We start from the raw sequence: 144,179 nt of genomic DNA on the forward strand, positions 1-144,179 counted from the left end.
TGATGAAGCTAGAAAGCTTAACAACTTGCCAGAATCATACAGTTATTAGATGACAGAACTAGAGTTTAAATAGTTGTTTTTGCTTTTTTTGACAATGATAGTAGTGTATCACTTTTCAAAGAAGAGGTAACTATTACCCTATTACCTGTGTTTTATCAATTATTAAGTTCACAACATGATAGAATATTATTATTAATATGCTGTATTTGTTGAACAGGGATTCTGGCATCAAGGAAGTCTGAATAATCTTAAGCCCAAGTTACCTTTGTCTTTAGTTTCCTCATATTTAATGGGAGGATAATAATAATATCTATTAAATGTATTCAGGGTGAAGATTAAAAGAACTAATTTATATAAAATTCTTTACAAGACCTGTCATATGCTAAGAATTAGACATGTTAGATGGTGATAGTAGTAATTGTAGCAGTAATATTAGTTGTAGTTATGTCTTGTGACATTCTTAATTTACCAAAGAAATAACTATCAATACAAGGAAAATATACCTACTCTTTTGCCAAATTCGTATAATAAATTCAGTCAACCAGTAAATTCAGCCACAGATAGAATTTGACATGTAACTTTCTCTGCTAATTGAGTTAAATTACTTGCGAAAGTTGATTTTTTTTCTCACAAATATTCAGAATATCATACACCTAATTTCTTTGCTTTATTTCCCACACGAATCACATTTGTAAACTTATTGTCTATATATGAAATTGAATTAGAAAGAATATAGAAAATGTCACACTATTTTTTGGTCATTTTTAATGTACTGATTCTGTGTTTTTATGCTTTCCAGTGACAAAGCCATTTAGTTTTTCCTAAGTGTTTAATATTCATTTCATTTCTCATGTGTTTAATCCTCTTCAGCCAGTTCTATTAAAAAAGGATTAAACTTTACTAAATACAACAAATATTTTAAAAATTGTTTTTTTGTTTTCATTAAAAATATAAGCTTCCTAGAATAACTCAGAGTTAAGAAACAAAAACGTGAATGGAATAGTCGGAAAATTCTAAATAATGACATTGAAACCATATTTATAATGATTATAAACCATTGTCATATATACAAGTGACATGGGGAGAAAAGAAAACTCAGATGGTTTATTAGAGGGAGGGAGAGGGAGATATATTTACACATCTTTCCTATAATTGCTTTAGCTAGGGTTATTTTTCAATATTTGCTGCAAGTTGAAAGAGTGGGACACACAACAAAAAAATAAACATTGTATCATCTTCTTCCACTAGGGGCTAACCTGAGAACATGGGGTCTAACCTAGAACCAGTAGCACTGTGTTTCATTTGCATACTAAGCAAACTGAAATGCTTATGTGAATGAGAAATATTTACTTAAGTTTGCTGGCTTTGCTTATTCATCTTAAAAATTGGCATACAATCTTTTTCAAGTAGCTATGTTGATTCAATACAAAAAGATATTTGTTGGTATCTAGCACAGTGCCTGCTCCAAAAGATGAGGCCACCTCTCCACCCCAATTTAATCCTTTTTGAATTATTTGTTTAAAATATTTTGGAAAAAGGGTAATATTCAGCCATTTGAGATGTTGATGTTTACATAGAGATACTATTAATCACTTTTGGTATCTCTAACTGTCACAAATTAAACCAGATAAGTTATAATTAAGGTTTGGCTTTAGACTGCTTGAGGTAATGTTTGAGACCTCTCATTTGATCATTATTTTGCTCTACATTGCAAGATTGAAATGTACCTTAGATTTAGCACAAGTCAAATCTCCTTTTGATGTCCAGTTTTACAATTGATTGCTTTCCCCAGCCATAAAGTAAAGGTATGGATTTTCTACAAACACTAAATTTAGCTACATGAAGACCAATGATCCCACTCAGTATGTTTGATTTCTATGAGATAGGAAAACAAAATATGTTTAGTTTAATGATTTTATATTTCTTATTGGTCAGAGATACTTAAAACTGAAAAGACTAATCAATACTGTGTCCCTTTCCCTTCCGAGCCCACATGTCAGATATTCTTTTGTTGCAGGCTTGGTTATTACTCCTTATGGCCTTTTGCCTTTTCTAGGTCTATTTAGAGAAAGTTACAGATTTCATGGTGTTTCACAGAAAATTCCCCCCATGATTTTTTGAAACCTGCTTAAAATTGAAAAGTTATTTTATTTCATGATGCTTATTTATTTAGAAATAATATGTCTTAAGTGTATTTACTGTTGGATAAAATGAAATCTCCATGCATTGCTAATATAAACACTCTGCAATTGGTTAATTACAGAGAAACACCTGGAGGTCCTGCTGCTTCTAATTGTCACTGTCCCATGGTAGCTGATAGTCACATACAAAAATAGGAAGCAGCCATCACTTCACATGAGACTAACCATGGAGTCCTAAAGTAAAGGCATTCATTAGCCATCTGTCCAAGGTGAGCTATGCCCAAATCATTTCTGGTATGAATAAAGATCATATTGGTACTTTCATTTATTATTCTTCAACATTCATTATTATAAAGGATGTAGAAATATAAGCTGAGTTGAATTTTATTTTTAAAATGTCCAGTTTTATCAAATAGCATTTAAATCATTTTAGCAACTTGAAAATTCAATAAAAAGGACATTTTAAATAGTGAAATAAATAAAGGAGATTAGCTTTTTAGGAATGAGGATATATATTTTTAATTATTTCCACTGAAAAGATGGATATGACATTAAAGACTTTAAAATATACTTGTTAACATCCAATCTAGAAAATTAAGTTGTTGGTGAAATATAGTGTTTAAAGGGTTTCAAACTGATATTGAAGCATAATCTACCTGCCACAAAAGAGGTAAATTGGCCCAGGTGATAACTTTTATGAAAAAAGTAGAGTCTACATTTAAAATCCCACACCAAAAATCACATTGAAAAGATTTAAACACCTAGGAATAAGTTTAGTGAAAGAGGTGAAAGATGTTTACAAAACACATGACAATTCTTTATTAACATAAATAGAAAATAAGCAAACAAATAGAAAGGTGTTCCTTGTCCATGGATAGGAAGAATTGACAATGTTAAAATGGCTCTCTTACCCAAAATAATATAAAGATTCAGTGTAATCCTTATAAAATTTCAATGGCATTCTTCAAAGAAAATGTGTTAAACATGCTGAAAATTATATGGAAAGTAAAAAATCCTGAATAGACAAAACTATTCTGAAAAACTAAATGAATGGAGTTATTCTGTCCCCATGCTTCAAACTATACTAAAAAGCTATTGTAATCAAAACAATGTGGAACTGGAATAAAAGTAGGCACAAAAATCAATGGAATTGAATTAAGATCCCAGAAAAAAAAAAAAAAAACATGTTTATAAGACAATGCAACCAGGAGTATGCAATGGAAAATGACTTTTCAACAAATAGTGTTGGAAAATCTGCACAGTCACATACAAAAAAAATGGATTCAGACCACTATCTCACACCATACACAAAAATTAACTAAAACTTGATTAAAATGATTTGGATATTTTAGACAGCTACTGGGTTATAAGTGATTCATAAACCATAAGTTTTTCAAAATTTCCACCTTTCCTCTGTAGTAATTTGATCCTCTTCGAGCAAGACATTTTTATCTGCTTTCAGGCTAAAAAAAAATCACATATGTGTATATATACTTATATGTCTGATACATATATATGTGCCATACATATTAGACATATGTGAGTGTATGTGTACATGTGCCTGTATATAATTTCTGAACTAAGATCAGCTAGGATGCTTGGTAACAGGCATTGTGCTTTTGGGTGTTCTTGAGCCTTTTGTTATATAAGCTGTTATAATTAAACATTTCTTGATACTGAGATGTTGTGCTTGTTCTCTTTTTCCTCTTTGACTGAAATTATTCATGTGAAACAACCCACCCCTTCCTTAGTTCCAAATTTTAGTTCTTTGAATGTTATCATTCACTTGCTTAGAAGAAAAAAATGCATGTTTAATGTTTGAGACATTGCAAAAGCTGCACACATCATACCCTGATAAATTGTAGCACATAATCATGAAAGAAGGGTTCCCTGGCACAGAATACTTGAGGCACTGAAACAGAGGTATTGATTTCAAATACTTTAAGATTTTCAAAATTTTATCATCCAGTGGAAGCCTGTGGAGCAGAGGGACCAAATGGGGTGTCTGTGAATGGAAACTCCCATGTCAAGATGTGAGATAAGGTGAATGAAACAGGCTTGTGAAATAAAGATTCTAATGGAAAAGAGAAAACAGAAAATGAAATGGATAAAAATGAAAACAGTGAAGAGGGAAAGACCTCAACAAAAGATCAGAGAAGAAGAAAAAATACATAAACATGATCTGGGAAACCCTGAAAGGAAACAGACATTACCAGAAGATGAGCCGAGGTTTCCTTTCTTCTCACTTCTTTCATGTGAGGGATGACAGTTAATGTTATTTCTCAAGGACAGTGATAAAAAAGAAATTGCAGAGGGGAGCTGCATCCTGCAGAGAGCAGAAGAGTTTTACTAACCGTCCTCTATGTGTAAGCACTACATAAACAGAAAAAAATATCATCACCAGTCTTCATGGTTTTAGACAAAGTACAACACTTGAAGACTGCACACAGAAAACAAGTGAAAATATACACAAACCAAAACAAAACACCTAACAAGGCCTCTAGACCAACAATGGCATCTAGAATGTTTATGTATATGAAAAAGCACTGCATTTAACAATGATACGCTAAGCTTTTGTCAGACCTCAAGGGAGAGAATCAATATATAGGCAAATTCCTATATATATTTGCATAGGAACCACTTAACTTCCTTCTGTTTTCTAAAGAAAAGAAATGTTGTCAGCTATCTTCCTTGGTTCAGCTGGACTCAGGCAAGCACACATAGGTCAACCTTAGAACAGCATGGGCAACTAGCACAGAACAGGAAAGAAGTGGACATATGAAGGAGACAATAGTATTCAGTACATATTGGGTGGCATGATGAGATTTGCTTTTTTAGATCTCTCTCTCATTCTCTCTCTCTCTCTCACTCTCTCTCTCTATAAAAATGGTATAAAATGCAATTGCTTTTCTCTTTTTTCCCATATTTCTTTATCTCTCTTTAGTTTCATCTCTTCTTACAATTTGTCTCTACTCTGTAGCTTAGTTCCCCAGGAGACAAGCATTCATGATCAAAAATCAAAATTGTTTTCCTAATTCTGTAATGATGTCTTTAATAAAATGGCCTTTTTTTAAATTTTTTAAATAAATCTTTATTTTTTTTTAAGATTTATTTATTTATTTATTTATACAAGCACTAGGTACAGTCAGAAACGCGGGAGGGTGATCGAATTCACCAGAGCCAGAGCGGGGAGCAGAACAGGCAGAAGGACCAAAGTACACTGCTGAGGGGAGCAGCGGGCGGCAGGAGAGGTCTGCGCACCATGTGGGACCCTCACCCAGCAGCCGGGGATTGAATCAGTGCTGCAGAGGCTGCTCAACCGCTGCGCCACCAGGGAGGCCCTATTAAAATGGCTTTATTAAAATAAAATTTATGAAATGGGGCTCTACTGTTGGAATCTTTAGTCACTTCAGGGATTTAATTGCTTCATTGACACTGTGGGTGCATGTGTAGTTATTTACAAATGTTTCAAAGTACAAATGAGTTTCTATGAGAAATTATTGGAATCAAAATAGGGCCAGAACATGAATTTCATATCAACTATATGTGTTGTAAGCACTAGAGTAGTTGAGCATTTGAACTTATAAATTATGACCATAATTTACATTTTTGAATCTAATATTCCTCAATTTCAAGAGAAAATTTCATCAGAGATACTGGGTTGATCAGGCACTTTTGATGTATGTAAGGTTGGGTGTTGATTCCTAGAAAGCCCTTTTTGTGTGTAGATTTTTAGAGACATGCTTAGTTGGGGACAAAACTAATATTTGTTACTACTATTGTCAAAATATGCTAGCCTATCCTTGCCTCTTGAAAAAGCTCCACATTATTAGATGGTCACGGGCTGTTGACTAAATAAATGCTTCAGGCAGGAAGCCAGAGAAGGAAGGTTGATTACTTATTCCAAACCAAAACTTCATCATGAAGTCTTAATTCGTTTTTTTTTTTCCTCTCCCAAAAACCTTTATAGCCTATTCCTTGAAAGTTGATTGATTAATTGGGTGTTACTTTGACAGTGCCATATGAAACAAAGACCTCTCCAGAAAACACAGATTAGAGGAATTGTTTCAATCCAAATGGAGGGTCTCATAATGTTCAAAGTCCACATAAATATTTACATAGTCTCTCCTTACAGAAGCAGTGAAGGAAGTCACCAAATTTTTTTTTATTGCAATGCTGAAAAAAACACAATTAATGTTCATTAGTATAAGAAAAGCCACTAAAATATCATGTGACAGTCCTACACACAGAGAGAAATGTATGCACACATATAAACACACACACACACACACACACCCTGTTTTAATTTAATTACAATTGTAGCTTGTCATTAACCCTGCTTATTAAAGTGATCTTATATTTACAGGATTTGAGAGAAACAAAATTAGAAAAAGAGTATAGGTAGAAATTGTGATTCAAATGATTATACTTCTCTGGATATACCACTGTTGCAATTCTAGAAAGTTCGGAAAATATCAAGTGAAATTTTCAGGTTGATAAAATAAAATTTGGTTGTACAATAGACAAGCTAAGATAGACTTTTAAGGGTCTCTCTCATGTCCCTCCAGAAACTCCAAGAAAAGGTCAACACCATTATCTCAATTTCCATTTTCAGGCAAGGGTTTGAAACTGTGAAAATACTTTACTTTTGTAGTGGTTAGTTTGTATATTGCTCTTCTATGCTATCCAAGAAATTAATACAGACTGTCAATATACTTGAACCAAAACAGTAAAGGGCTGTCAAAAAGACTCTCATGTCATATTTGTTAGGAAACTCTAGGGTTAGGGATACAAAAGGACAGCATTTAATTTTTGACTTTTCAAAAACTTATTGTCAGTAATTTAGTGGGGACTGACAGTCTCAGGGCAGAGCCGTGCTTCCCTGTGCATTGCAAGTTTCCCCTATTCAGTTCATAGTGCTCTTATATCTGTGCAAAGCATGAGCTATGTTACTAAGGAAGTGGCCATTATCCTTTCTGTATTTCTATTTGGCTTTCACCTGCTACTCTTATCTGTGTATAGCATGTTTGCTTTCCCACATATCTGCATTCAGGAGATACCTTTTGGTTTTCTTTGAACTAGTGTGAACTGGAAAATGTACTTAGCATTAAGCATTTGAACTTCACTCTTCTTTCAGAACATTTCATTCTCTGAAATCAGTTTACATTCTGCTTGTATCAAGTACAAGTCACTACAGTACCTTGTGTGATTTTGTGAATATAATGGGAACCCAAGGAAAGGCTGGTTTGTTCTTTAGCTCTTGTAATAACACTCTCCATATACAATATCTTAACAGAGGAAACAAGGAAAAAGAAAGACAAATATTGCTATGATGTAAATAATATTTTCACTGATTAAACTTTTCACTGATTAAACAATGTTGTTTATATATATACACACTATATATATATATATATATATATATATATATATATATATATATATAATATCTAGTTTAATAGTTTCCTGGGTTGAATTAGATTCAATAGGGCTGCCAAAAAAAAGTAACACAAACTGGATGACTTAAAATAGAAATGTTTTCTGTAACAGTTCTGGAGGGTAAAGTCTGAAAGGCTTGAATGACTTCATCTTATCTGCTGATATGCCCCCTAATATTTGTGTAAGCATAACGTTTCCAAATTAGCAAGAAGCAAGATTAAATACTCATTCGTTATTCTGTCTAGGAATACACTTAGTTAGTCCATTCCTGGAATTATACAGAAGATAAAAAAATCACTGACTTGTTCCAGTAATTTTGTTGTTGTTGTTGTTCTTTCTTAAGACATGATATCATTCATGTATGTACTCAACTATCCAGAAAAATAATGGCTAATATTCATTTCAAAATATGAATTCTAACAAAATTGTTCAAAACTACTTACTTAAAATGATCCATTCATTCACCAAACACTTATTTACTGAAATTTACTGTGTTCCAGCCTTTACTTTGGTTATTTTTTATAGGTCCCTGAATAAAATAGACAGAAATTCTCACTCTAGGGATTTATAGTCTAGTCAAGAATGGACAAAAATTTATATTACTCTGTAGGTATAAATTTATATATATAATCATAAACAGAAAAATTAATTTAAAATTAAAAATGTTCCACGTTTACCACCTGCTAAATAATAAAGAATGTTTTAAAACTGATCTGGAAATTTTCTTCAATATTTGAAAACTAATTATAAGTTGCATTTTTATAATTCCTATTGAAATACTAATATTTCATAAATATTAGAATGCAAAATACTGTGATAAACATAATGCCATATTTGAATGTTTTTTATTTCTATTTCTCTCTTCCTATATATGTATATATTTTTCATAGTTGCAATTGCAGTGATTATGAAATTGTGATTTTTTTAATTATTTTGCTTAAATTATTTTATAAAATGTTGCCTTAATCTTTTTCTTTTTTTATCTCTTTCATTTTTAAAAAAAATTATTTATTTATGCTTACAAGAACTGGGGTACAGACCAGAGGTGTGGGGGATGAGAGGATTCACCAGCGACAGGGTGGGGAACAGAACATGTGGATTGTCTGAAATACACTTCTGAGAGCAGCAGTGAGTCAAGAGATCTGTTGCTCCACGTAGGTATCTCCCTGGCAGGCAGGGTGATCAAACTCATTCTACAGAGTTTCAGATAGCTTCATAGGTTGCATTTTAACCCCTCGCACCACTAGGGAGGCCCCTCTCTTTTTCATCTCTTTATAAAGTATGTTGATTGAGGTAGCATTAGTTTATAACAGTATGAAGTCAATTGGGCCCCCTCCCCCTATTTGTTTGCACCTCCCTTTTCTCCCCTTCTAGTAGTCTCAGTTCTACCATCAGATTTCAAGTGTTTGTTGCTATGCTGGCCTTTTTTCATATTGTCAACTTTACTAACTTTTGGTTACTCCATCTATTACATAATGATTACTAAATGTGTCCATTTAATTTTTTAACATTTCTTTTTTAAAGCCATTGCTGTTTTTTATTGACTTTTTTCACATTATTTTTATTGAAGTAAAGTAGGTTTACACCATTGTAACTGTGTTGGTTAATATAGCTTTAAGCCTCAACAAATATGTATTTTCACACCCTGAAATGAAGTATTAAAAAAGCCTGTTACATAAGTTATGCTCATTTTTTCTTTTGAATTTCTCTCTTATGATGAGATAAAATATTTCTTGGAATAAGCATTGGGATACTTTACGGTTCTTACAACATATTGAAAAATTATCATTAAAAATTTTACTTCAAAATCAAACCCAACAGGCAACCAGAGACCAGGGACATTCTGTAGGGGAGGAGGAGGAAGAAGGATCAGGACAGGGCTGGGAAGAGCACAGGAGACTATGGTGATGGTGCGGGGGGAACTGGTTGTGGGAATTTCACAGGAAAATCATACATTGTACAAAAATGAAGGATGGTGTAATAAATATCTTAAAAAAGACAAAAATTTTACTTCAAATAATCTCCAACATGATTTTCATCTATCACAGCACCTGTCAATCATTCAGCACACATTTCTATTTGTGTGACATGTCTGATAACCACTTTCCTCATTAGATGAATTGATGTAATAACATTGTAAACAGTTTAACTGATCTGGGCCAGATGTGTTTTATGTTTCATTATTCATGATAATACAGTTTTATCCTTATAAAATGTTTGTTAGGATGAGTATTTTCTAGTTGGAAAGAATTCCTTCATAGGTAGCCAGATATTGAGCAATATTTTTGCCTATTACTCTTGTGCAAATATAAACAGATCATAACCATTGAAGGAGGGATGCTGATGGTTATGGCTACTACGGGCAAACTTTAATCTATGGAATTACTAGGGAATGATGTTGTCTGTTTCTTCCCATTTCTTGTCCAATTTCATTTTATTATTGCTTAGGATCTTTCATTAACCAATTATCAAAAGTAAGTCCTAAATTTATTTGTCAAGTGAAACAGAGGATTGGAAAAGAGAGTCAGAGGAGAAGGCTTCCACTATTTTACACATTGAAAAAGTAAAAACATGCTTCATAAAATCATTAGATATCAAAAATTCTTGCAAAACAAACTTGCAATACTATATTTTATAGAGTTTTATATTACAAAAATGATTTGATGGGAGTATGACAATCTTTTGCCTTCAGAAAAAAAGTTGCTAAAAAGTTAAAATGAAGCACATGAAATTTAAATTTCCATCCAGTTAGAAAGGCAAGATTTTTATGTGGAATGATAGTGTGCCATATACATGATTCACAGTATAAGTAAAATTATACCTATTGAATTTGCAAATGAATGACACATAGAAACAAAATGAATTTCTTGTTTTATCTTGAAAGGATTTATGTTTGCATTTCTAAGAAAATGCATAAAATTTGCTGATAGACATGTTAGATGTTTAACCTAAAACAGGATTGAGTCACTTGCTTGACCCATGTATTAAAAAGGAATCCCAAAATATAGATACTCACTTGTGAAAACCAAAGGCAAAGACCTTCAAGTCATCATGGTGGCTGTTCTTTTTATCCTTCATCAATGCTATTATTTATAACTGCAAAACCTTGAAGTCTCTGCATTTCTATTTTTCTTCTCATGCTAATAATTTGCAGTATTAGTGCAGGGCACTGATTCTGTAATGCTGAGCTATTTCACTTACGGCAGACAAGGGGGTTGGGGGATTGTTTTTAAAGTGCCCTTTGCTTTCAAAATTCACATTGTAGAAATGACACCTCTAGTTTTATAACTGTGCAGCTTGTACTGTGTTGCGTAAAATGTTCTCCCAAGTGGACAAGGTCATTTGCTTTTGAGAGTAATTCTCATTTTTGTGTTCAACCTGGGTTGAAAATATTATTACCCATCTTTGCAACCTGGGTCTCCGAATTCTATCAGGTAATGCAACATTTTATATTTTGAAGTGAAAACTTATTTCCTGATGAAGTAAATATACCAGACATTTATCAGTAGATGCATCATCATTTAATCATTATGATGCTAATTATGTTAATATCAGAAGTACAAAAACTTGCTATAAGATAATTTATGCTGCTGTATATTCTGTAATATTTTCAATCAACAGTTATATAATTATAAACTTATCTTTCACATTCTATTTCTTCAAGATACAAAGTTTAAGCTTGTAAGAAACTTGTCAGGAATGGTGGGGAGGAAGAAAGAATCATCCAGGAGGAGAGAACTGCATTTGCAAAATCCTATGATTCCATGAATTTCTATTCAATAATATAGAGTTATCTTTGTCAGCTCTATAGATATAGGGTAGTGATCTCTATATTGGCTGAATTAATAGATATAGAGATCACGATCATATCCTGCCAAACTCCTACCTATTTTTTCAGGCTTCCTTTATTGAAAAAAAAAAAGAGTCAGTTTCCCCAGTGTAAATCCTCACATAGAATTCATCTTTACTGCGGTTACTTGTGAAATACAATTCTTTCCATGTTTAGTTCTGTGATGCTACAGATCATGTGTGTCCTGCTCGTCATGACATCTTCAGCACATACCACTGTGGTTTGAATCATTTGCAAACAAAATGTTTGGATTTAAACTGCCTGGGTTTATATCCTGATTGAGCTACTTAATAATCCTTTGACTCATCCAAGTGGCTTAGTCCATCTGTGCCTTAGTTTCCTCATCGTCATGTTAAAAATAGTATTTGCTTAATAGAGTGTTTGTGAAGATTAAATTATTTAGTGCTTGTACAGACTTAGAATAGTATCTGGCACATTATAAAACTAAAAAAATAGTAGCTATTAATATGACTATTGCTATCATTTTATGAATATTCATTAACTGAATGTTGAATTACATGCAATAAGAAATTTGCATGCAGAGGACATGGATATATTGATAAAAATAAAGTATTTTCACAAAAATACTGGATAAAACCAAAGTCATCCCTTTGATAAATACTTTATAGCTAAAATTATTATTGTTATAATACAAAAAAGTTTATTAGGGTCATGGTGTGACACTCTCCTATCTTCAAGGCTTCATCACTAAATTGTATCATTCGAAGTTAGATTTTATTGTATTTCGAAGGAGTCTTTGTAATTGTAATTTAATTTTTTTCCAAATTAAAAATAATCTGGCCATGCTTACTGTTATAAAATTTTACATTTTTTTTCCCTCACCAGTATCCTTTATATCTGCTTGTCCTTTTTGTTCTCTCTTAATCTGATTCCTAAGGAATTCGATATCCACTGATTTTTAAAGCATTTACATTTTTAAATTTTATGCTGTGTAAATGTCTACTAATTGTGTTTATCATTACTTTCAAATTCATTTCATTATGTTTCATCATTTCTTACAGCTATCTAACACTCCATGGTGTGGGTATACCACATCTTCTTGAGTCATCATTTGTTGATGGGCATTTAGGCTGCTTCCATGTTCTAGCTATTACAAGTAGTGCTGCTGGGAACTGTGGAACATACTGGATTTTGTGTTCATGATTTCATATTCTTTGGATATACACCCAAGAATGAGATTTTGGTGGGGGATTGTCTTTTTATTTTATTTATTTATTTTAAAGATTTATTTATTTATGCATACAAGAACTGGGGTACAGGCCAGAGGCGTGGGGGATGAGAGGATTCACCAGAGACAGAGTGGGGGACAGAGCACGTGGATTGACTGAAACACACTGCTGAGGGGAGCAGCAGGAGAGTCAGGAGAGGTCTGCTGCACCATGTGGGTTGCCCCCTGGCCAGGGATTTGACTCATGATGCAGTGGCTGCAAATAGCTTCATAGGTTGGGTTTTAACCCGTTGAGCCACCAGGGAGACCCTGTCTTTTTATTTTTATAAGGGAAATTCAGTTTGCTTTCCACAATGCTTTTACCACTTTATATTCCCACCAACAGTGTGATAAGTTTTCTTTTTCTCCACATCCTCTTCAACACTTGTTTTTGGAGGTCTTTTTAATATGTGTCATTCTCATTGGCATGAAATGTTAGCTTATTGTGGTTTTAATCTGTATCTCTCTATTGGGAGCAATAATAAACATTATTCATGTCTTTTGGCCTTTTGGATATCCTTAGGTGAACTGTCTGTTTATATCTGTTGCCCATTTATTGTTTTTTTTTTTAAGAGATTTACCTATTTTTATACAAGAGCTGGGGTACAGGCCAGAGGCCCGGGGGGTGGAGTGGTGAGAGAATTCACTAGAGAGAGTGGGGAGCAGAACAGGCAGAAGGACTGGACCGAAGACATTGCTGAGGGGAGCTGTGGGCAGGACAAGAGAGGTCTGCCAAGCCATGTGGGAATCTCCCTGGCCAGTTGGGATTGAACCCACCCTGCAGAGGCTGTGAACAGCCCCACAGCACTGTGCTCAACTGGCTGTGCCACCGGGGAGGCCCGGGTTATTTACTTTTTTAATGCTGAATTGTATGAGTATTTTAAATGTCTTGGAGTATTTTAAATTACTCTTTTATCAGTTATATATAGTGTATTTTCGCCTATTCAATAAATTGTCTTTTGTCTTGTATTTTTTTCACTGTGTAGAAGTTATTTAACTGAGGTCATCCCAGTTGATTGATTTTGTTTTTAAATATCCTTGCTACAGGGCTCAAGTCACCCAAATTATTTTTATTTTTTGTATTAAAGATGTACAGAATTTTAGAACTTAAATCACTAATTTCTCTGTGTTGGAGAAAACCCTACAAATGGGGTGGGAGTTGGGGGGAAGGATATTGACCATGTTTATGTAATTTATTGTACCAATATTATATGGGAGTCTGAAATCCTCTGTGGATACAATATAACTTTGCGTTTATCTCCCAGTTAGTTGGTTTTCATATTACTTGGAATTGTTTTGGAATTTGTCAGTGGTGCAATCTCTAATAGTTTATATATACATAAATATAAGAACTAACAATGTACTCAACAAAATATATTTCAAAATATATCAGAAAATTACACATTTAAAAATAAGTTTTTGTAGTCTCCATAGTTTATCTGTTGTAAATAGTGCTGCATTATTCAGAGGATGCATATTTCCTTTTGAATTAATGTTTTTGCATTATTCAGGTAGATTCCTAGGGGTGGAATTGCTGGGTCACATGGAAGATCCCAACCTCGAAACTGTTTTCTATATGGGCTGGACTGGGCCAGCCTATATGCTCTTAATAGTGTAAAATTTTTAAAAAAATACATTTTTGTGCATAGTCAAATGATACTCAAATTAAACTAAATCATCTGAAATTTTTATAATGACTTTGAATAACTCATGCTTGGTCTGAACCTTTGGTCTTATATTATCAGTAAACATTGAAAAATGTTTAACAACTTTATGAAACTCATTTCTGTGACTATTGTAGAAATGTTTCAGCAGCTGCATCATATCACATAGAGATATCAGAATGTAGGGAAGATGTCTCTGGTCTCATTATCAAGATTACCAATGATTCTTGAATAATTAATTTTTGCCTTATGGACACTATGAATCATGTAAATAATTCATGGATCCCTTTTGGGTTGGCTGCTATGAAGCGCAAAAGCAAATCTGTAACCCACATTTTGCTGTTTTGCAAGACTTTATGGTATATCTTTTGTGTATGCTCGTTATCTTAAACTTCATCATAATTTTTCTAGTTCTTTTGTTCCTTTCACAGATATTCTCATCATTTAATAAAAGAATAAAAATATTTTGAGTTCGGTTGCTTCCATTACTCAAGTAAATCTGGAATAAAACAAGGTAGGAATAAACAATGTAGAAATGCAGCTAAAAAATGTGCTCAAGGATGAATTAAGAGCACTGCAGATGAGGGGGCTTGGTGTAGGTGTTAAAGACTCAATGCTATTCAGCTATGACCAGACATGGCAGCATGAGTTTGATTCCACACTAGGGAGCTGACCCACATGACACAGCAGATCTCTCCTGTCTCACCTGCTGCTTCCCTTAGCAGTGTACTTCAGTAGATACACCTGTTCTGCTCCCCACTCTGTCTCTAGTGAATCCTATCACTCCCCATACCTCTGGCCTGTAACCCAGTTCTTGTATGCATAAATAAATAAAAATAAATCTTTTTTTAAAAAAGCACTGCTGATGATATTGGTCTAAAACATCAGACAAAAGCTTCTCATTCAGTGTTGTAAGGTTATTTGTTAAACACCTTGAATATGAACTCATGTAATTATTATCACATGCACAGTTTGGTCCTGGAAAATATTTGCTAATCAAATAGAAGTTTCTTTCAATCTCTATATGCTCAAATGAGCTACCATTAATGCTCAGTTTTTGTTACTGTATTTCATTAAATCAGAAAGTATTTGACACATCTGTCTGTCTTTGCTCTCTAAAACAGAGGTCAATCATTCTCCAGGATGTAGACCCACTCATTTAATATATAAGCTATTAGTCATGCACTTTCAGGCTTTATTAATTTATTCAAGTATTTCCTAAAATAAGTGTTGCTACTTGCCTAGACTGATTCTTACTTAAAATTATTAGAAACTATTGACATTTAAATTCTATTTTTACAATGACATTTCAAGGGATGTCTATAAAAGCAAAAATAAATAAGCAGCACACTGAGACACCTAAATGGACACAAATCCCTTCTATTGCATTCCATGAAGATTTCCTTGTTCAGTTTAACTTCTTTAACTCTTCTCTTAGAATCTTCAGTTTTAGCTAAATTATGCTCTGGGGCATGATAAACACAATGACTATATTTCATTTATATTCATTTCTCCCTGCATTCTTATACAGTGAAATAATGGTCTGTCTACCTTTCTAAATGTCATACTTATTGGTAGGCAATATTCTATCAGTTTAAAAGTATTTCAATTTGAGATTGCTATAATTCTGTATTTATACACAAGTTAAGATCACTTAGAATCTTAAAAACTCTTATTTCCTGCTTCTTAACACAAACATGAAATTTCTTGAGTAACTTATTTTGCCTCTACTCATGATTTTTTCTTTGTTAATTTTAATATTCAGCCATAATAAAAAATTAATAACAGAAAACAGTTGAAATAGCCTTAATTTAAAATATTTTCCATTTATAGTAATTGTAGTTACATTTATAAAACTTTTATTCATTAAAAATATACTAACAACTGATTGTGTTTTGTAGCGTGAAGATACAAAACTAAATATGTTATAATTTCCTGACCTCTAACCGTGAATAATTTACTAGAGAAAACAGTGGAATTACTGTAAATAAGAAGATGTGGTATATATATACGATGGAATACTATTAGCAATCAAAAAAGATAAACTAATGCCATTCACAGCAATATAGAAGGAATTAGAAGGAACTGTGCTCAGTGAAATAAGTCAGAAGGAAAAAGAAAAAATATCGGATGGTTTCACTTATAGGAGGAATATAGGGGAACCGAGTAAGACATCAGAGAAAAAAATAATAACAGTACAAACACAACACAACAAAACAAAAACAGACAATTATAAACCAGAAACATCCTGGAGGGGAGGAGGAGGGGGAGGGAACAGAAGGAGGGAGGGAGGAGCACAGGGGACAGAGGTGATGGTCACGGGTGCATTGGTGAAGGAAACTCTATGGGGACTACACCTGAGGGGGTGGGGGAAGCAAATATTGTTAAAAATAAACAATGATGTAAAATATATATAAATTGAAAATAAAATAAAATTTCTAAGTTAAAATAATGGGGAAGAATTATGTACATCTTTTTATATAAGCATAAATGAGTTAGAGATAAATTAGTCTTGTCTGCTCTGAGGAAAGAATAAAATAAATAATATCTGAAGAATCAGAAAAACATTGACCTTACTGAGAGAGAGAAGAATGTATTGCAAGCATAAGTAAAGAATATTTCACTCACCATTAAGAATGCCTTGGGCCTCCCCAGTGACTCAAGGGGTTAAGACGCAATCTATGAAGCTATCCACAGCCAAAGCAGCAAGAGTTCGATCCCCAGTCAGGGAGCTACCCACATGGCACAGCAGACCTCTCTAGTCTCTCCCGCTGCTCCCCTCAGAAGTGTATTTCAGTCAATCTGCCTGCTCTGTCCCCCACTCTGTCTCTGGTGAATCTTCTCACCCCACCACACACCTCTGGCCTACACCCCAGTTCTATGCATAAATAAATCTTTTTTTAAAAAGTGAAAGGAATCAATATGAAAAGTAGACAAACTCTGATTTCAATCACATGACACTCTGGAATAGATAAAACTATGGACACAGCATTTGACAAGGGTCTGGGGAGAGGGATGAATGGAGCAGATCACAGGGGATTTTTATAGCACTGAAACTACTCTGTAGGAATCTGTAATACATGTCATTATATACTTTTCCCAAACCATAGAAAGTACATAGAAACCTTAATGTAAGTTAAGACTATTAGTTATAATGACATATCAGTGCGGGCTGATTAGTTGTAACAAATGTGTCACTCTGTTGGGGGATATTGATAATGGGGGAGACTATGCATGTGTCAAAGCAGGTGAACACTGTATTTTTTGCTCAATTTTACTGTGAACCCAAAAATTCTCTTAAGGAATAAAGTCCAGGGGCCTCCCCTGGTGGCACAGCGGTTTTGCTCTGGGCTGCGAAGCTGCCCACAGCCTCTGCAGTGCCGGTTCGATCCCTGGCCGCAGGCAAGGGTCCCACATGGCGTGCAGACATTTCCTGCTGTGCACGCTGTTCCCCTCAGCAGTGTATTTCTTCATCAGTCTGCCTGTTCTGTTCCCCGCTCTGGCTCTGGTGAATTCTCTCGCCCTCCCGCGCTTCTGACTGTACCCAGTTCTTGTGTAAATAAATAAATAAATAAATCTTAAAAAAAAATAAAGGAATAGAGTCCATTAAGATAAATAATGGCTTTCATTTTCTAAAAAAAGTAGGTTTATTATTATTTTTAAACGTGGCACAGTATATGGGTAAAATTGCTTGATAGATGTAGAATATTAAAGAAGAAAAAACTCAAACTCATGGTCCAATATTTACTAAAATGAGGTGGAAATTTTCAGGCAATTTCTTTCCTCTAATCTTTAGAATTGAGACTAAACAGGTTGCAAAATAAACAGGATGTAAAATTTCTATCCTGTTTATGGACAAGAGTGCTTTATAACGTAGGCAAAATTCTTCAATCAAAAATGTCTTCAATCAGGTATCATGTCTGAAAATGAGTATGAGCCTCTGAGTAAATGCATGACAGTCTATTCTTTAATTTACTATATAAATATGCACTATAGAGTCTTGACACTTACAATCAATTCATAAATAAGGAGATATGACAAATTTTCCTTTGTTAAACTTTGCCTCTGTTGAACTTGTTGCATTTCTGAGATAAGATATCTGAATGAAAGAGTTGAGCTGTCAATAAGTAGTTCGTTTTAAAAAATGTAATCTGATATTATTTTTTTTTTTCTATAATGGTGTTAGCTGTTTATTGCAAATGAGTGCCTTTGGTTTTCAGTCACTTTCTATAGAAATCATCCAGTCATTGAAAACAACTGCAGATGAGATCCCTCAACTACAGATCCACCCGATAACCATGAACTATGTGAACTTGCTCTCATATTTCAGCCACACCTGATTTCCAACTATACAATATTGAGTAGAGAGTCTGTGCAGAAAAATCTATTTTAGAAGCAACTGCCATATGGGGGAAAAAAAGAAGCAAAAAATTCTTAGAAGGGTGATGTAGCATCCTGTGGCATGGCTCACAGTGGTGTGAAAGGAGCACCATATGCCATATGCCGACTATTAACTATTTTATTAATTAATGTGTACAAGAAAGGAAAGTCACCTCTGTCACTCAATAATATAGGTATGAAACTTGTACGGCATTATATTTGCTAAGTGAACAATTTATTTTTCATAAACCAAAGGTAGACTGATGATTATCCTAAATAGAAATCGTTGAAGGATCATAGTCTTCATGTTGTGTCTGACTTCATGGATTTACATTCAGACACAAAAACATGAGCGTTCAAGTTTCTTCCCAAACAGTACTCTTTGAATCAAAGGAACCAATGGCTAGAATTTGATACATTTTTTTCTTCTTGAGTTTTCGCAGGTTTTTTTTTTTCCCCCTCCTCATTGAACTGACTTTGGACTTAAACTTTGGCTGTAAATGGTCTGAAATTCTCACCAGCTGAGCCATCTGCTCCAGCAGGCACCTTCCATGTTTGCATCTGATAGCCCTCCTTGGGTATGTCTGTTTGTACTTCCATATATCAGATATGCACGCAAGTGTATTCTCATAGTTTGTTTATTGCTGATTTTCCTTGTGGGACACCATAAATGCCACAAAAATTATATACATACATATAGATATATACACACACACACATACATACATTACATATACTGTAATTAAATCTATCCAACTTCTTTGGAATCCAGCTAATGTATAGCATTAATTTCTTTAGTTTTAAACTCAGTTTTTCTTCAGTTTCTTTATTTTAATAGGTAAGTAAGTGTTCAGGTACAATCTAGTGCTATCTAAAATATGTGTTCCAATTATTCCAATCTTAGCAGTATAGATTTGGCCTAACATATTATTCCATTTATATAGCATATTCGGAGGCATTAAGTTTTGTTAAAATTGAGAATCACAACAGACACTCATTCTTTCCTTCACTATTTTCAAGCAAATAAATAATTTTCTGGTGTGCAGTAGAATTTTAGAGCAAGAGAATGCTTTCTTGCTCTGTAATGGAAAGACTTGAACTCATGCTGGTCAATCACTTTTATTTGATCTCCACTTGCTGTCTTTAGCACAGATGATCTTAAATCTTTTCTTGGACTTTTCAAGATTGTTCACGTGGCCTCCTTTTTGAAAGCATCCTTTCTGTTTACCAAGTTGAGATGTTACTTTTTTTCTGCAAAAGTTAAAATTATGGCTTTATTGACTATGAGTTGAGGAAGTTTATATTTCCCCCTTTTTTTTCTTGAGGACAACAATTGATCAGAGAAGCACAAAATGATGTTCTAGTTCTTTTTGTCCTGATTGTTCAAATGGGCAATTTCTGTAATCTTGGACTTTTGGCTGTCTGTACTATTGATTGCTTCAAAATGACTGTTGGATAGGAGTTGCAACATAGGTCAATGCAGAACTATTTCTTAACCTGAATTTAGCAATCTTGTTTTGAGTTTGGCAGTGGAATTGAAAGACATCCCTAGCCTGCCTGAGAAGGTATGACTTACAAATCGTTGGTTTGTTCTAACAAAGGGACATAACATTTTTATGAACTTGTAGTTAAGATAAATATGTTGAATTGAAAATGATTCTGGCATGACTCTGCTCTATAATGTTAAACTGTAATACAGAAAAGAAGCCAGCAGAACAAATTTGCTTATCATTGCTTATATTATAAATTCCTTTGTGCAACTGATTTACTGTGGCTTTTGCTATTTATGCTCATTCAGTTTCCAAGTGTCTGGAACTTGGAATGCTTCTGATGAGTCACATTAAGCATTCTCCTACTCTGGGACAGCAGAGATGTAACAGCACACTTAATTGCACTCATTTAACCATTAAGTCTCGTTTCCAAGGACTCTGCCAGTTGTCAGGTGCACTATATTACAGTCCCACATGGCATGTGACATCTTTGCTATTTGCTGCATCTGGTGAGAGCCCTCTAGTAAACTACAGTAAATGCTGATATCTAAGCTATGAAAAAGTCCAGGTGGAAGACAATGATGCACAAGTTAATGATGGTAAAGCCTTAGAAAAATAACACTGGAGGATACTTCATATCTGATGAGACAGGACACTTTTCATAATCAAATGAATATAGTAACAGTCCATAGTTGATTTAATTGATTGCTTTTAGAAATATGGGTCCTGACCATTTTTCAAATCATTGTTTTTAAAGTAGCTACTAAACATAAATGATTCTGCTAATGTTACTAATCTCAAAGTAAATATTTCTGGTCATATATCACAAGAGTTGGGTTAATGAATTAGGGGATTTAAATCACTGGCATTTTACTAGAAGAAGGAGATCACTTAACTCATATTTTTCCATCTTGCCAATGAGAAGTTGCTTAAGTTTGTACAAATAGTCAATAAAGTCTCATGGGGTTGCTTTTAATTTTTATTCCCAAATTAATAATGTAGTTATTATTTTCATTATAAGTAAAATAAAACAAAATAAAATTATGGTAGAACATATAGAAAATATGGTTATTTTTCTTTGTATATAATTTTATTCAGAGGAATCTGTTATCTAAACTACTTAAATTATTAAAATACTTTGTGGCAAGAAATTTGTGTATGCGTAGACTTGTTAAAAGACGATAATTTCTAGTCATTATTTTCTGCTACACTTTTAAGTGATTTTGGGGAAACACTCAAATTAGGTGGAGAATGGGAAAAATGAGCATTGTATATGGTTTTAAGGAAAGAGTAGGCTTAAGTGAAGGCTTTGTGGAAGCCAGCTGTTTTCCATCTTCATCAAGGAAAGAAGATGAAGAAAAGGCTTAAGTTGCAATGGGAGGAATTAAAGCTAAATAACACAGGCAAATGTTGCAAAATGTAAGAATCAACAACTGGAGTAATTCTTGGAATTTTTTTCCTGAAAAAATCTCACTTATCCTCTTTTGCTTTAATGTTAATATCAATATATTCTTTCCAACACCAACCACATTAATATAATATTTAATCAACTTTCTGGTGAAATTGAGGGAAACTAGATGATTTGTTAACAATATAAGGTAGCTACAAAGCCTTTTATAGAGACTACTCTAGTTTAATATTCCACCTTCTATCATACCAGCAGAAAACTGAGTTTTAGTCAAGTTATTTTCAAGTCTTCATTAAAAGGCAATTATGTTTTTAAGAAGTTTTAGAATCTATACCAAAAATTAATACCCATATTAATTATTATAAAAATCTATATTTAAATTTCACCTGTTACAAAAGTGCTAGAACACTTCAAATTGAATGTCTTACCAATCAGACTAGCATATACAAAAGTACAGGCAGAGCTAATTTCAGAAACTATGTTACATGTTTGAAATATGGAGATAGGTTTCTCATAAATACATTACTAGAAATTGTTAAAATGCCCATGTACTTGAAAATAGTATGATAGTTTTTTTTAAAGATTTATTTATTTATTTATGCATCCAAGAACTGGGGCACAGCCAGAAGTGCAGGAGGTGAGAGGATTCACCAGAGACAGAGTGAGGAACAGAACAGGCAGATCTACTGAAATACACTGCTGACAGTAGCAGTGGGCAAGTCAGGAGAGGTCTGCTGTGCCATGTGGGTAGCTCCCTAATAGACTGGGGATTGAACTCATACTGCAGAGGCTGCAGATAGCTTCATAGTGCTGTGCTTTAACCCCTTGTGCCACCAGGGAGCCTCCAAAAAATAGTATGATGTTTTTAAGCTGGGTTAAATCAAAGTTTAAAATAATCTATAACCACAACATATAACAGTGCTTCTTCTCTCTCCTTTGTTTCTTTATACCCCTTTCTTCCTCCTCTCTTTCAAATAGAACTAGTGTTGGTAATATGCTTAATGTGGGTTATTCACTGGTAGGTGGTGAGAATAAACATGTGGAAAAAACTCAGTTTCACCACCAAATTTCATAATTTGGTGCAGGAAATAAGCAAATAAAAAACTAGAAATCAGTAAGATATATGCAATGAAAATCCATCAGAAGTTTTAGATGGATTTGGATTATATAACAAGTATGAATGCATAGAGTAGTAACTGTGAAGTAGAGAACATTATTTTCTGACTTGAGTTTCCATTTCAAAGTTATACTGTGAGAACAGACTTAGAGGCAAGAACTTACGTGACCAGTTAGAGCTGCCCTAGGTGGTGGCCCCCAGTATCAAGTCCTTGGGGAACAGAAAGGAACCTAGTGGACAAGCAGCTGGAGAGCAGGTGAAGACTAAGCAGTGAGGTTTGTGGGTCTCTTAGGGAAAGTATTCATCAGAACTTCTACTTTTCATTCTGCAAAACTCCAGTCCAGTAATTTTTATCGTGGTATAAAAATGGAAATATTTTCCCTTCAACTACCCCTTTAGTTATATAAGCAGTGTGTACTCACTATAAAATAACATTTTAGCAATAAGATTAAGTCAAAAGGAAGAATAAAAGCCCTATTTGCTATCACCCTATAGCACATCTTAATTTAAACCTAAGAAGCCATTCCATATTTCTCTTACTGAGTCCCTACAGATTTGTCTCTATGGTTTTCACCAGAGTTTTGCTTGTCCTTGGGCCAGTGCTAGGGAGAGAGTTGTTTCATAACCTCTCTGTCCTCTTGTAGCTGAGGAGAGCACACAACTCTCACGAGGTTTTCTAAGAGATTTTGCTGCTAGTAAAAATGGACTAGAAGAACATTAAATGCAAGGCAAAATTTTAAAGTTGTCAGGAAACCTAATTCTGCAAAAGTGTTCTCTTCTGTCTTGCTTCATGACATCGATCATAGTATTCACTTATTCACTTACTCATGAATTGAAAAAGAAAGGATTTGAACAGATAACACAAAGCTATTTTCAAATTTATAATTCTATTCAGTGGAATGTAAAAAAATGAAGGATCACATTTTATTTATTAGAAGCAGGGAAATCGCCTTTTATTGAGCCCCTAACCTGGCTTCTCAGAGAAGTTTTTATTATCACGATTTAGTGTTCTCCAGGACGTGGCAAAACTTGGTGATATTTGTCATTCCATGTGTTGACAAGTTTATGTCATTTCTCAAGTGGTTTACATGGATACCTGTATTGACTTTTTGTGTGTCCACACTGGAGATGTATTCTAAGAAAATGTTCTTTGCAAAAAAGAAGAAACCAGTGTTTGGTTTATCATATATAAACATCTTGACTCCCTAAGGCCACCAAATATGCTCTCAATTCAAAAAGTTTGGCTCCTCCCTACCCTCTGACACCTTCTTTCTTTTACTTGGAAACTTTTAGAGGGGAAAAAAAAACAAAATGAGACAAAGTCCTGCAAAAATGCTAATGATGTGTCATTAAATGAAAAAGACCAAAGTTAGTAAAAGAAAAAGGGAGGAAATATTCCACTTCTAGCAGTGGAGAGAGAGGTAGTGTCTATGGTCACAGTGAATCATTTATAAAGCAGAGAATGTGAGCATTAAGAAATGCCTGTAAATTGTAATCACATGCTATTTGGAACTTTTATTTTCACATATTGTGCAATGAGTTGATAATATTTCACAAGTTTCATAGACTTCTTATTTTACATTGAAATCATACAAGAGTAAAACATATTTTGTAGAGAAGGGATCAACTCTGAGAGACTCCCCAAGTAGAAGAATGTACTAATCTTTCAGCTAATTGATGTAGGTTCTCTGTCTTCTATTTGGCAGAAGATTATATTCTATTAACAGAATCAATCATATCTGTGAATGGAAATCAAAAAATGATTGTTTTAACGGAAAGATTTTTACCTTCGATTTGCCTGAAATCTCAACCTGCACTTTTGGGTCATATCCCAGTATTATAAATTACTGTCTTTTAGATCAAAAAGTTATTGTACAGTCTGACAATAATCTACAAAAGTTATTGTACAGTCTGACCTTCAATTTCTTCACTGTAAAATACAAATAACAAAATACCTACCTTAAAAGATCACATTGAAAATTAATTTAATACAAATAAAATCATTAACCCAGCATCTGGAAATTAATATAGTATATTACCATTGATCTATTTTCCAATATGTTACATTATCACTTTATGTTTCCCTGTTAAAATGCAAAAATTAACTGTATGAGAAAAATTAAAACACTAATAAACATTACTTCCTTTCATGAATATGTCTGTGAAATTACTTATGTAATTTAAGGGCTCTATAATTATGATACCTACACTGTAATGCTTGATGTAGAGAATGATGCTAGAAATATTGAATGAAAGTGTCTGCCATGAATTTAAATCTGGTGACATCCACAAGTGGAGAAATACTAACGGATCAATTTAAGGCTGATGAGTTAAGAAGAGACAACACACTGAAGATGGGATGAAGTAGAAGTCAAGATGTCTTGATATATTATCTGACTTAAACTCCACAATGCTAAGTGATCTCAGAGTTTCCTTAAAAATTGGGAGCATAGTTTTTAAGGAACATTTCACCAGGTAATAATTTTCTTTCTTTCTTTTTTTTTTTTTTTGGAAGAGAAAGAAAGCAGAGAGGACAAAACTGATGGAAAAAGAAAAGTTAACTGGGACTAACCTTTAAAATACCATAAAAACACTGTTGCTTATTTAATTCACAAAAATGAATCTTCTTGTATCTCCAAGTTGTATCATATGTCTTGCCAGCAGCAAAATTCCTTAGAAAGCCTCATGAGTGCTGTGTGCTCTCCTCAGTGACAAGAAGACAGAGAGAGGCTATGACAGCTTTCTGTCTAACAGTGGCCCAAGGACAAGAGAATCTGGACAAAATGATCAAGACAAACCAAAAGGGACTCAAGAAAACAAAAACAGAATGTTGCACCCTCACATAGGTATGCTCACACACTGGGAGAGAGTGATTTCTGGTGCCTTAGTGTAAGAGAAACACTTCTATTGGACCAGGGCCTCACCCTTCTAACTTTATTTAACCTTAATTATTTCTTTTTTTTAAGATTTATTTATTTATGCATACAAGAACTGGGTACAGGCCAAAGGTGTGGGGGTGGGGGCGGTGAGAGGATTCACCAGAGACAGAGTGGGTTCCCCAAACTTAATTATTTCTTAAGAGGCCCTATTTCCAAATATAACCTCACTCAAGGGTTAGGGTTTCAAGTTGAATTTGAGCTAGACAATGGCATTCAGCCCATAACCTTAACTTATATGTGGCAATATTAATTTGGCTTCTTTTGAAAACAGAATCAGAGATAGGGACTTGGGAGATTTTCTTTTCTTTTCTTTTTTTTAAGGATTTTTTTTTATTTATGCATACAAGAATTGGGGCTCAAGCCAGAGGTGTGGGGGTGGGGGCGGTGAGAGGATTCACCAGAGACAGAGTGGGGAGCAGAAAAGGAAGACTGACTGAAATACATGCCTGAGGGGAGCAGCAGGCGAGATAGGAAAGGTCTACTGCGCCATGTGGATCACTCCCTGGCCAGGCATTGACCTCTTGCTGCGAGGCTGTGGATAGCTTAATGGGTTGAGTCTTAACCCCTTGCGCCACCAGGAGACCATTAGGAGATTTTCTTGAGACAAGAACTGAGGCAAATATTTTTGGCTTGATCTCAGGGAGCTGTTGTAAATGAGTGAGAGGAGGGAAGCAAGAAAAATCAATGAAAGAATACACTAGGATATTGTCTTAGGAAAGGGTCTTCTTTCAACCAAAATATTTAAGAACACTCTAGAATATTGCAGAATTTTAAATCTGGAAAATAGTAAAATAGAATAACCATCCACTCTCACCTGCTTAATTGGTTGAAGCATGAACCTGGGGTAGTTAAGAACGCCTTTGCACTCTGGCCAAACAATCTCTCTCCAAGTAGTGAAGGCCTGGCACAGAATGAGAAAAAACATGCACTATGAGCTTGGAATGGGATGCTGACAGCAAGCACAAGGTAAGCTGAAATTGCCACCTGTACTACAGCTGATGTCAGAGGTGAGCCAAGAAAATGTGACAGGAACACCAAAGGCATCTGTATCATATTAGTCTTTGTATAAATACAAACAAGTCAATGTGAATTAGATTGTAAGAAGCTGATAATATCTTCATTTAAGGAGTACAGTTAATAATATGGACTCTCAAAATGGCTTTAAATGTGAGGTAGTGGTAGTACAGAAAAGGGAAAATTTGAATGTGGATTCAGTAACTCTTTACTGCAGACTGCCTCTTGAACCATCAGCTATTTTATTCTCTCTCATGATTCTGCAGTACTGAACTCATTAATGGCCTTTTGTCCCTCTTGGTGTTTGCTAGGAATTTGGTCTTCTAAACACTTGAGCTGCAGAAGCTCAAGATGACCATCTCACTTGGCTGGCAGTAGATGTTGGCAGTTGGTTAGAAGTTCATTTGGCGCTGTTTGGCAGAGTCTGTGTGTCTGTCTGTCACTTTCTCTCTCCTCTCTGGCTTTGGCTTCTTATTCCATGACATCAGTGTTTCAAGAAGTATCTGAAAAGAGAAGAAGTTGAAGCTGTCAGGCTTTCCTAATCATTGCTTACACTCAGAAGTCTTTGGTGGTCACTTCTTTTGTATTGCATTGTTGAAAAGAGCCACAGGGCCAACTTGGTTTTAAAATAAAGAGCATAATTCTCCTCTTCTTGATGGAAGGAGAAGCATGCATGCACATGGAGGGATATAATTATTTGCAGCTATTTTTGTGTATAGACTACTAGGATAACAGGACTTTTGGTTATTTTGTGATAAGTAATCATTGACAATTTTTTTTCCTCAAGTTTCTATTAGTTGGTTAATAATGTATTGATCATTTATTCATAATAGAAGTGTTAGAGGAGTAACAAAACACCCTCTTACACTGAATTAGGATGATGGGAGAGCATCTCAAGAGGATTTATCAAAACGTAGTATTAAAACCTACATTAGAGTCCCCTGGGGTGCTTTCTAACTAGTATGGATTCTTGAGCATAACACATGCAATGTATCAAAGCCTTAAGGTTTTCCAAGAAACTAATATTTTATTTTATTCTTTATTTTTTTAAAGATTTATTATTTATGTATACAAGAACTGGGGTATAGGCCAGAGATGTGGGGGAGGGTGGTGAGAGGATTCACCAGAGACAGAGTGGAGAACAGAACAGGCAGACTGACCAAAGTACACTGCTGAGAGGAGCAGCGGGCATGACAGGAGAGGTCTGCCTCGCCATGTGGGTAGCTCCCTGGCCAGCTGGGGATAGAACTCATGCTGCAGAGGCTGCGGATTGCTTCATAGTGTGGTTCTTAAGCCCTTGTGCCACCAGGGAGGCCCCAGAAACTATTATTTTAAATAATACAGATTAAGTAGCTATGATTAAAAAACCTCTGCCTGAAAGAAACGGTTCTGTCTTCAACCTAGAACAAGAAAAGATCATTAGGGAATGCTGACTATTCTATACATTAAAATCTTGTATAGACATGTCATGTAACATGAATTGAAGAGCATGTATGAAGTTCTAGGACCTAGACAAAGAACAGTGTTTTCCTGGAAACAAGGAATTAGGAGAAAAGGGGTATGGCAAGACTAAATTAATCAGTCTAAAGTACAGAAGTCTAGGTGGTAGTAGATTGGAAAAGATTTGAATATCATGCTAAGTAGTAAGATTTATTTAGAGAGTAAATAGTCATCTTTGTGAGGTTTTAGCAAGAAGCACCATTACAATTTATAAGGATGTACAATTTATAAGGTAATTGTGTCCACAATGTGGGCAACAGTTCAGAGAGACAGAAACTGGTAAGAAAGAATAGTAATAAAGAAGATGAGAACAAATAATGACCTAAACTAAGATAGTGACCCATGTATGTTGTTATTTAACCCCTTAGAGTTGCTTAAATGGTAGTAAATCATTTCCTTTTAATATGATTTTTTAAGATTAATTTATTTATGCATACAAGAGCTGGGGTGTAGGCCAGAGGTGTGGGGAGGTGAGACAATTCATAAGAGACAGAGTGGGGAACAGAACAGGCAGACTGACTGAAATACACTGCTGAGGGGAACAGCGGACAAGACAGGAGAGGTCTGCTGTGCCATGTGGCTTAGCTCCCTGTCTGTGGATCAGACTTGTGCTGCAGTGTCTGCCTATAGCTTCATAGCCTGAGACTTAACCCCTTTTGCCACTAGGGAAGTCCCTCCTTATAAAATGATTTGAACTCCCATTTATGGTTTTATATGGGCATCCTTTCATTCTTGAAACATAAGTGAAGAGATATATGATATATGTCTCACATATGTATATATATAAAAAAGTTCCTCTATAAACTTTATAAACATATTTTCTATATTACTGAATTTTAAGGAAAACTAGTCAATTAGGTCCACAATCATCAGATACTTTTCTTTAAGAGGACATTTATTGTTCTTTCTCCTGAATATCCAGAGGAACACGCTCTCAGTGTTCATAGAAGGATACAAAGCCCATCTTTTCAGTTGATTTTATGGCTGGTTAAAGTCACATCTCATTTCTTTCTCTGTGTTTTTCCTATTTCCTTTATGATACTTTACAGGGTATAACCATAAAGTAATGACTTTCTTATGTGGTTCATATACTAATTCTGAAGGCAATTCCAAAAAAGATTCCACAGTTTTGGGTTATGACATTTCTGCTGAAATGGAGAATCTCCTCAGGTGATAACTTTGAAGAGATCAACATTCACTACAATGTATGTCCCTGGCTTGTTGGTTTTAAAAAGACCTTTTCTTATTTTTACCCTAATGTACCCACTGATTTTCTAAGCATTCCTTGAAGATATATTAACTAATTTATAGTTATGCCTTATTTTAACAGAAAAGTTCAAGTTATATTAAGAAATCCATTTCTTCCCTTTCAGCAAAAGTCAAATAGGTTTCTGTCTGGAAGGCTTTTGACAACCTCTGTATTCCTGATGGACACATAGCAGGCCTGTAGCTCATTTGCAAACCCAAGAGAAAAGAATGCAGGGAAACAACCACACTGGGCCTGGAAGTGCTAAGGGCAAAAATAAGATCGAAGCAAATCTTGGAACAGTTTCAGTAACATGAAATATATGCTGACTCCAAATGTGTATTTCCATTCTTTAAAAATGAGGCAGTCCTGATCCCTTGAAGAAGAAAGTTAAGGAAATCAGACTTTTATTGAATTGTGGAGGGGCTGTCCACACAGGTAGTAAATCTATGCTTTGCTCTAAGCCCTTGCTTCCCCTCCCCATACGCACACACAACAATGGGGATGCTCATTCCTCTTCCTACTCTAAGAAAACCCTAGTCACTCTCTAAACCTTTTTTCTCCCACATACCTAACAGACTGCAAGCATTACCACCATTACTACTGGGTCTCCTTCCAAATGTTTTATGATTTGACTTTCACCAAGGAAATCCTAAGTCCCTATGAAGCTAGTGACTCCCCAACTAAACTACAGGATGCACAAGCAACTTTGGAGTTACAAAATTATGAGCTCCAGATTTTTCTGTCTAAAAGTCCTGGCTATAAAACTAATCAAGTTCTAATCCCTGTTAATGCAAGCTCCGGTGTAATCTTCTTAACTTAACCATGGGATTCTAAAGAATTCCTTATCCAGTGGGGTGGGGTGGCATAAGTATTTGTGCATTGCAAAGGTATTCTATTTCTTCTGGAGTCTGTGGATATTCAATAGAACTAATGTATACAGCCTCTTATGACAGTTTTATGTGCCTAAAAGCATGCAACCAGTCATACCCCTTTCCAATGCTCCCAGGAGAACTGAACTTGACACTAGAAAGTTATTGATAGTAATTATAATGAATGATATATAGACTAACATGAGTGCTGTCAAGAATCAGGAGTTTTTAAAAGCAAAAGTGTGTATACTTCAATGCATAAACATTGGGTAGAGGTAAGAAGACACAGAACTACAAAGTAATGAAAGGTGGTTTAAGACTTGCCAGCATAGTAAAGGAGACTTTTGTTAAAACTATTCCTTTACGTTTTTGTGATAAAATGAAATATTTATATGACATTATGAAGTATTATACAATGGAGAAATGCAAGGAAGTGGAAGTAAGCTGCACTAATACACAGTAAAGGACTAATTTAAATATTACACCTCTCTAATACACATTCTAATTTTGATGTATTTTTTTATTTCTTAGTATAAAACCACTTGTCGAGTTTTTAGGTTTAAGCTCAGATTCACAAGAAGCATAAAGTATAAAGATAACACAAACACATATACCAATATATACATTATATTCTCTTCATTTTCCTGACTGGAAATCTCAAGTAGAGCGATAATATATTAAGTACTTTAAAATACAAGCATCACATAAGTGCAAGATGCAATTTTTTTTTCCTTCAAGGCCTGGATGTAGTCATATTAAAAATCATAAAATAATCCAAGCATATGGATCCAAGGCGTATTCATGTGACAAAGCACAAAAGTTTGGATATTTTCAAAATGGTGAAGCTACTGCTAAAAAAGAAAAGTGTGTTTCAATGGCAAACGTTGATATCAAAACTCCATTACTCCAGAAGTCAGCATAGAATGTTCCCTGATTGGATTTCTCCTTCCCTGCCTCACTTTGGGGGATAAGGTAAGCTACTTAGAGAGTCTAATTCCCTGCAATGTGGTTCTCCAGTCCAAGAGTCTTAGTATACTCAGCAAGGCCTCCTGGACAGCCTTTGGGACCTGGGACTCTGATGTCAGATGCTTGAATTTGAATTTGACTCTGATAGTTTCCCAAATTTTTGGCTCTGGTACTTAGAGGTCCCAAGAAAAAGAGAATTACTTAGCCTTTCTCTGCTCATTTTCCACACTAATGGTAATTATGGAATCTACATTCTGAGGTTATAAGGAATAATCAAGCAATTTCATATATGTAAGGTACTTAAAATCAAAAGTAACACTTAGGAAAGTTTTTACATGAACATAAGCATGTAGTCATACACATATGCATACACACAGACACACATAGCATACATGTATGTGAGCTAGTATAATGCTACTAGTGGAGAAGGTTCTGAGCGTACAAGAGACATTGTATACATGTGAAACTTGAAAATGTGTCCTAACAAAGAAATATGTGTTCCTGAGACTATCTGGAAAAGATAAGATACTGTTAAGTTAGTACCATTTCTCTTGTTTGCTCTTAGTTACTATTATTCTGGTCCTGTGCCAAGGAGAGCCAAACTTTATCATTATCCCAGGCTGAAATTGTTCAAAGCAGCTTTGTTCCCTAGGACTTTCTAACCTAGGTATCACTGTAACTAGATAATTGGAAAAGTATAGGCTACTTTTCAGATGATGGACAGTATTTTGCTTTCTTGTGTGTCACTTTCAGAACCTTAAGCAATTCAGAGGCAGAGATGATAGCATTTTATCAGACAAATATTGATCATTTTCTTATACTTACAGATTTTTATTAAACCTGATCTCATTATATTCTATCACTTTTGCTTAAATGTTCAAAAATATTTGGTGAGAATGAATTAAGATCCAATCACTCTGATAGATAATGCAAATACTTGGTCTCTACCTGCTCTGGGAAGTAAATTTAGTAATAACACAGTGGGGTCTCTATGTTTCTTGGAATATCTAAACCATGATGTATAAAAAATAAAAGTCTCCTCTCCATATTAGAACACAAACTAGACTGTATCCTATTTCAATATTGATCAACATCCTACTTTTCAAACTTGATAATATTCTATAATTAATACATTTTTATTATTTATAATTCTATAGAATATAATATTAAGCAAATTACTGATGAAATAAGCCATAAATTTCTGTTTAGAGGAATTTTATTATTTATTCATAGGAGTTAACAGCTATAAATTAACTTATATTTTCATTAATATCCAAAATTTGCTTTCATGTGATGAATAGCAACTTACCATTTATATTCAGATCTGTGGTTTTTCAAAAGACCATAATTACAAACATATCTTCACCCCCTTGCCACATATATTTCTAGATAGAAATATTTGATCTTGAGATTTTTCTGATTTACTTTAGCTTATATAGTAGATGATCTCTCATTTTATAATTTTTGAAAATTAGTTTCCTATAGGGACTCTTATTTACTTTTTAAAAACTATTATTTACACTGGTACAAAACTGAAAATACACAAAAGAATAATTATTATATTTTACTATGTTCCCTACCCTCCCAATTCAGTGACTCTTTGCAAAAAGAATCATTGCTACTACAAATTTCTTGTTCATCCTCTCAGAAGTTATCTATGAATTTAAATGCATACATACATGTTAGTTATTAAACATAATTGATAATATATACATGGTTCCACAGCTCACTTTTTCATTGAATATAATTTGGAAATCATTCTCTAAGTTATGAGTAGGTTAGAGGTATCTCACTTCAGTTTACATATCATGAAGGTGACCTCAGAATGACCCTTCATAAATCATGTCTTCATGTGCTCCACTTTGCTTTACTGTGAGCAGAACTTGCTTCTGATCAATAGGTTATGCCAAAGTAATTGGCTGTCACTACCTTGATTTTGTTAAATTATATCACAAATATCACTTACATGATTACCTTTCTTTGTATAAGACTTCTGTCTTGGCAGATTGGAATGAGAATTTCCCTTTTCTGGCTTTGAAGAAGCAAGCTATGATGTTGTGAGAAGGCTTATGAAGGAGGTCAGATATTAAAGACTTGAGGGTAGTCCTAAATGCTTAGCCTAAGAGTTGGCCAACAGAAATCAAGATGTAAAGGACCTCATTCACTAAGTTTCAGAAAATTACTTCTTATGACCTAATTGCGTGAAGTCTTCTCAAAATTGCTCCCAAATAAGAACACTTTTCAGCCTATACTCTGAGCAAAGAATCTAGAAAACTGCACCTAAATCTCTGAAAACTGGAGTAATCTCATGGAAACTGAAGTAATAGGAGTGCATTGTTTTTTTTTTTTTTTTAAGTCCAGCTGGTTTTTTTTTTTTTTTTTTTTTAAATATTAAATTTTATTTTTATATTCCCCCATACAATTGCAAATGCCCCATTCTGACCCCAATCCTTCCCCTCCCGCCCCCCACCCCCCAAAAAGTGTCTCTGGTTCATAGTTTTTTGTTGATTTTGATTTTCACTTTCTTATATTCATTTTCCTGGTCCCTTATTTAAGTTTTCTAGATTCCTGCTATGAGTGAGACCATCCGGTATTTTTCTTTTTCTTTTTGGCTTATTTCGCTGAGCATGATCCCTTCCAGTGCCATCCATGTTGCTGCAAATTGCATGTGTTTATCTTTTTTGAATGCTGAGTAATATTCCATGGTATATATGTACCACATCTTTTTGATCCAGTCATCTATTTTTGGGCATTTGGGTTGTTTCCAAAGCTTAGCTATTGTAAACAGTGCTGCTATAAACATAGGAGTGCAGGTGCTCTTTGGAATTGATGTTTCTGTGTCCTTTGGGTAAATACCTAGGAGTGGAATTGCTGGATCATATGGAAGCTCTATGTTTAGTAGGTCCAGAAATCTCCACACAGCTCTCCATAGTGGTTGGACCAGTTTGCAAGGAGTGCATTGTTTTATGCCACAAAATTGACTTACATTTTTTACATAACAATAGAAAAGGAATACACTTTGTATATCATTGTATGGCCATGTCATTGTTGACTGGTTCATAGAGTGATGTCTTTTCAAACCTAATTTATGTGTTTTGAAACAGGTAAGAATTTAATTAACAAAACACCCTCTTTAGTGGAGTGTTATAATCAATGGTCCAAGGTTCTTCTCCTTGGTATTTGGTCACTTTCTTTTAACCATAATCCTCAGTTACATTTTCCTCTCTTCAGTAGGAAACCAAGTGAGTTTGATGTGTATTTATTTTTGTTACATTATGTTTTTGACAATTATTTGCATGTACTTGCCTAAATGTTATTGAAGTACAAATCTAACACTTTTCTCTCAGGCTGTATATTTCTATGTTGATCCACATTGTTGTACCAGTATCTATTTAGTTTTGTCTAATATCTGATAAAATTCCTTTGTGTGCTTATCCCTCATTCTTTTGTGTTTCCCCAGTAATGGATATCTAGAGTAAATCCTGCTTCTCATCACAAACTATCTTGTAGATCAATGTTTATGTTCCTATGTTAGAATTCTCTAGGCATATCCCTAAGATTAGAACTGCAGATCCAATAGGTATTTTGACACTTGATTCATCTAATCTTCACAAATTGATCCTCAAAATGAGATATTTATTCCACTATACTATATATTCCTACCAGCAGTGCATAAAGGTGCCTGATTTCCTAAAACCCTGTCATTATCCAAATTACAGAGAATTTAAAACTTAGTGGGTATAAAAATGAAATCTAACTTTTATTTTAATTTACTTTTTCTTGATTTCCAATGATTTTCAGCACTACTCCACATTCTTATTAGCCATTTGCATTTATCCATTTTTGAATTGCTCATCCCTAACATTTGACTTTTTTTTGTTGTTCTCTTAATGTATATAAATTCTATATATGTATTGTCCATATTGGGGGAGTAAAACTGTGGTTAGTTTCTTACTGTCATCCAGACAGAAAATGTAGTTTAAGCATCATTGCTATAAGTTATGAAAGTGGCAAATGGTGGTAAGCAATTGATACTGTTCCAATGAACGATTTTCCTATCCATATGCCATATCACGTTGTCTTCTTTTTTGTAATTTTATAGTAAGAAGTGATATATTTCTCTTTAAGTTTGACTTAACTATTGAAAATACTCTAGTTTCTGCTAGATTCACATACTCCAACAAAAGCTTTATTAGCATTTGAGATTATGTTGAATTTATATATTAATTGGAGGAAATTAACATATAATACATATATTAAGAAGGTAGTATGTGTCTATTTATTTGGAGCCACTTTAATTCTATCTGTAGTACTTTATAGTTTTAATGAAAAGTCTTACATATTTCTGTTAGGTTTATTCAGTGTTTGATATAATTTTGAGTTGTTATGTTTATTTTTGAATTCTTTGTTCTGAATATATGGAAAAATATTCTGTATTGTTGTGATATCTAGTAATCTTAAAATTCACTTATTATTTCTAGTGTTTTATAGGTTATTCTGAATCTTATAAGCAAATAATCATGTGATCTTTAAATTTTACTTGCTTTTTTATTCTTTATATACTTTGTTGTTGTTGCCTTTTATACTACCTAGGAAAGTCAGTAAAACTGTGAATAAAAGCATTTAGACTTTAAAAAAGTAAAATTAAATAAAATACTAAAATAAAAATAAAAATTATTGTGGGAATTTTTGATTATTCAATTATTTTTTATTATCTTATGAAAAGAAAAAGTTTCCTTATATTAGTCAATAGCAGGTAGGTGGAAATTCAAAGATTTCTTCAACAAATATTTATTGAACAACTAACATAGACCAGGTGCTATTCTGCAATTTAAGAATGCAACATTCAGAAAATCAGACAAAAATCCTTGTACATATTTTAATTGGCTTACATTAAAGTTTATTTATTTTTTTAAAGATTTATTTATTTATGCACACAAGAGCTGGGGTACAGGCCAGAGACGCAGGGGATGAGAGGATCCACAAGAGACAAGTGAGGAACAGGACAGGCAGACTGACTGAAATAAACTGCTGAGGGGAGCAGCGGGCCAGCAAGAGAGGTCTGCTGCACCATGTGGGTTTCTCTCTGGTGGGCCGGGGATCCAAGTAATGTTGCAGAGGCTGTGGATTGCTTCATGTTGCGGTGCCCAACCCCTTGCGCCAGAAGGGAGTCCCAGCTTATGTTAAACTTTAAATGATCAATTTTCTTTATTTTCATAAATGTAATTTTTTTTTTTTGGTCATTTGATAATTTATTCTTCCTCTTCCATTATGAAAAACTAACAGATTCCAGGCTTTCTCTTCTCTGCTCCACTGCTAAATAAAGGCTGTTCACTAACTTTGGTCAAATTTTAAAGATCATTTAATTTTATAATTTCCTGTGTTCTAGTTCTACCAGTGCTCCTCACCTCTCTCTCTCTCTCTCTGTCTCTCTCTCTAACCCTAAGTCTTCTCCTTTGCATAATGTAAACGTCTAAGAATTTCCTTTAGTTGCCAGGACACTGGTACTGTGTGGAGTTTTTAAGCCTCCCCTCTCCTATCCACACTTAAGCACAATACACTCAATACACTGTGGAATACATCTTTGCATTCTAGCCACTGAGGAATTCCAAGTAAGACATATTCCTGGGCCCTAAGGGGGGAAAACAAAAATCAAAGATCATTCTTTCAGTCCCTCATCTTTATGGCGGGGTGCATATCAACTTAATCTCTCCTATAGAAGTAGATTACAAAGAATGGAAATGTTCCTAATTTTAATCTTTGAAAAGTGTTCTTTCTCAAAAGGCTTCCATCTTTATATAACTGGGTCTGCATGTGTGCTACAAGAGAGGCATCTCATTCGATCTCATTTATTAAAATGATTATGTATCACACTAGAATCTGGCTTAATAGAGTTTATTTTAGTGTAATTTAGTATCATTCCTCTCAAAAGTCAGGATAGGGAGTAGACTACAACAAAAAGAAAGTAGAACTTTTAGTTGAGGTCACAAGTCTTTGATAGAAATAAATACTTCATATAATATTTCATTCAAAAGAGTTAACAGCTAGTATGAGATGATCATGTTCAAAAAATAAATCAAAAACTGAATCAGGGTTCAGGTTAAGGAGACAGAAAGCAATGAGAGAGTGAGTTTGTGAGCTGGAGAGCACTACAGGAGGCACACACCTGCTGTTCAGTCTTCAGTGTGGCTTTAGAGTACAGGTCAACCCACCTCAGAGTGGGAACTGATCCTTTTAAAACATGAAAGCTATCATTTCCTCAGTGGTCGAAGAAATTCAGGAAAGGTCAGTATGAACCAAGGTTGGACACTGGTAAAATGAGAACTACAATATAGTTGCCACACATAAAGAGGGGAGACAAGTCAGGGCTAGAAATAAATCTGGTTGGTTCGAAGGAAATATCCTGTATATAAAGTTCTCCATTTTGCACCTGAAAAGTGAACCCAATGTCACATAAAAGAAAGAGGATGGGGTCTGGAATAGGAGACTTGAGATCAACTCCCCGGTGCCTCTTTAACACACACACACACACACACACACACACCACGCATAAGAGACCATCAAGCTTTGGAGATGTAATTTGATCTCTTTAAGCTTTATTTACCTTGAAAGTAAAATGCAGATAACCAAGATACATATTAAGCAAGCTCATGCAAGAAATGACATGTAATTACTAATTCAGTTACTAATTATGGTCTTCTCTATTTATTCTGATATTTATTTATTTTGTATCTTAAATAAAAAATAACGGGGATATAATTCTATTGATGTAAGAAAACACACGGTTACTATAACTCTCCTGCTCTGAATACTTGAAGGGATGACTTGCCCATGAGTGAATAGTAGCATAGTCAATGAACTAAAGTTCTTAAGTGTCTATCCCAAAGTCTTCATGATAACCATTTTCTAAAAAAGTGTTTAATCCTTTATTCCATTCAATTATTCATTCAATTGTATGGTTATGCTTTTTCTAACCAACATAAACCATATATATGGTCACTTTTGACATTATCTCCATTTTCTGAGTTGTGGAAACTTCATCTTCTCCTAGTTTCTCTTTCCTATGCAATTTTTGAAAATGCCAAATTAATGATTTTGCCACATATCCTTCTTAGTAATTGGTTTTCAATTCTGCATGATAGTCTATCTATAGTCTTAGAAATATAAAAGTTACTTCCAGTTTCATTATCAACTATTCCAGGTACCCCTGCTTATTGATGTGTTGCAAATGTAATCATACTGATTGGCCCAAGTGTAAATAAAACCACACTGTTTTTTTTTTCCCTTAATTTATTGACTGACTTAAAGATGAAAAATAAAACCAAACACCCAGAAATCAATCTGAAACTCACTCTCAGATATAACCAAGATTACTGTTCACAGGGCTCAATCCTGTCCTGCCCCCCAGTCAACCATGGTGTGGTAATTATTTTGCGTTTAAATTCAGGAGAAAACTCTTTTCAGATCCAGAAAAAAATTTACCATTGCTTTGTAGAACAGTGAAAATTTTCAACTGAAGTGTGTGCGTGTGTGTGTGTGTGTATATAATATATTTAATATACTATATATTATATATAATATATATATATATATACAAACATACACACACACACACTTGCTCCAGGATGAAGCAGAAAACTGCTGATATCTTTAGAGTATGCATTTCTAGCCATCAAATATTTAGAAATGTTAGGGTCCAATCTCAGAATGCCATGGCACAATAACCATTTGTGGGAATCTGCTGTCAGATTATGGAATAGTCATGTACTCAGTTTTTTAGCAATAGAGATTTTGAATCACATTTCCTGCTCTTTAGATGCTCATGCATGAATAGGTATGAGGGCAGACCAATATGTAACCTCCAAAACAAACATAAACTAAGGGTACTTGATGTTCAAAGGAAACACTAACCATTCTTGGAAGAATAATAGAAATTATTCCTCCCCCTAAAAAGGTATATCTTTTGAAAGAAATAAGCTTATTTTAGCAAGAAGAACAAGGCATTTCAAACCAAAACAATCTCTGGTGTGGAAGCACACAAACACAAAATACATATATAGTCATTTGTGATTTGAGGAAAATGAAAATTTGATGTAATACTAAACTCTAGCTCTGAAATGAGCTAGAGGTTACATTATAGAGTCATATAGGCCAAAAAAGTGAAGTAACTTGAATTTAGAATTTATTTCTTCCATTTTTGAAGAAGACTATATAGTCAATTTATATAACTCATATGTACAAAATTTATGTTATAGTGGAGTTTTTAAAACTATCAAGTGTACATTTTTATTAGAAATGGGAGATCAATATTTTGTCACAATTGTGTGGACAAAAGATTCTATGACTGAGAACAAAAAAAAATTTACAACTTGCACAATGACTTTTAAATTTGTCAGAATTTAAAATATAGAACTTCTATTTCACCTCCTCATGGAGTTAAACAAATCAAATATCTATTTTCCAAGTAGGCCTGGAAGTTTAGTTTTATATCAAGGTTATCAAGTTCCAAGACCATCATTTACACTATTCTTAATCAGTATTTTCTTCACTCTATAAATAGTTAAGTCTAAAGACACATATTTATTATTTCAGAGGTGATTGTTTAATTTATAACACAAAATTTCATCATCCACATGAAATAATGTTAGTTTAGTTCATAAATTTTGTTCTATAAAATATGAGAGGATTCAGTTATCGGTTTGCTTATTGTTAAAATATTTTTTGTAATATCTTTCTAGATAGCCTCTAAACTATTATGATGACCACTCAAAATATCTTCCCTGAAGAATGACAAGAATGCTTATATTTTATTCTAAGAACTTTTATGAGAACAGTGAAATATCACAGGGATGTTCTTCAAATATCTACCTTGGAGATAATTTGACACATGCCACATTTGGGGAAACATTAATCTTTTCTTTCATGTCCCAGAGGGAAAAAAGTTAATGAAAATATTGTGACTAATCTCATCCAAAATGCTCTAGCTTGATTTTCGCGCACCTATAGCTAAACCATAGAGAGAGAACATAAAATGTAGTATTAACAAATTCAAATTCAACAAATATTTATTGAGCAACTTCTTTGGACACACAGTTTTTTAGGAATCCAGGATACATGGAATAATGCAATGAAGTCTGGCCACATGGGGCTTACATTATAGAATATTGCTTCTCATAACATAATGTAGACTTGGATAATATTCTAGAGTTCTGCCTAATGTAGTAGCATCATATAGTTTTAGGAAATATTTTTTTTAAAGATTTATTTATTTATACATACAAGAACTGGGGTACAGGGCCTCCCCTGGAGGCACAGGTGATTGAGTGCAGCACTTCATAGCTGTTTGCAGCCTCTGCAGTGCCGTTTCATCCTGGCCAGCTGGCGAGGGTCCCACATGGCGCGGCAGACCTCTCCTGTCTCACCTGCTGCTCCCCTTCAGCAGTGTATTTTGTCAGTCTGCCTGTTCTGTTCCCCGCTCTGTGTCTGATGAATCCTCTCACCTTCCCGCACCTCTGCATAAATAAATCTTTAAAAAAAAAAAGAACCGGGGTACAGGCCAGAGGTGTGGGGGGTGATAGGATTCACCAGACACAGAGTGGGGGAACAGAACAGGCAGACTGACTGAAATATACTGCTGAGGGAAGCAGTGGCAAGTCAGGAGAGGTCTGCTGCACCATGTGGGTAGCTTCCTGGCCAGGGATGGAACTTGTGCTGCAGTGGCTGTGGATAGCTTCATAGTTTGTGTCTTAACCCCTTGCACCACCAGGGAGGCCCTGGAAGATATTTCTTAACATAAATAATGGCTTATGGGAGGACAAACATTTTTCAGAAATAGTTCTATAAAGTATATCTTTCTATGATTGTAAAGAAATATATGGTTGACAAAAAGGAAAATACTGCTAGCATGTAAGATAATAGGTGATCTAGAAGGCCTAAGTTTTCATTACACAAAGTTTTACCAGAATCAACATATGTTGGCCAGGATTTGAAGAAAAAATAATTATATTGTTAGTGGGATATAGACTGGTCCAGCACAATGGAGGCTACTTAAAATATTTTAAAAAAGTTTACCATATGATCCAGAAATTCTTCTTCTAGGGCTCTGCCCAAAGTATACAAAAATACTTATTCAAAGGGATATATGTACTCCTATAATACATGAATGGATTAGAAAAATGTGGCATATCTACACAGTGGAATATTATTCAGTCATGAAAAAGATGAACACTTGCCATTTGTGACATCACAGATCGAGCTGGAAGGGGATCATGCTAAGTGAAATACGTTCAAAGGAAAAAGACAAATACCAAATTGTTTCACTTATGTGTTGAATACAGGGAAACAAAACAAAGAGTCAGACCAAGGCAAACCAATAACAAATCCCGGAAATATGACATTAGAATTGCTGCTACAAGAAAGCAAATGGGAGAGTGAAGAGTAGTGTTTGAAGGGTACCCTCTGCACTATAGGAGAAGACAATGTGTGCCCCGTGGTGGGTATGATATAGTAACATATGTGAAGAAGTGAGATCCTTTACCTCTGAATCATATATAGTTTAATAAACCATTGTCTCCTCAATAACAAAAATTAAGTTCCAAATTCATAATATAAATCAGAGAGAAAAAAATATACTATAGAATGTTTATGTAAAACAGAATAACTGTTGTAGAAAATGGCATGTTTCTTCAGAAAAATAAACATAGAACTACAATGAGTTCCAGAAATTACACTTCTAAATTTATAGTAAAAAAAAGTCAAAAGCAGAGACTGAATAAGATACTTATATATCCATGTTTATAGCAGTATTATTCACAAGAGTCAATGTATGAAGAGATAAAGAAATGTACACACATACAAGTATTAAATAGGAATGAAATTCTAACTCATGCTCCAATGTGGACAAATTTTGAGAAATTGTGCTAGGTGAAATAAGCCAGACATAAAAAACATAAATTGTGCATAAATTTCAGTTCTCTGAGGTAACCCAGAATTATCAAACTCACACAGAAAGTGTAGAAGTTGGTTGTCAGTGGTTGATGGAGGCAGAGAGTGGGAAGTAATTGTTTAAAAAGTATAGTCCATGTATTTAATCCCAATGATCTGTACACTTTAAAGTGGTTAAGATAATATATTTTGTTTTATATATATTTTACCACAATAAAAGCAAAGTGAATGGAAGATGAGAAACTACAGACAGGAAGTTTTGATTAAAAAGGAGTGAAAAGGACTGGAATACAATGGGGAGTCAAAGGAGCTTTGTTTTGGTTTAAAATGGAAGAATCAGTGCATAATTGAAACAACCAGATACAGGGAGTGAGTTTGCTAATGAAGAGAAACAAAAGGAGCGGTAATTACTAAAGCAGAATTTTTGGCGGGATATGTGTGCAACTAAACGATCTTGTTTTCAGAAGCACAAATAACTCACAACACCATAAAAATAAGGAAAAATTAATATGAAAATAATTGATATGAAAATTGTCTCCATGGGGGAAAGAGCAGTGTTGTCAGAAAGGGACACGTAGGTACCTTTAGGGGTGATGGCTGTGTCTCTTCATCTCTGTGATAGTGTGCCTCCAGTAGTATAGACAAATATCCCAAATGTTTGTAAATTACTTCCAGACCACTAAGGAAAAGATGAGAAGCCCATTAAAAAAATAGTAGCTAATTCATAAAAGTATTACATCTAGTAACTAAACATAGAATATGGTGGCAAACTCACTAATCATTTCAAAAGCTAATTTAAACGAGAAGAATTACTTAAAATATAAAGTTAGCATAAATTTTAAAGGTGGGTGGTGAAAAATGGGATGGAGACTTTTTTTTTTTGAACAGTAGGTGGCAACTATATTCATATTTAAAAAGGGTAAGACTTGCGACCAAGCAGTTCCACTTACAAGAATCTATTCTGAAGTAATTATGCAATTACCTAATAAATGCACAAAACTTTTCACTGCAGAACTTGTAAGATAGCAATGTAAACAAACAGCAGAAAGGCAACACCTAAGTATCCCAAATTAGGAAACTGTTAAGTAAATTATGGTATGTTCATGTAATGGGTCATCAAAAAAAAAAAATGCACTGTGTTTTACACACTGAGAAGGGAAAATGCCCACACCACACTAAGTGACAAACCATTGTAAAGCCTGATTGTATTACAATTAAATGTGCTTGTGTATGCACTTGTGCATACAAGATAAAGATGGGGTAGGTAAAGTGTATCCTGAAGACACAGCAAACAACTAATATTTGTTACTTCTAAGGGATGTAATCACTGGGATGGAAGATTAATTGCCACTTCAAATCTCTTCCTCTCTTCCTCTCTCCCCCATCCTCATCTCTAAATGTATATTAAATGGAGGGCTAATTGATGAAGCTTCCTTTTTTGTCTATTATGTAATGTATTTCAAATATTTGGAAGCAGAAAAGCAGTTGAGAAATAACTATCAATATTTAACCATTGCATCATATACAAGATCATTTGTTTTCTTTCCTTCATTTTGATTGGAGAAAACTAGCACTACTATTTTTATAGATTCTTATTTCTAGATTTTAATTCAGATGTACTATTTTCCTAATGATTTTTGTATTGCTTTCATTTCCTTTTGAAATTAACCATGACAATTCAAAGTTCTTGCTCAATTTAAAAAAAAAAAAAAACCTGGGGTTAATTTTAAAGTCTGAGATAAAGAAGATGCCACTAAATTAGGTAGCTATGTTTCTCAAGTGACTGAGAGAATTGCAAAGCTAATTCTGTGGGAATAAATAATCTATTTCAAACACTTTTCTTGATTTTACTCTGGGAAATACCATTTATATTGGCTGTTTGGGTTCTGATGACAAATAAATTTTTTTTAAATGAAACAATAAATACTGTAATGACCAAATAAAACACTGCAATCAGAAATGACAGGCAATTTACCTCTGAGAATATTGTGAAGATAAAATTCTTGATGTGCTATGCCTAGAGTGCTTCCTTGAATTATAAAAATAATTATGCTTTAAAAACCTGATTTTTAAACCACCTGCTGTTTATTTATCTGAGCATAATGCTATTAAAATTAGAACTAAATTTTTTTAAATTTATTTCAAACTTTTCTATATTCATGATCAAATCACCCATTCTGATGATCAACTCAGTAAAACATGAAACTGATTTGATTACTAAATCAAATTAACCATTCTCATGGTTGCTTTCAGCTGCATGCTTACCTTCCAGGTTATCACAGAGTGCTACTTCATTGTCTAAGACATTTAATGTGGTCTGATTTTATGAATGCAGCTGAAAATATTTCTGAACATATATGGAAAATTGCAGTTCAACTAGCAAAATGTGGTTCAGTGAAGAATGCTGTGTGTGGTGACTTTATGATGTATAAATTTGGTTAGGCTGAACTGCAGTTCCCAGAGTTTTCTTTACTGTATATTTCCAATTAGGAAAAGCCATAAAAAATTTTTGTGAGAGATTTAGAGAGAAGGGAAGCAGCCGTCACTTTATAGCTTACACATTTTATTACTAATCTGTTGACTCATTTCCTTGGCAGTGGCTAGGCCTACAACTACTCAACCTTGCCCTACAGTTTCTGTGGCACCTTGGCCAGATGTGTGTGCTTAGCTTAGTGATCAAGGCACATAACTTTGAGGACACCCCTACCATCAAAGTGGGGGAGCAAATACTAAGATGACTTCAGGCAGTCCTAATGCACCTTAGAGCACTCTTTAAGCACCAAGTTTTCTTGCTTCCTCCCACCCCACTCCCACATTACATCTATCTCCCCTTTTCAACTACCTGCCCTGGGAACTTCACACTCTCTCTACCTTCAGACCCCAAAGCAATAGTTTTTCAGAGATGGCTTAACTAGTTCCACAACTTTATGAAGTCATATCCCTCTAATAAATAACAATTGATATTAAGCAATTAAATGAGTGAATAAATAAATAAAAGTAAGTGGATAGATAATAGGTAGGTAGGTAGGTAGACAGACAGACAGACAGAGCAAGCAAGCCTAGTGGCTTTGCTTCTTTGAATGAACCTTGACTAACATATTATGGTATAGACTTAAATACTTTAACTTTGATTTCAATTTCTCTACCAAAAAAAAAGATTTTAATCATTTAATGAATTATTCTGAAAATTTAATTTAGATGAGGCAAAAGTAATTAATATCTATCTTACTAGGCATTAAATGAATACTGAGCAGCATTGGAAGTGTGTTGAAGAAAAGGGATATTTAAGAACATTAAAAAATAAAACAAGATATCATTTCTGTCTGTTCCAAAAATATCTTCTCTTTTGACTGGGAAGAATGGCATGAATTTTTGCCTTCAATTCTCACTCCTAGAGTAACAGTATTAAAGACAAGGGCATTGTATCTTGAGGTTCAATATTAGTATTATTCAGTATTTGCTCTTGCAACCCCATCACATCAGTACAGATTAGTTTATCACATTAGATAGTTAAGAATTTGAAATATCAAAATGCTGACACTAACAGTTTGGAGGACAAGGTATACATTTCAGTGGGTCTGGAGAATGTTAGCATCAGTCCCCAGATGGTAGAGGTCAATCCATGGGCTCTGGGCCAGAAAGGACAGGCTCCCGGTGATGGCACCATTAGAGGGGAACGTGGGAACAGACATCCTGAGAGCTCGGGCCGCAGATCACAAACAGGGAACATTTCTCAAAATATCCAGTAATGTTTGGAAATACTTTGTTAGCAAGTGATTAACATTCAAGAATCCAAAACATTTTAAGATTTCAGGGTATGTCATTAATAATACTTTAAATAACATTGTATGTTTTACCTTTACTATACTTATAAAAATGTATAGTTTGCATGTATTTGTTAAACATATAATAGTGTAATACAATGAAAATTTAAAATAAATTTATTATAAAAGAAACACATCAATATGAATTTACTTAATTGGAAATGTCTATTTTTTTTTACTACAGTTTTAAGGTACACTGGTTTTAAGTTTTATATAAGGCCTTTCATTTTTCCTTGCTGATCTCTTTATTTTCCCCAAAACAATGCACAGTAGCTTATATGTGGAAATTTTCTTGTTATGGTCAACCAATAAATATATGAAAATGAGTAAATTTAATATTAACATTGTAAAAAAATTGTATTATTAAAATCACTGTCACAGAAACTTAGGAAAATACTATAAATGATACTTAAATGCTTTCAGGAAGACAACATTTTTTCCTGTTTTGTTAACAAATGGATTTTACATGAAAAAGTACAAGTAATTGTAATATACATTTATATCCTTTCTATATTGACATTTTAACTTAACTCATTGTTTCTTCAAACCCCACCTGTCAAATCTCAAATTATACTTCACTTGTCAAACCTCATTGACCTATACCAAGAAATCCATTCCAATGTTTCTTTTTTGTATTTTATAATTTTATTTAATTTTTAAAATTGTTTATTGAGGTGACATTGATTTACAGCATTTTCTATGTTTAGGAGTCTTGGGTCACACCTCTACAAATGTATATTACACCACATCAACCACCAAATGTAACTCAGAACTAAAGCCTTGAGATTTGCAATGATATGAAAAGAAGGTAGGAAGGTATTTTTTAATGATATAAACATGTTATTATTTTTTCTGACTATTCTCATAATATTAAACTTAAATCTATAGTATAACAATCCATTCAATGTAATACTTCCAATACTAACTTAAATATTTATGTCAAGTGTTTGTGGCCTTAAGTAAAATAATATGAGCCACCATTTTAAATGCTACAAGAAAAAAATGACTTTAGGTGTTTTAAGTATTGTGTTATAAAAATTTATATATTCCTAATCTGTTTCTAGTTGGGCATTTTTCCAAATACGATAATTTGGCCTTTCTCAATGTCAAGAAATGAAGGGAAGATTAGTCTAAATAAGAGACTGTAGCATTAGAGTCAGTGTTTCAAATGCAGATGCAAAGTTTATTTGAGTCTGGTAATAATGTCAGAAAAGAACTTAATGAGCTATTTAAATGGGATATGGATAATATGAAATATTCAGAATGTTAAAACTTGATCAAGGGATGATGCTGACATAAACAAAATCATTTATATTTAGAATAAAAAGGGGTAGGGATCTAGCTCCATTTTTGTTATCAATGTTTTTTGGTTAATCTTTTTAATTATTTGTAGCAATGAGGTCAAACATATTAGTCATAATTGGTACATTTTGAATCCTTACTATGGACTAAACACTGCTAAACATTTTCCACACACGAACTCATTTAGTCCTTTATATTGTCTTATTTTGTCTTAAGAAATAGAGTGTTCTGTCATTAGACATCCATGAAAATGCAAACATTACATGTTTAGGGAAGAGTGAATTTGGCAATTCCCATGTACTCCTTGTGGGTATGTGAACACTCCCATTTTCCCCAGCTTGAGTCAATAAATCTGCTCCAAGGTTTAGCTCCCCAAGGAATTCTCACAGCCTTCACAGCTGGGTCTGCATGAGAATGCTGATTGCGACATTATTTAAATTGCCAGGTTTGGACCTTGGTCAGAACACCAGAAAAAAATATGGGCAAAATGTGCTGGAATTACACTATGGAACACAGCACTTAGAAGGATAGGTGATATTTAAACACACACACACACACACACACACAATTGATCTTAAGAACATAATGTACAATATAAAGAAATAAAATGTATATTAGAAAAGCATGCACAAGATACAAATAAGCAAGCATGCAATAAATATATTAGAACAGGTGTCTAATTAAAAGGTGAGTGGGTAAAAGAATGGGAAAGGAGAGGATAAATTATTTAAATTTTAATTTAAAAGAAAATATTGAAGGCATTTGCAGTGACAAAGGAGAGTGGCATACACTGAAAATTATAATTAACTCAGTGTTTTATACCTGAGTTCTAGCATAAAATTATATATATATATTTATAAATTAAGAGATTCTTCTTTCTTCAAAGTTATTGAAGAACATTGCATTTTGGGTCAGATAAAGAAAAGGATAATAGCATTGGCATCTCAGAGAGAACTGATGTTCATTGTTAGTTTAAGTTAAATTTGTGCAATCATTTTTGGAGATTTTTATAAGCATATTTTTCTTTAGCAAATTATCTTCAAGGAGTTTGTAGTAAGCAAATGATTAGAAAAGTAACTAGGATACATATGCATGACTGTTTATTGATATAGCTATGGAAAGACCATCAATTGCATTCATGACATGTATCTAAAAGACTGTAAAACAAATCAGTTATATGAAACCACATTATTGATTTATACATTTATATATTGATTATGCATTTATACTATAAAAAGGAACCTATTCCTCAGCAAATTAAATATATTGCAAAAACTGATCATTATATCTCAAATTTTAAATAAATATTTCACATTTGTTCCTCAGAATGGACAAATATTATGAGAATTATTGCTAAATTGAGGTTAAATAGGTTGCATTTGTAGCATGCATAATTTCAATTTCCTATCCATCCCATTTTTCCCATTTCACTGCTACTACTCAATTAGGATGACAAAATTCAATACATCAATAAATTATCATTTTATAAATATATATACATACATAAAAGTACAGACATACTTCAAAAAGTGGGAAAAACAGTGATCTCCTCTAGTGGAATTATATTTCATTTTAATTTTACTTTTCTATAATTTTCCATGGAGAACATAAATAATCCGTGTAATATAATACATACTAATTTTGAAATTTTCTGCAGATGTGGGGTTATTTTTGCAGATAAGAAGTAATGGCAGCAAAAATGCAGAAAAGATGTTTCCTTATAAAAAAGCTACAAAGATCGTGTTTACCATACTCATGATTATGTTCTCATCTAGCTGCAAAGTTTTTAAGTTAGATCCTTATATTTGTGCCGTTTGATAGACACTGCTATTTATTAAACACATTATTTCTAATAGAGGTCAAATCTTAATCTTTCTCCCTGAAGGTGGAGACAAGGAGACAGTTTTTCTTTCAAGTAACAGACAAGTCCAATCAAACTGACTGCATTTGTTCATCAGTTAATCAGTAATTGAGTAAAGCTCTATTGATCTAGAAAATTCAGCCTTTTTTCTCCTTTTTATTTAATGTTTTTCTAAGTTTTAGAATAGATGGATTTGAAGAATTTTCAAATTTGTTAGGTATGGCGACAGAACATTAGTGGTTATCTCTGGAGCAAAGATAAGATGTGAGTATGAAGGCTTAAGGAAACTGAATAATGTTTAGCAGTATATATAATCAATAGTATCAGTTTTTACCTATGTTTCATTATTTCTTTTAGAATGCTGATTTGCTTTCTTAACATTTTACTATGAAATGTTACAATGTTTGTGGGTTAAATGTTTTTACCTAATTAAAAAAGATGAATATTCTTTCAAGAGTTAATTCCCTGTGTACATAAATAATAGGAGTCTGGAAATCTTGAGGTTTATCACTAAGAAAGCCCGTGTTGTTACCCATAGACTCATGTTCCAGTCTATTTGAAGGAATATAGGGGAAAAGTTTTGAAAGAAGAGGAAGAATCACTCCAAACCATCTTACCCAGAACAAAGCTTACATTGCTCATCAGCAGGCAAGCAATCTCAGGGATTATGACCAGGGTATGATAGGTAATCCAAACCATCATAGCTTTCTATGAAAATATTTCAGATTAAAAATTAAATTATTAATCAAGAAAAAAAATGTTCTCTTTATTTTCAAAAACTACACCTTGCAAATGTGCTAATAATCTTTCCCCTATAATCTTCTCAAGACATAAAATCTCTCATATATTCTTTCTTTTTCTTATATCTTCAATCTTTTCCATTCTACTGGAATTTTATGTTCTATATCCCATTCTGATTCCTATTACCCTTAAGTTACATGCTCATTTTTCTATTACCTATAAAAGCACAATCTCATAAAAGACCCTGTGTATTTTTTTCAGTATTTCATCACCATGCATTAATTTTCAATGCAATATTTTTCTTGCACCACATCAATAAAATTGTACATATTACACCTTCATGATTGTGTCAAGTACCAGAGATACATTTCTGTCTTCATATTACTCCCCATCTTAGCTCTCACTTCTTCTCAACTCTCTATATCCTCTTGATATCCTTGACATCTATGACTTTCATGTTGTATAATAAGAAGTTGCTATTGCAACTTTTCTTAATCCTTTAAGAATTGCTTTTACAATTTACTACTGGTTTTGAATACAGATTTACAAATGACTCTTTTGTTATATATTATTACTACAATTAATACTTTATCAATTCCATATCCTAAGTTTTTGTACACAAGTATAAAATGAAATCAGTGGTATTTAATTTTATTCCATACTGCTTTTATTCAAAATGAGATTTCACACAATATATCTCAAACACATTAAACCTTACCATCCGGTAGGGTCCTCATCATTTTAAAAATGATAAGGCAGACCACAATCAGCTCTCTACTACTTGGTGATCATAATTTCATTGAAAGATAGAGTGTTTATCTTTACTCTGCAGCAAAATGTCTTTTACCTATAATCTGCCAACCATTGAAAAAATTCATTGAGAAAGGCATAACTATGCACAAATATTACTCTTTCTCGGCACTTCTTGACAAAAATGGGAAGACGTGAGCTTCCATTATTGAATATTTTCAATTAATAATTTATCCTGATAGAAAAGCAATGTGTCTAAGGTTCTAAAAACTAGAATAATGTAGAAAAAAATCACTTAAAATTCTAGTTTCCTGTGATTATCACAGTTAACATTTGGGTGTAGATATATAAAAAAATCAGGCTTATTCTGTACCTACTGTGAAGTAATATGCTATTTTCTCTTAGAAGTATATCATAAACATGTCTCTATACCCTTAGCTATTATATTAGGGAATTACATTTAATGTTTCCATTGCATTTAATTTCCAGGATATATAATCATTTCTTTTTAACCATTTCCTTTGTGTGTCCTTTAGGTTGCTTCCAATATCTTTCTATTTTTTATCATACCCACAATCATATTTATGCATTAGTTTTCACCTGCATTTTCATTTACTTAAAGGATTGCTACGTCAAACAACTATCACTTTTTTTTTACTTTTATTATTCATATTTTAAGAAGTTTATAATTAAAGGTTAAACTAATGGATTTCAGAATGAGAACTCTTGACTTGCAATTGGATTTGACACTTAATAACTCATAATCTAAGAAAAGTTAGTCATCTAGTCTATATCTCTATATTTTCATCCTTAAGAGGAATGAGTGCATTATCTATCTCAGAATGCTTTTAACTCATTAAATCATTAATGCACGAGTAGCTGCTGTATCAAAGCTTACACACTCCAAAATGCTCATTATTGTATAATTGGCAAATGGATTGCCAAAATTAATGTACCAATTTATGCTCGAAAATATTGTTTACATACACCTGTGCCCTTATAACACTACATTATTATTTTTAAATTTAATAGTCATGTTTTATTGGCCTTTTAAGCATCTTTTATATGTGTGTTTTGAATTATAAGTTTTAAACAATATTTTAGCAACTTTGCAAATCAGATGTTGAAGAAATGTTGGAATTATTTTTAATCTTCCCACATTGGATATTGGAAACTAAATTTATGGCTTGATACAGTGACTTTTTCATAGTAGGCCATTTAAAAAAGTTTTTTTAAGTTTATCTAAATTATAGCTATTCTACTAAAACTTGCAACAGTGAAAGGCATATTGATTTATTTCAGTTTATTTTTCTGATAGTAACGGTCTAAGCGTTTAAGAGACTTACCTAAGTAAACATGGCTGATTACAGTAAGAATAAGATAGAACCAGTTTTTATGAACTCCTTCTACTAAACCTTAACAATTACACTAAATCTTTAAAATATCAGCAAACATTTGCTTATCCTCATAGGTGAGCAATTTTATACTATACCTGAAATGCCCTGTGTATAATTTAAGAAATGTCAAAATAAAGCTAGAAAAGTTCTACAAATGAAATTAAAATATCAAGAAGACATGCTATGCATGGACAATTTAAAGATTAAGAATATGGTTAATATTTTCTGATTTTTAAATGATACGTATATGATGAACACAAACTCATTTAGCATATAGTTAACTAATGTAAACATTGTATAGAAAATGTGCCTTAAGTTCTAACAATAGAATAAATGCAAAGACATAGCCCTTTGACATAGAAAATAATAAGCTCATGAAATTTACAATACCAAAGTATTCTAGACAAATTAAAAATATAAATTCAAGAAAATATTAAGTACACAAATGGATACTAAACATTTTACAGATAAAAAAGATGTGTGTAGGATGTTTTTGTTTTATATTTTTGGATGAAAAATAAATTTCCTAAGAATACAGCTAAATGTCTGTGTCCACTTGCAATTAATATGTTGAAACCCTAACACTCAATATGATTAAATTTAGAGAATGGAGTTTTAGAACATCATTGAGGTTAAATGATATCACAAGGGTGGGACTCTAAGGGAGGGATTAGTGTCCTCATAAGAAAAGGAAAAGATGGGCCTCCCTGGTGGAGGAAGGGGTTAAGAAGCAACCTATGAAGTTATCCATAGCCACTGCAGCACAAGTTCAATCCCCAGCCAGGGAGTTACCCATATAGCACAGCAGACCTCTCCTGACTCACCCCCTGCTCCCCTCAGCAGTGTATTTCAGTCAGTCTGCCTGTTCTGTTCCCCACTCTGTCTTTGGTGAATCCTGTCACTCCCCCAACACCTCTGGCCTGTATCCCAGTTCTTGCATGCAGAGCTTTACTCTCTGAATGCAGGCATGGAGGAAAAGTCATGTAAGGACAAAGCAAGAGTACAGCTATCTTCAACAGAGACAGAGTGCACAGCAAACTAAAATAAGCTGGAACCTCCAGAAATAAGATAGAATCTTGAACATAGATTTCCTGCTTCCAGAATTATAAGAAAAAAAGTTACTATTGTTTAAGTCACCCATTCGATCATGTGTTTTGTTATAGTAGTCTGGGCAGACTAATAATAAGGTCAAATGATGAGCTGCAGAAATCACTGGACTACCCAACCATGTTCCATTAATGTGCCTATACTTCCCATCTGCTATTGCTTGAATGTTTATGTCTCCCCAAAATTCATACATTGAAATTTGAACTCCCCAAGGTGATGATATTAGGAGATGAATATCTGAGGGTAATTAGATCATAAGGGCTATGTCCATATAAAAGAGATCCTACAGAGCTCTCTTGTCACTTGCAAACCAGCAACCCAGACTGAAGCCAAAACTTATAAATCTGAACTTTAACAGCAATGATTATCCTGTAGAAGCTCTCCAGTGATATTGGATGGATGGTTACAACAGACTTTCTGGTCCGTTACATTAATTACATTGTTGGCTTTCTGTAAATTACCTGGATAATTGTAGCCAGTTATCAGCCTTAACTGCAAATAGAGTTGGAAAGAAGGAATGTGTGGAAGAGAAGTTAGACACAGGATTAAAATAATAAGAAAAGAAAAAATGAAGAATCCTCTGCCCTAAGCAAATATATAGTGTGGTTTTCAAAAACGTATTTATAAATTTTGAAATTAGCAAGTTATCTACAAACTTGTCTATCTCTAACATTCAATGGGTCTGTGAACTATCATAGATTGTGCTCCCATGGAGTCTTTTGTTTTCTCATCTAATCTCTTTTAGAATCATACAGATAATGAACACGAATGAACTCATTAAAATAAATCAGTTCAGGGCCTCCCCTGGTGGTGCAGGCCATTGAGTGCCGAGCTGTGAAGCTGTCCACAGCCTCTGCAGCACTGGTTCAATCCCGGCCGGCCGGCGAGGGTCCCACATGGAGCAGCAGACCTCTCCTGTCTCACCCACTGCTCCCCTCAGCAGTGTATTTCGGTCAGTCTGCCTGTTCTGTTCCCTGCTCTGTCTCTGGTCAATCCTCTCACCTTCCCGCACATCTGGTCTATACCCCGGTTCTTGTATAAAATAAGTAAATAAATCTTTAAAAATAAATAAATAAATCAGTTCAAAATTCCTTAACAAAATTAGAAAAAAAAAAAAAGATAAAGGTGCCAACTATCAGAGCATATTTATAATTCAGGTCATTTGTATTTTTCAAATACTAATTTAATATAATTATTTAACAATTTGAGGTAGGTGTGTAAAAGATAAAATGACAATTTTTAAAATCTTTTAAGTACATGTTGGGTATTATGGTAGTTAAATCTAAATTACAGCAAGGAAATGGGAAGTGTTCTCTGTCAGTGTGCCTTGAGGGAGCAGAGGATTTTATGACTTGGCTTTTAATGACCCTCGTGATTCCTGAGGGGAGTCATAATTTTTTAATCAGGCACAGCTGCCATTTAATAAAAGCCAACTTTGCTAGGCTAGGTCACTGATAGTATATATAACAGCTTCCTTGATAGTTTTGTACACGTTTTCTTCTAAGTTTATCCACATTTCTGGACATTAAAATATAAAAAATTAACTAACTTAATTGAGTCAGGGAATAGAGTTCATGGGTCACAGCAAAGATTTTGGTTAGACTTTCAATCCCAAAGCAAATATAAAACCATCCTATTTGTCATGTTTTAAAAAATCTTAGCATTTGAGACAGCCATGAGAAAAAAAGATAGTTTAAGCCAATATTTTCAACAGGAACATTTTAGTTATGTAAATTTAGGAAAGTTTATTTAATAATTTTGTTAAGATGTCTGATTCTGACAGTGACACTGTGTCGTATCCCCTTTTAATTGCTGTACCTAAAACTATTCTCAAATTCAAATGTTCACAATTTTTCTCTGAAATTTTGTATTTCTTTTTCCCTTTCTGTAGATAATTATTCTTATTTTTTTCCCATTTACCCTATAATGGTGATGACTTTAGGAAGGTGTTTATAAAACTTTTTAAAAAGATTTATTTATTCATACAAGAGCTGGGGTACAGGCCAGAAGAGCAGGGGGTGAGAGGATTCACCAGAGACAGAGTGGGGAGCAGAACAGGCAGACTGACTGAAACACACTGCTGAGGGGAGCAGTGGGCAAGCCGGGAGAGGTCTGCTGAGCCATGTGGATAGCTCCCTGTCTGTCTGGGGATGGAACTCATGCTGCAGTGGCTGCAGATAGATTCATAGGTTGCATCGTACCTAACCCCTTGTGCCACCCTGTTTATAAAATAGAAAATATTAATTAGGTATATCATTGTAATGACATAGTTTGGGCCATGTCACTTTTTCCCTCTGCTCTGAGATTTCCCTGTGTGGGTACAGTACTACTGATCACTAATAATCCAGGTTCTGTTCTCCCTCCAGGCACAGAGAAGAACTATCATTACCCACTGTTAAACATAGCATGCAAAGAAAAGATGGCCAGAAGAGGACTGTGTTATTTCGAGGCTGAACTGTGTAATTGCTGATGTAAAGCTCTCAGAATTTCTCTCCTCCACCAGCAATCATGAAAACAAAAATGGAAAAGGAACACCTTTAGATAGTGAAGCTTCTTCTGTTTGTCTGGGTCTTGAGTGATTTTGATTAAAAAAAAAAAAAAAAGAACGTCTCCTCTAGAAAATCAAATATTAGATGTTGTCACTTATATATGGAACACAGAGAAATGGAAAACAAGGTCAGATAAGGCCAAGCTAAAAACAAACCCTAAAAATCTGATTGTAGAACTGTGGATACCCGAAAGGAAAAGGGAAAGCTGAGGGAAGGGGGGAGAATAAATCGGGAAGGGAGCACGCTTAGTGGACTATGGTGGAGAATGCGGGTGCTTGTAGATGCTTGTGGTGAAGTAACAACACCTGAAAGGGGTTGGGGGGGAGAATTCTATACCTTTAAAACACTAACAATTGTAAACCTGTATTTCACAGATGGACCAATCAAGACAAAAATATTTATTATTGTAAGCCACTGAGATTTGAGCTTGGTTGTTACCTGGCCTAAATTACTATCCACACTCTAATTTTAATTTATTCCTAATCATGAAACTAATTATATGAGTTATTCTACTTATAAAATAAATTATTAGAGATAGTTGTTCACAAAATTTAAGTGTATAAATTGCACATTTCTGTCTTACCTACTATTTGAAACTGTGTTTCCAATTTCACCGTGGATAATGCAGCATTTGCATGTGGACTAGTAAACTAAATTATGAAAAACTGACATCATACACTAAGTTTAATACTCATCAGAACAAGACTTCTCATGTCACTCTAGATGGCAGTACTGATAAGGAATGCAGACTGGGAACTTAATCTAATTTTGCTGAACTTACTGTTCAGAGAATTATATAGCTCTAACCTTTCCACCCCTGTTCTCTTGTCCTATTCTACCACCTGCACCGTTATAAAAAGAAGAATCTTGTCAGATGGGAGCCATCTGCAAAATAACTTATCTCCTCAAAGGGCAGCTATATTAAAGATCTATCATGTCTTCTGATGAGCAGTATATTTTTGTTATTGCTTTTAAATGATCCTGTTTTCTCTTTTGTGCATCGGTAAATACTTTACATAGCAGATGTCAAAATCACTTGATTCTTTGCTTATTGAATTTACAGAAATGTTAAATATAAAGATCTGCTCCTACAGTGTGATATAATGTAAATCAATCATGCTTCATATATAGATAGCAATGGTCCATGAATGAGAAAAATTCTGAATATATTAAACAAAAATTTTGTTATTGCATTTAGCTTTAATATTTTTAATATTTTTGTTATTGCATTGAGCTCCTCTGGGATAAGCAAAAATTCATGCCACTGATGCTGATGCCCTAATTCTTACTTTACCTGCTGTGTGTGAAAAATACACACTAGTAGGGGAGCACAAACAGTGGTAATAGCACAAAGATACAGTATTTCAGTATTTACCTATTGTGACAGATTTGAGAATTTTCTTTTTTCTTTAATGAGAATTGAAGATAAGCTGGCTCCACCATGAATACTGTGCCAAACAGCTTTTAGATAATGGTAGAAATAGGCTGCTGATCTGGACACTAGATACATGTTCATTAGAATTGCACCATTTTTAGTATAGAACAGACAACTTTCTTTGAAACAGTTCATTCTAAGAATGGTTTTCTTGGCTATTATAAGAGGTTTTAGAGTTTCATGAATTGTTACTATAACACTATGTATAATAAATGTTATGTATAATAAAATGTTATTTGTATTTTCCAAGGAGTGTCCTTATCTTTAGACATTTCAATATTTATTTAACTTATACCATAAATTAATGCTAACAGTAAAAGATGTGACAGTCTTTTTAAAGACTATTCATCCAAATCTTCACATTATTACCTTTTATGGAAAGTGTAACCCCTAAATGTTCAGGTCATAATCGCTCTCGTCCACGCAGACAGAAAAATGCTAATTTGTGCCCCACCTGGAGAGACAATGCTATAATTATTTACAGTTGTATGCTACCTGGTAGAACATGGAAATAAGATTGATATGAAGAAGATAACCTGAGGCAAAAGGAAGTGTCTTATATACACAACTGATTAAATATCAAAGCAAAATTGTAATATAAAGTAGAATTTTATTTGCTTGTATTATGTGCTTTTGTTACTTGACATATTACTGCTATATTTAAGTATTTCCCTTTACGTATTCTGATATTAGATTAAATCTTTGTATCACTTTATATTTTTTGCCTAAATGTGACATATTTTTCTAAAGGAAATAAAAATAATTAATTACATAATAATTTTGATTGACTCAGTATTTAACTTAAATATAAGTGAAAAATAAATGGATATGCTAACTGAATAGAAAAAGTTTTATTACTGAAAGTTTAATGTTGACAGAAAGACTGAAACCCTGAGTTTTAATCTATGGTTTCTTTTTACTATCAATAATAAGGCAATTCTGTTGAGCACTATATTCAAATGTGTTAGAATGTTAATGTGCTATTTTATTCCATTAGATCCAAGTTGAACATTGTAAAAAAGAACAAGTTTTGAATCTAGCATATTTAAGTCAAATTCTGATTATATTATTTGCAAATGCGTAACATTTGGTATGTCAGTTTCTTCAACTGTCAAAAGATTACATTTACTTTGGGGAATTTTCCTTAGTATTTTTAAAACATTTAGGAAAGAAACTAATAATTAGCACTTACCCTTTGTCCTTTGTTATTTTTATGTTATTACATTGTATTTTTAGGTCATTGCGCCTTTAATAAATTATTATCACAAGTGCTCATTTTATTTTATTTTTATTTTTATTTTTTAAGATTTATTTATTCATACATACAAGAACCGGATACAGGTCAGACAAGCAGGATAGGATTCACCAGAGACAGAGCGGGGAACAGAACAGACAGAGTGAAGTACACTGCAGAGGGGAGCAGCAGGCAAGACAGGAGAGGTCTGTCGGGCCATGTGGGATTCTCACCGGGCCAGTCAGAATAGAACCCGCAGAGGCTGTGGACAGCCTCACAGTGTCACACTCAACTGCCTGCGCCACCAGGGGAGGCCCCTCATTTTATTAGTAATTAAAGGACAAATTTGTCATACTCCTGCATTTCCCTGGTGCATTCACTTCTTTATCCTCTTGGATAAATCTCTTAGATGACTATTCCTTCCTCTTATTTAATTCTCCAAATCCCCTCCTATATCTTTATTCTCATCTGATGTCCTATCGTCCTATTCCCTGAGAAAACTGAGAAGATAGGAAGAGGGTTTCCTTGTACTTATCTACCCAATGACAACCTACCAGTAAATGGCTCCAAGTTCTTATTTTGCACAAAATTATTTCCATTAGCACATAAACATATTATGACACTATGTCAAAAAAGCAAATCTATTTGTGTTACACTTTTCATCCAGTAATATACCATTAATGTCTACTCTCTACAAAGACAAAATAAAATAACAAAAAACAAATTTAAAGAGTGGCCTTATAATTACTAATTTTTCTCTTATTGCTCTACTCATTGTTTCTTGAACTCATGACAAAAAGAATTTTTCTTCTACCATACACTAAACCACCCATTTTGATGTCTGGTGTAGTCCCAGCCTCTTGCATCTGAGCTAGATCTTTAACTGGATTTTGGTTTGGCAGAAATTTAAGGACATTTGTTCTTTTTAGACAAAATGCCATGGCTATACAGGGTCTTTTATGGTTCCATATAAGTTTCAGTAATGCTGACTATTTCTTTAAAGAATGCTGTTGAAACTTTGATAGAGATTGCACTGCATCTGTATATAGCTTCGGGTGCAATGGTCATTTTAGCAATTGTAATTCATCTAATCCATATGCTATTATTATCTTTTCAATTCTTTGCCTTTTCTTCTATTTCTTTTAACAATGTTTTATAGTTTTGTTGCATAAGTCTTTCACTGGTGTGAAGTTTATTCCTATATATTTATTTTTGTAATGTCATCATAAGTTGAAATGGTTTCTTTATTTCTTTCATTTCTGTCTAGTTCATGGTTTGCATATAGGAATGCAATAGACTTGTGAAGATCAATTTTGTAGTCTGCCACTTTACAGTAGTGATTTATTGTTTCCAATAATTTTAGTGGCATCTTTAAGATTGTTTGATGTATATTGTTTCATCTGCAAATGGTGATAGTTTTATATCTTCCTTTGCATTTTAGATTATCTTTATTTCATTATCTCACTAGGACTTCCAAATCTATGTTAAATATCATAGCAAGAGTGGAAATCTTTGTGTTACACCTGATTTTAGTGAAAAGCTTTCAGCTTTTCAACAATGAAGTTAATTAGCTGTGCATTTATCATATATGGCCTTTATTATATTGAATTATGTACTTTTTATTCCTATTTCCTGAGAGTTTATATCATAAATGGAGGTTGAATATTGTCAAATGCTTTCTCTGAATCTATTGATATGATTGCATGATTTTTTAGTTAGCCTTGTTTTTGCTGGTGTGGTGAACTAAATTGATCAATTTGTGGATGTTGAACCATCTTTTACATTTTTAATAAACTCTTGGTCATGATCTATCATCTCATAATGTATTCTTGAGTTTAGTTTGCCAAGATTTTGTTGAGGATTTTTGTATTTATGTCCATCAGGGATATTGACCTACAGTTTTCTTTTCTTGAGATTACGGTGCATTGTTCTCTCCTTGTTCTGCCATATTCACTTGATCTCTCAGGTTGCAATTTGTTATTTTTTTTTCCATCTGTTCCCTTGCTACTTTCAATCTTCCCATTTAAAAAAATATCTGTAGCATTAACTTACATAGCTGAAGCACTTTTATTTCTCCTGTAGGTGGCACTGTGCTTTTATTTTATTTTTTAGACTTGGCCCTCTATAGGTACCATAACTTTTTTGGAGTTACTGATTGCAGTGTTGGGAGGTTGTTTCAGGGGGTCTGGTTGCTATTGAAAATGTGCTAGTGGGATGGACCTGGCTCACATTTGTGGTGCTACAATATGCCTCCTTTCTAGGGTTCCAGAACCAAGATTTGGCAGTGTATGCACTGTCAGTGTGCTTCATAAGGTCAGTACAGTCCCGAGTGGTAGGGATGGAGAACAGTGTAAAATATCTTCTCTGATCTTTTCCTTATTGGAAACCCTGCCTGTATGGAACAGTCTAGCTCTCTGTATGTGTTTCTCTTCATTCAAAGGCCCTCAACACTGTCTCCACACTCTCCATTCCAGGGTCCCTGGCTGAGTCTACAACTCAGCAATGTGTGTCCCCTGCACTGCACTCCAGTCTCCAGGCAACTCCTCTCTACCACCTCCTGTCAATGAGGCAAGAATCTGCTCTGTTTACTCTAGTGAAGTCTATGGTGGTCTCTAGGATCAAAGGGATGTTATGGTTTCACCCTGAACTGCAGAGATTTCTTAGTGTAGTGTCCCTCTGGCTAACTGAGATAGTCGTCTTGGTAGCAACGCAAGAAATCTCTATTATCACCATCTTGGTGTATCCTGCATATACCATTTTTTGGCTGCATTTGTCTTTAATGGTATGTTTTTGGTATTTTTGTGATGGAACATTATTTTCAGTATTTTCATATTCCTTTTTTCATAAATTTTTATGCTACCTTCTTAAATTTGCACTTTATATTTAATGCATTTGAAATCATTAGCCACTTCCATTGACTTGTCTGAGAAAAAATTATGCTAAGTGAAGGAAGTTTTCAATTCCATGTTTTGTCTGAATTGTATACATGTATCTCCAATTATTTTAAAAATTCACTCTCATTGCTCTTATTCGTAGTCTATTTACTTATTATACCTTGAAGAGAGTTATTTCTGTAAGAAAAATCTTATTTAAAAGTTGTAGTTATATGGGGCCTCTCTGGTGGCACAAGAGGTTAGGACGAAACCTATGAAGCTATCTGCAGCCACTGCAGCATGAGTTCAATCCTCAGCCAGAGAGATACCCACATGGTGCAACAGACCTCTCCTGGCTCACCTGCTGCTCCCCTCAGCAGTGTATTTCAGTCAATCTGCCTGTTCTGTTCCACACTCTATCTCAGATGAGTCCTCATCCCCCACACCTCTGGCCTGTACCCCTGCTCATGTTTGCATAAATAAATAATTTTTAAAAAATTGTAGCTATTTATCATTCATCTATTCACCAAATTTAAATTCTGCAAACCCTAGATCTTTTCAATTTCATTCTATATCATAATAGAATATATTAATTCAGTGTAAAGAAAAATACTATCAAAACATTCTTCCCACAAATATAAACATTTCAAAGCACAAAAAAAATCTAAAATAAACTTTGAATATTGACTTCTCAACATTTTGTTAGTTTTTTCCCCAAGTATTGTATAAAAAATTTCAACATATTTCTTTGTGTGCTGTTTTCAAGAACCACAATTTGTTAAAAGCTTAAAAAGCTGAAGCTTTGAGGTATTTCATTCACTGAGTAATTTGTTTAAAGATTTCCAGTTTTGTTTTTTTTTTTTTTTTCAATGCAATGAAACTGCTACTAAATAGTTCAATACAAATCTAGGAACCTAAGCATGATTTATGAAGTAGTTCTTTATAGACTCAAATATATATAAAATCAGATTAATAGTGTACAACAAGGGAGAATTCTATAATACCACGATGAGGTATTTTTTTATTTAACATTGATGTCATCAGAAAAAATGTAGCTAGTTTATGAGACAATATAAACATATTTTTGACAAGTAGGGCTTATATTTTAGTTGTTAGAGCGGCATAAATCATCAGATAGGAGAGGAAGCACTGAGAAACAGTTAAGTCAGGAATGATTCCAGTACACCAGGAAGGATACCTGCCCTATGCCCATCAAATTCTCAGCACTCTCCTGTGACTGTGGGCCTGGGAATAAGATTGCACACTTCTCACCAAGAGCATGGTGTATTCAACCACTTAGCAAGGAGTACCTGGATAGGGCGAACACTCAGTGGGCTTAATGACCTCTAGTTTTTGCAAGTATTTTATGCACAACTAATCATATCTGTGCTGGTCTTCACAGACCAATAAGCTGGTAGTATGGTGACTTTCTGATCTCGTGTCATTAACACAACAAAGCTACGTGGTACAACTAGTGGCCAACAAAGATAGCAACCATCCTCCAATGCTACTTTCATCTCCTTGCACCCAGCACTCAACAGGGAGCCCTTTATCTCATTGCCCTTGGTATATCAACAAGTGTTTTGCATATCATTATATTGAAAGGGAGAAGATAGCTCCTTTGCATCTGGAAAGGCTGAAAAAAGAGGAGCACACTATTGCTGGTTGCTTTTCTTATTTATCTACATATTAGAATGAAAACTATCTCCCCTGTGCATGTGACTCATTCACTGCTAGAAGAAGCTAATGAAGAAGCTACAAATACAAAGCAGAAGTCTATCAGATTGAATGACAAAATTCAGTAAAAAATGAAAAAGACCTAACATAAATCTCAATCAGGAAGCCAAGATGATCAGCATCTTCCAGACCAACTGGGATGGATGCCTTATCACTCTGTTGCTCAGGCACAAATCTGCTCCCCAATTCAATAAATAAATAAAACATTGGCATCACTTATAAATCCTTTACTGACTGCTTCCATTTGACTTAATTAGTCTATTTTCTTCAGCTTTCTTAAAAAATTTATGTACTTGGCTCTTTATGGATGGATAGTTTGGCATTTACTTTGTATATTTTCCCATTATGTATTCTTAGTTAAATCTTCTGTGTTTGTATTTGTCTTGTTATCCTCACTGGACTATGCTGTATTCTTAAGAACTATAACCTTCTTTTGTAAATATCTGCATATAAATATTGTCAATTTTCTAACTACATGTCTTTAATGTTCACTCGAAATTAAAGTGATGAATATAGCATTCAATGTTAAACATTTAATGAACAATCCATTTTTTTAAAAAAATATTCTATTAGGTTTGGAAGTAAAGAGAAATACTATTTTTTCATTAAAGTCTAAGACTATTATACCTTATATGGGAAAATCTGTTATTTATGGCATCTCATTTTATTCATCCAAAGTGACAGCTACCATGGATATTTTCTTAATCCTTTTTGATAGTTACTCTGAGCTGTTTAGAATTCTTAGTAGTTTCCCTTCAAATATAAATGTCATATTAAAAAGAAAACAAAGACTGCAATGCTCAAGTTACCCTGTTTTTAATCCTCTAAGATAGATTTGTATTCACTTATTGGTTATTTTTAATTTGCTTTCTAAAATGATTAATTAGAAACTTTAAAAATAAATCATATTTTACAAATATTACTGGGATTATGTCTATCCACAACAATAACACTTTCTCCATATCATAAAATTATCAGGAAAAAATGAGTACATATGGGCATATTTATTTCCTTATAAACCATAAACATGAAATACAGTACTAATACATTATAGTACAGACTTAGTTGTCTAACTGACAGATATACCTCTTTTTCTTGTTTACAGAACACCCGTTTTACTTGGATGGTGATTTACCCAGTCCTTGAGGATTTATCATTCTTAGTCTCTGCTGATCATGGCAATCCTCTTTGCTGCTGCCAGTAGCTTGGTCTGAAGGTAATCATGGGAATCATTTGGGGCCAATGAAATACACCTGGACGTCCGCTAGGGAACTCCAGGGAAGATTTTCTTCTTTGAAAAAAGAATTTTGCCACAGAGGAGAGACATCTTTTTGTGTTGACCCATTTTACACAGTCTTTGGAGGCAATTGCTTAAGGACATGATACTTAAAGGTACTTCAGACATTACGGAGGTTGCAATGAATGCTAGAGTGGAGAAACAGATGATTCCACAACAAATTACTGAGCTGCAGAGACAATGTTAACACTCCCTAATTCCAGATTTCTTATATAATTAAGGCACATATTTGTTTCTTAATCCATTATTAAGTCACTTACTTTTAGGGCATGGAATCTTAACTGGTATAAATATGTACATTATAAAGGATTTTTTAAAATTAAGATAATTGAAACTAGTAATATTTTTTCAAAACTATTTTACTTACATTTATTTATACATGTTCCAAAAAGTTTTTATTATTAAAAATATATTTAGTAAGCATTGTTATTGAATATACTTTATTGTTTTTGAAAATGTTGGTTTAACATTTAGTGATATACTCTGATGGTGTAGTTCTACATACAATTTCTTTGGAGTTCTGTTTTAATAATTGTCATAGGGGAAAAAAAAGATTTATTTCTAGGATATGAGTATATAAATCAAAGAAGACCATTGTTGGCTATCCCTTCCAAATCATTTATTCAGTGGTTAGTTCTATTACACAAAGCACAAGGGCAACCATTTTTTGAAATTTGATTAGAAAATGTCCATGTAATTGCTCTTACAAACTAATTGGAAGTAACAGCATGTCCGTGGTTTTTTGTTTTTTTTTTTTTATAGAGGCATGTTTTTATTTTTTTTTAATTTATTTATTTGTTTGTTTTGTTTATACATGCACTGGGTACAGTCAGAAGCGTGGGAGGGTGAGAGAATTCACCAGAGCCAGAGCAGGGAGCAGAGCAGGGAGCAGAGCAGGCAGAAGGACCGAAGTACACTGCTGAGGGGAGCAGTGGGCGGCAGGAGAGGTCTGCGCGCCATGTGGGACCCTCCTCTGGTGGCCGGGGAGCATCTGGGGATCGAACCGTTGCCGCAGAGGCTGTGGGCAGCTTCGCAACCCAGCGCTGAACAGCTGCGCCACCGGGGAGGCCCCATGTCCGTGTTTTTAAAAATGGGTTTGAACCCTACTTCAGTTGTTTATTTTTACCGTTTAAAATGGAGAGAACACAGAAATTCTGTCTTGAATTTTAAATACATGCATAAAAGCTTTCTTATAGGTGACGTACTTGTATAATTTTTGGTAAAAAAAAAAAAACCACTTAATTGTAGAAACAACTTTAAACATGTTAAAAAATATTTTCTCTAGTGCATCATTAATTTCCTTCTTTATTTTCTATCAAAAGCAATCACCTTCCCAATTTTGCCTATAAACTCTAGATTAAATATTTACTTACTTATTAACTTATTTTTCTTCTTTTCTTTAGGGAGTATTATCTGGTAGATAGCAAATTATTGACTCACTTATCTCTTTCTCTTAAACATACAAATATAAGTTTGCAAATTTGAAACATGTGTCTTTTAATAAAAGAAAAATATTTAAGTATGACAACTCTTCCAAATATTTTTCCATGATGTAACATAAGAAAGTCTGCATGAGACAACAGATTTTTCTTTTTCTTTTTTACTTTATCTTATCATAAAATGTAAAAAGATTCTGTGTTTTAACCTTTTGGTGTGAAAAATTAACTTCATATAGTACTCTGTCCATTTCTGGCTGCAGCTTCCCACTGGAATGGCATTCCTATAATGATGCAGTGATGCAGTGAATAAATTTCATGTGTGATCCTATTTGTGTGACTTCATGAGAAAATATTTTTTGAAGTCAAAGCAATCTTTCTATCAGATAACACACAATTTTTTAAAAACTTTCCTTTTGTTTTAATAAAAGGAATAATTTTTTGACTATCTTCACCCATGCTGTCTCTCAACACTGAAATGAGAAAAACAGCTAACACAAGTATTCTTTATTATAACAAATATAAATTGAGCCAAGTTAGAAATATCTGTGCATTAATGGGCTGATATAAACTTCCACTCATAACCAACCTGCTCATCCATGTTGGAGCTGCATCACTGCTTCTATCCTTCCTTGTAATCTATCTTGATGTTCATTTGTTCAAATCTGTGGGCGTTCCTGGTGGCCTAGGGGATAAGTCTCAGCACTACCACCATGATGGCCCACCGAGTTGGCCTGAGTTTGATCCCTGGCCAGGGAGCAACACACATGGCACAGAAGACCTCTCCTGTATCACCCATTGTTCCCTCAGCAGTACATTTCAGTTAATTGGCCTGTTCTGTTCCCTACTCTGTCTCTGGTGAATCCTCTGAACCACCACACCTCTGGCCTGTACCCCAATTCTTATATGAATAAATAAATAAATCTTTAAAAATAAAGAATTGAGGCTACCAGATATGGAAGGGGAGGTTGAGGAACATAAGTGGGAGGGGATCCAATTGACTGTAATAAATGACTATGGGTGCCTTGGTAGGTGTGATTTGGTAATACACATCTGGAGAGGTGTTAACCTATAACAGAATTATATATGGAGTTGCATACCAATGTTACCTCAATAAAAAATAATGCAATTTAAAAAAATTTGTCAAACTCCTCCCATTTCTACCTATGATTAACTGCTTTACTTTAATACTTGGTAGACAAAAAGCTCTTTTTAGGAAGAGGAGATGTCTGAGCTCTGCAGTTATCTTAAGGCTTGTGAATACATGCATTGTTATATTCTATGGGTCCTTTTCAATGAAATTTTCTAAAACATTTGTCTATTTTATGAGCATTAAGTTAGATGAAACTAGATAATATAACCCACAGCGAGAGCATGCATCAATTTTAATATTACACAAAATGCTCAATGCAAATGAACAGCTATAGGAATTTCTGTCAAGCTCTATATTTCTGAATGCCCAGACTTCTCCCCAGATGACTCATATACCCTTTTGTCTGATGTCATCTGCCCTATTATCCAGGTGAAGTCATGAGTATCAATGAATATATCAAATGGTTAATGATATGGACATATTATAATTCTTTTTTCCTACTCTAATCTATCCCTTTGATCATCCTTGTATGCACACACATCACTGCTCTGGGAGGCTGCTAGAGGAGTAGATTAAATATATAAATTAGTAGCAAATTAAATAAATACAATTAAATGCAATTAATAAATACAATTAAATAAATAAATTAGTAAATTAAATACAATCTTCTAGTACAGTGATCAGATGAGTTCAGTCATGACAGGTGTGTGCAAAGAAAGTCATGAGTGTTATATATTGATGTTCACGAAAGAAGATCAATTCCTTTAATTCAAACAAACCAATTTATGTTGTTTCCTAATGGCATTGAACCACTGGTATATCTGGCATGTATCCTAGAAGAAAAACAACAGGTGTGCTAACAAAGTTATCAGTAAGATTAACTGCGCCATTTCCTGGCCACAGCATAAATATTTGTTGTATTACTTTAATTTTTTTAAGTTTTAATATTTTATCACAGAATACATAACTGTTTTTATTTTGGGAATATAATTTTCATCCCTCCATATGTGAATTTTCCACACTCATCTTCCACCAAAGCTCCAGTGCCACAATCCTGTTGCACAATTAAATTTTATTGATAGGTATTTCACATACCTTACAATTGTTCTATTTAAAGTGATTTCAGGGCCACCCTGGTGGCGCAGCGGTTGAGCGCTGGGTTGCGAAGCTGCCCGCAGCCTCTGCAGTACCGGTTCGATCCCCAGCTGCCGGGCAAGGGTCCCACATGGTGCGCAGACCTCTCCTGCCGCCCGCTGCTCCCTTCAGCAGTGTACTTCATCAGTTTGCCTGATCTGCTCCCTGCTCTGGCTCTAGTGAATTCTCTCACCCTCCCCTGCTTCTGACTGTACCCAGTGCTTAAATAAATAAATAAATCTTTAAAGTGATTTCACTGTTTTTATTAGTAAACTCTGTGTATTTATCCCTACATTCTAATTTTAGGACATGTTCATTCTCTTCCAAAAGCCTTAAGCATCCACTAATCTACTTTCTATTTATAGATTTGTCTACTCTGGACCTTTCATATAAGTTAAATTATATAATATGCAATATTTTCTGATCTTTTGCTTTGAATAATGTTGTTTTTTGGGTTCATCTACCTTTGTAACATACATTAGTATATTTATTGTCAATTAATATTCCAATTCACATATGCAATATTTTATTTACCTTTCATCAGTTGATGGATATTCAAGTGATTGCAAAACTATGCCTTTTTTCATATCCTATACTTAGGAAAAGGGTGAGGTGATCAATGGCAGCTATTTTCACAGATAGCAAATATTTGCAAGTATTCAGTGAGCAGAATTGTTTGCTTCAAATGTTATTATCTCCATGTCAATAAGGCACTTCATCTGGCACGTGTGACTTGCAGACATTGCATAATGATATGTATTTCACCAGACAGAATTTTCATCCTTCTTTAGTGCTCCTGTTCAGGACAGAGCCTGTGGTCACCTTATGTCCTCTGTTCACATACATGCAGGCAAGTTTTTGAGGAAAGGTGGCAGTTGGAGAAAGGGGAGACATGAAGGAGAAAATGCAGTACTAATCAGGCCACACCTGATGGTTATTAAAACACCTAAGTATGAAGTAATTGTCAAATGAAGTACCTGGGATATTGAGAATGATTATCTGAAATTTTTATTGTTCACATAGTTTTTTTAGACACTTTCAAAGTTTTAAAATCAATATAACTTTTTTTTAAATCATTTGATATACTGCCTTTAACCTGCATTCTCTTATAAAAGGCCACATTTTAAAATATGAGGGCAGCATCTTTATTACTATACTGTACAATATATAATTAACTCATAAATGATTCAGCTTGGGTAGCATAAAAAAGAATTATAGCACAAGCCTTTGCAAGTATGTGTTAAGGTTATGACCAATGTGACTGCAGGTTCCATGATATTCCAGTGCTCTTGAGAGCCTTGCTGGCTTTCGTTATGAGATATTATCTATCTGACACAAAATCAGAGGGTGTTATGTTCTTAGAATTCCATTATGGTAAATATTAAAAATGTAACAAACCAAAATAGATTCCCCAGGTTTAGGAAGACACACCTTTATTCAGAATGTCCAGGTCATAAATGAGGGATGAGAAAAAAATAATAAAGGAGGTTATCTATGAAACCTCACTGAAGAAAGTGGAGGCAGAATGATGGAAGGGTGAAAGCAGAATGTAGAGAGCATTTGATGGGAGGAAGAGAATAGAAAAAAATCAGGAGAAGGGGAGCAGGAGCAGAAGAGAGGAGGAAAGGAGAGAGAAAGCAGTCAACAAATGGCGATAGTATCAGATCCTGAGAGTCTCCTGGAATATCTGAGGACTGCTGACCAGGGCTCATTGCTTCTAAAGCTCAGTCTGTCCATGAAGTTCAAAATTTTTATGAGCATAAAGGTCAGTCTTTTTTAAAAGGTTTATTATAGTTATTCTTTGCAATGAAAAAAAGAAGATATTTCATTGTCTATCATTTTGAAACTTCAAACTCTTGAAACATTTGCACTATGAAACTATCCGCAGCCTCCGGAGAATGAGTTCAATCCCTGGCTGCCCAGGGTGAGACCCACATGGTGCAACAGACCTCTCCTGTCTCTCCCGCTGCTCTCCTGAGCAGTGTACTTCAGCCAATCTGCCTGCTCTGTTCCCCACTCTGTCTCTGGTGAATCCTCTCACCACACTGCACCTCTGGCCTGTACCCCAGTTCTTGTATGCATAAATAAATAAATCTTTTTTAAAAAAATATTAAAATTATCAGTACTTAAGTATCAGAACAACTAAAACATAGTCATGTCAATTGTCTTTACAATTATAAAATTGTAAATTTAGATATAATTACCCCCGTGTTCTTTTGCACCACTCTGGCAAGTGAATGTCTGTTACTTTCCTGTTTTCTCCTCTAGAAAGCAGGGAAAGTAGCCACAGCTTCTGTTGGTGGTATTTATTCCCAGGTTCATTCCTGTAGCATATACAGTAGCCAAGCTATGGAAACAACCTAAGTGCCTAAATACAAAACAGTGGATCAGGAAGACATGGCATACATACACAATGGATACTACTCAGCTATCAAGAAAGATGAACTCTTTCTTCTTGTGGCAACATGGATGGCGATGGAAGGGATTATGATAAAGGAAATAAATTAGAAGAAGAAAAACATCGAATGGTGTCACTTATATCTGGAAAAAGCTCTATTTTCCAGATCTCTTTAATCTCTATTATCCAAATAAAGAGTAAAATAAAGCCAAACTAACAACTAAATCTAGAAGGCTGACTGTAAAACTTGAACTACTAGAGGGAGAGTTTGAGGGGGAGGGGAAGGGATGAAAAAGTAGGGGAGGAGCACAATGGACTATGGGTGTTTGGTAGCAGTGTGGTATGGTGACAATACATGAAGGGAGGGACCCCATTTTTTAAAAGACAAACTATGGTATAAGCCACTGTTACCTCAATAAAAATTTTAAAAAAATCTTCCTGTATATGAAAAAATCGTCCACCTTTTTCTGAGGGTGTCATTTGCCTGAAAAAAGGAGAATCTGGGCTAACCGTATTGAAGAAGTGAAAGCAATCACTCAATCACTTTCAAAGGAATATTTTGTTATTATTCCTTAAGATAAATCTTAAAAGCTACTTCAGAGCTATAAATAAACAATGTTGCTTTCAATAACTATGGCATTTGGGCATCTTAAAGGACATCATGAAATGATTTTGATAGAAATTATGCTCTAATATTTTACCCAGTTTTACTTTTCTCTCCAGACTTCCCCCAGTCTATCTCTTTTAGCTCTTGTAACAGAAACAGGGGAGGTTCCAGATTCCCTGCCTCATCCAAGGAAGGGAGGGTGGAGCTGAGCAGGGAGAAGAAGAAGATGGAGGGGAGACTGAAGAGGAGCAAGCAGGGTGGAGAGCCACAAGGAGACCTGGAGGAGGCACATGGAGCTGAGTTGCATGTGAGGAAACTGCTCTTGCTTCTTGTCCTGGGCTGGTTGAAACAGATGTGGGTGAGAGACCCCTGGGGAGGTTAACAATGGCAGCTTTGATTTTGATTTTGTTCTTTTCCTTCCAGACATGCTGGGCCCCTCCTGAAGGCGCTTTAGACTTGTGGGTCCCCACCAGAAGGTGCTTTAGACTTGTGGCAGGTTTTCAGGCCTCAGAAGCCCTGTTTTGGGCCAACCCTGTTTGGCCTGACATTTACCCAGGAGGGAATGGGTGATTCCGGGTAGTTGATTTGGAAACTTTATTCTTTCCCTTTTCTGTATTGCACACCAATTGTATTAAAATTCCTTTCCAATTAAAGGTCTTATATGTTTTGTCTTGATGTGGTGGATGGCAGAACCTATTTAGAATGTGCGGGTTTGGGGGTTCTGGGGTGCCCCTCACCCTGCCCTGAAACACCACTTCTCAGTTCTTTCTTCCCTGATAGTTTCTTATTCAAAGCCCAGACTATCAGCTTGTCTCTAATGAATCATGTCTGAAAATGAAATTTACTCAAAAGAATATATTTGAATTTCAGGAAACATAAGTTCTATGGAAGGAAGAGAGAAGAGACATCAAAGATGGTTTTATAAACATTAAGTCAAAGATAGAACTGCCCAAGTGGAAAAATATGTATCTTTTTTACTGAGAAGATATTAGAAGCAGATGAAATAATTTAGGTAGAATGATTTAAGATTATTGCAACAGCAATATTTAATGTAAAATAAAGGGAGAGGCCAAAAGTGAAAAGAAATTTCAGTCTGTTCATGATTAGGAATTACAACATTGAGATTAACACCACTCCCCCTTGTATGCTGACTGGGATTCTTCATCCTGCATTGTTTACTTAGACATGTAATTTGGTCTTTAAATAAAAAAAGCAAATCATTTTGATATTATTCAACTGTTATCATTCATTTGTAATCATGTTGTATTTTGATGAATGGTTAGTTTTTACTGCCAGTTTTTGGGAACTAAATTTTGAGTATATGTATCAGAACGCAATACATCATTTTAAGGTGTTGTATGTAGAAAAAATATAAGTTTCCCCTGATGTCTATCTGTGCATATTTTTTCCTGTTTATGTATAGATAAGATTCTCTGAGGCATTCATGAATATTTTGGTGTCTCCTATGGGGGTCTGACATTTCAGTATTTCCTGCCACGCTTGTGAATAAAGCATCTCAAAAAATTTAAAGGTACTGATAAGCAAACCCTTCATTAATAAGGGAATAAGAAGACTATTAAGTTTGCAGTTTCTGTACTTAAAATTTCTGTATTTTATCTAAAATTAATTTGCAGGTACCGTGAACTTTTTTGAAGTCTGAAAAAAAGAGAGATGAAGTTAAGGGCAAGATTTAAAAAAATGGCTTCATCTATAGTACATCTCTGCTCTACAGATCATTTTCTTCTTTATTTAATAATTAATGCCAGCTACACCAGCATGTTTGAATCCTCAACAGATAAGAAATAATTAAGTTAACACCACTCAAAATGATATGTAACATCTCAATCAGTGAGAATTTTTAAGTGGTAACAAGGAGAATGAAATTATTAGAAGCTGCACTCTAGGATATTTTTTTTTCTCCCAGTGAAAGTCAAAGGCACATTCCCACAAATGCAAGAAACACCATACTCAGTGATGTTGTATAATCTGCTACAATAAATGATATAACTGCCAGCAATTGAATGAATACTAAGTGGCATACAAACACTACTCCTCTGGCTTTTGCAGTTGATTATATACAAACCCCAACAGAATATATTCCAAATTTGGAAATTAGACTTTTGTCCCTGATGTTGAACTACCGTTCTTTCCCAATCTCACAAATATCAACTTTCTTCAATAGCTCCCATTGTCCTCTTTAAGCTCAAGGAAATATTATAGACAAAACAGTCAAAATCCTTCTCTCATGCTCTCTCTCTCTCTCTCTCTCTCTCTCTCTCTCTCTCTCTCTCTCTCTCTCTCTCTCCCCCCACTTCCCTCTCTCCTTTCTTGCTCCTCCCTTCAATTTGCTGAAACAGTCACGTACTTTTCTGTTCTGGAAAACCATCCATGTGTCTTTGCTCATGAATGTTACATATGTCCTAGGAATCAGTGTAAGCAAGAAAAATATACTACAGAAAATTAATCTTCTTGCAAAACCCATACCAACAAACACACTCTTTGCACTAGTTCCATGTGCCTTATCTGAGAAATGAGGGCTGGTGGGGGGGATCATATTAAACACACAAGTTTACTAAAAGCAGTAGCAAAGAGCAACAATTTTCTCTTTTGGCTACCATAGTCTCCATTGCCCACTACATGTCATTATCATTGTCATGTGTACATTTTGTAAAAGCTTATTGCATGTCTGACAGATGGCTAAATAATTTCTGAAGAATCGTGACTATTTGGTTTGCCATTAAAGAGAGCACAGAAATTTCACTCTGCCAGCCCGGTGGATGGATTTGAACAATGCCATGGAGTGTGGTTACTCCCTTCTGCCCCTAGAGAAAGACCTTAAAAGTATACATTAACCCTAAGTCACTGCACTGAAATATAATCATTGTCTGGAGCCATTCAAGCTACTCCCAGGTCAAATTCCCAGTCTAAACTGAGTGACCCAAGAAATACCACGGGCAATTGCAGAAAGCAGGCTAATAGGTGAGTGGCAGGAAATCTCTGCTGTCTCATTTTGAGGGCACAGGTGGGGTGAAGTGGCTAAGGCCTTCGCAAGTTACTAACGGTAGGTCTAACTGACATGCTTGTGATAGGGATATATCTGGACCTGGCCAAACCAGTTGGAGTGGCAGGAAAATGGGACACAGAAGAGGTGGAGCAATCTGTTGCCTCCCTCTACTGCTACTTCCAGGACTCTAACCTCTACACATAGGACTTAATTACAAAATCAAAAGCAAGTCAAACTGAAAACAGTCTGGAAGAGAGTTATTTTTACATTTCTACGAGTTCTTTCCCTCCCTAGGACAAAATATATAGGGACATTTAATCTAGGTAGCTTTCTTCAGAGGTTAATGACTTGTTCCCAAAATAATCAGAGCACTGTACTCCACAAAGAAGCTACAGAATGCACCGTGATACCTGTAGTGTTGATTTATTCATCACTGTAAGATATTGACCATGACCTCGAGTAGCTTGGCCATCCCTATTTTTTCATTAAATACATAATATTGAGCATGTATTCTCCCTTTATAGTAGAGATTCTCTCTCATCCATCTTCTTATTCCCAGTTCCTAGCACAAAGTCTGGTATAGAGTTGATGCTTGTGAAATATATATTGAAATTAATTGAACTGAGGCAATGGATTTCATTCATCTATTCATACACAGAATCTTTTTCATATGAAAGAAGGAAAGAATGTTAAGGCATATAAAAGAATGTTAAGGCATTAATTCTGACATCTAAAGTCTAGAAAATTTCTAGTTTTTTTCCTAAATACCTATGAGGGATTAAACAACATAACACTATTACCTAAGAATGCTTAAAATTATCCTGAAATGTAGTTCTGAAAGTCCTAGGTATAGGTTTCTAAAATAATGGAGGTCAAATACATTAAGCAGTTTTCTCCAGGGAAATAGAAGCCATATGTTGTTTGGTGTAGATAGATACATACATAGATAGAAAGATAGATAGATAGATAGATAGATGGAATGCAATGTATATTATATATATATGTATGTATTTACTACACACAAAAAAAGAGAGAGAGAGAGAGAGATTATTAAGGAAATGTTCATGTGATCTAGCAGCCAGGAGACCAAGAAAGAAGTTGATATAGCAGTTCAAGTTCAAAACTGGAGGCAAAATTCTTTCTTGGGTGTCCTCTATGTGTTTTCTCTTAAGACTTTCAATTTATAGGAAGAAGTCAATTTTGGAGAGAAATCCAATGTGCTATTGGTTTAAATATTGATTTCATCTAGAGAATAACTTCACAGCAATTTCCAGACTGATTTTTGATCGAATGTTTGAGGACTATGGCCTCATAAAGTTAAAACATAAAATTAACCATCATACTAAATATTAACACATGAAAATTTCTGGAAATTTTCTTGAATAATTACATTTTCATGAAGAAAAGTCTGTGGAAATAATTGACTAAACACTCAGAGATAAAGAATTAATGTGCCAACTTGCACTAACTGAAGGATTGCCAAACTGCTCTAACTTTTTCTGCATCAATTTTCTGTGGAATTTAAATTTGTGAACTTAGGAAAGGTTGGAATTTACATGTTTTAGCAAGGCATTCAAAATCTTCTCTCCACTTTTCTAATCACTGTCACTTCTTTGTATATACCCTAAGCAACCCTACTAATGATCCACAGGAAAGCTGCAAACTTTTGTGTGTCTCAAGTTTGCAAAAAAATTGGCCCATGTATGGAAATTCTAATAAGAAATCAAGATTCTGCTCAAATGCCACATCTAGGAAATCTCCTATAAATTGGCACATGGATAAGTAACTTCCAGTATTTATCTGTTTCCTTAGTATATAGTGTATACTTTTATTAAAACAGTCTCATTTTATTCAAATTATTTATAAGTCTGGCTTCTTCTATGTGACTTGGCAAAGTACTAGTTCCAGTAACCTAGTATGGTGCTTAAGTCAGCAGCATCAGCATTGCTTGGGGAATTTTCAAGAATGTAGCATTTTGAACCCATATCTGACTTCTTGGGTAACTGCATGTACTTTAATAACATTGTAAGTTCAGTTTATTATATGTAATTTTGATTAGTGCTGTTTCAGATGTTGATATTGATAAACATGACTAAGGCAAGCATGTTCTAGTAAGGAGATCGCACTAACTTCTAGAATAGGCCATGTTCTTTCACACTGAGTGTTTGTAAGAACTATGCCATATGCCACAGATGTTCAAGCCCCTCTGTTTTTCCCTTCTTTCTCTATTTCTGAATTACTTATGTTTTCCACGTCACAGTTAACATATCAATTCTATTTACAATTCAAAATAAAGTATGTACCCAGCCACAAAGGAAGTATAAAGAAATCCAATAAATTCCTTGTGTACCTCCCTCTCACTGCCTAAGCACATAATGTCAAATTCAGTAAAAGTTTTTTTGTATTGGGGTATTATTTTGTGTTTCGTTTGTTTGTTTGTTTCTACCATCTTTGGCTAGTGCCTAAAAAAAAAAAAAAAGAAAGAAAGAAAAAGGCAAAGATGAAGACTATCTATTAGAAAATCAATTCTGAAACAGAAGCGTATACTTCAGGTATCCCTTTTATGTACTGCCATGAAACTTGAATGAAGTCACATTGTACTTTGACTTCAGTTTCTGTTGTTTTCTCTGGTTAGTTTGTGGTCAACTTGAAAGTAGGACTTAGTGTGTGCCTCTAGTGACTTATACATAAACAAGTGTCTGGTAGGTCCTTGATAAATATTTATTGATTTTGTGAATGAGTGATTAATGCAATTTGATAAAAAGTAGCCGCGCATTTGGGAAAGAACAAATCCCAAAGATTGAAATTACTGAAGCAACGTATACAAAATCAAATCAGCAAAGTAGGAGACCTTTGATGTAAAGGTGTTTTCTTTCCCTTTCAAGTTAAGGAGCATAAGGAAGATTTTGTTTAATATTCTTGATTGTGGCGGTCAAAAACTTAAAACTGTATCCTTTGAAATTAAATTTATTACTCTCCTCCATAATCCCCAGATTGCAATCATAAGGAAGTAGGCATTGACCAGAAAGGAGGTCTGTTAGAAAAATTAGTTGTTTTTAATGAAATTAGTAGAAATCCACCAGCTTCTTATGCGGTCTTTTCAGGTACTCAAGTGGTCAACCAAAATCAAAAATTTAAAGTTTTAGTTTCATGACTAAATCCTTCTACTCTCTATTAAAAAATTCTTGGCTAAAGTTAGGAAAGAAATGCCTCCTTGGATTTGATCAAGAATTTCCATTTTACTGTGGGAAACACTTGCAGAGTTTGATGTTTCTTTCAGGTACTAGCGGGGGAGCTTAGTTTTAATATTAGTGCTCTTAATGTGTTAGCTATTTTTACATAAATAGTTTAGCAGCAGGCTATATATTAAATCCTGAAGTACACTGTATTCTTAGTATTTCTGAAAATAAACAAAAGCATACAGAAGAAACATTTATGAAAAATGACACACTTTCTTATATGTTCAGCTGAAAAAACATAGGTTTATTAAAGAAAACAAGAGATGCTTTCTAGTGGTGGAAGAAAATGCCCCAAATAAGCATGAATAAAATCAACGCTTTGAAAAATCTCTGGATTTTTGTTATGATCATTTTCAGGGGCTTATGGTGACAACTTTCAAGATGGATTTATTATGACTCAGACCATATTTGTGAAATATTTTTTTTAAAGCACCTGGGCAAAGAACTTTTGCTGAGAGGACATTCATGTGACAACTAGCATTGGGGAATGAATGAAGAATGGCCTCAAATCTGCAGGCTTATAGGGCATGATCAATTTTAGTAAACACTTGAGTCAGCTCTGTTCAATGTCTATCTCTAGGCACACAGCGATGCCCATCATCCCTTCTTTTAATGCTCAGAGAAAAATATTAGAGAGGCTGCCAGATTATCTTGACCTAATTAACTGGAATTCAAACTGGGGCAGTATTTTATGTAGTCTAAATTATTGGGCACTTGGGTCTAGCTGTTTTCAGCATATCATGATGACTTCTTATTATTTTGCGCACACATAGCACTCTTATATTTGCAAAGTACTTGATTATATCTGAATTAATCTTCCCTATAGAATGCAAAATTTTAAAAATTCCCATATCAAAGATGAAAAAATTGAGGCCTGAATAAATGAAACTATTGTGGTGATTAATTTAGTGCTGACTAATACACTATCTGAGTCTATGAGAAAGACATATGTGATATCATCTAAGATGATAACAGAAGAGGATAGTATTAAGAGCACCAATTGATATATTGTCTCATTCATGTCAGTGACTCACCTATTAATAATTCTCACAGAAGTAGAAGCCTCATCACCCAGGTAGCATATTAGAATTCATGTGTTTTGCCTGTAAATGAGCTCACATAAACTAAAGTCTCATGCAGATAATTTTGATATCCTCATTACTCACTTCTACTGAAAATCACTGACCTGAATAGATGGCAATCATAATTTCCAGGATGGCCAGAAATTATTCCAGCTAATTATTTATTATTATTATTATTATTTATTTTTTTATATCATTGTTCATTTTTAAACCATATTTGCTTCCCCCCACCCTCTCAGGTGTAGTCACCAATGCACCTGTGACCATCATCTCAGTCCCCTGTGCTCCTCCCTCCCTCCCTCTGATCCCTATCCCTCCTCCTCCCCTGCAGGATGTCTCTGATTTGTAATTGTCTGGTTTTGCTCTGTTGTGTTTTGTACTCTTATTATTTTTTTACACTGCACTGATGTTTTATTTGGTTCCCCTATATTCCTGCTATAAGTGAAACCATCCGACATTTTTCTTTTTCCTCTGGCTTATTTCACTGAGCATAATTCCTTCTAGCTCCATCCACATTGCTGTGAATGGCATGAGTTTATCTTTTTTGATTGCTGAATTATTTAGTTTTTTAAAATTACAATTTATTTAATGTAAATACAATGGAATTACTTAGAACTAGATAGCAATGACTTGTGTTTGTAGTGGAATAAAACAATATTCAAATAAAGCAATATAAGCTTCTATGATGTGAAACATAACTAAGCTAATATTTTACCTAGTGTACTAGACCAGTAATCCACACAATTTTACCAAATAGTAACTTATAAGGCTGTTCATGGATGAAACTACCTCAACTTGTCACAGTTGTTCTCTAGTTGTCAAGGGAAGAGATGAATTCTAAATAATTCTATATCCATTTAACTAATTTGAAGCTTCCGGAGGGACATAATTATGCTATGGCAGACCATTTAGTGTCTGAACCATTCTCCTTTCTAAACCAATCATGAATCTCATCATTTTCAGAAACTAGATCTAAAATTCCCCTCTTTGCATGTCTTCCACTTATGAGTAAAATAGACTCACATTGTTCTGTTCATCTTTGTCTGGTGAATTTTAGACAGATACATTACAAATATTTATGTTTATAGTTCATAGCTTTTATTATGTACTAGACAATTTTTTAGTCCCTTGTTTATTTCTCACAAAAGTACTGTGAAGATGATACTATAATTTTCACCACTTAACAGATGAGAAAGCTGAGACCTAGAGATATTAAGCCATTTGGCAGTGATTCCACAAATTAGTGAGAGGAGGAGGCAGAAATTGAACCCAGGTCAGAAAATTTCAATGATCATGTTCTTAAAAGCTGTGCAATCCATCTCTCAGGAAGACAGTCATTTGTGATTTATTTTGAATCTCCCCCCAGCCCCCCACCAACACCACTGGGATTGAGATATCCCTTCCTAGTAAAATTAATAAATCTGTTTGAAATATACCATTCAGGTATTTTAGGCCTGCAGAACTACATTAATATGTATATTCTGTAAGATTTAATAATTTGATTCTGATAACTTCTGAAACTTGTTAATTCTCAAGGTCACACTATATTTTAATTCTGTCCTTCAAGGTGCTAAATAACCCTTCCCAGTCTGATGTTATTAACTAAGTAAATGAGCATGTTTTGAGATGATTGATGGAATTATTAAATAGCACTCATCCTAGTACTAACCTCATTAGTCATGTTTTCCAACTTTGATGTTGAACTATTTGGACTACAACTGTGAAACAAATTATATACCTATTTAGCAGTAACAGGGTATCTTAGCTTCTTCAGATTCTAGAAGAAGGCATATTAAAAAATAAATTTCAAAATTTAAATAAAGTCATAAAATTTTTTATTTATTGATGAGATTGCCAAGTTAAGCAAAAATCTCCCTAAAGTTTAGATAATTATTAGTTATTTATTTCATTACTATTAGTATTAAATTTTCAAATTTTCATAAATTTTAACTTAAATAAGAGAGTCATCTGATAGCATTCATTTACTCATGAAATAATTTTCATTATCTTATAGTAATAGTGGTTAGACTTTTCTGTACTCAAAAGCAAAACAAGATAAAGTTCCTTAAACATCCATTCTTTTTTCTTTTTAATAAAACATCTATATCTGGAATTAGGCATTTTTTACTATAGTTTCTTTTGCCTAATGTTCACAATATAAAAACATTATACTTTAAGCCTATAAAATATATTTTTTAGAAAAATCCACAGATATCTAGTTAGGATTATGATGTGTGTGTGTGTGTATATATATATACATACATATATACATACACACATATATACACACATATATACACACACATATTCACATATATATATAACTTAAAATGCACTTTTTTTTAATATACTATAGCATCAAATTTTCAGAGTAAATAATGTCAGCATAATCTCACCTTTTGTTTTAAAACAAATCATATTGTTTTTATGTATGAAGATATTTGTAGTGCTCAATTTTCTGAAGAAATTTCAAACCTTCTTGACTTTATTGCTATTGGCCTATGGAAGTTTTTGTTTTTCTGTTCTGTTTGGCTTGATTTGCCTCTTTTTCTTTTTTTACCAGGATTTATGACTAGATTTTTCTTCAAAATTCATTGATTCTATTATACTTGACAATTGTGCCGCCAAATTAAATAAAAGGGCTGTTTTGCTCTCTACATTTGCTCTCTACATTACAACTCTTCTCTGTCATGCTATTATCAGGGTTTGTCTGAAATGAAGTTTTTCTAGATCAACATGTGCTAGTCTACCCCTTATATAAATTGGATCTGAACCTTGTTATCCACTACTGCAATTAATTTAACTTTCGGTGCATTCTGGGGCTATTGCTTTTTGTTTTCTAGACGGTAAAAGAACAAAGGTTGTATTGGGAGCTCTACACTACACCCAATTTAGAACTTAATTAACCACAAAAGTTAAAAGCGAGAGCAGTCCCCAATAAGCTGACAATGAAAGTCGTGGCTGCCCTAAACCTGATAAGAAAGAAACTGAGAGTTTTAAATTGAGATCACTACCAGCATAGCCGTGGGTTTCGGCAGTGACAAACTGTAGTTACAGATTCCAACAGCCCCTGATGAAAAGCTGTTCTCATTCCCTAATGCTTTATGGGAGAGCTGCAGCTGCTTGGAATATTTTTCAAGCAGAAAGCCATCATCATGACAACACCAGAGTAAAAGAGGGCAAAAAAAATTTCTTTCTGGTAGGGAAATAAAGACATCTTAAGCTTGACTTCAAAAGCTCTCTACAGCAAACAGTAGCTGTGGAAATACCGTTTCATCTTTGCCTCTGGGATATTATTAAGCTTTTCTAGTAGTTCTAACTGCAGGAGAAGGGATTACAGAAGTTGCTGCTGTGTAGCTGCCTGCCATACAAATAACTGGAAAAGCTGGGATCATGGATTTATATTCGGCCACTGATTAACCAACCCCAAGAAACTGACCTGGTAATGAATACCACAACACACCTCTTTTTACACCCTACACCTACAAACATGCAAGACGTTTTCATTTCTTGCCAAAATGTCAGACTTCTCTCTTTGGTCAAAGTTTGCAAAACACAAGCAGGACTAGTTCTAGCTACACTTACTAATAGCACGTATAGTCCAGCAATGCCATTCACACTGCATCAGTTACGGTTGGGTCAGCATTTCCATGCTGAATCCCTACTTTCAAAGGTTGTAGCTCGATTATTTAAAAATCCACTAACAGCTGCAATGACCCATGCAGTCCTGATGTAGAAACTATACCATTTCATTTTAGCACAGAGGGCAGGAATTCAATAAAAATTAGTAATCTTATCATTGCTGTTTATTTGATTCAACTCTTCAATAATTTTTCATTTTTTAATGTATTATAACTAATATTTATTTGATGTGGATGGATTACTTGTTGTTTTGAGGAAGGGAAAACAAACCAATTTCATTTTTTAAAGTGCATTTAAACATGTCATCAAAGATTTGTAAATGAGATTAAGTGAAATTTGGTTTTTCTGAGTAAATAATAGTCATAATGTGGCTAAAAGTCTACTAACAAAATACAATTAATGATATTTACCAAATAATTGCTGCATGTCTTTGCAGTTGCCATTTTTTTCTTAGAGGTTAGGAAGTAAAAATGAAGCTACTATATGTCATAGATATTATAGTATTTGTGAAAATGCAATAAATTTAGCAGTTGAATTTTATCATTATGGGGCAAAGAAATACCAGATCCTACAACAATCAACCTAAAGCATGTAGCCAAGATAGAGCCACAAGATATTTCAAAACATGAAATGAAATTTATTTTCAGTGAACATCAACTTGATTTTTGTCAAAAACTGGTGCTTTTTGCAAGTCCTTTGTGTACACAACTGATGGAAATATATTGTATTTTTTGAAATGCTTCTAATAATGTGTTATCCACAATAGAGGTTTATATGCTTAATTTTTCTGTGCAGTATAAATTTTAAGAAATTATTCTATAAATTTTCTGATGCCCTGCCTGTCTAGATTATTAGTGAGGCACATTATTAGTTCAGCCTTGCCAGTATTATTTTCCTCATTTTCATTTTTTATCTATTTTATTATTTCATTTCAGTGTATTTTACAACATCTATAATCATTTTCCAATAATAGAGCTTTGTAGTAAAGGAGAACTATTCGGTAAATCCACCTCTCAAATTTTCACTGAAAATTTATGTTTTCAAACAACATTATAAGTATTTACTCTGTTAATTTTCTTGTTTGAGGCTGTCCTCAGGCCATAAAACAGTGAGGTTAATAAACATTTTAATATTCACTTCAGCATGTTTTAATAAGCATTGAATAAAAAAGAAACAACTAAAAGTATATTCAATACAGTTATCTGAAAAGAAAGAACATCTACACACATACATATATGTGCATCTATATAGCTGTCTAATTTAAGAAGAATGGTATGTTTTTAAAATGTTTTAACATTAATATAACTTTATAGATTATCAAAATACTTCAGACTTTATGTAAAATTATTTTCAAACTATAAAGTTATTTTAAGGTATAAAGTTCATTTGAAGTAATCAACATCTTTAGAAAAACATTAACTGTAGCAGTTTAAAATGTTATCTAAATGAATTAAATATTTTCATAAAATAAATCCATGTATATTAATTTAGGCTATAAGTGCTGTAATCAAATGATCGCTGAATTTGGGAAATGCCAACATTACATTAGAGTTTTTAAAACAGTTTAAAGTTCTGGGGTCCTTTTTTGAGAAGTAACAATTTGCATTCCATCTCTTGACTTGAAGCTTTAAATATCAAAGTGCTTTGATGAATAATAAATACAAATATAAATGAATAAACAATCCAATGCCAGGAAAGAGGCAAATAAATATTCAAAGGAGGTGACTTTGTATTTTGTTTCTTTATTTTATAATGTATTTTGCATTTGGCCTAGTCAACAAATAGATGAAAACAGAAAAGTAAAATAAAATATTTACCGTAGAGATAAGCCACTCTCGTAGTTCCTATATTTCCTGATGAGTCTAAGATGCATAAATCCAATATTCTATTGAGCAGGATGATCATCCTGCCTTGACATTTTATTTGCCATAATATACTGGGGGATGACCTATGAATTGTGGGGTTTCCAAAGTGATTTTAAAAATCTGTCCTTATCACTGAAGAAAAACAGTATTTGAGTCCCTTGTGCTTGTCGCAGCTCAATCAAATTCATTGTCAGTTTTAGGACCAGTGGATGGAGAGCACTCAGACACTCAGCCTGCTCCTGCTTCCCTGCTCCAGAATCCTGGGCCCTAAGGAAACCCCAATTCCAGCGAATTATATCCAGGGACCATGAGATGCAGGCAAATATGCTGTGGCTCTGAACTAGAGAACTTCAGAGAGAGGTGCTTGTTTTCTATACAGTGTAGGAAATTTGGGATATATTATCAGAAATATAGACTCTGTTACTAGTTCCCTGTTTGACTGGGAAGGTCATGAGTCAGACTGATGAAATGTAAAAGGCAGAGAGTTAAAGTTTTTCCCCTGCTGTGATCAGATGTTCTTAGGATTCTAGTGGAGGTAATCTTTAAAGGAAACATGGCAGAGCTTTGGAAGGCTTTGTGATCATGACCCACCAGCTGCCCATAGGCTCATCGGCGGGGCCAGTTCAGGCTAGCCTGTGGTCGATTTTTATCCTGCTATTCTTAGACACTCTAAAATTACAAACCTTAATCTCAGAGGTAGGACGTTAACTCCCACTATGCAGAGGTGCCAAAAATAAGACACCAATGATTTCATCTTAAAATAAGATAGAAATATCCTGTGTTCCATGTCTCCCTTAATGCTCCAAATTCAATAATAACTTCTATTTTAAGATTGTTTATTATTTACAAGAAACTTACAAACACCATATGCTTAAATTCTCAGAACAACTTTTAGAGCTTATTTTTATTCAATTTTAGAGCTTTTTTTCTTCAAATTTTAAAACAAAACAGGAATTTGCAAGGAAAAGGTGACTTTCTCTGGCAAATAATGAAGAAATAAAGGTTTTGGGTCCTGGTCTCGACCTATCTGTGACAGACATGAATAATTCTTGCTAGAGTAGTATCTCCACTAAGTTTTGTTCATGAAAATCTTCTCCATAAAGTATTCACAGTGTACACCAAAGCAGACCAGTTCACACAAGAGAGGAAATCAGTTTACTATCCACCCACATGAACCAGGGAAACGCAAAGATCAGAACAGAGACTGTCTGCTTGACTCCAGCTTCACATGTTCTCTGTCAGTTATTTAGACCATGCTGTTAGCTCTTAGAAACCAATTCAGATTGATGATTCATGGTTTCCTAATTTTAACTGGTTTTCAATGGCTACAAATCCCTCAGACAGTAACTACCTGTGGGATTTATTCATAGGGGTAGATTTGATTCAAGAACACTGATTTAATCTGCTCACAAGTGACAGAAAAAACTTTAAATAGATTATAATCTACATACAAATCACTGATGCAAACATCTTCTTGGATTCAGAATTTAGACTTTTACATCTAAAATTCGTGGAAGTATCATCATCGTAACACTTATGCAATTTTCAATACGCATTATATAATCTAACATTAAACTGAGTAATGTAATACAAGTCACATAGCTCATTTTAAGGATTTTATAGATAGATTTGCTTCCCAAACTGCCCCTTGAATCTGTTTGCATGTATCTTTATGTATAAATATATTTTAAAAGTTATTTCTATTGCAAAATCAAGCACACTCTTAACAAATGACAGAGCAATTGTGGTTCTTAGAATTTACCAAAGGGGTTGAAAACTTGAATGCACACAAAGCTTCACTTACGAAGTTTTAAACAGCTTTATTCCTTACTGCTAAAACTTGCAAAGAATCAAGAAGTCCGTCGGTGTGTGACTGGATAACTAAGTAGTGGTACAGTCCGAAAATGGAGTATTATTCAGTACTAGTAAGAAATAAACCATCAAATCATGAAAAGACAAGGAGGAAGCTTAAATGCTTATTACTAGTAAAAGAAACAAAAGAAACAAATCTGAAAAGGCTATATTCTGTATCATCTCAGTGACATGTTATCTGGAAAAGGCAAAACTATGGAAGTAATAAAAAGATTAGCATTTGTTAAAGGTTAGGGGAAGAGAAATATGAATAGATGGATAACAGAAAATTTTCAGGTCAGTAACACTCTTTATGAAATTATAATTGTGTGAATACATGTCATTTTACATTGGTTTAACCTTCCAATGTACAATACCAAGAATGAACCATAATACATGCTATGAATTTTGATAATTATGAGGAGTCTATGTAGTTAGTTATAACAAATGTGCTACTGTGGTAGACAATGTTGAGAGCAGGGGAGGCTATGCATATGTGGAGGCAGTGAATCTAAGAGAAGTCTGTTAATTCTGCTCAATTTCTGTGAACCTAGATCTGCTCAAACGATAGTTTTAAAAAAAATTATATCTAAAGTAGTCAGGGAACTTTGGGATAAACAAATATATAATTTTTATACAGTTCACTATAACTGCTTACTTCCAAAGCAGTTATTTTATTATATAGATTTTGACTCACTTATTATTATTTTTTTAATCAGTCTTTTTTTTTAAGATTTATTTATTTATACAAGCACTGGGTACAGTCAGAAGTGCAGGAGGGTGAGAGAATTCACCAGAGCCAGAGCAGGGAGCAGAGCAGACAGACCGACTAAATATACTGTTGAGGGGAGCAGCAGGCACAGCAGGAGAGGTCTACAGGACATGTGGGACCCTCGCCAGTGGCCGGAGATCGAACCAGTGCTGCAGAGACTGGGGGCAGCTTGGCAGCCCAGCACTCAACCACTGCGCCACCAGGGGAGGCCCATCACTCATTATTATTAAAGTGCAATCAAATTTCATTTTATGAGCATAAGATTGACAATTGAAATCCTAGTTGAACAGAGAATTTGGAATCTGGACTGAGAAAAATGATTTCAAATCCCATCTTTGTCAACGTTAACTGTATGATTTTAGGAAAGTTACTCAGCATCTCTAAGCCTTTTTTTTCTCATCAGTAGGGGTTAAAAAAAAAACAAATAGTTGTAACATGGCAATTTCACAGGTCTGATGTAAGGATCAAATTGTAGAGGGATTGAATATTCAAGTTCTTTATAAACTGTAAAGTGATAGCCTATTATTGACATCATTTGGATGATCATTTCAGGGGTAATCACCCATACCATTTTAAATAATTTTATTAAATATCAGAAGAAAGTCACACAAATCCCAAGTGGATAAAATAAGCTCAGAAAAATATGTTATGAAAATCATGGCAGTGCAACAAATTTGTACTGCAATGAAAATCCACAGAATGAAATACATACTTGATATGATGACTCTTTTCCACTTTTTTTTATATGAAAGACTCTGATCCTGGGAATATGGTGTTATATTTCCTTTCAAAATGTATCAATATTATTATAGCATATCAAAACCTCTGACAGGTTAAAGGAATTCTGACAATTTCAAACACTGAATTATAATAGGTTTAAATTTCCTTAGAAATTTAAATGAACTCTTAGTCATACCTTAAAATGTGCTACATGCTATATAATAAATAACTGTATGAAAATAATACACTTTGAATTTGGTGTTTTATATTGTTAAATAACCATAACATCTGTTACAATTGTTATGGTAAGAGAGCTATAAATTTGCATTAAAATTGTGGATGAATATTTTTTTGATTATCAACTCAAAAGATACTTTCTATGTTGAGGGTTAGGGTAGAAAGTAAAATAGCAAAAGACTGATGATCTATATGATAAAATCAACCAAACAAAATTATAAAGCAATTAATTGAATTATGATATATTTTCAGGAAATATAAACTAAAAAAATTGGTAGTCTTAATTACTAACTTTTAGTGCAGGTTATAATAATCACTTATAAACATCAACACAGCAGCGTAAAACTGACATGAACATTGTTCAAAAAAAGAGATAGCAATGATACATAAACAAATGAAAAATATTTAATATTACTATTAATCATTAATTCTCAGATTAAAATAACCAATAGTTACAAGTGTTAAGTATCAAATCAGTAAGGATTTAAAAAGTCACATTTCATATATGTGCACTTTAAGTCTGTTCTATCTACTTTACTGGTGAAAGTGTAAATTGGTACAACCTTCTTGGAAAGCAATTTGTCAATACACACCAAGGTCTGTAAAAAGTTCATACCCTTTAGTACAGTAATTTCTCTTCTAGAACTCTATCCTAAGGAACTAATCAAAAATCCAGACAAACATGTTGGTACAGAGATGAAAATCATGACATATTTATAACAGTAAAATCCTATGAGCAATCTAGATGTCAATTGTTTGTATTGTGATTAAATATGTTTTAGTTTTTCTATTAGACAGAAAAATAATGCTATTAAATGCAGACTTTGAAATAATTTTCAAGATATATTTTAATGACATATGATGCTTCTTCAATTTGTAGTTAAAAATAAGAACACAATTCTCTATCAAGTCTAAACTCAATATATCTTGTATAAATAATTAAGATTTTAAATATATAACTTTTGAAATTGGCAAAAAATATATCAAGATAGTTACAATGTTTTTCTACATAAGGTAATTTTTACTATGTATTTTTTCTATGCTCTAAATTATTTACAATGAACATAAATTTTTAAATTAAAAAAGATGCAACTGTAACAACAAAAATTACAATGTATTTTATATTTATCATCAGTCCTTTAGTCTTTCACATTAAAATAGAAATTCAAAGCTAAGAGATGGAAAGAAAATGAGAGATGTGGACTGTACCAGTGGCTCAAGGAAGATAAGTTAATGCTACACATGTTGCTTTTCAATAAAGTTTGACACTAAGAAGAATGAACCTGTTTTTCTTTCCTTTGTCCTCCTTTAAAGGCTGCACTGCCCAAACCATCCTTAAAGAGAAACTTTCATCTCTTCAGTATGTTTACCCAAAACACGAATTATGTATTAATTTGTATAGAAGCAATTGGATGAACTTTGACAAGCAAGCTACATGCAGGTCATCAAACATAAATCCTTCCCAGGAGACACATGTCTTTAGAGATGTATCTTGCGAGTTTTGCAGACACCAAACTGAAAGCACTGGCATTAAATGTAGCTGTAAACCTGGCCCCTCTGTGTATAAGCTATTCTGATTCTTTTACTTTACTGATATATTTCCTTAGCGTGCCCTTCATTTCATTTCAAGGGTATTCAAATTAAGGGAATAAAAAATATTTTCTAATATTTAAATATATTAAAGTAAGTCATTAAAAACCTTCTAGGGTAATATATATGAACTTAAATATATTTTGCACATAAGTTCAAAAATATGCATTATGTGATTTTAGTATCAATTGTATTTGACAAGGAATTCTAGCAAAAGGAATGAGCTTTTTTGGTTTTGTTAAATAGCATATTCTATGATCATGGCTTTATGACTATTTAACTATGTTGGATTTTTTTTCCCTTCTAATACTACATCATGTGTGCTCAAAATATCATGAACAGAATTTTCCAGAAATATAAAGTTATGGCTACTGTAGCGCCCCTCTACTACAGATGGTTTTGTTTGGTAAATAATTTTGACTTCCAAACAGCTTTGTCCCCTTTGGCCTGTATGTTCCATGTCCAGGTTTGACTCTGGAGGCTGATTTTCTACCCACACGTTTTGCCCTGCCAGTTTTGCAGAAGACTCTTGGCAAGTCTATATTAGCTGATTGGAAGGAGAGGCTGATGCCACTGGGATCAAAGGTATTCGAATCGGTATTTTCATTATTCCATAGTAGAATAATATTTTTGTTCCCTCTCCTATATTCCTTTCTCCCCAGTCACAGTCATTTGTATGGTATCATTGGAGGTGGAGCCTCTTTACAGGATCTTTAGCTACTTTACATACAGATCATCTGTGCCGGCCTAAACTGCAGGACAAGGAGAGTTCAGGATTTAGCTATACTCAAATAATCCCCTACTTTTAAGTCCCCCCAACTCCAATATACATGATTTTGTATCTGCAGCATGTGGAGCGAGAAGTGTATGTCTGTAACCCATGGTACATCTACCTGAAAAAGTAAAATAAGGCTTAGATTTCGAAAAGACGCATACCCAGACCAGTACAAGCATGCAGGAGGTCTTTGCAGACACCAAAAAAGGCCTTTTATATTTTTGTACATAGTGTAATAAAACAATATATGGTGGCAAAATGACTTGGAAATGCAATTAAATGCATGAAATTAAGTGACCAAAAAGATTGTGTTAAATTGATTTTGTCATTTGTTTTTCCCCATCCATCTGCTTTTTTGTTTTAATCCATATCCTTTTTGAATTTACCATATTCAACTCTGTACTACTAAATGCTTTAAATACACAGTTTTCTGTAGAATGCTTTGATCTTTTTGAGGAAAAATGCCATTGTAATTTAATGAATAATTAAATAGAGAACTTGACAGTAATCAGTCAATTAATCAGCAGGCATATGCCAAATGGATTTCACTATGAGTATCAAGTCAGAAAAAGAAAGAATTATAAGGTATGGTCTTATGCCTTTGGGAGTTTACAACTAAATGAGGAGATGATTTATATATATCTCAAGTGGACAACCTGTATTTGAATACTTATCTAATTGATAGACTGACAAGTCTAAGACAGGTATATATCACAGAAAAATTAAATTGAGAATTTCTAAAAATTTTAATTATAAATATTGAAGTACATACTTATTTGAATAATCTGAAATATTGATACTAACTATGAATTCCAAACTGTTGTCAGAATCAATACATTTTGCATGTAAGTACTTTTCTTTGAATCATCTGTCATGACTTGTAATGAAGTACACAAGAAATGTAATGCTGGTTCCAAAATGTTAGAATGTGTTGTATGCATTCTAGTTTTAGAAGTAGCATTTTTTTAAATCATAAAGCTCAGTGAATTTAATTAAATCTCAACTGCCTCAAAGCAATCCTTTTTATTGTACAAAACTGTACTTATCATTCAGATGGCAAAAACCATATAAAATGCTACTGTCTTTCAAAACAAGAAATTTACATATTGGCAATAAGTAAAAAGGTCCATAACATGGCCCAGAAATGCCATTTAAGCTTTTTGATGGATGTTTTAAAATCAATTCAGATCAGTATATAGTGAATTATGTGGATGCCTTGGAGAGTCTGCGTTATTCAAGAACCCCAGATGATAGAAGTCATCTCAAATGTATATATTCTCAGCAAAAGAATAGAAAGACAGTGAATGCCAAGATGAAGGCCCCGTGAGTATAAAAGTTCAGACTATACTGGCATACATTTTTCCTTTTTTCATATATTCATTGCTTTCTCATTTTCTTTCCCCAATCTAAATACCTCTAAGCTTGATTGCAATTAGTTAATTATCGCATAGAGCAATTGACCTAATAACATGAAAGCTTTTAAATACCTTGTGGTTATCAGTGTATGTGTGTGTGTACATAAATTCTCTCTCTCAAGCTATGTGACAGGTATATGTGGATAGAATATCTCTGTGGAAATGTATACGGGCAGGAAACATTCTAATGACTTAGTCTTTCTAAGCTTAGGCATTCTCTCTTCTCATTCCTTTCCACCCTGTCTATAATAAGCACAAGATGCCTAACTTCAGAATTGTTTAGCACATTTTTCCCCTTTATTCATTTCTACTTAATGAGTTTGTATGGTGTAAGGGTTTCATTTGGAAAAAAATCAGCAGATTGACATGGGATGTGTAGGGCCTGTGTGCATTCATTCATATGGATAAAACTAAATGTCACTTTGAACTATTATGGAGTTTGTCTGTTTTGAACACAGAAACATGATATAGTGAATTAGTAACATATAACACATCTGCACAAATAAGACTTTAGCAATAATTTCTAAATTTCTCTTAATTTTACCCACTGTAGTTAACATAATCCCTGTTTTTCAATACCATCAAAATTTTATTACAAATAGGAAAATGAAAAATCTGTTTTAAAAAATAAAATTGCCAACTTAGTTGGCATTACAACTTTATGTGGTATTAAACCTCCTTACAAATATATGCATCTCTATATATGTATATATATACACATATGTACACACACATATATACATACACACACATAAGAAAAAATTTTTTGGCCCACACATATTCTGTATCCTTATTTCCAAATTGAAAGCATAATGTTTTAAGATGTAGTTTATTTCCTTGTCATATATTTATTTGTAGTTTTTGAAAGATTCCCCTTTTCTGCAAGTGTAATGTCCACAATCTGTACTCCATTCACATCAATCATGTTGATCTTCATTGATCATCTCTTTTTCATTTTCTAGGCTCTAATGGATTTTTAAAAACATTCTCATCCAGATTATTAATTCAATTTTCCTGTAACGATTGTTTTTTTTCTTTATCACCTGAATTACAGATTTTAATTCTGTTATTGCTATTTTAGTTTCCTTGAAAAATTCAATGTCTTTCCCAAGTCTTTTTTCCTCTGGTACTCTTTATATTTGCATGTTATTCTTTTATCATATAATATTCACCCCATAAGACTGAGCTTCTGAGTCTCTGTTGCTCTGTGATTATATATGGTATCAGTACAATATGTGTGATTTTCTTGTGTTTGTACAGTAGATAATTTTTGGCAGTATTTCTTCCGAGAGAGGAGAGAGACAGAGAGAGAGAGATAGATAGAGAGAGAGAGAGAGAGAGAGAGAGGAGGTTTAAAAGTGATTAATATATTACATATTTTATCTTTACTTATTTCTATAGGAAAATACTACTACTACCAGGATTTCTCTTTCTTTAAGGTTTTGTGGCTAAATACAAAAAGGAAAAATCTGATCTTACTCACAGGATATTAAAGATTGTACTGCTTTTATGATTCTTCTTTTGTTTTCACAATCCCCTTCTATTTTATTCTATCTCCCTTAAATGTAACAAGCCAAGTCCTTAACCAATGGCAAGGCATTACAAGAAAGCAAGGAAGCAAATCGATTAAGTCTTTCTTCCTAAACTGAGGGAATATGTTTCTGAGAGCTTTACCAGTAATCTTGCATTGTTCTTTTTGACTCATTGTAAACAGGAACTTGGTATAAAAGTGGCACACTTCACAAATCTTGGCATACATCGAATCACTTAGACATGTAAAATGTGATATTTAGTTTCTTTTTCAATGGAAAATTTATTGGAAAATTATGACAAACTATCAAAGATTGCTAACCAAATATTATTTTGGACTACTTGTATTTATGCAAATATTTTGTCATACTATTTAGAAATATACACAAGTCAAATCTACAATATACATAGTTTATGAAAAATCTTTTTTCAAGAATGACATTGTACATATTACAGGAAAATCAAATGTTCACCCATTAAATACACATATATATTCTATGCATGTAGTAAAATAAAATCTATGTCTGTCCTTATCCCAAGATACTGACACAAAGCTCTAAAACCCTTGGAATTTTTGAGCAATAAGAGCAATAAGAGTTATTTATAAGGAGGCTCTTTCAACCAAAAGCAGTGTCTTTGTTAATGAGGTGAATTTTGGAATGCCCTGGATAACCTAAAGATGGGGCTTGGTTGCCAGGAAAGGAAGCCAACAAGAATTAGCTTGCTGGGAATTTCATCTCCAACCAAAGAAGGAAAAGGCTGGAAAAGGAGTACAACCACTGTTAGGGGGAAAGGATGTCCTGAACAAAATTCACAAATAGGTTTTATGGACTCCAGCCCCACTCCAGACCAAAGATGCCCAAGACACCAAGAACTACAAATCCCGTAATGTCATCATCATTGAAGGGAGGGTTGCAGGGACCTGAGGGTGGAGTTAGGCAGCCAGGTTTGGTATAAAGCCAGATATGTGGGCCTTGGGGGTCTCTTGGTTTGTGCCAGCTCAGCAGAACTGGTAGGATGCATTCACCAATTTATCTCCCTCTCTTTCTCCCTGAGTTATTCATTTCTTTATTTCGCCTTCTTTTGTAAATAAACCCTTTATTAACCTTTATGTGTGTGCCTGCAGTATTATTATAAGTCCCTTTAAGTGCACCGGTGAGGACCCACAGTCAGACAACCCATTTCATATCGGGGTTGCCCTGTAACACTACCAGTGGTGAATGCTTCAATCAGAAAGGACTACGTAATCAAGCCTTCATGAAGGATGGGATAGGATACTCCAAGTCAGTGAGCCTGTGGGGATGCAGGGAGAGGCACATCTTCAGGATCAGAAAGCACAGAAGCCTGTGCCAGTTCCTTTCCCTTACCTTGCCCTGCACATTTTTTCCTTCTGGCATCCTTTTATGAGTCTGTGAGTCTCCTCTAGCAAGCTAATTGCTCCAATGGAGGGTGTTGTGGGAACCACAAATATATACATTTGGTCAGAATCACAGGTAAAACCTTAAAACATGGACTTATGATTGGTATTTGAAGTGGAGAAGGGGCAGCCTTATCAGACTGGACCCTTTGGGGATCTGGGGCTATCTTCACAATAGATAATATCAGAATTTAATTAAATTTTAGGATATCTAGCTGATGTCACAAAATTGCTTGTTGTGGGTAAAACGAACATATATTTGGTAACTTGAGGTAGTATTATAGAGTTGTATGTATGTAAAGGAAAACAAAGTTTTTCTTTATACACATGTATAATATATACATATTGTGAATATATTCATGTACCCTACTTTAAATATTTGAAATGGATATACCTGCTTTCATTTTCTTTGTATTTTTTTATGTGAGATTATGCTGTCTTAGGTTAGCAGGATGTAAATGCTGAATGTTTCTGTGTGCATGCACATGCCTGGACAGAAAGATTAAGATTGTGGTTTGATTTTGAGGTGAAATGGGAATGGCAATAAGCTTAAGTGTTTGGGTCAATGAGGCCTGTGTTGGGCCTCCTGGGTGGTGCAGGTGGTTGAGCACAGAGCTGTGAAGCTGTCTGCAGCCTCTGCAGTGCTGGTTCAATTCCTGCCAGCCAGGGAGATTCCCACATGGCAAAGCAGACCTCTCCTGTCTCACCTGCTGCTCTCCTCAGCAGTGTATTTCTGTCGGTCTGCCTGTTCTGTTCCCCACTCTGTCTCTGGTGAATCTTCTCACCCTCCTGCACCTCTGGTCTGTACCCCAGTTCTTGTATAAAAATAAATAAATCTTTTTAAAAAATGAGGCCTGTGTTGGTATCTCAGCATTCTATGAATTAGATGAGGGATCTTCCTTTCTCATCCATAAAAATATCACAAGACATTTCTGGAAATACAAAGTGAGGAGATGGTATGCACATATTAACTCCCCTGTGCTAATTTTTATAATAAATATAAATTTCATCATGTCTCTTGTTTAATAAATTCAGCTGTCTTCTATGGCCAGAACATCTCAGAGTGTATTTGTGTCGATCACTTTCATGAAGATTGTCCACAGGTAAGTCAAGGACATATATTCTTTTAGGGACTATTGTACTCTTTTGATTCTGTATTCAAACCTTTAGTGATTTGGAATTGAATGATCATTATTATTTTTCTCCTATACCGATATGTATTGGCTTTTAGCAATCAATAGTATGTAAACCTTTTCCTGAACATCACAAAAATAAAGATATGATTTCCTCAAAAGTCTGACTTCACTAATATATCCACTTGACAAATATCATGTGGTTGCTATGTTTAAAAATTGTGTCAGCCTCTGGATTCTGTTAGAATAAAATAGATTTCACAGCTAAGTTTTGCTCAAAATGGATTAACATACAGTTAACATAAATTTACATGTGAATATAAATATGGCATTTTATGGCAATGTATAAAACAAAGTCTTTAGACTTCTGTTAAATTACAATTTTGCCTTGTTCTTATGGTAGTAAAATTCAGGGCAGTTAAAGATTTGTGCAAATCATTCACTAAAGGGCATTACTATATGGGATCTAAAAATAGAAACAATAGTATGAAAAAACAATGCATAAATAATCTAAGGATACATTATTTTTTAATCATTATTGTTTCAAAAGTTTTTCTTATGTTAATGTATATTTAATGTCTATTAACTGTCAAAAATTCACTATATATTTAAAATGGCAGACAACTTTATTCAAGACAATTGCAGCAAGGGTGAGAGATTAAACATAGCCCACCTGAAACAAAAGACAGGAAGAAATTTTTTTAAAAACAGTAGGGAAAGTTAATGGAAAAATATGAAGGACACCTAGAAGGGGAGGTTGGTGAATTTCATTAGCCATCTGTGTTTGCCAATTGGTGCTTGTTGAAGAAATTAAACTCCTACGGAGATTGTGAGACAAGAGCCCTATCTTTCTTGATCAATACATTTCAAGTAATGGTTCCCAGGTCTTTGATAAAGACAACCTTGGGTTATAGAAGATTTAGTCTCAAAGAAACAGAGAAAGAAGTTCTCTAAAATAAACACTCAGAAAATGGAAGTCAGGGGCATAGAGTCAGAAAGAAGTCAGACTTCATTTAGTCAATTTTAGGTTAACGTTAAGATTTTTGTGGACATTATTATTCAGAATCATATTTAAATGTGGCCAGGCATCTAGAGACTACCAGCACGAGCTTAAAAGCTGTAAACTACAGAAGCCATAATGCCCTGCAACTTTCCATATTCCAGTTTCCTTTTTCTGTGAAACTGTGTGTAAGGACAGAGAACTTGAGGTCATACAGGTCCATGGAAAGAAAAAGGAGAGGAAAACTTACATGCCTCTCATCTTGAATTTACCCCATATGTTCATCTTTTGTATTGTTTTATTTCTGAATAAGCCCTGTCTATGAACTTACCAAGTGATAAGGTTTTTCAGGTCAAAGCATTCTTGGTCAACCCTGAAAAATATGCATTGCATTTTTTTTGTTGTTGTTAACTATGCTAGCAAAAATTCTAAGGAAGGACAAAGTATCTAAATGAATGTGTTTCTATCAACAATTTAAGTAGATGAACTAGGCTTTACTTTTTTGATTAGAGTCATTACCAAATTTAGATATTCAAATGAGAATCAAAAAAAGTCTGTAACATTTCAGTAAACAGACCTATTCAAATTCCAGACGCTGTGATTTCCACAGAATACAGGGAATTTTTACTTGTCACACAATCTTTATTTTTATGTTTTAAAAATAAGGTTGTCAAAAAAAGAAATTTATTCTAACTACCAGAATTTTAAAATGATAGCAATATACATAAGTTTACTTTTCCAGGAAACATACACAGATTTATTTATTTTCATTTACTATCTTCCTTTTATAACTTACTTTCATTAGTTATAATCAAAGTAATATACTATTCATTTTGAATCATTTAAGCCACTCCTATTTCCTTTATTATTGATCTTGTGAGCACACTACTTTTCAACTCCACCAAAGTCATTTTTAAACTAGGAAAGGCTGTTACAAGCAATATCTTCCTTGATCATAACAATTTGATATGGACTCATTCTCTGTGCAGATCTAAAGAGGAAAGTAAATTGGAATTTTTCAATTGGTGATATAGCAGCATTTTTGCTGCTACCCTGGAGACCTGTTTTCAAAGGCAGCCAAGAGATTTAGGTATTCCACACCAATTCGATTTAGATGTCCATTTTAGGAGACTTGTTCACTCTCAAAGGAGAATTGGCTACCAAAGGTAATGGTACACCTGCAAAGCGGTCAATACTTCCTGTAGTATTGAGGTTTTCATTTGACAGAAACAACATGACATGAACGTGCTTTATATTGCCTTTTTTGGGGTCATATCAAATATGATTTAACAGAACTTGGACAAACATCACACATGCTATAACTTACAGAGAAATATGGATAAGAAAGTATAAATAAAAATCTATGGAATTTGGGCAGTTTTTATGGAACAGAGGATATGCTTATATATTAGGAAAGCAAATTATACCAAGATAAGTAATTATTTTCTGTGATATGAGACAAACATATAATTTTAAAATCTACTTTTTATCAATCTGAATATTTTGTATTCAGAAAGAAAAATACTTTTTCTGTCATTCATCTTAAGGGAAATCCTTAGGAGTGGGGGAAACATTATCTAATTTTAGAAAGGATTTTTTAATCTAGTTATTCTTTCCAAAAGAACAAGAAAAGATGCATGGAAAAATGCTATTAAAACATTTTTTTTTCTTCCTTGATGTGGATTCTCTTCTATTTCTGAAGCATTTCAAATAAATTATATAGAGGAGTCAAGTATTAAAAACCCTGATGAACAGCTTAATTTTCTGTGCAAATAATATGTAAGGGCAATTGGTAGTACAATTTTGGTCTGCATTGCCAGTGGCTTATTGTAGGCAAAATCTTACATTTTTACACTTACAGGAAGGTTTTCTATTGCATTTCCCATAGTATTAGTCAAACCATGAGCTGTTATTTATAACTTTATAAATTTCAACAAACAGCAATAACATAAGTAGAATCCATTAATTTCATTAATATGTTCATGCTAATTAGCTGACAAAGATAATACAGAAGTGATTTGTTTGAATTACATGGAAAAATTGATATGTTATAGTTTTAAAAGATAGTTATCAAATTTTTACCCTTTCTCATGTAACCATACTTTAAACAATCAATAAGATACAGATACAAACATCCACATGCAATTTAAACATATATTTTAAAGGACACATTGAACATATTTTCCAGGAAAACTGATCAGACATGGAAGGTCATCCGTATACTTCATCATAGGCAGAGCAGCTTTGCCTAGAGCCTTTATTCTTCTTAACGCGTCCCATCTCATTCCTGTAAGAACCATCAAAGCAGCACATGTCAGGAGATGCCAGGGAAGCCCAGCTATACCTGGAGCGGTCTCAAGTCCTCAGCGAGCATGCCCAGAGCTTCCGGAGGTACTCCAGGATCAATTGAAAAGTGGATCTAGACAACAGACCCTCCATGGCTGAGTTAGCCTTCTCACACAGCCCTGACTTTGAATGCAAGTGTCCTCGGCCACAACTGAAACTTCAACGCCACAAAGAGCTGAGCCAAAGAGCGAGCAGATGGAGACTCCTGATGAAGCAGGAGGCCCCATAGAAGCAGAAAGTCCCTCAACTTATAGCTTTTTAAGGTGTAGAAAATCATTTCATTTTTGGGAAGAACAAAAATATTGGGGGACTCAGAGTAAATACTGTGCATTTTAAAAGTTCATGATCATAGGAGAAAAGCACAGAGTGGGTTTACTGTAATATTTCTCCTCTGGAATACTATAAAGCAAATATTGCAGTGCAATCAGAATCAGAAGAGTGTATATTGTAAGGACCTACAAATTTAGAGAAACATAGCATGCAAATTGAATAGTAAAAGGCACACAAAACAAGATCATTATTATTCTTAGACTATATTATGTCTATTCTTAGAACTACTTACAGTTTTATACTATTATTCATCATCTATAAAGTTTTTTTTTAATGTCAGGGAAGTAGTTGGAAAGCTGTCACTATATATTTTAGGGGAAAAGATAAATTTATGACAAGATACTCTGTGTCTGTAATTTTCTATCTTTCTGCATGTGTTGGATTATACATAGAATTGTTCAGACCTTTAGATAATGGAGATATATATGTAGGTGTGTGTGTGTGTGTGTGTGTGTGTACAGAGAGAGAGATAGAAAATTTTCTATACTTAGTGAGTTTTCACTAATAATTTTCATTCTAATTTATTTATCACATTTTTGTTACTGTTAAAATATTTATATTTTGTATTATTCAACTGAGATGTTTTCCCTAGCTTCCAAAATAATTTTTCTTCATGTACCATTCATGGATCCCAGTTGTGAAGTAAATACATATAAAGACTTTAAAATTTTTGATTATCTAGACTTTTTTTAAAATAAATCTTACTTAGATAATTTTTAGTGTAATATTCCATTAGAAAAAAAAAAAAAACACTATTCCATTCTAGTAATCAGCTTTTCATACTAAGGTATGTCTTAGAATGTTGAAATTATAACATGATTTTTATTTCTCCCTCCTTATGGAAATGAAGTTTCTACAAGAAAAAATAATAAAATAATAAATTAAGGTTTAAAACAAATACGTCACTATGAATTTGATAGTGTAATGAATTGGATCATTTTTGTCTATCAAAATAGTGAAGCATTTTTTTTTAACATAAGGTAACATATTTCTTCAATTATGGAAGGTAAATTCACTTACACATGATATTTCATTTGCTTTTATTGAATATTCATGGATATTTTCCCCTTTCTGACTTCCCTTTGCAATGCAATATTATGAATTTCAGTTATCAACATTAATCACCCAGTTAACTAAAATATTACACAAGTATTTAGTAAGAATCTAGGATAATGAAGAATTTAGTAACAATGTGGAAAAGTTTGCAGTAATGAGATTATTTTCACTCTCTCAATTAAGGGACCAATTGCTATTTTATTTTAAAATTCTCCTTGAGACTAACACTAATATTAGAACTCAGGTAGAAGTCATCATTTAAAATAGCATAAATTTCACAGAATTATTGGTTCTCATTACTCTCTGGTTTTTCTGGGAATGACCAGATGACTGAAGCAAATATACTTACCCGAAATAAAACACAAGATGGACAAGGAGTTAAATAATAGACCAGGGTATAAATTTAGATTGAAATGAGAGCTGCAGTTCTGCAATATTTGCTTGGTGGATTTCAGCAGACTTGGATCCTGATGTAAGTGAAAAATCCCAGAGTTAAATCCCTTCATGACTACACCTCTCAAGTGGTGTGGTGGTATAAGTGTGTCTGTCTGAGCTGTTATGTTTGGACAGTTTGAATGATATTGATATTCCCAGATATCCACTTTGATTCGAACCATATATTTTGCAAATTTCTTTGCTTTTATCTTTAAAAGAGGTACAGTATAAAATGAAAAACCATTTATTTACTATATTTTCTGTATTAAAATATATTTAATACATTTTAAGTATAGAAGCAGATCTTTGTTGTTTTCCTTAAAGACGTTTTAAAGATTCCCAAAGTTTTAATGGAAACCAAAAATGTATGTGTGCCTTCTTTGGGTTTCTGCCAAGCAGGTTAATAGAGTTGAGTTGGTTGATAGTACTATGGCTCATAATTTATTATGAAACAAATATTATGTGACTTCAATAGGATAGAAAAATGGGAATTTTTCAAAAGTTTAATGGGTAACAAAGAGTTCTGCCTTTCTAAAAGCTTTACACAGGATCTCTCTTTCCTTTGTACCTAAATAATTCCCTGAATCAAATCAGAAAAAGAAAGTAACTTGAATTCAGGATATTTCAAGGAATAGTCATTTTTCTTTGTCTTTTTGTATACCCCAAGACAATATGAGTGATATGAATTTATCCTGTAAATTATTAAATCCCAGCCATTTCTTCCATTATGAATTCATCATCTTTGTTAGTTTTGCAAATAAAGAAGGATCTTCATTAATCATCTGTTCCAAATCGATCTTTTTACATAATGAAAACAAAGGAAATATCACTGTAATATTTGTTTCTCCCATTAAATATTGATGTAGTGTATTGATAATAGCAATATCTTTAATAAACTTATGTCTAGACTTAGGATCTTCTTATATGTATACAGTGTATGATTTAAGATCTAATTTAGGCAAATTAAGTATTTGGCCTCAAGTGGAACCAGACTTCATTCAAGGTTTTTCCATTACACCAGTAGTTCTAGAGCTGCTATAGAAAGACCTGAAGCTGCATATGTATTTTTACATTTGTGAATAATGTGCTGCTCAGATTCCTCTATGAATTGAATAGTGAATATAGTCATGACAGTGGGCATTTAATATTAAGAGTGCACAGGTTGAAGAACACTTTTGAGTAAAAACTTTCTGAGTCTGCCTTTTAAAATAAGAATAATGATACTGACATTTATGCCTTATATTAACTTAAAGTGGATATAATGATAGTTTTATACTTCATACAGATAAAACATTTTAAACCTTCTCTGAATAATCGAATATTCCATATTGCATAGTAGATATGTTGATTTTCTATTAGTGATTTAGCTTTAGTAATTCATATTTTGCTTCTGAGGGTAGTATATTCTAAGATAACAACATAATGATGATGATAATGTTTTAAAATAATCTAAGAGCAAAGGAAACAGCAAAGTGTAATCATTGCAAACAATATACTTGATAAAGGTTGAATATCCAAAATAAACAAGGAATTCCTACAACTCAATAGCATAATAACAATTAACCCTATAAAAATGGGCAAAGGACATGAATAAATATTTCTCAAAAGAAGTAAAAATGATCAGCAGGTACATGAAAAGATACTTAAAATTCATAATCCTCAGATAAATGGAAATAAAACCACAATAAGATATGACTTCACAACTGATAGGCTGGACACTATTTAAAAAAAAATATTGACAAGGATGTGGGAAAAATTAGAACAGTAACTATGGAAAACAGTATGGCGATTCCTCAAAAAAATGAAAGATAGGACCTTCCTGGTGGTGCAGGGGTTAAAGTTTCAGCTCTATCAAGCTATCACCAGCCCCTGCAGCACAAGTTAGATCCCTAGCCAGGGAGCTATCCACATGGCACAGCAGACCTTGCCTGTCTGGCCCACTGTTCCCCTCAGCTGTGTATCCACCTGTTCTGCTCCTTACTCTGTCTCTGGTGAATCCTCTCATGCCACACCCACACATCTGCCCTACACCCAAGTTCTTGTATGCATAAATAGATAAAAGAATTCTTTTAAAAATGAAAGATAGAATTCCTATATGATACAGGAGTATAATTTCTGAGTCTCTAAAATCTAAAATCAGGATCATGAATTGTTATTTTTACTTCCATATTCATTTCAACTTTATTTACAATAGCCAAGATGTGGAAACACCTAATATAAACTGATGAATGAATAAGGAAAATGTGGCATAAGCATACAGTGAAATATTATTCAGCCATAGTAAAGGAGAAAATTCTGCAATATGTGACAACATGGATGAATCCAGACGTCATTATGCCAGTGAAATAAGCCAGTCACAGAGGAAGTATAAGCATGATTTTACACATGTAAGTCACCTAAAATAGTTATACTCATGGAAACACAGAATGGAATGGTGGCTTCCAGTTGCTAGGGTAGGGAAAATGAGGACTTGCTGTTTAATGGTTTTAAAGTGTCAGTTACGTAATAGAAGTTCTAGATATCTGTGAGAAAAATTTATATCTATAGTGACAATAAAACGCTATTATTAAAATTTCAAGAGAGTAAATATCATGTTAAATCTTTTTTAATACATGCTGATCTTTACTCCATGGATTGAATAATTTAGTTGCACCACTTTTCTTAATGTTTGTAATGACTAATGAAAAATAGATACTTTTTTTAAGCACATTGAAAATGCAGAAATGAACTCTTCCATTAGTTTCTATAGATTCAAAATGAAAATGTGAATTTTTCTGTAATATTTTCTTTTTACAGATTAACCTATTATTGTATAGTTTTTAGAACTCAAACTGAAATATACACTATGTGATACATAAATATAATGAAAGTTTATAAGTATTATCCTGTTTGTGGAATTGATAATAGCAACAGTTAAATGAGCATGGCTGGTTCTATAATTCAATAGGTCATCTAGAAATTATGGTTTAATATTTTAAAAGATTTTTATATAAGTGAAAGACCCAGGAGGGGTATTTCTGATAAATTTTACATAATAATTAAACAGTATCTGTGATGAAACTAACATGCTTACAATAACAGTTGTTTTCATTTTCATACTCTCTTTATACGCTCAGCTTCAGAGACTATTATCAAGGTCAGTGATAACTTTCTATGAAAAGTTTTTAACAAGTTAATGGACCATTCCTTCAAAATAAAGCACAGGAAATCTTGAGGATTTAGAAAGTAGTTCAGGAAAAATAAATGTGACACATATTTTAAGTGTAGAAGGAGCCACTCTTCTTAGTCTATCTTAACTTAATAGCAGCCCCAGATCATACAATTATAAAGCAAATGATGATTATCTCTACTCCAAGTTTCCCTAAAGCAAATGCTTTTGTTGCCATAATTTTGTTTTCAAATTCAAAAGAAAAAGCAAAAGAAACAAGATATAAACTGGGACTTAATATGAAGAATGAATTGAATACCTGTAAACAAACAAGCTGCTTGTTCAACCTCAGCTGGCCCTCTGCTATGGCACCTCTTTACAATGTGATGTTTTATTTTCAAAAACATCTAAAACTGGCCTTTTGCATCTTCAAGGGCTACCTTCTTACTGGTTCTCATGCTGTCTTTGCTAATATGCACTTCTCCCAAGACACTACTTTCCTTAATTGTTTAGCCAAGGGTTGAAAGCAGGTGGAAATCATTCTTTCACATAGGAGATGTATGTCATCAAATTAAATAAAATCATCATTTAAAAATAGTTTTACACACAAAAATGTATGCATGCCAGGAATAAATCTAAATAACTTTTTACGCTTTGAAGTACCCTATGTGAGAATCAGGTAGTTTTCTTTAGTAGCATAAATCCTTTAGCTTTGTCTTCTACAATGAGTGTGAAAAGAGTATATTTCTCCCTTCAGAAGATTTGTAAATATATGTCTCTCTCTCTCTCTCTCTCTCTTTCTCTCTCTCTCTCTCTCTCTCTCTCTCTCACACACACACACACACACACACACTCACACACTCAGAAAACACTTTTGAAATTACGCCAGGATTTCAAACAAAAAGTGAAACAGAAGGAAAATATTACAGGCTCATAATTGTGAAATCCAGGAATGTTAGCAATATTGTTAAACCCTTAACAACATCCTGTGTCATTCAAATTCACCTAATTTATTCTTTCCAGGATGTGATTTATAACTGGGATTTTCTCTATTAATTGATAAACAGCTGTACGTGCAAAAGAATTAAATTTGAAAAATAAAGCTTTATATTGCCAGATAAAATTAATGAACATGGCTCAAGCTGAGGGTGAGTCAGTAACTTCCTCTGTAAGAAAAACGTTCATTGAAGTTAATGGAAATTGTGTGTCACATAGCTAAAGTTTCATTCTGACTGAATTTGGTTGCAAAATGGAAGGTGGACAACATTATTACACTGATGTACCACCATTTTAAACAGAAAATAAATGTTTTTTTCTATTACTACTAAATAATGTAAAAACCTTTATTCTTAATAGGAAAAAGTTAAAAGGTAATTGACCAGCTGGGTGTCTTTTTTTCAAATCAAACTTTCTGGCTTGATTTTTTTCACATGTTTTGGTAAGATCAGGAAATGAAGTTAATGTTTTAAATACTTGAGCATTGTGTCATGTATAAAATCCGAACTGGTCTGAATGCAGTTTTTCAAAATCTGAAATAATAAGCTTAGAAATATAATTTGCTACTTGGAAAAATATTTGTTTCTTTAACTAGAGATCTTTTCTTAGCAAATAAAACATGTTTAGGCTAATGTTATGGAGTTTGATTGCTTATTCCAAGGTTGTTTTCAATACCTTTGAGAGTCAGTTGAACTCTGTATTTTTTTAAGTATATGGCAAATATAAGTTTCATTATTTAAAAGTGGCAATTATTTTCTTATAGAAATGCTATTAGATATCACTTAAACTACTCTAAGTCACATCTAATCCTAAAAATTTCTAGCACTTTTTTGCAGAATTGAGAAGTTTAAACAAGAAGTAACGTTTCTTTGTTTTTCACCCCCCATTCTTTATACACCCTTGACTCTTTAACCTCACTCTTTCCTCTTAAGCTTATAAGCCTCACTTCATTTATTTTTGTACACTAGTTTTGGTAAGTATATTGCCTTGTGGAAAAATCCACTATAGGGCCTCCCCGGTGGCGCAGCGGTTGAGCGCTGGGTTGTGAAGCTGCCCGCAGCCTCTGCAACGCCGGTTCAATCCCCGGCTGCTCCCGGCTGCTCCCCGGGCGACCAGAGGAGGGTCCCACATGGCGCGCAGACCTCTCCTGCCACCCGCTGCTCCCCTCAGCAGTGTACTTCGGTCCTTCTGCCTGATCTGCTCCCTGCTCTGGCTCTGGTGAATTCTCTCACCCTCCAGCGCTTCTGACTATACCCAGTGCTTGTATAAATAAATAAATAAAAATAAATCTTTAAAGAAAAAAAGAGAAAAATCCACTGTATAAATGTCCAATATTTGTCTTTGTTATTCTTACTTATTTTACTATATATAATTCCCTTAAATTCCTTCCATTTTGCTATAAATGGCAACATACCATCTTTCTTTGTGGATGAGTAATATTCAACTGTATGTATATATATCACCTATCTTAAATCTAATTTTCTATCAATAGTCATTTAGTTTGCTTTCACTTCCTAGCTGTTGTAAAGATACTGCCAGAAACATTGTAGAGCATATGATTTCTCAATTGATGGTTTTGCATTCTTTGGATAGATGCACAAAAAGTAAAAATGCTGGGTCATATGGCATTTCCATTTTTAGTCTCTACTAAGGTAGGTTCAGATTTCTCCCCAAAATGTCTACACCAGTTTACATTACCAACAGTGTTATGTTATTCCTTTCTCACCACTTTCTCTCTAGTACTGTTGGAAGAAGTATATCTCTTACATAAAAAATTATGTATGTTATCTAGGGTTGGAATGTAATCCACCCATATCAATGGCACAGGATGTTTTTCTTATGATTCTATTATTTTCAATAGACCTAATGGTCTAAGGTAACTACTTGAGTTCCAGTCATCATATCTGCATGCTAACAAATAAAAAATGGAAAAAAAGTTAAAAAGTGAATGTGCCTTTTATTTATGGAAACCTGTTATACACAACCACACATCATATATATTATACTTTTACATATATACACACACACATACATCACGAAATCAAGACTTGAGAGGAAGCTATGAAAGCAGAACAGACAAAAATGAAGAAACAAATCAGTAACCTTGAAAATAGTATTGCACAAAGGACTCAGGGAGGAAAATACATGTAAAAACAAAAAAGAACATTGTGAATTATCCAACTCCATTAGGACTAGCAACATAAGGATAATGGATGTGCAATAGTCTAGTGCTGGAGACAACTTCAGTACCCATTGATTAAGGAATGGTTAAAAAAGATGTGAGATACACACACACACACACACATACATACAATGAAATAGTATTCAGCTATAAAAAAAAAGATGAAATCCTGCCATTTGCAACATCATGGATATACCTAAATGGTATTATGCTTTGTGAAACTAGCCAGAGAGAAAAAGACAAATATCATATGATTTTACACAAATGTGATATACAGAGAAAACAAATGGGTGAATTTAAAAAAAATACCTTTTTGACCATAAATCAATTAGTGGTTATCAGAAAGATGGTAAGTAAATTGAAAAGGGGGATAATGGTAGGATGAAAGGATAGATTTGGACTTTTAGTAGTGGACTTAATGCAGCGAATACACATATTGATTAGTAATTACATTTACCTGAAATATATATATATATATAGTGTTATAATGCAGTGTTACCACAGTAAGACAAAAACCAAATTATGTCATTACCTTAGCAGAGGAGGGATATGAATTTCACAGAAGAATACAGATTTCTGCTACAATTGCTATACCCTTTATCCTACTTAGGGACAATTTGCTTTCCCAGAATCCCCCACCCATGATAAATGCACATTTGTAGAGGATTTGTAGCTATTACAATGACAGATATTATCTAAGGCAATGGCAGTTTTCAAAATGGTTATCAGTGACATCCTGCTGATCAAGACTCATTAATATATGCTGTACAAAAAAAAGTTCTGACATATCCTTCTGTTGCTGATATGTGCTGGAATAATTTACAACTAGCCACGTTGAAAGTAGGTTGATGAAGATATACCCAACAACAGGAATCCTTGTCCACATGCAAATTAGAAAACTAAAATGAAGGATAAGGTAAAAACGACAGTATTTAATTCCTGCAGTAGCCTTCCTGGAGAGTATACTGTGGAGATCTCAATCTGTCACCTAAAAGCACACACATTATCTCCTTAATCCTAATATCCTAACATGATAGAACAAATCTCTCTTGTAAAACCTATCCTATTATTTGTATAATCCACTGTTAATCATACTACTTTAAATTTCCATTTAAGAAACTGATTCTTACTGGGAAAGGTCATTGCTCCAGTATCCTAATTCGCTGATGCCTTCCACCTAAAAATGTGTATGTTTTCATGGGTGTTTCATTTTAAAAAGAAGGTAATATTTTGAGACATGGGTCCTTTTCTGTAATCCTTATATCTTTCTCTTTCTCGTATCTCTTTTTAAGCAAGTGGTCAGCTTGTATTTATTGCCTCAGGGAATGGATGTAACAGGGCAGAAAGCTGAACCTCCTATAAGACATACTGGCTTTACTTTCAAAAAGCTTAAGCCCCAGGGAGAGGAAAGGATTTGCTACTATAGACAAAACATCTTGTCCAAAAACATGAGGATGATTTCAGGTATAGGGAAAAAAAAAAACAAAAAACACCTCTTAACCAAAAGAAGAACAGGGAGAGTTTGTCTCCCCTAACTAGAAAGACAATCGCTTAGGATTAAAATAGGTTTGCAACTGTACTCTGCTCCCCTGCAGTAAATGGCACAGAAAGACTCCAGAAATTTCTGAACACCCAGGAACAATAGGTATGGAGTCTAGCTTCCTGTTAGCATTCCAGGAATCCAGGTGGAAATGGGGTGATGCTGGTGCTGCATTTGGAGCACAGTCACCAAGGAAAAGAGCCCCCTAGTCCTGACTAAATCAGGCTGCCTGGCCTGGGGAACCTACTCAGGTTAATGTTTTGGGGAAGTTGGAGGGAGCCCATCCCAGAATGTCTTGGCAAAGTCAAGTATCCCAGAATTTCGGCATGAGTCTAGAAAGGGAGATACGTAAATACAGATCAAGATATAAGGGTTCTAAGTAGAAATTCACTTATAAAGAATTTCTTTTTACATTTGTATTAATAGCAAGAGTCAAGTGATTCTGCTCTCACTTCTTACACTACCTGCAAAATCTTCCACTTTATGTGTATGCTACAAGTGGATACATGCTTTTTGAATTTTTCTTCCTGACTTACCTTGGAATGACCATATCATAAAAAATTCAAAGATAATGTCGAGTTCATCTCATCTAATCTGTTCTTAACCTATTGATATTTTTAAAATATGTCTAGTATTTATGCAGGTTTAGTTCATTTATTTATGTGCATTATATTGACTTTAGTGGTCATCTAGTTAATTTTCAAATTTTCCAACTATTTCAAAAGGAATTTCTTTATTTTAATCAATCATCAGTGATTTTTCTTCCATTCAGCAACAATTGAACAATCAGACTATATACCATGTGTCTTTCACCTGACTTGTTTTCTAGCATCTCAGAATAGCTATCAGAATATCATAATAACTATCAGAATAGCTATCTCAGAATAGCTCTTTTTTAAGTCTACTCTTCATCTTGCTAATGACCAAAATTTACTCCAGCTCTACCTCATATGGTAAATTTGAAAAATCCACTTATCATTGTGATCATTTCACTCAAGTGTTCCAGCTTTTCCAAATCAGTTTTAAAGTGTTGATGCGGAAGAACGTACAAAATGCTACTTTTCCTTACCTGAAGATGCTTACATCTATCAAAGCACATGAATATTTTTTCTTATAAACCCCCAATCACACTTTTTTCTTTATATTAAGCATGTTTTTTAAATATATTTCATAATCTGGAAATTATGTGAGGTCTGCCTGTTAGATTTCTTGAAACACATGAATAACCATAGAAATTGCTCTTCTCTTAAGAGAATATGTTCACAAGTTTCTGTCTAGGGTTTATCTCAATTTGATGCAGGTAATCATTTTCTGATGTATCCTTAAAGATCTCACAGCTGATTAGCACAATATGTATGTGCATTATGGCTACTAAAACCTTTTCATAATCCAGATTGATGAGTACTTTGTCTAAAATACTAGCATGTTATTCTGACATATATCTAAGTAGTGATACTTCAAATGAATATGAAATAATTTTCTTTGGCTATAGAATGGAGGAGAGATTGAAGGGGGTGATACAGAGATAAAATATCTCTCACAATCCAAAGACCCAAGTAATAATGCTATTAACATTCAACACAAGTTCTGTTAGAAAATTTTCACATAAATATAACTTTTATTTACTGTTTAAAAAAACAGAATTATATTTTACCAAATGTTTTATATCACCCATTTTAAAATTATTGCCATGAAGTTCAGTTATCTGGAAATATAATGATTTATTTGATGAATTCCGAAAAGAGAGGCATTTAGATTATTTCAAGTTTTGCATTTATAAAAAGAAAAAAATATCTATATTCAAAGTGAAAATGGTTACTGTTTGAGTAAATCTCTAGGAAAGAAAATGAATTTCTATCAATAATGTTTTACTGATCTGGGATGAAATAGAGAAAAAGACAAAGAGAAAATCAGTGAGATAAAAATATATTGTATATATAGGTATTCATACTTAGTTACAGGATAATTTTTCACTAGATTTGCATGATTATTATTTGTATTATTACCACACCAGAGTGTTGGTAACTTATCATTATTAAGTAAATTTGATTTTTACAGCCAGTATATGGTAAGTATTATCTCTCAGGTGTCTAGTAGAAACCAGTTTATGCAAAATTGTGCATGTTCACACACACACACATACTTTTTTTTAACTTATTATAGGACCCGCACCCCAAATGTACCCACTTGGGAATTATACTACACATTCGGTCTCTTTGTGCTTGTGAAAGTTCAATGGCAGTCAAAGAAAGACATCACTGAAATACATGATTTAATTCAGAAGACTCCTCCAATTTTTTCTGAAAATTAGATTGCTTCTCACTTCTTTGGGAAGATGTTTGGAAACAGGCCATTTATTCCATCTACATAGAGATGCAGATCTTGATTTTCTAAATCCTTATAGGATTTTATCAAATGTAAGCTGCAAAAACATAATTTTCCAGGATACACAGAAGAGGATGAATTTTCAAATAGGAAACCAAAAGAAAAGAATTTAAGGCAGCCTTTTTTTTTTCATTCGTGTTTATTCACATTTTTGGCAAGCAAATGATAGAAATGAAAATAATTCACATTCAGACATGGAAGATTGGTTTGCTTGTGTAGATTTCTAACAAGTAAGAAAACACAACTGTTGCTTTTATGTCTCAAAAGAATAACACCAGTTCTTTATTGAGGACAGAAATACTACTCTGAAAATATTATGTTTTACAGTTTCAGAATTCATTAATGATTGCTGAGTGTATTTTTTATGAATTTTAACTGATTTGATTCTCATGAGAATGTAGAGCAGTGTAGTATTTGAGAAGAAATAGGTCGTCACAGGTAAAAATAAGAAATAGAGTGGTCAATATGAATAATTTTATCTAATACTTAATTTTGAGCTAGTAAACTAAATCACAGGATAAATTCATATGAAAACAGGTTAGAAGTGTTTGAGATTGTATCTCTGAGCAAAACAAGGACCATTAGCTGGAAATATAATTTCCCATCTTGTAGCGTATTTTATTGGTTTAAAGTTTTATTTCATTTATTTTAAATTTATTTATACAAGAACTGAGGTACAGTCAGAGGCACTGGAGGGTGAGAGAATTCACCAGAGACAGAGCGGGGAGAAGAACAAGCAGAATGACTGAAACATACTGCTAAGGGGAGCAGGGGACTAGACAGGAGAGGTGTGCCATGCCATGTGGGTTTCTCCCTGGCCAGCCGGGAATTGAACCACACTGCAGAGGCTACGGACAGCTTCACAGTGTGGTGCCCAAACCACTGAGCCACAGGGGAGGCCCTATTTTATTTTTATCTTTAAAGATTTACTTATATTTATGCATATAAGAGCTGGGGTGTAGGGCAGAGATGTGGGGAGGTGAGAGGATTCACCAGAGACAAAGTGGGGAGCAGAAGAGGTGGATCTACTGAAATACACTGTGGAGGGGAGCAGTGGGTGAGTCAGGAGAGGTCTGCTGTGCCATATGTGGGTAGCTCCCTGACCAGGGATTGAACTCAGGCTGCAGTGGCTTGCGATACCTTGATAGCGCTGAGACTTTAACCCCTGCACAACCAGGGAGGCCCTGCTTTAAAGTTTTAGATGAAAACGCAGTCTTGTGATCATGTCTTGGTTTATGATAGTAAGTATTGGGAATACATAGCTTAGGAAGGCATAATTTGATAACTGGCATTAGCATATTGGAGATAACGATAAAGGAAATCTTAGAAGTCAGTTGGGCTCTTACTCATTTTCTAGAGTGTTTTCTCATGTCAGTGAGGCTCAAAAATTTTGTTAAGATGTGAAAACCACTATGCTTCCAACATTTCATATTCATGTGAATCTAAATGAGTTAATTGTTCCGCAGGAGAATATAGGAAGAAATTTCCCGGCACTGGCAACAGTATATGTAAAGGCTATTTCTCTCCTAGGTGAGAGGACTGGTAGACCATGGACAGCCTTTCAGGTAATGTCACAGATTTTAGAGTCATAGTTTAAAGAGTTTTGATTTGAAGGAACTAGAATCCATGAAATGATATTTCATGTGAATGTTAAATAGATTTCTTTGTCTTAGAATGGAGGAGAGATTGAGGGGGAGTGATACAACTGACCCTCCTACTTTTTCACAGGCTATATCATGTCAAGTGTTAGTTGCATAGAGAATTATCACATTTTCGTTCATTCTGTCCTAAATTTGTTGTTTGTTTATTCAAAATATTTTTATTTTCAATTTTATTTTACAATATTTAGGTTGGACAGGTATTAGCATTCTCTTCCCACCACCATTTCTTTGACTCTTTCTCCTTTTTTCACTCTCCCTCTTAACCTCAGACATCTCATTTCATTTATTAGTGCCCAGTAATTTTAATATGTACTTTGCCTTGTCCAGCTGTCTGCTATATATAACTATATAAAAACATAATATTATATATAAATGCCCGATGTTTGTCTTTGTCATTCTGACTTGCTTTAATACACATAATTCCCTCAAATACCTTCCATTTTACTGTAAATGGCAACATATCATCTTTCCTCATGGCTAAATAAGGACATATCCATTGTGTGGATATTGTATATCTTTGTTATCCAATCCTCTATCAATGGGTAGGTTGTCTCCATGTCTTAGCTATTGTGAATAATGCTGCAATAACTTTATGTACATAATTTTTTGAGTTGATGTTCTCAAGTTCTTTGGATATGTGCCCCAGAATAGGATTGCTGGGTCATACAGTATGTCCTTTATTCATTTTCTAGGGTAAAATTCAAATTGCTCTTCCAAAATGGCTACACCATTTACAGTTCTATCAACAGCATAATAGGATACCTCTTTCTCCACACTTTTCCAGCACTTGGTTTTAGGGGTCTTTGAATATGTGCTATCCTTAGTTGTGTAAGACAATCTCATTAAGGTTTTGACCAGCATTTCCCTTATTAAAGATGATGATGAGGACTCCCCTGGTGGCGCAGGCGGCTGAGCACCTGGCTGTGAAGCTGTCTGCAGCCTCTGCAGCGCCGGTTCGATCCCGGCAGGCCAGCAAGGGTCCCACATGGCTCAGCAAACCTCCCCTGTCTCTCCCGCTGCTCCCCTCAGCAGTGTATTTTGGTCAGTCTGCCTTTTCTGTTCCCCACTCTGTCTCTGGTGAATCCTCTCACCCTCCCGTGCATCTGACCTGTACCCCAGTTCTTGTATTAAATAAATAAATAAATTTTTAAAAAAAGATGATGAATGTTCGAGATATGTACCCTTCTTGATGAATTGTTTGTATACTCTGCTTCCCATTGATTAATTGGGTTATTTATTTTTTATTGTTAAATTGTATTTTATATGTCTTGCATATTGACTCCTTGCCAGCTTTGTAATGTGTAAATATTTTCTCCCACTTCAGTTGAGTATTTATATTTACTTTCATTTTGTAAAATCTTTTAATTTGGGGTAATCCTAATGTTTAATTTTGTTTTTATTTCCCTTGCCATAAGGGCCAAGTTTCCAAAAACATCATTTTCAATTATGTCAGGAAACATATCATCAGTATTTTCTTTAGGTCGTATATCTATGTTTTCAAATCATTTTGAATTTATTTTTGTTCATGGACTTAGAAATTCATTCAAATGTATTATTTCATATGTGACTATCCAGATTTCCCAGTACTTTATACAGGAGTCAGGCAATGGTGGTGTCTACTCTTCTGGCTACAAATTCATGACTTGTTGGACGAGATAAAAGAAGAAATTCCAGTGATCACTGCTACATTGGAACATAGGCTGGGGGTGGCCTTGAGCTACAAGCAGCATTCAGAACAACACTTTCTTCAATGTGATTTTCTTCCTTTTTCTGCTCACGGCTATAACACATCATCTCTGGTGCTGTGTCAATACTGGTACCCTGAATAGTAGCAGGTATAAAATTGTGTATTTTGACACTAAACTTTTGGAAAAGAAGCTAAAAGTGGATTGTTACCATGGGGAATCCACAAAAATATTAACTTTGCAAGGTCTACTTTCCAATTTTGGTTCCCAGTGCAAAGAAGGCCATGTATAAGGATGATGATGTTATTGTGCAAGGTGACGCTCTTTCCCTTTACAATACAACATTGAAAGTCAGGACAGACAGCTGCATTTTCAGAAGATTTCAGTTCAACCTCTACCAAAGTTGTCATCCATGTAGCAGTGAACCAGCACAATACATTGAAATCATTGACTTAAAAAATGGAAAGAATTCATAAGCTTTCCATGAAAGCCAACAACTATACTTTTAATCTAGAAACTTTTGTTGCAAACATGATGGAATGGAAAAAACAGACTATAACTAACTAACTTGAGAAGCAGATGAAACTCAATGGAGAAAAGGGACTCTACAGCACAACGCTGACTGGCAGTATCACAACTTCTCAACTTATTGGATTTTATCAACAGCACTCCACCATAGACACAATGTGGAATGTCTGCCACCTTGGTTCCAGTGCTGGAAAACTATATTCACCCCAAATTACTCCACTGGAATGGGCACATTAAGCCATGGCAAAGAACTGCTTCATATACTAATGTTTGGAGGAAATGGTACATTCCAGGCCCAACAGGCAAATTCAGCCTAATCTGAAGACATATGGAGACCTATAATATAAATAAAATAGAATTTATGCTACACGATTTTCTCATGAAATCCTGGAAGAGACAGTATGTGTGGGAAGCAACAGTTGCTAGGCTTCAATGACTATCTGCAAGAAACCATGGAAAATGGGACATTTCTGCTAGGGAATGAGGACAAACTCTCCCATCTGGCTGTCAGCTTACCAGACAGACTATAAATATGTCTCCATCTGTCTTACCAAACGTTTGCTTACTACAGTGCTAATGGACCAGAGTGAATGGACTAATATGGCTGGTATAGCTAGTTCATCAATGCTGTTGGAGTTTTGTTTGTTTTCATTATTATTTTTACTATAACATTGCAAAGGTGGTTTACACTGTTGCTTGTTTGTTGGAAGTATAAGATCTACCCCTTCAGGGGTTATTACAACACCCCAGCCCCCACCAAAATAACCACAGTCCACCACCATAGTCCCTTGTGTTCTTTCCCCACTTTGCTCATACCTCACCCCCTCCTTTGCCCCTCTGGCAGACTGTTTTGTAATCATCTTTCTAGGGTTAGTTGTTAGTTTCTCTCTCTGGAAGGGAAGAGTTAAGGTAGGTATTTCTAACATCACAGCCTCAAGCTGCAAATACTAGCTTCTTCTATGAAGAGACACAGGTGATTAGGCCTGGCTCTCCCTAAAGGTTCATGCTCCAAATACTGCTTGTCAGGGAGCCTCAGCCTCGAGCCATCATTCTGCACTCCTACTCCTGTGATTCTCAGCAGTGCACTGTGTATTCTACATGCTATTTCTGTGTATCCTACATGCTGTCTCTGTGTACCCTCTTGTCCAGTGCAGTGACAAATCTCCAAAGCCCCCAATGTGGGTGTGTGGCCTGAGTCACCAAAAACACAGGGGCTCTGTACAGAAACCACCCCTCCCTTTACTTGGTGGTACTGTGGTACTGTTCAGTTATTGCTACAAACATAGTTCAGCTAGTCTTTTCCTACTCCTTTTTGCCAGATAATTCTGCTTACATATGCATTAGTCATCCTTTTATCTTTTGGGGGTTGTTGACCTTATCTTGTTGGAATTTAGTTGTGCAAATGTGGAAGCAACAATCCCAGTATCTTCACTCTGTAGCCATCTTGCCAGACTCCCCCCAAAATATTGTAACATTAAACTGATTAGCGTATTTACCTTGTTAATTCTATCTTCTCTGTGACCTATAACTTCCACCAGTGGGAGACCATTGTACACCCGGTGGCTAGCACTATACTAAGTTTTTGCATTTATAGAATGAACATTGGAAAAAAGTTAAATTCAATATATTTCCTTCAGGAGATTGTCTAGGATATAGACATGAAATTCATATCTTGAGTTTATAATTCTCTACTTCTTTTATGTGGCTATTACTAAGAGATTATTTTAAGCATTTAATTAATTTGATAGGAAAGAAGGGAACTACTAATGGAGTTGCTTTGTTAGCTGCTAAAATAGATGATTAAATGTAATCTAGAGTGACTTGTATATTAGGAGTAAATTTCTTCTCTTCCTCTAAGGTTCATTAATCAAGACACAAATCATTCAGGGAACTTGAAAGCTTGAGAAAGAAGGAAGTATAAACATTTAACTTATTTGCTTTCCATATACATTATTTATAAACAAAGTTAAAAAATAGAGAAAAGCAGAATGGAAATTTTAAAAAAAGACATGATAGGCATATAAAAACAGAAACATACATAAACTATTGACAAAAGTGAGCTTCATTTAGAAAAAAATAGTTAATAGTCTATTTTAATGCTATTAAAATAATAAGAATGCAATAAGATTTCTATTCAGTAAGCAGACATAAACCATAAAGAACCACAGAACAACTGATAGAAGTAGAGAGGGCAACAAGCACAGCCATGTGACATACAAATAGCTAAAACAAAAACAGACTAAAAAAATAAGATCTTCCTTTCAGTTTCCACTGCCCTTTAAATAAAATCTCCAAATATTGTTTTCTGAATTGAATAATCACAACTAGTTAGGAAAAAGGAATTGTTGGATTCTTGCTTCATAATTTTGTCTTATTTTGTCTTTCTAGCAGCTAAAAACTACCTGTATAGGGGCCTCCTTGGTGGCACAAGTGGTTAAGACACAGCCTATGAAGCTATCCATAGCCGTAGCCACTGAAGCACCCGAGTTTGATCCCCAGCCAGCGAGGAGACCCACATGGTGCATCAGTCCTCTCCTGACTTGCCTGCTGCTCCCCTCAGCAGTGTATTTCAGTCAATCTGCCTGTTCTGCTCCCCACTCTGTCTCTGGTGATCCTCTCACCACCTCCCACACCTCTGGCCTATACCCCAATTCTTGTATGCATAAATAAATAAATCTTAAAAAAACTACCTGTATAGGCAATGTAAAAATTAAATAAAATTTTTGACTCTATGTTCAAGTTTGTAATGTCATCACTAAAAAGTGATAACATTCTTTTTTTGCATTTGTTTAGTAGAGAACTTGTAAAAGATCAGGAGATTATCCAAAATAAGAAGCAGAAAAATAATTTCTAATGACAATGAAAACTGAGTAATTTGTCTTTTGGAAGCCATTTTGAGAATCAGATGACTACAGAGACCAAAATGTCAATGTTTTATATATAACAAGCATGAGGATATATTTTAGTCCCAGGAATCTTCATTAATATAAATTGGTATATTAGGTTTTTAAATTGGGATACAAGATATAGAATTTGAGTCTGTAAATTAAAATGTTCTTGGAATTAATTACAATGTTATATTTGCTGATAGATGGGTTTTTAAAAAGTTATTAAAAACAAAAAAGTCACAGACTTTCATATAATTGATCTATTCATTGGAAACTTCTTGAATTAAAATTCCCTTGATGAAATTAGATGAAAATTTTAATCATGCTATTTTCCTAGTCTTCGTTAGTTCTGGAAATATCCTTAAATTTGCATTATAAATACATCAATAAAAGTGAGCTTCATTTAGAAAAAATAGCTAAAAGTCTATTTTAATGCTATTAAAATAATAAGAATGGGATAAGAGTACTATTCAGTAATCTTATTTACATAATGATGAGAAACTATATTTGAGGAGTAATAGGACAGTACTTGTAATTTCTTAATAACCATACTATAAATTGTTGCTACTGTTAAATTCAATGTTGTGGGTAAGATGCTTTTATTGAAGTAGAGAATATAAGTTTATTAAAAACCAAAAATTTTTTGTACACTTACTTAATTTTTACATTATCCATTTTTTTCTTAATTTCTTTAAATTTCTGGTTATTTGTTTTAATCTCAGGTGCAGACAATAACTTAATTCATGATACTTTTTCACTAAATTTCCCTTTTTTCCCACTGGGTCGCTACATGCAAAAGAATGAAGCTTGACTACTACCTAATACCATGCATAAAAACCAACTCAAAATGGATTAAAGAACTAGATATAAGACCTGAAACCATAAAATACACAGAAGGAAATATAGGCAAAACAATACATGATATGCACATCAAAGACATCTTTACAGACACATCACCCAAAACAGTGATAGTGAAGGCAAAGATCAACAGCTGGGACTATATCAAATTAAAGAGCTTCTGCACAGCAAAAGAGACAATGACAAAAACAAACAGAAACCCCACCAACTGGGAGAACATTTTTGCACACAACACTAATGATAAAGGACTTATCACAAAAATCTACAAAGAGCTGATGAGACTCAACAAAAACAAAGAAAATAATCCAGTCAAAAAATGGGCAGAAGAGCTAAAAAGAAACTTCTCTGAAGAGGAAATGCAAATGGTCAACAGGCATATGAAAAAATGTTCAACATCACTTGTAATCAGAGAAATGCAAATCAAAACTACCATGAGATACCATCTTACACCAGTGAGAATGGCACATATCAAAAAAACTAGCAACAACAAATGTTGGTGAGGTTGTGGAGAAAAAGGAACTCTCCTGCATCGTTGGTGGGAGTCCAAACTGGTCCACTCACTATGGAGAGCTGTGTGGAGATTTCTGGACCTACTAAACATAGAGCTTCCATGTGATCCAGCAATTCCACTCCTAGGTTTTTACCCAAAGGACACAGAAACATCAATTCCAAAGAGCATCTGCACCCCTATGTTTATAGCAGCACTATTTACAATAGCTAAGCTTTGGCAACAACCCAAATGCCCAAAAATAGATGACTGGATCATGAAGATGTGGTACATACACACCATGGAATATTACTCAGCATTCAAAAAAAATAAACACATGCAGTTTGCAGCAACATGGATGGAGCTGGAAGGGATCATGCTCAGCAAAATAAGCCAGAAAGAAAAAGAAAAATGCCAGATGGTCTCACTCATAGCAGGAATCTAGAAAACTTAAATAAGGGACCAGGAAAAAGAATTACTATAAGAAAGAAAATATCAAAATCAATAAACAACTATGTACCAGAGACACATTATGGGGGCTGGGGGGCAGGGAAAGGAGGGCTTGGGGTCAAAATAAGGGGGTTGTAATTGTATGGGGAATATAAAAAATAAAATTTAAATAAAATGTGAAAATTTTTTTTTAAAAAATTCCATTTTTTCCCAATAAGACCTTTTGCTTTGTGTATTCATCCAACACACTGTGGCCCTCCACTGTATGTTCCACTCCCTAATCCTTAGGCCACTGCATTCTGTAACCATTCTAATGTGTTTTATGAGTATGCATTCTTGAAATATTCTATTGTATTTTCCTAAATGAATTTTCATTTATGTAAGTGATTTTGTATTACATATTTTATTCATATTTTTTTCTTCAGTAGTGTTTTTGGCATTTCTTCATATTATCATTTGTATACATAATCACCCAGTGATAAAAAACTAATTTGCCAAAATTCTATCCATCAAAACAAATCACTGTATGAAACCCTACGTATGATCCCTCACAGGATTGTGTGTTAATTTCTCTGGGATTTATACCCAGGAGTGAAATTCTTGAGTCATGGAGTATGTATATACTTTGATTAAGTACTGCCAGATTGCCTTCCAAAATGGCCTCACTGGTTTACAGACTGTCTTATAATGCATGAGAGCTCCTATGGCTCCACAGTATAACAATGCTTGACATTAGCTTTCTAATTTTGTCTATTGATGGATTTAAAGTGGTATCTCAGTTTACTTTCATTTTTCTAATTATTAATAAATTTTTACATCTTTTCATATGTTTTCCTCTGCTTTTAATTGCTTCTTTCATCATAGACTATTTTTTGGTTGGATTCCAATCTTCCCATTGTTTCTTTGATAGTGTATGTATATGGTATATGCTAATCATTTATCAATTTTAGATGTTGTAAATAGACATTGTAAAGAATATTGTCATATACCCACTTGATTGGGCTATGGCATAATTCATTGAATTTAATTTTGGTACAGCAAGATTCATAAATACAATGCTTTATAATTTGTTTTGTGTGTACGTTTAAAAACTACTCCCCTATAGTCAACTGATTTTATAGTTTTACTTTTCCCATTTACATTTTTAATCCATCTAGTATCTGATTCATTATATGGTGTTAGGATCGAATCTGCTTTTATTTTTCTTTATATAGTGAATCAATCCATCACAATGTCAGTTATAACTTTATAAATTTAGAAACTGAAGTGTTTAATAGATGGGTTTTTGATGGTTTATCTCAATTTTTTTAATCTTACTTGTATAGTATGAGCCTCTACTGGACTCACCTGATGGGGGAATGCTGTCAGCTACAAGCAGTGATTCTCTATTTTTCTCAGCATGGTTATATGGGAATTGTGAATAAGGACATCTGCGTTTTACCATAAGTCAGAGAAAGCCAAAACAACCTTGCCTCGCACGCCATGCACGTGAGCTCACACACCACGTATGTCAGGCCTTGAGCTTATCAGACATGTCTGCCCTTGTGGGCCCCTGTTCCTAGGTAACAACCAAGGAGATTTCCAAGGACAAAGCAAGTTCGGGGCATCCCTCCTAGGTGGTTTTCCACCCTGACACAAGCGAGTTTGTCAGCGTTTTGGTCAGCCCTTTCCCTTGCGGTCCTCAGGTCACCTCTCGATCATCCTCATGCAACAGTATAGAACACCTACCTTTGTCTCAAATACCTTTTTTTATTTCTGTCTTTCAGATATTAAATTTATATCCCAGATATTTTTCCCTTGATATTTTTTTCATGTATTTATTTAAAAAATTTCTTTGTTTAAATGTATCTCCTGTAGGTAACACATTATTTAATCTTAGTTTTGTTATACTGTTGCTGCTGAATCCAACAGGGGTCTCTTTTTTGTGTTTGATATGTGTTATACAGTTTGGTTTCCTTTTTCAGTGGATGTATAATTTGTATGGGTAATTGATTGAGCTGTGCTTTAATATTCCCTGGGCTTAAGGGTAATGCATCTGGTGGTGGGCACAGGTACTGGTGAAAGCCAGACTCAGTTTCATTCTCTTTCATTTCTGGGGAGTGACAGAGAATAGGTGAGATATAGCAGAGAATAAGAAGAGGGTGAGGAATCAGTCCCAGGCCAGAGATGTCAGGTACCAAAATTTTTGGCAATACCATGTGCTAGCACTGTAACAAGGAAATACTGTGGTCAACAATTTGCTTGTGACATTTTCAAGAAGAAACACTAAGGTTAGTGACCAAACCACCTTGCAGGATTGAATATTGGGACACAAACTGTATCTCCTATCAATTGACTTTCAACCCAGAGGGCTTTTCTGATGCCTTAAAATCATTACAACCACCTCTTGCCTTGGAGCGGTTCTTGATTACCACTGCTGATGTATATGTAGAAGCACAGAAAACAATTATTTGTCAGGTGATGAGAGAAGGAAAAAGTATGTACAATGTCTTTTCAACCTGCTCTGCCACTGCCCTCTGGACACCCTGCCTTAGACTGCCCCACATTATCAGTCAAAGGTGGTTTTAATATCACCATAAGTTTCTTCCAGTTTTATTTGATTTATCTCAGAGATGTTGACTTCTGTAGTTTCTTTAGGGTTGAATTTTAGAAATAAAGCCAGCAGTACATGCAAGTGTCCTACTAACTGATCTACACAGGCATGTTTGAACTATGTAAGTGTGCTTTCTAACTCCTTTCCTAACTGCAATGGCTTGCTCCTTTTTGCCCACCACCACTCTGGTCTTTTGATCTCTGGGGAGCTATGTGAAATGCTGTCAGGCTGACATCCCTAGTATGCATCCTTCCTCTCCAATTAGCCTTATCTCTACCTATTTGCTCCTATTACCACATGACCAAACTCTGTCAAACCCCCCACTGATTTATTGGCTCACTTGCTGGAACTGTCCAATAGACACTACACACAAAGGCTGCTCAATAGATAGTGGAAAGAAGAAAAGAGGACAGGAAATGAGGTGTTTTTTTTTTTTTAATTTCAATGCAGATTATGCCCCAACATCCATTGGAAACTACCCAATGACTTGATGTTGTCTCTGAAGATTCACTTAGGTTTTGGCCTACATGAATATTAATAATGATGCAATTTATAACTAAAAAATCTCAGGACTTTTATTTTTTTAAATACTTATGCATAAAAAGTTATTAAAAACAGAAAATTAAACTTGCGTCAGCTACATGTGTCTTACTATGAATAAAGTCTACATTTCTATGGCAAGAAATTACTAAACTTTTGAAAAAAATAAAAATTTTAGTAATATGTAAGGTAAAAATAATAAGGGTTTGATTAATTTTTACATCCCTTTGAAGAATACTGAGTAAAGAGCACTTTTAAATCCCTCCAAAATTTCCAGGATTGGATTTATTTTGTATTTATTCAGTAATTAAGAAACGGATATAGTGCATTTGTATTGAGCCCATTTATCTTCAATTATTGAAGAATTATTTAATATTGTGAGGTTCATTGAAACTACAATATCCCCTAAAGTGTATTCCTCCATGAAACTTTTCAAAAGAGATATATAATTTTTCAGATTTTTTAATGAAAATTTTGACTTAACAATACAATGTCTTAAAAGAAAAATCAAACAAATAGCAATAAATAACATTCCACATAGATAGTATTTAAAACATAATAGAAACTATCACATAGCAATTGAACTAGGGCTTAGTGATTTCACCAATAAACACAGATTTTTATAGCCTCAACTGGAAATATGTAATATAAAGGTTTCCAAAATTGAAGTCTATAAAATGCAAATGAAATGTTTTCCTTTACCAATTTTTAGAACAAAATATTAATGTGTTTCTGAGAAATAATTATATTACTTACCCTATCACACTCTACTAAGATTTGAAAGTATAGAGTACAGTGTTTATGTGTGCAATTTGTTCAATTATTCTCTTATATTTTTACTCTTCTGTAATTTTTCTAGTTTTATTGTGCAAGTTGGAAAAAGTTTACAGAAGAATTGCACATGGATCAGTCTAAAATCAATTGTCATTTCAGGTACTTTTTTAAAAAAGGTTAAACTTCTTAGTGTAGAGGGAAGATGTTGTCTTAATGTAATTAAATTGTCAGATATCAGAATCATGTCAGAAAAGGAAATGATAAATGTCAGCATGCCTGGAAATATAGTCTACAAGATTCGGAAGTCTTTGTTGCAATGCAGAGAATAAAACTTTCTCCGAGAACTTCAAAGGCAGGCTCCTTACTGATCTGTCTTAGTACAATATTAATAAATGTCTGATTACTTAGTGTCCATTTCAGAGTAAGCTAAATAACTCTCTTGAGGGGAATGCAAGGTTTTCACTAAAGTAGCTACATGCTAAATAAGAAGGAGACTTCCAGTTAATACACTTTTCCATGTGCTTATGAAAGGCACTTCTGTCAGGGCATATAGACGTGCCTGCCTTCAGTAACCTAAAAGGTTCTTTCCAGGGGAATGAGAAGATTAATTATTATTCTCTAAAGTGCCTAACTTTAGCTACTTCAACCATCAGGGTAAAAAATTAGATCACATTGAAGGATATCTGGTCTCTCTCTTTTATCTTAACCTAAGATTAATAGCATCTTGGAGTTTGATCCAGTCATTTTCATGAAAATTCATTTTCTGCTTAACTGGAAAAGACCATAAAGGTTGTCTCATGAATAATTTGTTTATTACATGGAGACAAGTATGTTATTTTCTCAGGAATTATTAGAACTCCAGACACTATAATTTGATTAAAAAATTAGCTTTCCAAATAAAGGGTGATAATCCTCAATAATCTATGAATATCATAGTCATATTGATTTTTAATATAGTTAATATAGGTATGAAGAGTTTTTTTATGAAGTTTGGAAGTGTTAGAACAAAAATTTCAGACTAAAGGAGTATATTCACCAAATACAGTTCAGCATAAATGCAGACAGAGCTCTTTTTGTCATTAGATTTGCAATATCTATTTAAGATATTGTTTCTTAAAATTACTTATGTTAATTCTAGTCCTTCTCTATTCTCTTTAGTAGTTATGTTGTTAATTTTTCCTAGTTCAGCTAGATCCATTTGTTAGTGGTGTATTCCACTGTGCTCCCCCAACTTTAATCTTACGATTTAATATTTATACAAGTACACTTCAACAATTCTACGAACATATTATTAAAATCTTTTCTACTATCATATTATTTTTGGAAATGTGGATGTATCTGGCAAATAGTTAAGGATAATAATTCTTGTTTCTCTTATTTTGCTTTCATTTACTTAATGTAATTATATAGTGTTCAAATTTGACTGAAAACATTGGCAATATTTAAATCCTTGTACTTTGCAAAGATCACATACAAACTCATCAGCTTAAATGTCACTATTATAGGGATAGCTGACCCACTGAGGAAGTACAGCAAATAAGCACAGGCATTAAATTTCCAGGTTTAACAGAATAGAGCTATAGGCAAAATGCAGTAGCTTTTCCAGTGATGCATCAATGGCCATTTTTTATAAATTACTTCTTCAGTAAGTTTTACCCATTGTTTCACCATCAGATTATCAGTATTGACTATACAATGCAAACACCTGAAGAGTTTTAAAAAAAACTAATGCCTGGGCCTCCCCAGTGGCGCAGCAGTTGAGCACTGGGTTGCGAAGCTGCCGGCAGCCTCTGCAGCGCCTGTTCGATCCCTGGCTGCTCCCCGGCCACCGGAGGAGGGTCCCAAATGGCACTCAGACCTCTCCTGCCGCCCGCTGCTCCCCTCAGCAGTGTACTTCGGTCCCTCTGCCTGTTCTGCTCCCAGCTCTGACTCTGGTGAATTCTCTCACCCTCCAGCGCTTCTGACTGTACCCAGTGCTTGTGTAAATAAATAAATAAATAAATAAATCTTAAAAAAAAAAAAAACTAATGCCTGAATCTCATCCTAGACATTCTGATTTAATTGATCTGAGGTGCATCCTGGCCACTGAGATTTTTTAAATTCCTACAAGTGTTTCTAAGGTGCTATCAAGTCTGATGATAATGGTCATACTGATATCATTGTAACTTTGGCTTCAGTGTTTATCATTTTCCCTCCCTGCATCTTACTAATTCTCAATCCATCAGTATCTATTTCTCATCTATAACTTCTTCGTATTAATTTCCTTTTGTATGTTTCACAGTCAAAGATCTTAGCGAGAAAAAATCTTACCTGATCCAACCAATTATAGCCAAAGTTTCAGGAACAGAATAAAAATCATAACCACCTATAATCAAGGAACAGTTGAGATCAGTTGTGTATATGGAAGTCACTGTGAGACTTTTGACCCTTCCATGTGGCAAGTATTTACTTATTTTATCATGTAAAAGGATCTTTCTAGTAATGACATACAGAACTGTTTTGGGATGCTTTGTGTGAATTAAGGCACATATTTTTAAATAAAATGATAAAGTTTAAGAACATTTTCTTCTTTGAATTTACCTTTGGATAGTTAGAAAATAGGATATTTTTGTCCTTTATCCTAGCATATAAGAAATAAAATATTGATTTTTTTATAAAATTAGCTTGTTATTGATAATACTGCAATAACAATATAGAGTTGTTTGAGGTGGTGGGTGTGGTGTTCTAATATACATCTGAGGGGTGTGAATCACCATTAAGCCTTAAAGAAAATCACTGATTATCACACAATTCAAAGACATTTTATTCATCTAAATCTTTCACTTTGATAATATGTTTAATAAAAATATATTTTACTGGTGATAAATCTAGAAAGCTCTTACAATGTCAAGTGCAATTCTATTATGATTTAGCCAACTGAGAAATGGATATAAGGAAATCTTTTTTATTATTTTTCAGGTCAAATGAACAAAGATGAACTTGAACAACATTTTAGAAAAGCTCCTGCATTTTTATGGTCCTGTTCTAAGAAGGTCTTAGGACAATTTGTGTCACCATATGCCACTGTTCCTTTCTTTGCGTATAGTCTTGCAAGGAATTTAAAGCAATGATACCATTTGAAGAAATAAACAACAGAAGGAAATAAATGTTCAGTTTCACTATAATGAATCATTTCATATGACTTTTAGAGGATGATGAACAACATGTAATATAAATCTTTCAAGTAAGTATGTAAAGAATACATGTAAATATGTATTAAATTATATGATTTTGTTAATTTCTGAGATTCTGTGACTGGAGTTAGTTTATATCAGAAACAAAAGAAGTATGATATGTGCCCTCAAAAAATTTTACATTCTAAAAGAGAAATCAGATAATAAACACATATAATGTAAATAAATCAGAAAATAATTGATAGTTTAAATGCTATGAAATTATTTTATAAAAAGTACTTTTGTGTGCAGTTACTAGAAAACCTCTTCTGAAAAAGAAATTGTCCTCAAAACTACTCATTTCTCTCTTAATTATAGAAAAAGAAGGAATTGGTACTTGTGGTGCAAGTTAACCATGCAGACAAGAAAAAACCTCTGAAATGGTGTAGAGAAATGAATCTGATCCCTGAGTGACCTTGTGGCCCAGCAATGCCTACATGATCTGGGCCTCCTGTCCACCTCTAGATTGTCACAGGCTGATTAAAATTCTATCATTTACTCAAATAACTGTCAATTTGAATCTTTCTGTGATAGCAGCTTATTCTATATTTATATTAGTAGCCTAAAATAATTGTTCTGATAAATTTAAAAAATAAGTACTAAGAAGGCATTCAGATTAACTTTCACTTTAGGATTATCTCCAGCAGTAAGAAAGCTTATAATTTCAGTTCTCATTTTCTTTAAAGTTCTTACATTATTATTTAATAACATTATACATTTAATTTAAATGTCTATTCCATGACTACAAATGAAATGTCAGGTAGGAACTAAGGAAACAAATCAAAGGTTAAAGACTATCTTCAGGGTATCTATTTTATTTAGGGAGGGGGTGGCTATAACAGTGTATTAATATGATAAACTGAGTTTCCCCAAAATCTGTTTCTCCCATCACTATTTCACAACAATATTTTACTTGAACTGTCACTCTCCTGAATGCAAAACAGCTAATCTGCCTCAGGCTTCCTAGAAACCTACTGTATCATTTGGCCTAAATAATTCCAGTTTGGCTTTATTTTTGCCACACTGAAAAGGTTATAAGGCAATAAAAAATATTTGGGGTCAAATGCAATCACTTAGAACAATTGGAAAACATGTAGAACATTCCAAGAGGTCAATGTGCACAATAGACTGTGGTTACTTGGAGGTATTTAAACTGTGTGGGGAAAATGTCTTATATTTGAATTTCAGTGAGGATAGTAGAGAAAGATGACATTATTACTAAAAATGACTCTATTATTAGGTGACTCATCTATTTTCAGCCTGGAAGAACAGCATTTCAAATTCATAGAGCTACTTAGTGAATAAAAATGCACAACTCTTACAGACATTTCTAAGTTCCCATACTGATATTTATCGACTATTTGTATTCCTTTGTCAGTACATGCTTAAGCCAGATTTCAGCAAAACTAGAGAAGTTTCAAATCTTCACAATCTATCCAAGCCTCTGCAACACTCATATAAAATGCATATAGGGGATTAATTGACAAGGAACAGAGCCAAGAGTTTGGGTGGCATTGCCTTCCATGAGGAGCAGATGGGCTACCCTCCTGGGGAGTTGTAATATGCACTTAATTGAAATGAAGTTAGAGTCACCCGGCAGAGACCACATTTTAAGTAAGCCATATTCATGATTCTGTAGTCTCTATGGTTTTACTTCTGATTTTCATTCTCTTTCTTAGCTTTAAGTGTATAAATATTGTATAAGATTGGATTCTCCATATTTTCATCTTCAGAGGATACTATAATAATTATAAACAGTCCAAAATCCTTTTTTAAAATTATAATTGCCTAAGTATGTGAAAACATTAAACTATACACAATAAGCATTTAGATAGAATGCTTATGAGGAAGTGGAATGTTCTGATTAATTGGTTTTCTGATGAATTCAATGATTATCAATCATACCCTGGTGGGAAAAGCACTGTGCTCAGCATTATTAAACATAAAACAGGGCTCAAAGAGCATAATATTTAGTTAGGATAAATGAAAATCATTTTTGTTGTAATTCTCACTGTCAAGCATTTTTTTTCTAACATGGTTGGGGATACTTCTTTGTCTAAGTGGGGAAATTGATAATCTGCATCATAATCACGACTTCTTCAGTGTCTTTTATTGGCCATTTTTGAGGACTAATCCCCATTTTTACTGTTGAATGTCAGTTCTGTAAATACTTTGAGCCACATCAGGTCAGGCAAAATGTCGAGCACTGGGGTTGCAGATTGTAAGAGACTCTACACAGGTTTTTCAGATATAATCAGAGTCCTGACAGAAACTTCTATGCAAAACTCTCACCTGCACTTGATTCCCATTGTTATCTCAGCCATTCTGCAGTGTATTTTGCGGGGCTTCCTTTAAGGAGACACCTGGCATGTGGGCCATATTCAGGCCACCAATAAGTACTGTACTCCAGGAAACCCTGGCCTACCTCCTAGTACAGCCAGTCCTTCTAGAGATCTGGAAGACCTGCAGTTTGTTTTCCATGCACCAGTCCTTGAAGCAGCAGAAGGCCTTCTGAGACAGGTTGGTGTGGTAGGTCCACCCCGATTTCGTCCACCAGGCCCTTCTTGATGGTGTCAGTGACAGGGAAGCACTCCCTGGTGCAGTGTTCAATGATGCTTAACTTTTTTGGTTTGTTTTGATTATTGATCTTTCAGATGCATGAATTCTCCTTACATCTTCTTAATCTATGTATCTATTATTATTCAGGAACTATCTGGTCATGGCTTGAATGCTGAATTTAAAGAAATTATTATTTTAACATATAAGTTAATGGCATCTGTGTGTCTGTGTCTCTGCACATGTTTAGTTGTATTTATCTTCCTAAACTCTCAGGCAGGTTTTTTTTTTTTTTTTCCATTAACTAGGGATAGATTAGCAATAAACCATGCATACTTGGCTCTTTCACCATAACTACCATGTAGTATGAGCATGACTTAAATGGGTGGTTGGTGATAATTTCATATCAATACTATAGTTACTTGCTTTTGTAGATCTTAGAGAGTGTTAAAAAATCAATGTGTACAACACACAATTTTTCTCTGTGCATGAAATGATAGGTAATAAACCTCTAGATTAAAAAAAAAAACTTCACTTTTCTTTCTTTGATGGAATCTTGTGCTTCTGTATCCTATTTTAATATCAAGAAACCTAAATGACTCTTAGATCACAAGAAAGCAAATGTCCACTGCCTCACAACACTTTCCTTGCTTCTTCATTTCCCTGGAGGCATAGTAAACTCATTCCAGACTTAGAATAACTTAGGAAATATTTCTATTGGAACTTGCAGAGCACATTTTCTTATTAAAATACAAGTTCATTTAAGAAGAAACTATTTAATCAGCAAGAACAAAATTTGTGGTAAAAGAATATATTTGGTAAAGGAAAAACAAGGTGAACCATGATAGACTTAAAATTTGTTAGCCTATATTGTATATGTATTTTTTTAAAGAAAACATACTTAAATTTTGTAACTACTTTTTGTTATCTTTCATTACACCCCCTATGGTGGTGCTATCAAATTTATATTTTAGGACACTATAATTCATTCATTTAAATTAAAGATATAATGAACAAAATATTTTAAATGATCATTTCCAAGATCTGTTATTACTAAATTCACAATTTCAAAAGAAAATCTTGTATATCAAAATACTAAATGAAAAGTTTATTTTTTTTCACTTAGTTCATTCATTTGTTTTGTATATACCACATGTCATAACTGAAATCATACAGTGTATTTCTCTGTCTGGCTTATTTTACTAAACATAATAGCCTCTAGGTCTATATGTGTGATTGTAAATAGTAGAATTTCATCTTTTTTATAGCTGAATAGTATTCCACTGTTTGTATCAATATTACTACATCTTTACCAGCCATCTGTCCATGGACACTTAAGTTGTTTCCAACCCTTAGATATTGTATATAAATGTGTGTGCATAAATCTCTTTGAATTAATTTTTTTGTGTTTTTTGGGTAAATACTCAGAAGTTAGATATCTATATCATATGGAATTTCTATTTTAAATTTTTTGAGAAATTTCTATATGGCGTTCCTTAATGAATGCATTATTTATAGCACCACAAACAATGTATACAGGTTCCCTCTCTCTACATCCTCTCTAACACTTGTTCTTTCTTATTTTTTAGATGATAGTCATTCTCCAGGTGTAAGATGATACATCATTGTTGTTTTGATCTTCATTTTTGCATTTCCCTAATAATAAGAGATGATGAACATTATTTCATGCATTTATTGGTCATCATATATCTTCTTTAGAATGTCTATTTAATTCTTCTGTTCAGTTAAAAGATTAATTTTAGAATAATCTCACTTGATGATATTTCTGTGCATACTATCTAATAATATCATCGTATTTGATTAAATTCACTTTACACAAATTTAGGTCACTTATCTTTTAATTTTCCTTCTTTTTCTAAATTTGCAACTTTGTCCCATTCTGAGAACATTTTTTTTCTATAGTTTTAAACATATTTTCAAAAGAATATGATCTGACAAGCATTTAAAGGACACATATGATCACAATGAATCAGACATTGTAGCTATATTTGAAGGGATTAAATAGCGTAAAGTACATTGTCACAGATCCTGGAATTTCTTTTCTTTCTTGACAGCCAAGGTCACATTTTCTGACTGTAGCTATGGGGATTGTTCTCAAACAGTTTTGGAGATCCAGTCTTGTGCACCTCAGTTAATATATCCTCTTGGGATGGGATACTATCACCTTTGTAATGAAATTTATGTTAAAACACACATTTTTTATAAACCTTGCAAAACAGAGCTGCATTCATTTTCAGCTGTTGATAGCAAAAAGGTCTCTAAGTATTTTCTTTCTATTTCTGCTTAGTTGAAATTAATAAGAGACCAGTCTCGGTATAATTAGAATAACAGGACATGTTATGTTCTTCATCTCCACTTCCTCTTTTGCTCCCATGCCCACTTGATAGCCATACTCTGCTATCCCCTGCTTCAAAATTAGGTGCTCCCCAGTTTCCTACTCCTATTTCACAAGTTCCAGTCCCCATCAGGACACTTTTGAATTGATTGATTGCTCTTTAAATGAAAGGATTCCAATCTTTCTCCAAAACCAGCCTTAGAATCTTTAGTTTTTTATCCCTCATTGTGAAATAAATGTTATAAATTAATAAGCAGATGCCTCATAGAATTGTTAAAATGCCTGAATTCACAAAACACTGTCATTTCCTCTATAATCCTTTTATTTATTTATTTATTTATTTATTTGAGAACAGAATTTGTTCCAATGTGAATGATCTATTAGGAACAATTTAAGCAGAATGCAGATTTCACATTTATTTACCTGTGAATTTCTCTTCCAAAAATCCAGGTGAACTCAGAAAACTGTATCTGGCTAAATTGTGCTGCGCAAGATCACACACACCCCTTAAGTATCTAACAGATACCTCAGTTCATACGTATGGTATGAGCTACTCCTGTCCACATCTGGTATCACAAATTTCATCTATTTTCAGAAAGCCACCTTCTATATCTCACAGCAGCTTATAAGCTACTATGATTCCATCACTTGCTTCCCAAGCTCTGGGACTTTTTTTTTTAAGTAAATTGGCATATTAGTGTAATATTTCTAATACAGTTAACATGTATAACTTTACTACTATTTTAATTATGTTCCTATTTACTTATTGTGTCATTGATTAAGCTTTTGAGTGTTGAGGAGCTTTGTTTTTTGTTGGTGTTATGTAATTTTGAATAGTGTGATAATTTTCAAGTATATATATATATATATATATATATCTCAAATGATAGCAGAAATAACTATAGGAAACCTTCATTTTAAGAGTATCTCATATTTCTCTGAGGATATAAAAAAAAAACAGTATAACAAAATAGATCTTTGGACTTATTTTGGGAACTAAATATTTGATGCTTGTTCATGTCATCTCCCAATTACTACCTGAAAGTTGTTCATTTTCAAGCTAGTGAAGAGATATGGAATTCCTTGAATATTGTCCAAACACTTTGGCCTTTATTAGGAAGAGTTACTCTTAAAGAATAAACTGCAGAATGACTGTGATAACAATGAGAATCAAATACAAATGAGTGTAGGCCTAAAGTTCACCTGAATAAAAGCAATTCCAACCTTTAAAACACAAGACAAATCAACAACAAAAATTAAAACCTCAGTCCTTGAAAATAACTACTGATGGTAATTATAAACTTTTTCTAGTTTCATTTGGTGCCTTTCCCCCTTTTTCTAGAATTATGGAATGCTTAATCTTAGCAGCTGTTTAGTCCAAACCTCTTGGTGGATAGATGTATACACTAAGAGAAAAGATATAGGGTTTCTTTTGTGACACAGAGTGATCCATTATAGAACTGAGATTAGAAACAAGAAACAATGCAATACTTAAGTTTATCAAATACATTAAAGCTCAATTTTACTAGTCTAGATAGGACAGTTGTGATGGTTAACATTAAATTAAATATCAACAAGATGTTTAAAAATCTTGAAATTTACAATGAGTATTAATCAACCTATCAAAAGACACTAGATCTCTGCATTTCTGCTTTATGGCCTTGCAACATAAGAAAGGGGGCAATAAAATATTAATGTGGAATATTTGAGGTTACAAAATGTTGGAAGATAAAACACTGAAATACTGGTAGGTCTTACTTGCTGAGGCCAGACAATGTTCTGGCTCTCTCCTCCTGGAAGAGGAATCAGGAATTCAGTCAAATAAAAACTTCTAGCAGTAGGATCCAGCTGGATATATAACTCAACTGCTAAATTCAGTCCTACATTCCTAGTTGCCCGGCTTTTTGGCCTGTGGAACATTTAAATAAAGGGAACTTGGGATTTTCCCAAAGGAAGAAGGCACCTATGATTTGCTTCATAGATATCAGATTCCAGTTTTTCTGCTCTAATCTGCAGTGGGTTGACTCTATCCAGTGAAGTAGTGAGTCAGAGATACACAGTTAGGGAAGCCTAGTAAAAAATGATACCTCTCCTAGATTCATGATTCCACCATGTGTCTGTACATGCTGTGTCCACAGTTTGAAATATCTATCTCGCTACATCTCATCTACCCATTAATCCTACCTAATCCTATTAATCCTACCAAACTTTCCAAGAAGTCTAGTTTAGGTGCCTCCCATTTTTGTGAAGTCTCCCTTAATTGTTTTGGACAAAGTAACTGATTCTTTACGGGTGATACCATAGGACTTGGTTCTTACTTCTACTGTAGAATTTGTCTTCATGCTTTATAGTCAATCCTTCATCTATGACAGATGTCCCCACCACATATGGGACTTCAGTGTGTAGAATGGCAATTTAATCACAGTAGGTATAAACATCAGTGTTTTGAATGAATAAATGAAATGTATGAAGTTCGTACCAGTTTACATATAATTGACCTTTATATGCTTGGCCTTATTCCTTTCACTTTTAATCTTTTTTGATATCAAAAAAAGTTTGCTGATACAAAATTTAGTTATCCTGTCAATTAGCAAATATTACTTGGGACATTTATTAAATGCCAGGGACTCTTCTAGGTGCTGAGGATGTTAGCATTTGAAAACAAACAAATAACAATGAACATGCTCTCATGAAACTCATGAACGATATACAAATGGTCACGTAAGTGCCCTCCCTGGTGGCACAACAGGTTAAGTCTTAGCAATACAAAGTGATCAGCAGCCACTGTAGCACAAGTTCCATCCCCGGCCAGGGAGTCGACCCGCATCGCAAAGCAGACCTCACCTGTCTTGCCTGTGCTCCCCTCAATATTGTATTTCAATAGATGCCTGTTCTGCTCCCCACTCTGTCTCTGGTGAATCCTATTACCATCCCACACATCTGTTCTAAACCCCAACTCTTGAATGCATAAATAAATAAAATAAATCTTTAAAAAAATAGTCACGTAAATATATTGTATATTAGTGATCAATGATACATTGTATAGAAGAATAATACAGCTTACAGGAATAGAAAAGAGTGTCAGAAAAAGTCAAGAGCTCATTATGAAGATGGCAGTAGACTGGAATATATTGAGAAAGAACATACCAGAAGGTGAATAGGAAGTGCTTGGTGTATTGGACATTAAGCATAAAAGTGAGACTGGCTGGAGCAAACTGGTTTTGAAAATAGTAGAAGTAGATGGAATCACAGAAAACATAGTGGAAAGAGAATGTTATTGTAGATCAAGAGGATAAGGGGAAATATGGGAAGATTCTGATAAAAGAGCAATATGATTTTACTGATACTTTAGAAAAGATTTGTTTCCAGCTACTGTGTGAAAAAGTAAGTCATAACAGAAGGTGAAAAGCAGGAAGCCCATTTACTGCATAACAAAGTACCAGGATTTAGGTGGCTTAAATAACAGAAATTTTTGTTGCAGTGCTGGAGGTTAAAAGTCTGAGACCAAAGGGTCTATAGGGTTGGTTCCTTTGAGGGTAATGAAGAAATTGTTCTATGCATCTTTCCCACCTCCTGCTGCTTTTTCTGGCAAGCTCTGATGTTCTTTAGCTTATAGGTGCATTGTCATATCTTTACCTTCACCTTCATATGACATTCTCTGTTTTCTTGTCTGTCTCTGTATTGAAATCTCTATTTTTTTTGTCAGGACACTAGTCTCATTGGATTAGGTCCCACTCTAACAAGTTCGTCCTCTTTCAGCTATATCCTCAAAGACTTTTTCCAAATAAGGTCATATTCTGAGTTATTAAGGATTAGAATTTCAATTTTTTTAAGAAAATAAAATTTAACCCACAGAAATATACTATGGAAGTAGTACAACTCAAAGATGATAGTGGTGTAGCGAGAACGTTGAGGTAGAGAGAAGTGGTCAGTGTAAGGATTATTTTGAAGGTACAAGCAGATTTTGCTGATTAATTAGGTTTGGGGTTTAAAAATAGAGGAAAGAAAAGAAGATTTCAAGGTTTTTGGCATAAACACTGCTACTTCCTGAGTTCGGGAAGACTTAGTGAGAGACAGATGTGTTGAGGGAAGTCAAAAGTTTAGTTTTTGAAATGTTAATATGTTAATGTTGAGATCTGATTACATTTTTAATCAAAGATGTTGACAAAGTACTTGGATATACAAGTCTGACATGACAACTTATACCTACAAAATACTTAATTAATTGAATCCAACCTATACCTATTAGAGACAAGGAAGTCAGTATTTTCTAAAATGTTTATCTTAAAAATAAAATAAGGGCCTCCTTGGTGGCGCAGGCGATGGAGTGCCACACTGTGAAGCTGTCCGCAACCTCTGAAGCGCGGGTTCGATTCCAGCCGGCTGTCGAGCGAGAATCCCACATGGCACAGCAGACCTCTCCTGTCTCGCCCACTGCTCCCTCAGCAGTGTATTTCGTCAGTCTGCCTGTTCTGTTCCCCACTCTGTCTCCGGTGAATCCTCTCACCCTCCTGCGCATCTGGCCTGTACCCCAGTTCTTGTATAAATAAATAAATCTTTAAAAAAATAATAAAATAAAATGAAATAAAATGTTTTTCTTTAAGGCCACTGAAACATATAGTGACAGCAACAGAAAAAAATCAAAACAAAACAAATAAAAGCTCCATTCTTTTAACTCCTAATCCAATATCTTTTCTAGTATAGTGCCACGCTATCATTGGCAATTTTTAGTTGCACATGTAGTTAGTCAACAAGGGTGGATAGCCTAATGCAATAAAATGCAAATTGATTCAATTCTGGGGACACAGCAATTGTGGACAAAAATTTTAGCTTGAGGCCTTTGTTTTCCAATATATTATCACAAAACTTATAAATATGACAAAATCGTCAAAAATATTGCAAACTAGAATAATTTTGGAAGTCAAATAGGTTCTGTTCCTCCCCTAACATAAGTATTCAGAGCTGTAACACAGGATCTGCTGTTTAGATTCTGCTACCAGGGTGAACGAAAACGGAACCATGCACTCCTTTTGCTCAGTATTACCTGGTAGCTGAACAATCCCCCTTGAGTTCAAGAGAATGGGGTTGTTCCATTTGAAGATTTGGTTGAGATCAGCTTTCTGTTTGGCCATCTCACAAAATTTATACTATAAGAGGTTCCAAAAGAATTGACCAATGTTGTGATCTTCTGCGAGATTTGAATAGCTTGATTTTTTAATGTTAAAGGTACATTTAGTGTTAAAATTTTAATGTAAAAGTTTTTTAATGTTAAATGTTTAATATTAAGTTGTCAAAAAATGGGTATAGAAAATAATGCAAAGCAAGGTTGTTTATAAATGCACATACATGCAACATATTTGTAACACACATGTTTATTTTTAATTATTGTCCATTGGCATTTTATCATGACTTCTGTGACACTCTTTTATTCATTATTGCAGTAGCTAATTAGCTGAAACTCTAAGGAATAAAGAATAACTTCACAAAACAAAATATTATATCCATCAGGAAGATTGCATTGTCAGGGTATTGCAGATACAACCCACCAAGAGCTTTCTAGGAGCAGTGGTGATTCCTATCTTGTGAATATATATTCTTTTAGCAATTTTCTACATTAAAGAAATTTAAAAATAGAAATTATGTCCTCTGGCTTGCACATGTGCACCCATTACCATGTCTAGAGAACAAATGATGGAAAGTAATAATAATAAAAATAAAAACCTGCAAATTATGTTGCACTCATAAATTCCATCAACTCAAAATGAAAGTCACTTTTTTGTGTTTAAGGGATAAAAGTTAGTGTCATAGATTACAGGACCCTGAAGCCACTTGTGGCCCATGAGTAATTTAAGATATCCTAATCTCTCACTAAGGTAGCTGAGTCCAGATGGGTAAAAATACCAATCAAACTAGTTTTGAACCACTTTGTTTTTATAACAGTATTAAAAAACAGAGGATTCTGTTTCTCTCCGGTGGCTTGGATATAACCCCAGTTAGAAAGCAGGGATAAAATTCTCAAGTTCCTCCCAGCTGTGCCCTTTGGTTCTATGATTTAGAAATAGCATCAGACTAATGTGAAGAAATAGGGATATACATATTCAGCAGCTGCTGTGTCCAGTAGAGGGCACTGGACAGGCAGGACTGCAACATGTTGATCAGACTCCTATCTTCAAGAGATGACAGGTAGATCTTTTTGAAAAGATGTTTGGAAAGATAGTTCGTTCTAGGCACAAATCTACCTGTAAGGTTTGACATTTATTCTTCAACTGCAATATGAAATTGTCATTACTGTTGTTTTTGAATCTTAACTTTTATGATTAAGATTGCTTGTCATAATGTGTTTCCTCAATCGTCAGTTAGAAAAGCCAAATTTCTACAATATGATTGTAATATTTATTTTATATTCATACTGAGATAGACAGAGATTAGATTTCTGACCTTCAATGTTTTCTTCTAAATTTCAAGGATTTGAAAACTGAGAATGTGGATTTGGTGGGCTTTTAATTTTTTAAGAGTGATATCATTTATTAAATATTATTGATTTTAGAATTCAAATATCCCTGCTTAAAACTCTAACTGCATTTTAATATTACATATTTCCTTATATTAAAAATAAATACATGCAAAAGAAATATTGAAAATATCCTTTCATGACAATTTGTCTCTTTTTTTGTTGTCTAATTTTATAAAGTTTATGAAGACATGGAAAAAATGTGGTAAAAATGACTGAGAAAATATCCTGAACGCAATTGTATTTCAGAATCTTACAACATAAATGTTAGTGGAGAAACTAGTGGGAGGGTATTTAGATAAATTGTAGATATAGATAACCCCTATAAAGGCACATTCTATGACATTTCCCGCTGTCTTAAATCATTCCTGGGACAAGGCTTACAAGTTCATGGCGATCGGTGTTTACCTGGTGCCGGGCTTTCTCTTTCAATGAATAAGCGTATCACACATACCGTTCTACACCCTTTGTAGAGCTACTTGGACTTACATCAAAGAACACCCTAAAGACCAAAAAAAAAAAAAGCAAGCAAGCATATGTGAACAATATTAGTAAACATAACTTGCTGGATATTCTGAAATTCAATGTTCCTGCAGTTTTGCATTAAAGACCACTCAGGCTTTGGTGGACATTTGCATTTTTTTTTTTTTTTTTTTTGTAGAATTCACAACATCTGCTATTCCTTGGGAAGGTAGAAAACAAAGACCAGAGAGACTTTTGGCTCCTATACACATCTCATTTGAAGAAGGCCTCAAATAGTTTATTTTTTTATTTTAATTTCATTCAATTGCATATTCTTGCGGAGTCCATGTAGTCACAGTGCTGGATCTGTTGACAGTTGCAGCTGTGCCCCCAATGGTGGTTGCTGCTAATCTTGTTTCTCTGTGTGGGGTGGCATGGCCCAAAAGGAAAAGGGAGAGCCCTGAGAGCTATACCTCTATTTCCCTCTCACTGTTCTGCAAAATGATTAGTCATCATCCCAGTGGTCGCTTGGTTTCTCTCATCTTATTTGGAAGCTGCCAAGATGTAGTCAGAAGCAAACGCCATGAGACGGAAGCATTTAAACACCGGAGACAGACAGCATGGCAGCACCGACTGAGCATTTTTATCTCAGGCCCTAGACAGTAAGGCAGCAGAACAGAGCAGTTTAACTCGGGGGGACAGCAATGAAAAGTGTGGCAGCACATGAGAGCACATGGTAGAACAGGCTGACAGACAACATTTGGCTTGTATCAGGACACGGACTCAAAAGCAGTGGAAAGACAGAAAATAAGCTTCTAATTTCCTTCCTAGAAATTAGGTCCAGCTTCTGACTACTGTTCTGTGCTGGTTGGGGTTTGAATACATAAAAGCAGACAGACTTTAATTCATATCTGATAATGCTCTCGCTCTCTCTCTTTTTTCTCTTTCTTTCTCTCTTTCATTTATCTTTTCTCTCCTTCCATCCGTCCTTCTTTTTTCTCCCACTTCAGTGTGCTTCTTTTAGTTCTACTAAAAAAAAATCATTTCTATTCTTTAAATGACCAGTTTCACAGCTCATATATAATTGACTTAATCATTCCTACAGAATACCTACTATGGGCCATGTTTTCTTCAGCTGCTAGGGATAAGTGAGTGAGAAAAACAGACGTATATCCTGCCATCCTGGAGATGCATAACAAAGTGTGATGACAGAAAATAAGCATCCATCAAATATGTAATGGAACAGATGGTATGCAGGCTATATAGCAAAGTAAAGCAGGAAATGGAATAGGAAATGCCAACTTGGGTTTAGGTGAGAGCTGCACTTTTAAATAAAGTAATTAAAGGAAGATAAACTTGTAGCTTGTGAGGGAACCGGACCGCATGGCTGTGTGTGCGTGAGTGTGTGTATGTCCACAAGCATATGCATAGTGGGGGGACAGTGTCCTCGACACAGAGGGAAGGCAATAGTAAAGATGCTGAGGGAAAATATTTGCTATGTTATTTGATTACCTCTAACCCATGACAGCAGCTATCAACCTGTAGTAGGGTAATCATCAGCGAAAGGGGAGGTTCCAGGGTTCCTACCCCACCCTAAGAAAAGGTGAAGCTGAGCAAGGAGGAGAAATCAGAGAAAAAGAAAAGGAAGGAAGGGCATCAAGAAGAAGACCTGGAGGACTGGAGGAGGCACATGGAGCAGAGAGACATGTGAAGAAGTTGCACTTATTTCTTGGCCTTGGACTTGTACCTTGGATTTGGGGGACATGGAAGAAGACACTTGAAAGAGACAGAATCATGGGTGAGAGACCTGTGGGGAGGTGACAGTGGCAGCATTTATCTTGACTTAGATCTTGATTTTATTCCGTTTGTCCCGGACTTGCCTGACCCCTTCTGCCCCTTTCTTGTGACTCTCCACCAGAGGTGCCTAAGGCTTGTGGCAAGCTTTTGAGCCTCAGTGTTCCTGCTTTGGGCCAACTCTGTTTGACTGGACATTTACCCACAAGGGAATGGGTAATTTTGAAGCCATTTGGAAACTATTCTATTTTCTTTCTCTTCTCTCTATGGCACACTAATAGGTCTCTTGCACAACAATTGTATTAAAGATAATTTCTGTTGAAAGTCTTATGCATTAGCGTATATTTTGTCTTGATATAGCAGATGGCAGAACCCATTTCGAGCCGGCAGGGATGCCTCTCACCCTGCCCTGTAGCAGACCCTGCTACCTAAGTTCTTGCTTCTTTTATGTCTTAACAAGCATTTATTGAACGTGCACACATGTGAGGATTGCCCTGTACCCATCACTGAAATAACAAAGTGAATATAATGCTTTCTGTTAGTGGATTCATGGGCTAGAGGATGAGAATGAGAAAGGAGAAAGAGAGGAGAGCTGATGTAGGTAAATATCTTTGTCGGTTCATTCTTGCTTAAAACTTTAATTTGTTTCCGGGGCTCCCCTGGTGGCACAGGCAGTTGAGCACCGCACTGTGAAGCTGTCTGCAGCCTCTGAAGCTCCAGTTTGATCCCGGCCAGCGGGCGAGGGCACCAAATGGCGCAGCAGACCTCTCCTGTCTTGCCCGCTGCTCCCCTCAGCAGTGTATTTCGGTCAGTCTGCCTGTTCTGTTCCCTGCTCTGTCTCTGGTGAATCCTCTCACCCTCCTGCGCATCTGGCCTGTACCCTGGTTCTTGTATAAAATAAATGAATAAATCTTTAAAAAAAATGTGTTTCCTAGATTACTTTGAGATGGGCATATATTTCTTTTCTGTCACCCAGCACTCCTGAAAACATCTGAGATATGGGGAAAACATTCTAATCATGTAATTACTTCAATAGGTTTAATTGTTTGGAAACCTTTTGCCTATTACATGAAAGTTAGACTACTCTAAGCTCCTTATACAAGGGATGGGAAGTTCAAATCTTATGCACGTGGCTCTAGCTCCAGCTTCAGCTAAATTTGCAGTATTTAGACCATTTTTCTGTCCCCAACATAGTCCTCCCACTCTCCTATGGCTCTCAGGCATCCTGGAGACTATTCCCCCACTTCCCCGCCCCCCTAACACACACACACACACACTCTTCACCTTTGCATTGCCTCTAGGATTCAAATTCCTCTCATTGCACTAACAGTTTAGTTCTTTCTAATTGTTATGCCTAAACTCAGCTCCAAGGCCCTATTTTGCATATCCAAGACCTATATATGTTCTCAGCTAAAATAAAACTGCCTTAGACTATTGTAGCAGCACAAAAATCTCCTTTGTAAGGCTTCACTGCAGGAAATTGTAATTTCAAATAAAACACTCTTTCTTAAAATAAAAAATAACAGTCACTCCAAAGTTGGTATATGAAATCAATAAAAGCCTTCCCCCCCCCTTCTCTTTCTGTCTCTTACCAGCAAGTTCGCAGCCCTGAACAAGGTGGGCAAGGCTTCCCTCAGCCCTCCTTGTAGGCACTGGCTCCCTTTCTGTCCTGGGCTATGTCTCCTGGCATGGATCAGTCTCCCACGCTGCTTAGATCATCACTGCTCAGCTCCCTCAGGTATGACTCACTTGTGTCTTCCCTAAGGAGCAGCTTTACCTAATGTTGATCTTCACAGAGCAGGTTTCACTTCCTTAGGCTCAGTGGCATTTACAGATTGTCATCTCAACCTTGCCCAGAGTTGTCTTCTCCACCTCAAACCCTGTCCATGCCATACAACGCACAAGTTTTCATCTCTTCCACCCAACTGCCATACTTTTTCCACAATCTGACCTCAACCTATAAATGTACCTTGGAGAAAAAAATCCCACATTGGGTGCCTTAGCTGGATTTTAGAACTTAACTAAGATCACAGTACAACAGATCAGATTGTGAAAACAGAAGTGTAACAGGGTGGTCCCCAGGAAAGGGGGAGGTTCCAGGTTCCCTGCCCCACCCAAGGGAGGGTGGAGCTGAGCAGGGAGCGAAGAATCTGCAGAGGAGACTGAGGAAGGAAGCAGGATGGAGCCAGAAGGAGACCTGGAGGAGGCACATGGAACCTAGAGACACGTGAAGAAACTGAGCTTGCCTTTTGGTCGTGGACTGGGTGACACAGATATGGGTGAGACCTGTGGGGAGGTGACAATGGCAGCTATTATCTTGATTTTGATTTTGCTCTTTTCCTTCTGGGCTTGTCTGGTTGTTTCTGACCCTTTTCTGTGGGTCCCCACTGGAAGATGCTTTAGACTTGTGGCAGGCTTTGGGGCCTTGCTCTGGGCCAATCCCATTTGGATGGAGTTTTACCCACGAGGGGATGGTAACTTTGGGTGCTTGATTTAGAAACTAGATTCTTTGCCTTTCTTGCATTGTTTCCAAATTGTATTAAAGTTCCTTCCCATTAAAGTCTCATATGTTTTGTGTTGATGCGGCAGATGGCAGAACCCATTTAGAATAGGCAGCTTTGCGGGGTTTGGGCTTCCCCTCTCTCTGCCCTGTAACAGAAGGAAGAGGAGAAGTAAGTTTTCCTATTTTTTATTGATCTGGTTCTGATGGAGACTGAAAAGTACTTCTGCTTAAATTCAGGTTTTCTTTATCCAAGGTTATTGTGCCAGAGTCAAGAGAGGGAAGCGGTGAATCCCTCTGTGAATATATTGGAGAGAGGGAAAAGAGATTTTCTAGCAGGGATTCTCCCTGCATCTGGAATGAAAAAATAAATAATAGTCACAAATCAGATATTTGCACAATAGCAATGTTGTTGTGTTAACCCAACTCAGGCTAGACAAACTATTTTCCCTTCCACAAGCTCTAGCCTCTTTTTAAAGAAGTTTCAGATAAATGTTCCTTCAAATGAAGTGTATATGTTTTACAAGTAGAACTGAGTATGATCCTCTTACTGCTGTTCAGTTCAAATCTCACTCTCTAAGCTTCTGCCACATTCACTTCTCACCACTCCCATTGCTGCCACCATCACTCAGTCGCCTTCCAAGTTGATTACAGGCTCAGAAGGGAGGAACTGGCAGGTGTGTCATACTCAGGTCTGGTCTAACTCCAAGGGCTGATCATAACTATTAACTCTCTTGAATTGTGCCCCAGGAATGATGGCAAAAATGCAGAGCTTCAGATCCAAGAGAGGACCCGAGGAGAGGAAAAGGTGGTCAGGGTGGGGTTTAATTTCATAAATTTGAATATAATCCCCTACTCCTTGCCCAGCAGATAGGCTTGGGAGGCTTGAATAGATAAGGAAATTGATATGGTTGCCTTGGGAACAAGGTCATAAGATAAGACAGCCCAGCTCCAGGAATGCAGAAGCAGAGACCAGGGCATGTTTCTGTGTCAAAGGCCATCACCTAAGAACAGACATCCCGGCAGATAACTGGTGCAAACTAAATTAGAAAACCTATGAAAACAGAGTATAAAAGCAGCCTCAAGTCCTCCTTAGTTTACAGACTACTACTGTCTCACCCGCTGCTTCTCTTAGCAGTATAGTTCAATAAAACTGTAACAGGGTGGTCCCCAGGAAAGGGGGAGGTTCCCTGCCCCACCCAAGGGAGGGTGGAGCTGAGCAGGAAGAGGAGAAGCTGCAGAAGAGACTGAGGAAGGAAGCAGGATGGAGCCAGGAGACACGTGAAGAAACTGTGCTTGTCTTTTGGTCATGGACTGTGGGTGACACAGATGTGGGTGAGACCCGTGGGGAGGTGACAATGACAGCTTTTATCTTGATGTTGATTTTGCTCTTTTCCTTCCAGGCTTGTCTGGTTGTTTCTGGCCCTTTTCTGTGGGTCCCCACTGGAAGATGCTTTAGACTTGTGGCAGGCTTTGGGGCCTTGCTCTGGGCCATTCCCATATGGATGGACTTTTACTCATGAGGGGACGGGTAACTTTGGGTGCTTGATTTAGAAACTAGACTCTTTGCCTTACCTGTATTGTTTCCTAGTTTTATTAAAGTTCCTTCCCATTAAAGTCTCATATGTTTTGTGTTGATGCGGCGGATGGCAGAACCCATT

At 34.4% G+C, this 144,179-nt stretch overlaps 1 pseudogene; it reads left to right on the forward strand.

The window, feature by feature from the left end:
- The first annotated feature begins 113,871 nt into the window (after nt 1-113,871).
- On the forward strand, nt 113,872-114,973 carry LOC119251485 (glycosyltransferase 8 domain-containing protein 1-like; annotated as a pseudogene).
- The last annotated feature ends 29,206 nt before the right edge of the window (nt 114,974-144,179 follow it).

The sequence above is a fragment of the Talpa occidentalis genome, unplaced genomic scaffold, assembly GCF_014898055.3.
Source record: "Talpa occidentalis isolate TD23 unplaced genomic scaffold, MPIMG_talOcc4v2.1 talOcc4.2, whole genome shotgun sequence".
Lineage (NCBI taxonomy): Eukaryota > Metazoa > Chordata > Mammalia > Eulipotyphla > Talpidae > Talpa > Talpa occidentalis.